Source organism: Oryzias latipes, chromosome 7 (assembly GCF_002234675.1).
Source record: "Oryzias latipes chromosome 7, ASM223467v1".
Taxonomy (NCBI): Eukaryota; Metazoa; Chordata; class Actinopteri; order Beloniformes; family Adrianichthyidae; genus Oryzias; species Oryzias latipes.
Window position 1 is genome coordinate 21668722 of NC_019865.2, and position 129382 is coordinate 21798103.

Here is a 129382-nt window from a genome sequence, read left to right on the forward strand (position 1 = left end):
GCCCCGCCCCTCTGCTCTGCTCCTGACTCCACCAGCTGTGACCAATTCATCCTCATCAACTCTGCCCTTCTTAAGGAAACCCAGCTCCACAACTCATCGCCAGATCGTTACCCCTTATGGTGACTAACCTGGTCCCAGTCTCGCTCATGTTTATGCATCCTATGCTGATCTTGCAACTAACCTTATTATTCCTGTCTCAGGATCCCTGCTCACCAGTGTCACCTGTGTGGAAGTCAGTTCGAGCCCCCCTGCTGTTCTGGAAACACCACTCTCCGCTAGCCGCGTTACTACCTCCAGCCACGCCTCAAGCTCCGCTCCTCTCTGGATCACATTCACGCTAGCACCATCTTCCTGGAAGGAAATAATAAAAACCCTTTCTTACCTCTCATCTACCTGCGTCCTCATTCTGGGTTCCAGCATCTGGGTCTGCCGCTCCTCCGAATCATGACACACTAACCGCAAACTCTTTCTGGTGGCCAACACTACAGGCAGAAGTAGCTCAATACGTAACCCGATGTGGATCCTGCCAAATGGCTAAGTCTTCCTGGCAGCTTCCGGCCGGCCTCCTGCATCCACTGCCCATACCGCGACAGCCCTGGACACAGATCGCAGTGGATTTTGACACAGATCTACCCCATTCTAAAGGTAACACCACCATCCTCTCTGTCATACATCATCAAGAATTCCTGGTTTGGGCTGTGTACACTCAAAACTCCCTTAAGAAGACAGTCAGGGGACTCTGTGCTGGGGGTTCAACCTTCGTACTTTCCCTGGTCGATCGAACCCATGGAGCTGCCAGCAGTGGACGATTGGTTCCGCAGCTGTGAGGAGACGTGGGAGGCCGCTCATGTTCAGCTAGGTCAAGATGTTCGCCGAACTCAAGAGCAGGCCAACTGACAGACTGGAAAGTCCCGTGGTGACTCTGGTTCAGAGTCAGTGGGTATGGCTCTCAAGTTGCCTCCTGAATATCACATCTCGCCCACCTTCCACGTCTCACTGCTAAAACCTGCTGGTGGACCCCAGGATGGGGGTCGCAGACAGAACCTGCTGAGGTCGACATGACCCCTTTAACGGTGGAGGGCGAGGCAGCCCATCCCATCAGGGAGATCCTGAATTCCCGGCGCTGGAGAGGTCGGCTTCAATATCTGGTGGATTGGGAGGGGTATGGCCCGGAGCAATGCTCCTGGGATTTTACAATGCTCGCAGTCATGTTCGTAATAAGGCTAGCTTAAGTAAAAATGGCGACACAACAGAAAAAGTAGACAAATAGTTTAATTATATAATATTAGTATTCATAACCCAAGTAAACTATAAGGCTAGCTCTGTTAATGTATCTGTGCGTGGGCGAATGGAATTGTGACTGTAAAGGGCTTTGGGCCTTCAAGTAAGATAATAAAACGCTACATAAATATATGCCTTTTAGATTTTTGATATTATAATTCGCTTTTTAATGAGACTGAAGCTAACTTGGCTCACTTCGGGGGCCGCCATTTTGGCGATTAGGGTGGGTGGGGCCACCGAGGGGAGGGTCCGTTGTTTTGTCAAGGCAGTACCCCGCATCAGGACAGCCTCCATTCCGCATTTCGTCCAATCGATTGTAGCCAGCGTGTGCACGTCACAGGGGATGCTGATGAGCACACGAGGCGGGACAGAACCGGAAGGAGAGGAACACACGGACTCGCAGGGCAACGGCCGCGGTAGGTTCCTCTTGAATTAGTTCCCATTTATACAAAAACAGCCTCTGGAGCTGCGTTGATGACCCAGCGAGGTAACGTCGTCAGCGAATTGACGCTGATTTTATTTTATTTTGGCAGTTTTTATTGTCTGTTGGTTGTTAATCCTCCTCTCTGCCGGATCACAACACAAAGACACCTCAGATCATGTAATTGCGGGCGAAGCTGGACGGACAGGCGCAAGCAGGGGCTGACCTCCTATAGAAAGCATGCAAAGCACTTGTTAACAGGATATAACACGTATGCACGTTTAGGCTTAATCCACCCGGCTAACGTTATGAAACTCACTGATAGTTTGTAAGTTAGGTACGCCGTGCTTAAAATCAGCAGAAATAGAGTAAACATTTATTCCGTATTTATTCTCAAATGATTACTGGTGAATTTAGTGGACTGTAGTCAGCGCTTTCCCTAGCTTTCGGCATAGTTTCGTTTTCAAGCGAGTGTAGAGACTCCTCAAATCTGCCAAATCCTATATTTATAACATTTACAGTGAAAGCTGTGCGATTAGCGCGCGAGACAAAGTTCGCGCGGAAAAGACAAGCATCGCGAGATTTTTACCCGGTTTCTCCAATCCCGCAGGAGAAAGGAGAACTGAGTGGTGGTTTTTGTCTGTAAGAAACATTTACCAATTCGGTTTCGGAAAATGGTAGTCCAGTCCCCCAGGACAATGTCACAGAATAGTGTTTTTGAACCACTGTCAACTTTCGTTGTTTTCGGAATAAATGTACTCTAAATAAATGCTTTTTCATTGCCTGCTGGATGAGAACTGAGTAACCCCTCCCTCCACGTTCTAAACAGGAAGTGATCGCTGGGTCCAATAAACCAAAATCTCATCGACATCTATAATTGAGAAATAAACAGCTATTACTAGTAATTATATTTGTCAGAATAACCATGATACAGTTTTTTTACACGTCCTTGGTAATCCTTTTTTTCCACAATATATTTTTAGTGCAAATTATTTATTATTATTAAGTTATAAACTGGCCAATCTGATGCCTCAGTATGTAGTCTCACGTTCAAATTTCAAAGCTGATTTTGTGTTGCCTTCTTTCTGGTGGTAGGACTGTGGACTTCCTACAAGCTCACTCCAGATTGGTTAGATTGTTTGCCAGTGAAATGTTGACTCAGACCGACTCAAACCAATCACTGATTACCGACATTGTGTGGTTCCATCATGACAGCATCAGTAAAGTGAAAAAAATGGCAACTAAATTGACTTCTTTTAGTTGGCTATGGAAGTAAGTCATTTACTGTTGGTGATGTCACACTCACGCTGTCCAGTTCTCACACACCGTCTGTGGTTGCTACCAGATCGGTGTCTTTCATGCACAAAATACACAGACTTCAACACAAAGTATTTTTTGACACTTAAAATACTTTCAGTGTTTTTCTTGAGACGCTAACAATAATAATGATCCCTTAAAGTGTTTATAATGACAAAAATGTGTATTTCAATGTTGAGAAAAATAGGCATCGGTGTGTTACAGTATTGAGGCGTGCAGATATTCAGTGTATTATATTTATCTATTCCGTTATTATGATTTACATTTTGAGAAAAAATGTCCAGTATTTTGCTGAATAAATTTCTCCCAAAAGTGTGACTAAAGTAGGATGTTTTTTTCTTCTTTATGGTGGTGTTTTATTTCATCTTCTGCCTGCTGCGACTAATGTTTTATGTGTAAAATAGTGTAATAATTTGTGTGGTAAAAAATAAATCAGCCAGTGAGTCAAAAATTACCTTTTGGTCCCTGGGCCACGTAAGTTTTAGGTAAAATTTGGTATACACCAAAATGCCTTAAGCGCATCTGTGTTTGGTTCAAATAAACAGTTTAAAGGCCAGTTCACTTCAGATTTTTATTGCCATTTTAATAAGCAGTCACAGGAAAACGGGTTTCAGAAAATCCCAGTTTTCAACAGTGAAAGAGTAGAAACTAAGTACTAAATCCCCCTTCTTTACTCAAATCAGCTGTAATAATGCCCCTGATGTCATAATTTTCACAGTTTTTCCCGGGGTTAGACCCAAAGTGCCCCCTTAAGTCAACGCATCACCCTTTTGGCTACCAGGCAGCACCCGGTAGTGGTAGCCTCCTACTCTGAAAACATTTGATGCCACTGAAAACTGTTGGGGAAATGCTTCTTTGAGCTAATGTCATTTTAACTGCTTACCTGTCACAATGTTGGTGACAAGAGGAAGTAATGCAAGATTTGCGCATGTCAGTACGTGGTTTGGTTTCTGGTAAAGATTAGGCAGCAACAAAGTTTGTTCAGTTGCCATTTTTTTGCAGTAAGGTCACCGCTGTGTTGGAGCCCAATGTCTTCAGTAATTAATTAGTAGTTAAACAATAAAAATAGTAGCAGAACAAGAATGGCTATTCTGACAAATGTAATGAAAATCTGTTTGTTTATTAATAGAAGTCTATGGGATTTTGGCTTCTTGGAGCTCTGCTCCGAGTTTTAATATTGTCGTGTCGTAAACTAAGAGCCAGTTTAGCTCGTGCTGGTTTGCGGCGCCTTCCGTTCGTGAAACCCGGGTTCGACTCCGGGCTGCTCCCTGTTCCCTTCTCTACCTCTGCCGGTTCCAAGCCCGGTTTGAGAAGGTTGTGTCAGGAAGGGCATCCGGCGTAAAACATTGCCAAATTTACCATGCGACTCGTTCGCTGTGGCGACCCCTGATGGGAGAAGCCGAAAGTGGAAGAAGAAGTGTCGTAAACTAAGTGATCTGGGTTGTGATTCATTAAACTTAATGTATATATTTTTCAGGGAGCTGAAGATGGCAGGTACAGAGGCTGTGTTAGTGAAATGGCTCAACAACCTCCTCAAGACAAACTTCCAAGAAGTTCAAGAGATGAGCTCTGGTGAGTTGTAGTTTTTTATGTGATTGATTCACCTTAAGATATCTTGAAACACATACCTGTTGTCATGACAACAGTCTAAGATGTAATCAGTAGGGATGTCCAGATCTAATCACATAATCATAAGTCTGGCTCATCAAGAAAAACAAGTTTTTTATTCTTTAAGCCAGTAAAGGCTAACTGAAATCTGAAATCTTATCTGTGAATAAAAGAATAGGGAAATCAATGACAAAACACAAAACAGCCAAGACTGACATACACAGGAGAAAATCTTATGTGAAAGAAAATATGAGTTCACCCGTACAGCTTCATTTAAACATAACTACACTAAACAAAAGACTACACAGAGTGGGTCTGAACACAAAAACTACAAAGTGCAACACAACCTACAGAACAGGTGGAGAAGAGCCCCACGCTGCAGTGGAGCCAGGTTGCAGCAAAGCTCCCCTCTCACAGGCTGGAGGTCCACACAGTGCTTTTAAAGGCTTGGGTCCAATGGGAGCCACACCTTCTTAGCACCACACCTGAAAGTAATCAGAAACAGACAAACACAGAAAGATCCAAAAAAACATTTCTAGTTGATAGTCGTCTTACTTGATTGGTCAAATTAACTAAAAGAAAAGTGGACTGTGTAAATGTTAAATTATAAAATAAGCTAAATAAAGAACAGGGGACAACTTGGATCTTTCTGTTTAGGAATTGTTCCTTTTTTTAACGTGTTACAAAAGTATCGGATTAGAGCTCGGTATTGGATCGGAGTGAAAAAAATCTGATTGGGATATCCCTAGTACTCAGATTCTTCTTTTGTTTTCGTAGTCTGACTTAAACTGGTAAATGATTGCATGCATGCTTGGATTTAGCATGGATTTAGCATGGAAACAAACCGGGAACACCTCAAAATATTGGCCAGAGAGCGGTCCCGGATCAGGGTGTTGGTTGTATTTAGACTGAAAATTTGTTCCAGATTATCGGGGGGAAATGAACTCCGGTTCTTTAAGCAACCAAATGTGTCCGGTCTGAACTCTGGTTGTCTGAAAGTATTATTAGCAGCTGTCTCTTTTAAATGAAAGCTTATTTCTGAAAACCTTAAGACCTAATGTACAAGGTTAAACCATCACTGACCATGAATTCAAACAAACATAGGATTTTATACAGTTTTATGGTTTTGTCTGAATAAAAGCAGAGAAGAGTGTTATTTAAAAAAAACTGTTTTTATAAATGATCTTCTAGGCGCATGCTACTGTCAGATCATGGACTGCACGATTCCCGGATCAATTGACTTGGCAAAGGTGAAGTTTGATGCTCAATGTGAGGACGACTACAAGCACAACTTCACTCTACTGCAGGAAGCTTTCAAAAAGCAGGGCATTACGGAGGTATGTACTTCCCGTCACACAGTATTGCTTATTATAAATCCGTTGACAGTGCAGCAGCTCAATTAGTTAATTAGTCACAAACCAATGTTTATTAGTGGGGATCTAACTAAGGAAAAGTAAATAAACAACTGATGAATAGAATGACTCAGGTGTTGTCATACGATGGCCTTACACCTTTGTCGTTAGTAATGTTCGAGTAAATGTCTTCTATGGACTGCAAATGCTGCATGCAGGTTGCACTCAAGGAACTTATCACCTGAACAGCTGTGGGTAGGGGGTTGGGAAGAATTGTACTTCACCCTTACTTGCCCATACGTCTTGTTTACGTGTCCTCTATGACCTGTCGTCCCTGAAAGCCCATAGAAAAAATTGTGCATCTACGACAAAGATTTCCGGTAGGCCACCTGCATGACCTGTAAAGGTTTGCCCATTTTTCACCCGCATTCACCTATAGGGGCAGTTGTGACTATGGCCTTAGCGGTGTGCTTTGTCTTGTTAGGAAGATGTTTTTTTTCCAAGATATCAATGCAGCTGCATTCATCTTTTCTTTAATTGCAACCACTTGTCCTGTCCCTGCTGCTGCAAAACACCCCCATACCATGATGCTGCCACCACCATGTTTCACTGGCACTGGGCTGGTGGTAAGCACTGTCTCGTTTTCTTTAAACATACCGCTTGAAATGATCATCAAAGTTCAATTTTGGTCTCATCGGACCAAATAATTTTATTTTTCATAGTCTGGGAGTTCCTAATGTGCAGTAGTTCACTTAGTGGAACTTTCTTCCGTCTCTTCTCCCACGATTGCTCAGTTTTGCTGGAAAGTCTAGGAAGCGTTATCGTTGTCCCAAACATCATCCCCTTTAAGGATTAACGAGGCCACTGTGCTCTTATAGGAAACTTGAGGGCTGCAGAAATTCTTTTATCTGCGCCGTGACGCAATTTCTCAGGCATTTCCGTCCTGAATCGCATTTGCTGTGACTTGGACTGTAAGCCGTAAGGTCTTGTATAGACAGGTGTGTGGCTTTCCTAAGCAAGTCCAATCAGTAGAGTCATCTCAAGGAGAAAAAATTGACTGTACGTGAGTACCACCTCTGACTTACAAGCCTGTATTTGCATTCCTGTGTTCCAAGATGATTCATTGTGTCATGTATGGCAGGTTTTCACATGTATAGTTGTTGTTTGTCATGTTTATGTTCGCATAAGCCACATTATCATCTGCTATTATGCACATAATAGTTGACACAAAGACCAGAACATAAACAATTACTGTCTATTCATTCTTCTCTTCTACTTTTCCAATGGTGTAAAAGTTCAAACTGGGCGATTCAGTCTGAAGATCTAACATCTAACTGCTGCGCCTGCACATGTGCAGATAAAGGCTGGCTGGTGCCGCATACCCGTCTGTTCTGTATCTCATCTTTTTGAAGATTTATGGAAAAGGTAGCGGCAATGTCTGGGCATCTTTCTTTACTGGAAAGAATTCAGTCATTCGTTTTTGTCTCGATTTGATAAAAAGATGTATTTTATGAAGAAAGTATAGTTTTGAGAAGGTGACCATAAACAATCTAACAGGAACTATTCTGTTTCTGCAACCAGAAAGCTCCTTTTTCAGATGGATTTACAACAATAGTTTTTCTCAGGGGATGTTTTGGTCTTAAAGATCCACTCCAATAATGTTTTTATCTCTGAGTTGTGGGCTGGGCTGTTAACATGTAGCATCATTCTAAACGGTGAAGTTCCGAAGTGAAACTTGAGTTTTTATTCATGTGTGGTGTTGAATGCTGGCTTGTCTTCACAGGGTATTCCAGTTGAGGAACTCATCCAAGGGGACATTAAGACAAACTCTGAGTTCCTCAAATGGTTCAAAATCTTCCACTTGACAAGCAAAAACCAAAAGGCTGTGAAAAACAACCGAGATATCAGCCCCAACCCGGCGTCTCCTCCTCCACGTACGTATGAGATGCCTTCATCGTGGAATGGAAGAAGGTTTGTTTTTGTCCACTAACGTTTAACTCTCTTTACCCCGTCAGGAAACTCCCGACAGGATTTGGGCACAGAAAAGAACAACCTAGTGGCCACAGGCAAAGGGTCACTTTACACCGAAAAGTGGAAGGAAACATTTGATTGGGCGGAGAGAAGCACTCTTGGCGACGATTACACTTTCTGCACCTCCTGTCAGTCAAACTTACACACAATCAACAAAGGCCTGGTTGAACTTCAGCGCCATTCAGAGACAAAGAAACACAAGAAAGGCACCAACCTTTACGAGGGCAACAACTCGCAAAACAAAACCACCAAGCTACCCTGTAGCGATGCTGCGCTCCGTTTCATCCGCAGCCGCTCTAACTTCGCTCCCATGAACGGCGAAAAGCCGTCCAAACATTTTTTATACCGTACGCTAGGGCGGCGCTACCCCAAAGACATTGCATCCGTTTGCCGGCACACCCCCTACTGCGTTTACGTCTATGAAGAGGTGTCTGTGGGAAAGGACCAACACGTCTCTGTGATGCTTGTGGGGTTTTATGACCTGCAGACGGCTGCTCACAGTGTCCGATTCCTGGATGCATTTGAGTCTGAGAGCGGCGATCAGACTGCATCGTATGTGTTCCAGACCTTGGAGAAGTTTGAGCTTCCCGCAGAAAATCTAGCTGCTGTTTACGTTAGCGGTGACAGCCAGTTGTCGGCACAGATCTGCTCAGAGCTCAGAAAGCTCAACCCAATTCTGATATCCATAGGACCCCTCTACAGCATCGCCGATGCGGCTTGCTGCGCCGGTGTGAAAAAGCTCTCCGGTCTGGTGCAGGAGTTGCTGTCAGCTCTGGAGGAGCAATACTTCTCCAGCTCGATCCAAAGCGATGAGCTGGAGGCTCTCTTGGACTCCGTGTACGATGAAAAAAGTTCTACGTCTTTTCTAGATATTGGCTGCCTCAAGTTCTGCCGGTTAATCTCGAAGATATTAGAAATGTGGACAGATCTCACGCGTCACTTCAGCTCTCGCAACGACGAGGAGGCCGAGCTCATCTGCTCGCAGCTGAAAGATCCCAAAGTCAAAGCAACTTTTCTGTTTCTGAGAAAAGCTTTAAAGCCGCTGCAGAAGTTCCAGACTCAAACACTAGAAGATTCCTGGACCAGCATGTTGCTCATCCTGAAAGAAGCCAGCTCCCTGCTCAGCACATACACGTCCTGCTTCCTTCAGCAGAGCGCTGCGGCACGCTACCTCGAGGAGCACGACGCTCGCATCCTCAGGAGCAAGAAGTCTCTCCTCTCCAGCCCCGATTTGGACCTGGGCGGCAACGAGGTGGAGGATGCTTTGAGAGCGTGCGATGAGCCGGCTGCACTGCCACACTTCTGCGAGCAGGCGCTGTCCTTCTATGCCGCACTCACCGGCTGCATCGCAGAGGAGCTGCCTCTGAGCGTTAAGGCTTTGAGGAGCATCGCTCAGCTGCTGAGCCCGCAGAGCTGGCTGAAAGTGACGAGCGCACAGGTGAAGGAGCTCGGCACCCAGCTGGGGGTCTGCAACTCGACCGATGAGATCAGACAGCTCACTGAGGAGTTCCTGGAGTGTAAACCCACCAGGGAGGTGGGGCCGCACGCAGGCACGACTGTGGATTCCCTGAAGCAGCACTGGAGCCGCCTGCTGGATGGCGCCAAACCTGCCTCCCTGTTTAGAAGGCTAGTTTTGACCCTACTGTCCCTGCCGTGCCCCCCCCTTGACCCAAAGCAAGTTTTATCTCGGGTATGTCATGAACAAACCTCCACGTTTGCTAACAGATTCAGAAAGCCGTTTTTTAATGTCCGTCTTTCCCGTCTAAGGTTCTAGAAACCACAGAAGCCTCTTCTGATGAAGAATCAACAGACAGTAGTTGTGACACCTCCTGCAGCAGAAAGGACATCAGCATTCACTCCCCACATGTGCAAAACCCCCAAAGTGAGTACATTTACTCCTGAAGTTAACCAGGAAGTTGACAGAAAAACCTTTGAGTGTGATGTTGTTGAAAGTGACAAACATCATTTCTTTCTTCAAAATTGTTGTTTTTATCTGTTATGTTTTATTGATTCTGATCTCGTTCTAAACAAAAGTATAAATAACAGTGATTGAATAAATATTTGATTAATTTCTATTCATGAAAAAGCTGTACTGGATCAACATTAGCTCAGTGAATCAGATCGAGTCTGATCGTTGAAAATATACTTATATAATATATGAAACATATCAGGAACAAAAAATTATGATATGAATCAAACATTTTTAAAATACCTAGTAGTTTTTGTAGATCTACAGCTTTTCTCTCTCTCTTTTTCAGAACTCGATCTTCTCAAAGCAGCACTGAGGCCCTGTGAAGTCCGCCTCATAAAGATAGACTGTAAGAAAAAAGTAGTTCTTTGCATTTATTTGATATGTTTGGGATTTTGTTTGTTGTCATTGTGATTCTGCAGATTGTCACCCTCAAGTTACAACTGAAATGTTTTTTGTTTAAGGTCTAAATATTGATGGATATCAGGAGAACTTCATCAGCGAGGTATCTAGTCTATAATGGATCTTACTTAAATGAATCCACTCATTGGAATGACAGACTGTGTTTTTTCCTGAAATGTTAACTTGTTGTAAACTCCACCGTTTGTATAACCAGGGGGGTATTCCAGAAAGCAGGTTATGCTAGTTACCACGGTAAGTTTCAAGCTAAGGAAGCAGATAACCTCAGCTTTCGGTTCCAAAAAAGGAGGTGTTTCAGGGTATGTCAAGTTGCCATAGCAACTCATGCTCTTAACATAACCTGGTCTGGAGCAGGTTTAGTTGAAGCTTAGTTTGTTGTCAGAGAGGTGAAGCAGCATGGCGTGTCCATTTGAAGATGATTTAGTGGATGAAGAAGCTCAAATAATACTTTGATCTAACTTAATTATTTGTTTCAGTTTAGATAAATCTTTTTTTTTGTTAAGTCAGCTTAAAAATAACACGTAGTTATCATACAGTTATTTTACTGTCATTCAAATTAATTCAATTAAGTAGGTGTAACTTCGGTGCTGCTGTTAGATCGGCACCGCAAGGGATTGTGGGATACCGTTCCCTTTGCCTGTCTGGACGGATTTGGGTTTAGGTGTGGCTTTTTGACCAAATGTGTTTAGTTGTTTAGCTGTTTTACACTGTTCTGCTGAGTTATTTGAACTATTATGTTTAATTCTTTCTGCACGATGAGTGAGAGGGAGGGAGAGGATGATGATTTTATTTAGCACCCCCACTGCTTTAAATGGTAAGGTTAATGTTGGAGAAATAGTAAATGATTCATGCTACAAATTTATATTGTTTCTTTCATTTTATTCTTATAAAAACGTGAATATCTGCAGGCTCAACTTTGACATATGAGAGTTCAAGAAGTACAATAAATTAATATGGAAAAACGTTTAATTGAATTGGAGTAATATGACATTTAGGCTGCATTTACACTGCAAGGTTCAAGTGACCCAATTCAGATTTTTTCCTCTCATGTGGCACAGATCGGATATGATTGGTGAATGTGTAAGCAGGACAAAAGCGCATGGATTCCGTTTTTCTCATATCGGATACAGGCCTCTCTCATATGTGGAAATAAATCGAAAAAACGAATCGGATACGTGCATTTGCGTGTGTCATGTAAGATATTCCCAAGTAAATGCAAGTCGTACGTCAGTGACGTCAATTCAGGACACCACCAACTGAGATCACATGACTCATTAAAGTGCTTTTGTGCGCTGATTTTGCCGTCAGTGTGTTGTTACCTTTCAGCCTCAGGCTTCAGACCGTTGTCGGAAACCGCTGTTATGTCCGGCCCGGACGCAAACGGTAACTAATGAAGCGGGACACCGTGGCTATAGAACAGGCTAGAAGCTGTTTATTTCTTTGGGGGGCGTGTATGATGGGGACCGTGTGTGTGCGTGCGTGTGTAAGGAGAGAGAGGGGGTGTGTGAGCGCGGAGCAGGGGAGTGTCGAAGAACCGTAAATTAAAAATAAGGTGTCTCCCCCAAAAGTTTTGGAGTCTTTCTTAACCCACTCTGGAGGCTGAGGGTTCAGAACGGGAAAGTGAACCCCGAAGAAGAATCCACCTTCGGCCCTGGAGAAAATCTCCCGTGCGTTTCTGACTACGGTCGGAAAAGAGAAGTCATTGCGCAGGAAAGGTTCAACACTTGGATCAAACTGTTAGTACAGCACGTCTGCAAACACTTCCTCATTCAAAATTCAGAAAGAGCCGAGCAGCCCTCCTTTTTTTCCTCTCCCGCGCATCCCCTCAGGAGCGCCCAAGGCAACGCCTCCTTCCGTCGCTGCGTCGCCTCCATGACAACTGCAGTCACAAAAGTCTGAAGAAGGTCCGCGGAAGGCGGAAATAGTGCTACGTAGTCCTCAGAACGTCTACGTTTGATAGTTTCAGCATTGTTTAGTGTAAATGCAAAAATCGGATACGGGTCACTTTTAAAAGATGATGTAAAGCGGGTCGTCAAAAAAATCGGATATAGTCCGAAAATCGGATATGGGCATCAAGACCTGCAGTGTAAATGCGGCCTTAGTTAGATAAATACGTAAATTTGAGTTGTAAAACAGATATTGAATAGGAAAGACGTAAGAAATTAGGTTGAATACTTTTAACTCAATAACCTGTTATCAATTGAAGTAATTTATTTAAGTTGGATAAGTTAAATATATATGCGTCACAATGAAAATAGAAATGAGATAGAAACTCGTCCCTTTACTTTGTCCGTTCTTTTTCTCCAAGCAGAAACTCTTTCTTTTGCGGATGCAGCCGTATTACTTTTTTGATGGGCGTATAATCTTCATACGGCGTCATTAAAATCTCCTAGTCCGTTTTACTAAAGTACAGCGCTCTCTTTTTTTCTCCGCGCATTTCCATGGTGACTACGGAAATCGGCGATCCATTGAGAATGTCCGGTATCCAGGGTTACCAAGTCGAGCGTAATTACGCCAACTCATATCCGGTCTTTTCGAACCGACATACCCAGAGTAGGCAAGTTCAGGCGGACTTCAGCCAGGGTTCAGGGTTAAAGTCAGGGTTTTGCTTTCTGGAATACCCTCCTGCTGTACTAACACTTTGTTGTTGTTTTTGTGTTTGTTCACATTTTAAACTGTGTTTTGTGTTCCTAACAACTTTTGATATCCAGAGAAACCATCGGGGGAGTTTGGGCTGCGAGAGCAGCTTACGGAGGAAGCCTCCGGCCCGCACCGTGTTTCAGGCGGGTGTGAGTACCTGGTGCAAACCCGTAGGTTTTGACGACAAAGCGGCTCCTGAGCTTCGGGATGAAGCGGTAAGATGTCTGTGTATTAGATGACCTTTCAGATTGTGATGAGATGAATGGAGAAGACTTTAGGAAGATTTAGAATTAGCGCCCAGCTACCCTGTGGAAGAAACTCATTTCAGTCTCTTGTATTCCAAATGTTCTGCTCTCAGTTATGACCACAGGTGACTGACCAGCAGATAGAGAGCTTTTCCTTTGGGCTCAGCTCCTTCTTCATTACAGGAGATCTAAACAGCAGCCGCTGCACCTCCTCACTTGTCAATCTCACACTCCATCCCTTCCAAGATATATAAAACTCCTCTACTATAGAGCAGGAGCTTCCTGCTTACCCGAAAACCACATTTTTTCGGTTGAGTACCATGGCCCCCGATTATTCCATCCTCCCTCCTCAGACTCGACTAAATCATCCCAGTGCATAGTGAAAATCCTGCTTAGATGAAGCCAACAGAACATCATCTGCAAAAAGCAGAGATTAAATCCTGCAATCCCCAAACCGACTCCCTCCAGCCTTTAGCTGCACCTTAAAATTCTGTTTAGAAAAACGACAATCAGCTTCAGAATAAAGAGCATTCCTGCAAGATCGAGCTTCTCCGATTGTCGCTTTGACCAGCACTAAATAACAAAGAACACAGAAGCTTTAAACGACTGCATGAACGAGAGCGATGGAAAGTATTCACAGTTTGCAAAATCTTAATCTAAAATAAAAAAATGTAATTGAAGGCTTCTGAAGTTACTTAGAAATGAAAGGGATAAGATCCAACCCCCCGTTTTTTTAAGTTATATTCATTTTTGACGTTTTTCCTTGGTGATCAGACTGGTCCACCATTTATTGTAACCAGGTAAAACTGTTAAGAAGAATTATCCTTAGATTTTCTTTAGAGTTTTATTCTTTGTACATTTTTGGTTTGTTTGTCTGTTGAGTCCATTAAGGGTAAACTGTAAAAACAAAGATCTGTTGGCTTTTGCTCTTCATCAATACATTTTTTAATCATCTAAAATGATTTTTTTAGGGGGAAGAAAGGCCCCACTCTGGTAAACACACACCAACAAAAGTACAACGCAAACATAACTATCAGGTAATCCCTTACTAATGTATGGCTAAAACAATCCAAACAAACACTGATTTGTGCCCAACCTGTGTGTTTTGATCTCAGTGGGATTCTTTCTCATCGTTTCCCTACAGGATGGGAAGGGTTTTCCAGTTGGGGATCTGGTTTGGGGCAGAGTGAAAAGCCTGTCGTTGTGGCCCGGGATGGTGATACCATGGAAGAGCAAGTCCTCCCCTGTAGGCATGCGCAGAGTGGAGTGGTTTGGAGATGGGATGATCTCAGAGGTAAAACAAGTTTCTGCACGCCGGTTTTAAGGTGTTTTTGCCCCAAATCCGGAGAAATGATCTGATGAAAACCTGATCCTAACCTTTATCTTGTTTCTGTTGCAGACCAACACAGAGGGTCTTCTTCCTTTTAGTACCTTTTCCAAGTCCTTTTGCAAAAACTCCTATGCCAGTTTGCCCATGTACAAGAAAGCCATCTATGAGATCCTGGAGGTAATGGAGATTACACACTCTAGCTATGCATTTTAGATCCTTACTTACAGAGACATACCATACCATAACGTTTTTAACGTTAAAAGCAATGATTGTGAATCAACTGATTCAGATGTGGAGAAAACTATTTACGTGAGTAAACACTTTATGTTGGCAAACACTTTGCGTAAGAAAAAACGATACAAACTTAAAGTGCAGCATATCAGCTTTTCGTTTGTAATAATGTTACGCAAGTGAACACCAAGGTTATAATAGTTTCGGATTTTTTATTAGTTTTAGTTTTTATTTAGTGTTGAATTTTTGTTTTTAAATTTATTTAGTTTTAATTAGTTTTTAGAGGCTGATTTACTAGTTTTTATTAGTTTTTATTTTTTGAAATTGCTTCGTTTTAGTTTAGTTTTTATTAGTTTTAGTGTTAGTTTTAGTTTTTTTTTTGTAAATTAGGATATTTGTCAGGTGCATGATTCAAAATCACCAGAATAAGTATTGTATGATAAAAACGCAATCAAAGATACATTTTGAAACACTTATTATTCAGAAGACACAAGGACAACCATCCTTAATTTAAAATACAACAGCCGATAACAGCATTACGTTATCTGCTCTGGCTTCTTTTTCGGGGGAGGGCGGGAGACAGGCTAGCTTGTCTAGGTCCTGTTGATTTGCGTTGTTGTGTGCGCTTTTTAAATGTACTTTTCGTAGGGTTTTTCCCTTTGAGGAGCGTTCCACAAATTTTGTCTCCTGCTTCGACTACAAGGCACTTACTTTAGTTTTCGACGCTGTTATATTCAATATACTCCCGCTTTCTCCCAACTTTTAATGCAGCCATCACGCTCATGTAAATGTCTATGACAACGCTAGCCGGCAGTGTCCGACATACATCATGTGACGTCACAGACTAATTGATGCCGTAAGGTTCAGATTAAAGCCCTGCGCGGGACTATTTTCTTCATCCCGCGCCCGCTGAATTTCTGACCAATCCCGCCCGCTCCCGCAACGTCTGCGTTACACTCCCGCCCACACCCGCAATATGTATGTCCACTCCCGCCCGCACCCGCAATATGTATGTCCACTCCCGCCCGCACCCGCAAAACTCATAGAATTTAGTCCCGCACAGTAATATGCATTGATTTTGTATTGTCTCCCGTCCCGCAGGAAAAAAACACGTATTTGTATTGATATTATTAAAGAGATTCATGTCCCTCCTCCAGCCTCATCTTTTCATGCATTCCTCTTGTGTAATTTGCAACTTAATTATTAAATATATTTTCAAAAATCCCGTTCGGTTAAAAGTGTGCGTGTGTGCGCGCGTAGACAGACGGCCTGAAGCGCGCTCTTAGTAAGAGGCGGGGCGGGCGCACCCCCCAACAACAGGTTAGATGACAGAGGCCATTGGGCGTCTCTACCTGGTGCCTTCACGGAGCTTCAGTACATAAGAATCCAACAGCCGCTCAGCCTAACGTAGTCCGCTAATATGTATTCATGAGATATTCATGGCAGCACTGATCCCGCGGGGTTTTTTTCTGCCGCCCGCTCCCGCCCGCAGCACAATTCAAACCGCCCAATCCCGCGAGATTTGGGTTTGGTCCCGTGGGACCCAATCCCAATGCAGCCCTCTAGTTCAGATACACAGTAAAACTAGCAGGGTGAAGTAAATAGACTTTATTTCAACCCAAACGACTTATGTATTAACAAAGACGAAAACGAAGTATTTTTTGGGGTTAATATTATTTAGTTTCAGTTAGTTTTATACACACAACAAACAGTTTTAGTTAGTTTTCGTTTTTTTAAAAACTCTCGTTTTTATTTTTATTTCAGTTAACGAAAATGTTTTTTCAGTTCTAGTTTTAGTTTTTTCGTTCGTTTTCGTTAACTATAATAACCTTGGTGAACACTGCATTAGAAAAATCTTTTAAGTGTGTAAACACTTTACGTTAGACAACACTGTACTAATGTAAAGTGTCGGCTTTACATTAATAAACACTTTACGTTAGCAAACACTTTAAAAACCTGCAACACGGTTTTCTCTCTGCGTTTAGTTGGCAGCCGAGCGATCCAGGAAATCCTTCGCTGATGCTGAGGGCGACAAGGAGAAGGAACTCAAGCTGATGCTGGAGTGGGCCTTTGAAGGTTTTTTGCCCACAGGTCCAGAGGGATTTGCACCTCCAAGTATGTTCTCATCTGCTGAAATGTTTCCGTATTAGTTGAGTTTCATGTTCAAGCCAACGGGTCTAAAAACACTGAACTTAAGTTGTGACTTTATAAAACTAGTCTTCCTATAAAACAATAATTATTTTTTCGAATTTCTTTCCTTGATTAACATTTTTTTTTATAACCTAAAGAAGCTTTTCCACAAATGTTTCTCATGCTTTTCTTTCTTTATTTTTTTAGGTTTCTCTGTACAAAAGGAACCGTCAGAAATCTCTGAGGACTACCCGCCGAAAAAAAGGAAATACCTCTCTAAGAATAGGACCAGCACCTCTGCCGTCACTTGCAACAGAGGTTTGACTTATTGAGGCTTATTTTAATGAACATTTTAATGAGTCACCACTGTGATTCATGGGATTTATTTGCCTGTTTGTCCACAGAGTCTTTGATAGAGATGATCAAAGAGCCCGGGAAAACAATTGAAGGTCTGTTTTAAAGTCTAAGGTCACATGTTTCGTGTTTTTTGTGGTAAAATCTCTAAAGAATTGATGTTTGTTTGTTCTTTCCAGACTTTTGTTTGTCTTGTTCTTCAACGGAGGTCGACGTGCAGCACCCACTTTTTGAGGGTGGCCTGTGTCTGCGATGCAAGGTGAGGCGATGGCTTTACTTCCTCACATTTAAACGATTTGGAGTTTTATCTCTGATTTGTTTTAAAGTGAGCTGCTACACCCCCACACACACCTCCCTGCACCACCATACGCTGTCAGATCAGTTAACCAGCTGCTTCACTTTCTCACAATGTTTTACAGATTTTTTGTTGATTTATTTTCCTTTATGGTAATATATTTAGCAGTTTTCTATGCCTTTTCCTGTTTATCAGTACCTCACCTTGGTCTCTCTGTATTGAAGTGCCTTTATAAATAAAGATGAATTGAATAATGAACAGTTATTTTTTGCCTGCAGGAGAACTTCTCAGAGACTCTGTACCGCTACGACGAAGACGGTTACCAGTCGTACTGCACCGTCTGCTGCGCCGGCCTGGAGGTGGTTCTGTGTGACAACGTCAACTGCTGCAGGTAAACCACACTGGTTCCCATGGAAACAGGGCGGAGGGTCGGCGCCTCAGAACTCATTCCTTTCCCTTTCTGTTCACAAAGCAACTATTTGGTTCAAGAAAATGTTTGTTTGATTTCAAATTTTAAATTAAATCGTTTTCATTCAGTCAAGCCAAACACTTTTTCACATATTTTAAAGATATAAATCAAACATGTATAAAATAAAACGATAAGGTTTACGTCAAAAACAACCTGAAAACAGATTTTGTCTTTTAAAGGACAATCTTTTGATAGATTGACCGGTAATGTTTATCTCCTAAGTTTAGATTAATTTAAAAACAATAAAAACATTTTTTTTTAAATGCAGGTTTACACAAAAAGATTTTCATGTTTTTTTTATCATACTTAATTTGGTCATCCAGCAGATTAGTTTCCTCGGTTCTTTCTTTAGTTTGTGTTAACTTTTAATCAACTCTTTGCTTTTGGTATAACAAACTCAGTAAGTTATTCAGAAGCTTTACCATTTCCAGAAAATGTTTTGTGATCGAGGTCAATATAGTGATAGATTGTTGCTGTCTTCCAAAAAAAAAATCCATATTTTTCCAGTAGAAAAAAACGATAAAAACTAAAAAGCTTCCCGCTGTTTTGTGTCACATGGTTGATCTTTTCAACACCTGACTGGATGTTTGGGGCGACCTCCAGGTGCTTCTGTAAGGACTGCCTGAACATCCTGATTGAAGATGGTACGTTCGAGAAGCTGAGAGACACGGAGACGTGGAACTGCTTCATGTGTACGCCCTCACAGTGTAAAGGGAACCTTCAACTCAGACCGGACTGGAGCGTCAGAGTGCAAGACTTCTTCGCCAACAGCAGCGCCTTGGAGTTTGTGAGTCTCACAGTTGCATGAATCCTCATCGCGATCAGATCTTTTTCATTCTATAATACTGGACTTCCTTTTCTATGATGGTTTAATCTTTTAGAGTTTAAACGAGGGAAATGTGTAGCATGTATGACTTACATGAAATTTACAATGTAATTTTAATTAATTCGGGCTAGGACGGTTCGACTCATGGAGGAACGTGAAGGTTTACAAACCACAGACAAGACTTAAGTTGCTAATGTGAATGTATTTACAAAATACAGTGAATACAAAACCACAATACACACAACAAAGGAATATTTTTTGAGTCCAGAGGATGTCTTCTGTTTTTTTTTCTTTATAGTTCTTAAGGCGTTCGATGGGCCTTATAGAAGAGTTTTTATAGTTCTCTTTTGAGAAGAAAAAAAGAAAAGAAAGAAGCACTCCAGCTGATTTGTTGGATGAGAAGGGGGTTAGAAAGATCTTACCGCACTGGCAGTGAAGAGGGCAGAATCGGGGCCCCTTTTTAGCTCACCATCTGCAGAGGGTTTATCCTCTTTTTTTCTGGGAATGGTAAAACTCCCTGATCAACGATTCTGTCCAGTGCTCTGGTTGAGCGTCCATTAAATTGGTCTGTCAAGACATCCAGTCTTGCGACCTGGCCTGTCAAAACAGTGTCGATAAATACATCTAAATTTTTCTTTGATCCAAAGAAAGCATATTCCCGCAATCTCCTTAATTAACGGAATAAACAAATGCATATGCAATTCCTGTTCAGGAGGAAACTACAAAAAAAAACAATATCCTAAATGAAACCAATCATTAGCAGCCTTAATCATGGCTGCACTCACCAGTTCACTTTCTGCTCAACTGTGCTGATTCAAATCCCAGCTTCAGGTAATGAATGCCGATCTGCAGCAGCGGCACACAGCCCAGCTCCCTCGTCCATGCATACCTGTTGGCGCTTTGACAGGCCTCCAAAAAACGAAAGCCACGTCACCCCAGGACTTATAGTCTTGCGGTATTCACACAGTGTGAGGGAACCGGCAAATTTAAAGTGACAGTGCAGAGTTTCAGTAGGAGCGACAGCGCAGAAAGTCATTTAAAGTGATAGCGTGGAATTTCATCTGGGTTACTAATGTGTGAAAATGTTCATTTGTCTCAGAAACATGTATAAAGTGTGTGGTGAGGAGTCTTACAGCCTTAAAACATCTATAATTGTAAAAAACAAAATTCAAGTACGATTTCTTCACAGATTTATCTGTCGCAGGTTATTTTTAGAATAAAACTCTGTAATTGCCATGAAGATGTGAGTAAAGATAGACAAATGTGACAGGTGATTAAAATTACATTTAAATGATAACAAATCACACAAACATAAAGCGTTAAAAACAAAAGGTGTGTGGAGTTGAAATAAAAAAAATAAAAAAAGATGGACGCAGTAGGGGACTTGAGGACGGAGGACCCGACAAATGCGGGGAATAGAAGGATGATGGCGCTTTCTGAAGAACCCATTGACTGTACATGAGAACTGGACTGAGCGGTTGGGACGTCACCCATAGAAAATGTCTAATTCAGCTCCAATTATAGAAAGTCAACTTAGTCGCCATTTTTTCACAATACGGACCTGCCATGTTGAAACTAGACCTCGTCAGTAAGCAGTGATTAGTCTGAATCAACGTTTCTATGGCAACCACTCCCCAAAAAGAAGCAAGCTTGTTGGAAGTCCCCACCCCTGCCCCTAACATGATCAATGAAACAGACATGCAACAAAAGACGCGTCTATGTGAGCATCAAGCTCTGCTGCAGGACAGCTTCACCGTGGAATAAGTTTGAAGATTTCTTTTTTTTTTCTTTTTCCCAGGAGCCCCACAGAGTTTACCCCTCCATCCCTGTCGCTGAGCGCAGACCCCTCAAGGTGCTCTCACTTTTTGATGGTATAGCAACAGGTATGTTCATCGATCGATCGAGTCACGGAAAAAGAGTGAAGCTGTGTCTTCACACGCCATTGGAGTTGTTCATCTTTATCTAACAGTTCCTCTCTGTCAGGGTATCTGGTGCTGAAACACTTGGGCTTCAAGATCGAGAGGTACATCGCCTCTGAGATTTGTGACGACTCCATCGCGGTGGGAATGATCAAGCACGAAGGGAAGATCGAATACGTCAACGACGTTCGCACCATTACGAGGAAACATGTGAGCAGAAGCTGCAGGGAAAGACTCTGACGGCAGATCGGAGCTTTATAGCATCATCCCATCCCTCTCTGAAACGCTGTTTGTGTTTCAGCTGGCAGAATGGGGTCCTTTTGACCTCCTGATTGGAGGCAGTCCGTGTAACGACCTGGCCACGGTCAACCCCAACCGGAAAGGACTCTACGGTAAACTGCTTCTGTTTCTGAAAGTGTTTAGAAAGCCAGGTGGCTGCACGGATCAGTGACCCCCTCTCCTTGACCTCCTGCAGAGGGCACCGGAAGACTCTTCTTTGAGTTTTATCGCATTCTGAACTTGCTGAGGCCAAGAGAGGAGGACAACCGTCCGTTCTTCTGGCTCTTCGAAAACGTGGTCCACATGAATTCCCGGGACAAAACGGACATCTGCAGGTTTCTTGAGGTGAGAATCTTTTTGTTTCTCCCGCCGGTCTAAAGGACACTTTGATGATTTTGTTTTTATTCTTTTTTTTAGTGTAATCCGGTTCTTATTGACGCCATTGACGTCAGCCCTGCTCACAGAGCACGCTACTTCTGGGGGAACCTGCCTGGCATGAGCAGGTGAGTTCCTCAACATCTTGCTGATGCTCTGACGGCAGAACCCCAGGTCAACTCCCTCCGCCTTCCATGTTTTCTTGCAGACGTGTTGCCACATCTCTGGACGACAAGGTCAACCTGCAGGACTGTTTGGAAATCGGACGTGTGGCCAAAGTGAGAACATTTCTTTTCTATGAGTTCATCCCGTTCACAGAGACGGCTGCAATTCTCTCTTTTTTTAAACGACCCCCTGTCCCTGCAGTTCGACAAAGTCCGCACCATCACGACCAAGACCAACTGCATGCGGCAAGGGAAGACGGGCCAGCTCCCCGTCATCATGAACGGCAAGGATGACTCCCTGTGGTGCACGGAAATGGAGCTGTACGTTCACGTTTCATGTTCACATAACATCTTCTGAAAATGTGGTTCCTGATAATAAATGTCTCTGATCAAGGGATGTATTTTTGAAAAAACAAGACGACTGATCAGAATGATCAACGTTAGGCTTTTAAGCTAATTTGGTCATTACATTTTTTTTTAATTTTGGGTCGCAGCAATTAAGAGTAGCCACAAAAAAAAAATTGGAAAAAAAAAGATGTAAAAAGAAAAACTGTAGCAAAGGAAGGATGGATGGATGGATGGATGGATGGATGGATGGATGGATGCATGGATGGATGGATGGATGGATGGATGGATGGATGGATGCATGGATGGATGGATGGATGGATGGATGGATGGATGGATGGATGGATGAAGTCCAAGACGATAAGAGAAGTAGATGTTTCTCTCTCATCCTCAGAGTCTCAGTCTAATGCATCTCCAGGGTAAATTATGTCATTTTAGGTAATACATTGTTAAACAGTGTAACGAAAAATTCTCATATTTACAAATACTAAAATTAAAACAGGAAGAAATGTTTATGTCACCTTTAAATCTGTCAATTTATTATGTCAATTTAAAATTCTTTAAACCCTAAACATAGAGACCAGATCTGATGTAGTTTCATCTACTTATGGGTTTCTGACATTTTGTAACCCATAAAGTAGAAAATCCTTCTGTTAAAGGATCTTTTGAACTCACAATTACAGTATTTGATGCTACTTCTCCTCGTTCTTCTTCTTCTCCAGGATCTTTGGATTCCCCAAACACTACACAGATGTGAACAACATGAGCCGGATGCAAAGGCAGAGGGTGTTGGGGCGCTCCTGGAGCGTCCCCGTCATCCGCCACCTCCTGGCTCCGCTGAAGGATTACTATGCTTGTGAGGAGCGCGTGTGATGGTCGGGTCAGGGACGGTTGAACTCCAGCAGCAGCGGCAATCCGTACGCCTTATCCTTTGGAGCTTTTCTTACAAAAGGATCTTTTAAGCCTCTGATTCCTCTAGTTTGTAGAGCACGGACATCAATGATTCTTTTTTCCAGAGCAAAAAACGTGGTAAAACAAACCAATCTGTAATTCCAAACAGAAACTACAGGGTTAACCTGGGATTTGACAGTTCTGTGATCCTTAGTCACCAGCATTTGATTAATGGGAAGGGTTCAACTTTGAAAACCTGCTGAAAAACGGAACGTGGCCTCAGGTTTTTGCTGAATTTGGACCAGATCCAGCCTCAGCAGGGTTGAGGGGAGGAAGGAACACCCCCCAACCCCCATCTTCTTTTTGTTGTTTTTCTTTTTTTTTAAATGAAGTGTCAGCCCTCAGACATGAGAGCCGCACTTCCTGATCCAGGGCAGAGATCTGGAGACAGTTGAGAAGTTTAACGGAATTGTGGGTAAATCTGAAGGGTTAAAAACTCCCACAATTCCCTTGGTGACACAGGCCAGACTATACCTCAGCATGGACGGATTCCTCCACTTCTGCAGTCGTCACACTTTTAATATTTATGAAAAAGAGTTTGGATGTTTTTGTAATGTGATTTGATCATTTTTTTTCTGTTGCTATTTCTGAACCTCTCAGAGCTTTTGGTGCCTGATCCGGTCCTGATCCTGACTGGGTCAGTTTCTGGGATGAATTTCAATGTTTTTAACTCTTTTAATTGATTCTACTGGTCATTTATGAAACCGTTTTAATCTTTTTCATAACTCAAACTGATGCAGCCCTCACTGTGTTAACATTGGTGCTCACATTTGATCCATTTTTAGGACCGTTTTTTACAAAACAAACAAAAATGTTGAATATTTGCAATGACACTGTGTTGAAATTAGGATTTTTTTTTTTACAGTTCTAATGTTTCAGCAGCTTTAACACAACACAGGATCAATACTGTAGTGTTAAAGGTAGACATACTTTGACAAAAATCTATAGATAGAAGCATAAAATACTCAAAAGTGAAACAGCAACAATGTTTTGTAGTTTTTGCATAAATAATAGCATGATTAGGTTTGAAAGGCTACTGTAAACGGTTTAAGAGGTTTTTTTGCTTTGTTTGAGACAAAGCAGAAAGGATCGAGAGGATTTTGCATTTTTACAAAGCTGAACACTACGACTTAATCCAGCAGGGGTCACAGTTTAAGTGAAAACATATTAACTATGTACCAATCAATGTACCTGCATTTGATTATTTGCAATAATCCAAAATAGTTTTTGTTTCAAAATAAACTTTGTGATGCAGAAATATCTGAACTGATGTTGGTGGGACAGAACAGTTTCACGTCTGAGCTGTTCTCTGTTTTAAATTTTGATTTTTATTTTATTGAACTTTTCTACGGTCTGAGCTGTTCTCCCTCCTCCTAGTTTTTAATCCACAAAAAGTCGTATTTTAATTGGGACTAATAAATATACTCTTATTTTTAACAATTAAAAAATATATATATTTTAGAATAAAAGTTAAATTCCAAATGACAGATTTTCAGTTTACAATCTTTCCAGTTTATTTCATTAAATAAATCATCAGAAATCAGGAAATCATTGTTCAGATTGTTCTTTCATGTGGGATGATCGTCAGCAAGAGTTTGCATTCATGAGGCCGCTGTTACCGTCTTTTACACGTTTGTTAGATAGAAACTTTTGTGACCTTCAGGATTTTTCGAAATGTCAGAAAAGTTCTGGAAATTTTTTCCTTTTTTTGCTAGAATTCAGGTGCCTCCTTTTAGAAGAAAATGACAGCAGGGCTGCTTTATTGGCTGTCCTGCATTTGAGAACATGTATGTTCCAAGCATGTGGAGTGTCTGTGCATTGTTCCACTGTGGTGCTGTGCTATGGTGCTAAATCTGCCTTCGTCTGTTGTCTTTTTTGCTTGCATGCCTCATTTGGAAATGTTTTGTAGCATTTTGTATCGGCTCATATGTGTTTGTTTTTACCAGAAGTGCTGTAAGTAAAGTGTGGATGCTGATTTTTTTATGGGGAGCACAAACATGAAAACAACATAAATAAACGTGGTATTCACCATAAAAAAGTCTTGAGTCTTTATATTTATTTATTTTTGCTGAAAGGTAGTGAATTATTCCGGTTTAACAGCATTAGATCCGATTCCTGTCGGACGTGGCTTAGCGTTTTTTACCGGCCTGCTGATCTGTGAGATCAACTTTTTACACAAAAAAATCCACAAGAATTATTTTTTAATAAGAAAATCTACATTGTTGGTGAGGAAAGTAATTTAAGGCGGTGAGGTTTCCCAGGGCTTCTGCCGCCGCTCCATTTGAGAAGGGGTGGGGCTCTGATTGCTGGCGTGAACGTCCAGTTTTGTGACTCCAGGAACTTCCTTTCCCTCCTGAACCAACTGCATCACCTCTGCGAAGGACAGCTGTCTGCTCTGTGAGTTGGTGCACGTTCCTCTGCTCTGGTCTTCACTCTGGAGGCTAATCTGGTCTTTGTGCTCAGGGGTGAAGGTCGATGGAGGATGAGGAGCGGAACTCCACTGTTTATAGCTGCTCCGTTCTATCGGCTCAACAAACCTAATGATGGAAAGGCAAAGAAAATACGTTATTTTTCTTCCCTAAAGAACTTCCTTTTTTAAAAAGATTAGACACATTATTCTTTTTTTTTCTTTTTTAGTGCTAATCTAAAAATACATATATATATATTAATGTTAAACCGTTTTTCCTAATTAAAGATACAGAAGAAAAACAGACTAAAACTGGATTTTATTTTGATGCTTTCAGTGATGTGATCTGTAATCCTGAGGCCTTTTTAGTTTATTTCTTTATTTCCAACATGCAGATGACAAAAGTAAAAATAAATGAAAATTTCTTTACAGAAGAGCGTAAAAACAAAGCAGTGTATGCATGTTGCAAAGCCAGTGGTTAGAAACTTACCATAAATCCATTTTATTTCTCCTAAAGTAGTTTATGTTAGGAAAGTTCTAATTAGTTTATTTAGGCTCATATGTTTTTTCATCAACGTCAATAAATATTTTTTTTTGTTGTTGTTGTTAATATTACAATAGTATCGTATCGGGCCTGTTGCACAAAAGTAGGATAAGGGATTAAGCCAGGATATCTTGGTGATCCTGGCTCAATTGATCCCCAATCCGGTTGCACTAAAGCTGGATAGGGGGCAGGAGGATATGTTATGGTATAAGTTACCATGGAGATTTATTCTGTGGAGCTAGCCTGCTCCAGACCAGGCTAAATTCCAGGATCTATTTAATCTCATCCCTAATGTCAGTCAGCAGTCGCCACAAATGGAAACCAATAGTTATTTCACTGCTCACTATACATTGTTATCACATATTACTAGACCCGCTGTCATTATTTAAACGTTCGTGATCATTAATTTCAATCATTTTGGATAAATAATGAGTTTTAGATGATGTTGCTATCATTAGATAATTTACAGTTTCCCATAGACTATAAGGCTATATGTAAAATGATAGAATATTAGGGCCACAGAGGGAAAAAAGACAAGTCATAGTATTTTAACCAGTTGTTTTAAAGGAGGACAGTTGTTAAAATGACAGATGTGGGGCATTTCGTGAAATTGTACCTCAGTATGGTTTCATAAACGAAGACATGCTGATGTGCCAGAATATGAAGTATCACATTGTCATAACTATCAAAACTGTAAAAAGAATATGTTGCTTTTCTGCAGAAAGAACCAGTCTCATAAATTTATGACTTTATCCTTTTTCCTTAGTGGGGCCATAGTACTCTGTCATATAAAATAATACACATTCCATTAAAATATGAAAACACAATGTGTAACATTATGTTCCTTTATTGAATAAGGATAAAACAAAGCAGGTAAACTACACTCAAAAAATGTTCACTTTGAATGAACATAAAAAAATTATGGAAATGATTTCCACATGATTAGACAGCGTTACTTGAACAAAAATGAATCATATTGGTCCTACTTAATGTACTTAGGTTCAAACTAATAAATTTAAGTTGATTCAATCTAAATACTGCAGTTGGACCCAACTTTAAAATAATATTGTTGCTCACTCTCAAAAGATAAAAGTTGATCCAACTTAATTGAATCACTCCAATTGGTCACACCTCATTAAATTAAGTTTATTCAAATTAAATTTGTATGACTTCCTAACACAATTTATGTTGATATAACTTAATTTTTTGCTTTAATTTTATTTATACATCTGACAATGATAAGGTTTTCCAAAATTTCAACCAACGGGTCTTTTAATTTTCACATCAAAGACATGAAATGCGCAGTAATGTCCCACATGACAAGACAGGAGTTCAAATAATGCAAATTCTGTTTTTAGTTTCATGAACGGTTTACCGCACAAGGGGTTTGGTCATCATCCTCTCCCACACTAACTCGTGGTGCAGAAAAGAAATAAACATATCAGTTTAAATCACTAGTTAAAACAGAGTAAAACAGCTAGACAATAAAACCCATGGACAAAAACTCACACTTAGACCCCAATCTGCCCAGATAGACAAAGAAAATGGAATCCCACAATTCCTTGCGTTACTAATGTATCCAATTTAACGGTATCATGTTGGATCAACATGATTGAAATTAGTAACTTTTAAATGGATTATTTTTATGTACGATCGACATGATTCATTCACGTAAGATTAACAAACATAATATTTTCTGGTTGAAATGACAAGTTACATTTTCATAAAATTAATTGGCTGGTAATTTAATTTAAAAAAATCTTGAGTGTGCTTTATCACTGTGGCGGTGTTGCCTTTCTTCTTATTTATATCTTTTACCTCCTCGTATGCCTCCATGAGGATTTGTGCTTCCGACGGGGAAAGGTACGCGGCTCTAGTTGCCATGGTAAATCAGTTTATCTGTGATCTGTGGCGGGGTCTGTTTGAGTGAGCCGTGAGCGCGTACCTATCCAGGATTGGTTACACCTGGCTTGATGAATCCGTGTCTGCTTATCCTGTCTGCTCATCTTTGTGCAACCAATTAAGCCTGGACGAACATGTTTTGGATTCATTGAGCTCAGCTTAGTCATTTATCCCGGATGTCTTAATTCTACTTTTGTGCAACAGGCCCTCGGTCTTTTTGGCAAAAAACAAAATAAAAAATATTTACAAAGTGCCATGGATTTTATTTATGATTTAAAACGTGTAAACAAGGAAAAAAGTCGCGCTTTTTCAAAACTAACCAAAAAAAGAAAGCAGACTCTTGAGAAGTGATGTCTATCAGATTTATCTGAATCGTCTCTCACATACTAGAATAGAATAGAATAGAATAGAATAATAGAAATTTTACTGTCAACAAAAGGAGCGAAGCATAAGTCATTCTGAGTAAAATTCAAATTGTTTGTGGTGGTGCTAAAACTCTGTCGTACATGTGACAAACCCGCACAGGGTGGATTATAATACCTGTTATAAAAGAAGAGTTTCAGGTCGAGCAGCTGGTTTTCTTCTCCGCTTTTGTCGGTTGTTTTCTTCAGAGTCTTCAGTCCGTCCATAAAACGCGGATCAGACTCAAAGTTGTAAGATTCAAATCGTGAGAAAACTAACTCCATGTTTACTAAACAAATGTTTTTTGTTGTTTGTTTACTTTTTCACAGATCCAATCTTCAGCCTAGCACGGGTACTTCCGGTTATTTCTCTGTTTGGTACAACGAGTGCAACACGAGACGCTCCACCACCAAAGGAAACTGCAGGGTGGAAACTACAGCGCCTCATCAGGACAGGCCCGGTACTGCATGACGGTAAACCTGAAACTGCTTTTACGTTCTCTGGATCTTATCGGGCTAGATTAAATGAAATTCGTACTATCTATAAGTAGCTGGTTAGATATCTCAAAACAATGTGCTATTAAACACTTTTTGTGCAGCATTCTAACACATTGAGCAAATGGAATAGAACAAATTGGACATTCCTTCCTCTGTAAATCTTTATGAAGCCAATAAGACTCAAACAACACACGCTTATTTACCATGATCAACTATTAGTTTAACCTGATTTCATTGCTGAATCATTTCAATGCTTAATTGTATTGAGCCATTTGAATAAAATTTGTTTTTGAACATATTTAATCTACATTTCACAACAATTTTTTCTAAACAATAATGATGATGAAACTAAGTCAATACATTATGCCAGTTATAAAATGAGAGTAGCAGCATCCGATTTTTTAAATTTGTGATTTTGTTGTACTCCATTTTAGATTTGTTGTGACATTTTTTATGCAGCTATATATTGCAGTATAATCTGAGTCATAACAGATTTATTTGATTTGGTGTTAAAACTATGCATGTTAAAAACAGTTACTACCCATAGACTGTCAGGGTCCTGAACGAAGCATACCAAACATCAAATGCTATTCTATTCTATTCTATTCTATTCTGTTCTGTTCTGTTCTGTTCTGTTCTGTTCTGTTCTGTTCTGTTCTATTCTATTCTATTCTATTCTATTCTATTCTATTCTATTCTATTCTATTCTATTCCTACATTTAAATGTGATATGGTTTTATTAAAAAATACAGTTATAGGTTTTTGTTCCTCCCACATTTGTATGTAAAGCTCTCAGTTTTGGTTGGAGCAACCCCCTTCAGTTGCTATATCAAAGACATATATATAGTCAAAAAAATAAATACAATAAACCTGTGTTATAATTTAGATTATATATGGCTGCATAAACAACAGAATATGTTTGGAAAAATTTGAGTTTGTGTTATTCTGAGCTGCAAACAGGGAGGTCGCCTGCGATGATGAGTGTTTTGTCTGTAACAGTAGAGGTAGAGCACGTGTTGTGAGCCGATATGCGACCCCGTGTGATTGTGGGCTTCAGTCTGATCTGTCCTTGACCCCAGTGGACCAGCTGCTGAGTCAGCTGATCTGCTCTCAGAAAACATGAAGCCCTTAATAAAAAAATCCATTTAGACTTCTTTATTTCTTGTGGCGTTGGGGAATAAGCTTATGTTCCTGACAAAGAAGGAAATCTCATCCTATTACCAACTAATCCATTACTGCTTCTTTTTTGAGCACGTGATGCAGGAGCCCTCCAGGTCCTGTCTGGGAGGAAAGCACAAACGTGAACAGGTTTCCTTCTTCAGGGAACAGGTAGAAACTGCAACTGTATACATGTGGAGCACCAACCTTTATTGAGTAAAGCATAGTTTTTATTCTCTAAAAAACACAATGAGGAGATACAAAATGGTTTTCAAAATACTGAAAAGATGACACTTGTGTGTAAAATGTTTGATGATCGCATCAGTCAGACCTCCATTAATCATCAGTCTGTGGAAAAGTTTCAATGTTCTCAGCTGGAGGTTACTGTCCAGCTACAACGTTGATGTTTCTCCTCTCGTTTCAGCCAATGTTGGAGTCAGCAGCTGCTCTCGCGGGTGCTGAGTATTTGTGTTTGTAGAGCTTTCCTGGGGCAGATGTTGGTCTCTGACTGCAGCGGGACGGACGGGCGAAGCAGAAGGTCAGCGTGCTGCTGGAGCTGCATTCGTAGCTTCCCTCCTGGTCAGGAGGAGATCGGCGTGAGTGCAGGGGAACAATCTCACTGCAAAAACTGAATCTTAAGAAAGTAAAAAGGCCCTCGTTTTCGAGAAAAACATGTCCTATTTTCTTTCTTGTAAGAAAAATAATCTTATTAAGAAAACTTTTCAATAGCAATAATAGTTTAAAAAAGTGACCATTTTTTTTAGCCGGCTGGCAGACTTTTAAAGAAAATCTACCAATGGGATAACAATTTTTGACTTATTTCTAAGATAAGATAAAGACAAAGATACTTTATCGATTCCCAAGGGATAAATAAATTCAACAAAAAGGCCTCTTTTTCAATGCTCTAAAGTAAAATGTGTCTTTGACAGATTAACATCAAATTTTATTTGAGGCATCTGTTATTACAGAAAAAACGATACAAGTTATAATGAATAAAGTATATTTTTTGATACTTTGAACATAAATCATTTTGAAACAACAAAAAAATTCCTTTTTGGATGGTAATTCCAATGTTTTGCAGAAATTGAAGGTGATTGGGATGCAGAGTGCATTCATATTGCTAATGTCTCAATAAAACGTTAAATCTGAATCATCTTGAGGCTAAAAAATTTTTTTTAAACCCAAATGGAGGCCTTCTTAACAAACAAGTTATTGTTTGAGAGGACAAAATACTTTTTTCTTTTATTTTACCTTTATTTTGCCAGGACGTTTCTTGAAACTTTGGGAGGATTCAACACACATAAAAACGTAAAATCCTAAAAATAGAACAAATTTAAATGTTTAAAAATCTATCCATTCTGCAGAATCTGTATTTTTCTTTAATTTTTTCTTTTTTTTTGTTGTGTTCTGTTTGGATCACTGCAGCCTGTTTTTGCTTCAGATGAAGCAATGATTGACCTCTCTGCCATGACATGAAGGATTCCGTACAGAAAGGTGGATTTTTTTCTGCTGCTCACCTCTGTAGTGACGGTGCTGCTGCTCTGTCTGGTTCTGTGGCTCGGCCCGCTGCCCTTGTCCTCTCCCTGAGCCCTGCTGGTCTCTTCTCTCTGCTTCATGAACCTCTGGTTTACTATCCTGGTCACGCTGTCGTTCCTGTGCAACGCTGCAGCATGAGGTTTCGGCGGAACGCGCTCCAGGTTTTTGGCGCCGCCCTTGCCCTTCTGCCCTGACTCTGATGCCGTTTTGTCCGCCCGGCCGCTCACTCTGCGCAGGAACTCTGTTACCAGGCCACACCGGTTGGCGCCTGCAGACCTGCTGGGTGGCTTGGTGCTGCTGTTCTGCCCTGGGCCGGATCTCAGGCCAGAGTGGTTTTGGCGCGACAAACTCCACAGAGTTTGATCTTTGGGGGTGGAGGAGGTTAGGCTGGTGGAGAGGGGCAGGGAGGAATGTCTACGGTAAAGTTTAGGAGAGGAGGTTCTGGACCTCTCCACCCGGCCTGCTATCCCATCCAGAGAGGCGGAGATGTTCTGAGGGCGGGCTGAGAGCAGCGAGGATCCTGGGACTCTGGAGGGGCTGCTCCTCACCACAGACCCCGGAGTCCCATCTGTTTGTTGACCGACACTGACCATCTGTGGCTCCGTTTGGGTCTGGGTACCAGAGCAGGCCACATCCACGCAGCGGCCCACCGCCCTTCCTCTTCTCTGGGAGCCGCCTCGCACCGCCTGCCTCCAGCCGGCCGTCATCTCCTTCATGTCGTCGCTCAGGTTTGCAGAGGAGCCCAGACAGATCTGAGTCATGGAGGTGGGCGGCGTGAACCAAGGAGAGGAGGTGTCCCCCGATCCTCTTCCTGCACTCTGGCTCTTCAGCTGAGCCAGCTGGACTCTCCGGGCAGAGGGGGGGCTGTAGTAAATGCGGACGCCGGACTTCTCCGGAGCTGTGTTGCTTCTCCTCGCAGACGCCTGCTGAAGGTTAAGATCAGGGAAGCTGAGCGGCATGATGAGATGGTCCCAGGTCTTCACGGGGTCTTCTCTATCCACCTGAGCAGCCTCCTGGTTCAAATAGCACCAGTTCTTCCTCCTGGAGCCGTGTGGAGGAAACAGCCGTTTTGGTTGTTCACCTTTTGAGCTGCGGTTTCTGCAAAAAACACAAAAGAAACACCAGCTAAGAGTTTTACTGAAGTTCACTTGAATTTAAGAGTGTGTGGAAAACCACTGACCTGTGAAGTTCTGTGAGTCCCCCATCATGAAAAACATTAGAGATGGAGCGCTAAGGGACAGAAGAGACATAATCTGTCACATTTGAGCATTTCACTAAAGTTGGATTAAATAGTTGGACATTTAACCAGATGAGCATCTAAATTTAGCCTAAATTTAGTTTTTGGTGTAATTCAGGATAATCACTAATTATGAATTAAAATGTAAAAAAAAATAATAATCCAACAGTGTTGCCTCCTAAAACTGCTGGACAGCCTGCATAGGACATTATCGTTACTGTAGGCTAAATGTGATTATAGTTTGTGTGGTGAGAAGGAAGTAAAGTCTCTGAAACAGAATTCCGATCATTTATTAAATAATTTTCGTGTAGTTTCTTGTGCAGGTAGGAACAGTCGCCTAGGAGAAATGGGTTTGGAAATGTTTATTCTGTGCAATGTAGGGCAAATTGGGGAATTCGTGCAAAGGGTTTTGAGCACGCCTGGCCTGTTTGGCTGCTCCCTCCACGGGAGATTAGCCTAAATTTGCTGGCACGAGTCGTCTCGTGACCACTGCTCAGCTCTCAGGAGTTGTGGCCAAGGAAGGAGATCATCGGCGGGGCTTCCCACTAGGTCTGTGCACAGCCTCCGACACAGTGGAGGGTGGGGGGTGGGAGTGCTGCTGAAGGCAAAAGCTCACCTCAGCTTTCTGCCCTGGAGTCACTGCAGCCTTGCTGCTGTCTTGAAGCTCAGCACTGAGGTCTTGCAGCAGCCCGAGAAGCACTGGCAGCGCTTTGTCTCTACCCTGAGGGGGAAAAAGTTTTCAAAACATGCAAACTTTTCCAAACCAGTTTGTGGATTTTCTCAAATGTACCTCCTTTCCCTCCAGACCGAGCCCTTTAAAGTTCCACCACTGATGGAGGATCCAGAGGATCTGCAGCGACTGTCGCATCGTTGGATCCCCGCAGCTTTCCATGTCTGTTTCTTCCTCCTGCTTTGCGTTTTGCTCTCCCTCTGCAGTACACAGCTCCATGCTCTCATGTTTCATCTGTGACTCTTTGATGCTTTCTGCATCGGAGAAAACAGCGGAATTGCCGGCACCTCCATCCTTGTGAGCAGAGCTTTTGCATTCCTCTTGTTCTCCCAGAAGCCTCTTCATCCTTCTGGTAAAAGCCACCAGCATGGTCTGCAGCAGCTCCAAAGCTTCATTCAAAGGGCCATGAAACTTGCCGTTCGAGCTCAGGTCCAGCGGAGAAGTGGGAGCACAGGAGGGAGGCGAGCTGTGGCCATTTCTTAGAGGAGTCTTCAGGAGCTGAATGACTGAAGTCAAAATGCAGGAGTGATCTCTGAGAGCGACCAAAGTCTCATAATCCTTTACTGTCATCCTTTTCAGCTTTTCCTTAATGTTCTTGTTCTTTTCACTTTCCTGACTGTTAGCTGAGTCGCCACCTACATGACCGTCCCGGGTCACATGACTGACGGCGGGCGCCTGACCCCCTTTTCCTTCTTCTGACTCACACGTACTACCCTCTACATCCTTCTGCTGCACATTCACTGACCGGTTTTCCACTAAAGCATCTTCCTCCTCCCCTCCTCCTCCATCTACTTTCTCTCTGAGGTTACTCATTTCAGCTCGCAGCCCTCGGTTCTCCACCTCTAGCTCAACGATGCGCCGGCTCAAAAGCATGGCCTCCTCCTCCACAAGCTTTAGGTGAACTTTGACCTCTGCCTCCCGGGCTAAGGCGCAGTTTTGTCTGCCTTCAGGCGACTGGGCCGCTTCGGCGCCGCTGAACCCCGTTTGGTATTTGGCCAGCTCCTCCCGCATGGCCTCGCTCTCAGACACCAGCTTGGTGAGCTTCTTGCACATGAGAGCCAACTCCTCTTTGGCAAAATGGAGCTGGCACTTCAGATCAGCGCTGTCCTCCTTTCGGCAAACAGACAGGAGTGATGATGGGTCAGAAGTGAGAAGAGTTTGTCACAGGTGCAGCCATTTTTAGAGATGATGAGATCTGTCAAACCTCCATCTGCTGAGAAAGCCTCCTTTCTGCTTTCGTGCCTGGTGATTTCACACTCCTCTTCTTCAAAGAGATCTGCAGAAAAAAACATAAAGCAGTCTTTGGTTTAAAACTTGCTTTTTTGAAAAAGTTTGCAAGTTTTAGCCTTTTACTGAACTGAATTTGAGACATTTAAATACTTTAAACAGATTTTAAATCATCAAAACACAAGGAAAATTGTCAAACTTTAACCTTTTTAACATTTTTTTAAAGCAAAAAACTGTTCCACTTTTCACCACACTGCTCAAGCAAGACAAACTGAAAATATTAATTTGCAGTCGTATTACAAAAACGTAGGCTAAAAAAAACTTTTTTTCAAAAGGACTATCATTTTTCTGTATTTTTAAAAAGATGTCGGTCACCTTGACATCAAAATTTAGGTAATTGTTGCTCATTTGTATTTTGTTTCTAGTTGCTCCTTCCCTATTCCCCTTAAATTAATGTTTTTAAAATTATGCATAAAGTTATAAATATTATTACCCTTTAAAGAACAATGTTAGATTGGGATATGTCAGTCAGACCGCAAGGGGGAAGTGCAGCCGAACACTTCATCCTATCCTTCACCTGGTGAGGATCATAGAGTAGGGATGGGTAACCAAAGCTTCATGAAGCATTGAAGCTGTTCATCCAATTGGTTCTTTCTAGTTCAATGCTTTATTTTCTTTAGCAGGATATCTGCTCTCCAAACTGTCTCCCAACTCTCCCTGACTGTAGCTGTCAAAACTCATGTCACAATCAGAACCACTTCATGAATCAGTCGTGTGGTACAGCTGGGCAGCAAAGCTTCAGATGTCATCATTTTCGCTACCTTTCTTAAACACTTTAGCTGTTGAACTTATTTTCCTAGTTTAACAATGTTTCTAAACTTTTGAACCCTCTCTGATGCTTCGGCATATGAATCATTTTGCATCGGATGCAGTTTTCTACCATCCATCAATTTGTGCCGCAAAAGCTTCTGAAAGGCTGAAAGGCTGCAAAATATTTTTAATTAGTCAACATGCTTGTTTCTTCTCTGAAAATTTAAAGACGGAAAACATGCATGCGTCTTGTTTCTTTATCCATCAAGTAACAATTTTCTTTTCTTTCACTTCTTTCCAGCTTCATCAGTTTAGCAGCCGGAGCACGAGAGCATGTAAGCCTCTTTCCTGAAGCCGGTTTCCCTCTTAAACACAAGCCAGGCTGTCTGTGTTAAAAATAGAAACCTTTATAGTCTGTCTGAAAAGGTGAAAGCACAAGGACTGCAGAGACTTCAGTGTTAGAGGGCGTCAAGGCTCAGTAGAAAGACTATACTCTGCCCTGACATGTGATATATATGAGGTGGAAAATATTCTCTTAATTCTTTTGTCTTTTCACTGCTCTTCAAGAGGATTTCCTTGCTGTTCTGCAAGTTTGCAGCTCTGTTATCACCTGACATCACAACACATAATTTCCACTTTAAACAGCAGCACGAGCATCTAAAAAGCTCCTTCTCCAACACATTCGTCTACTATGTGCTTCTGGATTAGGTAATCTAAGTGGATTTCCCTGTTGGGATCAAAGGAACTGGCAGCTGTCTCACTGGGGTGGGCCAGCATGAGATCAAACCGAAGCACCGAAGCCCGGATAAAACTAAACACGTGTCAGCTGAAGGCGCCGGGCCTCTCCTAGGTGAATGAAGGAGCTGCAGGAATAAAAGGCAGTTTGAGAGATAAGTCTTTGTGTCAGGGCGTTGATGAAAGCACACTCGTGGTGGTTGTAGGTTACTGTATCGACTCCTTTCTTTTCTAAAGCCATAATACTTGCTGATCCAGATTTAGCCGAGCTTAATGCAAACAGAAAAAGAGAGCGGGAGTCTATTTTAGTAATCTCTTGCACCCTCTCTGCCTTTTTTTCTGTCCGCTCAGCTCAGCTCAGCTGTGCTAAGAGTTCAGGCCTCAGCATACCAGGCTGCTTCACCCGCCTCCGGCACCAGGCAGCTGCCAGCCGAGCCCCTCCTCTGATATCAGCCATCGGCTGCAGGGTCGTGTGTCTCCTGACATTGAGGTGACGCAGGGAGGAGAGGGACAGCTGGCAGGATGGGTGCAGCTGTGGGTAATGAGAGAGGATGCTTGATCAGAGCGGTGGAGGTTTGAGAAGGCTGGGTTAGATTTTTGTTTCTATATTGGATCAAGTTGAATATCCAAACAGATTGTGTTGATTTATACTGTTTAGTCTATGCATACATTTCTTTGTTTTCATCTAATGGATTTTGCTTTTTTTCTAAAAACATATCCAGTAGGAACTAAACTCCAACTAAAATCCTAAATGTTATTATTTCTTGTCTTATCCATCAATTCTTCTCATTTCCTGTGAAAGATACATTATGGTGCCATAAAGTGAACAACTTAAGTAGAAACTAGAAAGCTTTACAGTTTTCTTTCTTGGATCAAATGTGATCTAAAGCACAAAGGCGTACAAAAGAGCACAAAAGATGAAACAAACGTTAAAAAATATTTTACTAGCTCACAAATCCATTAAGAAAATGTCTTGAATTTCAAATACTCAATCCTGCATTAATGCAGTTGAAACCAAGAGGTTAAAAGACATCCCAAAAGAGGCTGAGAGGCTTTCGTATGAAGCTACGCTCATGCTGTCCTAAGAAATTAGTGCTCAAGCGTCCACCTATATGTAAAGTCTACAGTATGTAACCGCATGTACAATACAGACCAAAAGTTTGGACACACCTTCCCATTCAAATGAATGGGACGGTGTGTCCAAACTTTTGGTCTGTACTGTACATGCACGTCTTTGGCTTCTGCGTCCAAAACTCTTGGGTTAATGCGTAGCAACACAAGTTTCTACGACTATTTTCAGGGTCTACGTACGGAGCGTGCGGCCGTTGAACACGCATTTGAAGTTAAAACAGGTCAGACTGACCAATCAGGGACTCAGACTTGGTAGTGAGAATTGGATGATGTCCCTTTTAATTCACTGAAATGTCAACCGTTTAAATTCATCATGGAGGAGAAATTAATGTGCCCTGATGGAATTATATGACATCAAGTCTTTCACATATCAGAATAGAGCTGTGAAAGAAAAAGCCTGGAACAGGATTTGCCAGATTTGCACTGCTACGGCATTTCACAACAAGCTTCTCCCAACTGTAGATGGTGGACATGCGCTAGTATCCGGTAGTGACAGTCCAGTGTGAACACAATGGGCTAAACACACGTTCAAGAATGTGCGTTTAGCGCCTTAAAGAAGGAATTTCTTTCTAATTTGTTTTAAAGAAGTTTTGCTGTTTTTGTAAAATGACAAACGCTGCATCAACAAAAATAAAAATGTATCAGTAAAGCACAGTGAGGGAAGTATCATAGTTTGTGAAATTTAGGTTTAATGAGGAGTTGGATGGTTTCCCATGATTGATACAATGTCAAATGCTGCACCATGTTGGTAAATTCATAGAGAAGCCTTAAAATATCTGCTAAAATTAAAAATGGGTCATGTTCCACTAAAAAGTACACAAATAAATACACTTTTTTATCCAATCAAAGTGAAACCCGAACTCACTTAACCGTGGAAAAAAATTGCAACAAAACAGTAACTATCATTCAAAATCACCTCTCTGGCTTTCTCCACCTCAGATTGGAGGACCTGATTAGCCACCTCCAGCTCCTGCGTCCTCTCCCTCAGTGCCTCATTCTCCCACTCCAGCTGAGCATTTTTCTTCTGCACCACCTCCAGCTCGTTGTACAATCGGAAGGACACACTCTTTGCAACCTGCAAACGCAACAAAAACACAGCTAGAGCTCCAGTGGGGAGAGACGTGATTCCACTGATGAACTTTATTTGTGGAAAATTCTTCCCAGCAGTTTTGGTTTGACTGGCGCTGGCTGACTTTATGAGCAAATTCTTGTGACAGGAATTCACCGCATGTGTGGATGGAGGGCAGAAACAGGGAGGCTGCTGGGAATCCTACACCACGAGCACATGAATGCTGGGTCGAGCCAGGATGAGTCAAGGCAGGCTGCACTAACAGAGCCAGAATTTTTGGGTTTCTGATGCTGATTGGTCTGTTTCTGCTGTTTTGTTCCAGCAATGAACAACTCACACCACATGCTCCACTACACACTGACAAAAAAACGTCTGTGTGTGTCCTGACTAACAGCAGGGAGTCTTTTAAAGCACGGCGACTACCATTAATCACTCTGGTCTCTTGTGTGTAGCCAGACAGGCAATAATGAGAGTAACACTGAGGCATTTGTGCTATTCTCCATAAGAGAACGTTTGACTGGTTTCTGGTAACGAATGAGTTTCAGATTACAGACTTTTATGTCGTGCTCCAGGCTCCTGACCAGCTCCCCGTCCACCAGCCCAGTCTGAGCCACCCGGATGCTGCGGCGCTCGGCTTTGCGGAGGCGGTACTGGAGGATGCGACAGGTCTTGTTGGCCTGCTCCAGCTGCAGCTTCAGTTCCTGCAGCTGGTACACCTCCTCCTCCTGGAACATGTCTCGCATCTCCAACATCTCACAACGAAGCTCCTCCACCTCATCCTGAGAGAGAGAAAAACAAGATAATGTAATTCTGAAATTTTCCAACCAAACGTCACTGACTTTTCTTTAGACTTGATGGGGTGATTGGGCCAACTTTGGGACACAGAATCCTTTTTTCTCAGACTTGTTTCTTGGAAGTTGAAATTAACTCAAGTAGGGATCTGAGCAGATAATAAAGAGAGTAATCACATTTGCATTCCACTCAGATCTACTTAGATCAGGGGTCTGCAACCTCCGACTCCTTGCAGTTATTTTACAGCTCCATTGTGAAAAAGAAGAAGCTTAAAAAAGTAACTGTTAAGTAATCAGTTAAGTTTAAAAAAGTAAAGAAATTTAAAAAATATATATTTTGTCTTTATGTTTGTTTTAGTTTTGCCCTAAAAAACAGTAGTTTATTTATATTGATCATAGTAACAGTAACGTAAATACAAATTAGTGTTTTGTTTTTCTAGGGTGAACTTCGTTGCTCCTATAGGATCGTGGTCAGTGAAAAATTAACCAGAATGACTCTGTAAGTGTTAAAGACTGCAGAGCCCTGATTCCCATGTTTCATTTAATGTCTGTCAGAGTTACATACCAGTTAAAGCTCCTCCATGAAGCTCAGATTCCATGTTCTTCAACTGCAATAAAATACCCATTTTCTGGCTATTCTTGTTAGAACTCATCATAGAAATCTCTGATTTTCATCTGGTTGAAATTTAAGATTATTCTTGTTTTTTTTCTGAATGCTTCGCATTTCCTACATCTGCATGTTTGATTTCATCTCATTTGGTGTGATTTCTTTCACATGTTACACGAAATATCTTCCTGAGTTTTGTAAATGTCAATACAGATTGTTGTATAGAAGAAGTGTCTGGTGTTAATAAGCAAAGATCTGAACATTTTGTTGAGAATATGTCTGTTCAAATTCTTGGTCAGTCTCTGATTTTTCTATAACTTTCATACATTTTTAGAGGAAAAAAGTTACTTACTTTCAAATACTCATTCTCCGACCTCAAGTCTTCCACCTCCCTCATGAGGTGGTCGGTGGTTTCCCCCATCATGAGATCCATGATCGCCCCCGCGGAGGTGACCAAGCGGAGGTCTCCTCCAGCTGCATCCCGCCGGAGCGCGCAGACTCCTCCCGGCGCGCGTGGTTTGTCGTGGCGTGTTCTCGGAGTCTCATAAGCCCCGCCGTCGATCCAGCTTAAGTCGTTATCGCTGGTCGGTGAGGCGCGCTTGTTATCCTCCGAAGTGCAGTCAGAGATCTCCGAGCTGCTGTCCGAGGAGGAAACTTTCCCAGACGCGCAGCCGGAGTCCTTGCTCAAGTCCTCGGAGGCGTTGCTGGCGTCAGACAGCTTTCTCTGCGCGCAGGCTCCGACATTTGGAGAAACTACTTTCCCCTCGATTCCCGCTGCTCCCGTGACCACTGAAGCCTCCCGCTGATTTGTCTTCACAGAAGAGCATCTTTCTGCATCTTTGGATGACGGCTCGTTCCTCTTCTTTCTCTGAACCGAGATCTGCTTGTGCGTCTTGGATTGCGTCTGGCTGCCGAGCGCAGACTTTGCGCTCCTGTCACCGTCCTTGGTCATGGTCTCTTTGACCCGCTCTGCACTAGGATTGTGTTTTTTTAACTCCACATCAGAGTGATTTATTCATCTGCTGCGCTCAGTGTACGCGATCCGCCCAGCAGCTCTGATCCCAAACACTGAAGGTCTCTAGCTCTCAGATAAGCGCAGCACTGACTGACTTCCGGTTGCAATAACTTGCCTTCATTAAAATACAGTCCAGGTTTGGTCTTTTTTTTAGTAAGTTATAGGATGTTGCGTTTTCCACAAATTGTGTTAAAATTGGACTTACTAAGGACTTGTACACCAAACACAAGCGGTTAGTTTGTCCAGCCTTTAAGGAGCAAACACACTTATTCGTACTCCATCCATTTTTCAGTTTTCAACTCTTTCTTGACATGTTTTAAGAAGTAATTTATTAATAAAATAAACGTGTGATAAATCACGTATTTTATGTAAAATAATTGATAAAACCGCAAAAAAAAACTATTTTTCATGTAATGACTCTATATCACTTTTCTTTAAATTTTTGGTATAAAGTTTTCCTCAAACAGGTTTCCTGAGTGAAGCTGCCACCTGGTGGAATAGTCTTTAAAGCGACACTGAATCAGACTCTTTATTTCTTCTATCTTTTTTTCTGTTAACACAAATGTATTTATTGTCAATGTTCAAATAAAAAATAAGTAGTGAAAATCAATCCCAGGAGGGTATACCAAAGGTAACAGAATTCCTTAAAATATATATATATATATATAACACAATTTAAAAAGTCATTAAAAAACGTTAAACTATATCACAACAAACTCAGAGGCATCACAATTCTTGACAGCTCTAAGTTCTGAAGAAAATCTCATAGATCTGATTTAATTTCAACGAACATATGGCGTTTTTAGATAAAATTTTTGCATGTGTAGATATGAAACAAAGCTATTATAAATAGATTCATTATATGAAATTGTTTTCGTTTTTTCCAGAATGGTAGAGAGTCTAACCTCTTTCAAAGGACTGAGTTTTAGAGTCCAGGCGATGTGTGGAGGTGAGCCTGACTATATCTAGCCGGTACCTCTCACTCAAGCTCAGGCTCCTTCCCTCCGTAGGGTGGCTGGGTGACCCCTTAGAGATGGGGGGAGAAGCTTCGTCACTCCGAAGAGCTCAGAGTAGAACTGCTTCTCCTCCTCAACAAGTGGAGCCAGTTGAGGTCGCTTGGGCATCTCGTCCGGATGCCTCCTGGACGTCTCCCTGGGGAAGTAATCCGGGCATGTGGGTGAATGCCCCAGGGAAGACCTAGGACACGCGGGGGAGACTACATCTCTTGGCTGGCCCGGGGAACGACTCGGGATCCCCCCAGAGGAGGGGGAGGAGGTGGCTGGGGCGAGGGAAGTCTGAGCATCTTTGCTTAGACTCCTGCCCCCCGCGACCCGGTCCTGGATAAGCGGAGGATTTTTGCTTTTTGTGTGAGAGCTGTTGACATTGTAGAACGTTACACAGCACAAGGGAAACCACTGGGATGTTTACCAAGCACCATCCAGCTGTGAAGCAGGTAATCAGTGAGTCATGTTGTAGATTGGTCCTAAAAACATCTCAGCTTGTGATTCACCAAAGGTCCAGATTTTTTCTTGGACTTTAAAAGTTTAGAAATTCTACCTCATTGGATTTTTGGGTCAGAAATGTTCATCTCTACACACAAATGTTATGGCAATTTTCAACAGTTGATCATTTCCTGAGATCTGAACTAAATATTGAAAGCAGCATTTAAAACAGCAGAGGCACCAAAGCAGATGTGACTCAGCCCTCCTGTTGCAATGGAAACATTATTGCGTTGTAAATAACAGAAAGTAGCTCAACATGTTATAAAGATTCTAGTTTTCCCCTCAATTTTATTTTAATCAAAACACTGTTCACTCATCCAATGTATGTGTCCAAAAAGGACAAGAGTGACAGATAGATAGATATTTTAGGAAGAAAAAATGGGGACTAGTTCCTGAAATATAAGGGTAGTTGTTTTTCTACCTCTGACTCTCGTTCCTCCTTTTCATTAAAGGGCGGGGGGGGGGGGGCACTATGGGCTTTAACCTCCAAATATGAAGTAGTTAAGCAAGGGCAACGATTAAAAAGCAATTCAAAAATATTTACACAATTTTGTGAAAACTTGCTATTTTGCAAAGAAAGTTTGTTTCAAATGTGGATTCTTTTGCAATATTTATTACTTTTTAGCAGTCTTTTTCCCTGTGGTTTTATTGTTGCAGTGTTTTTCAGATTATAGAAATGGTTTATTGTGTATTTGTTTTCCAGTTTGAATGCAAAATTATGAAGTTTCACAATTTAAACTGTGTTTTACACAAGTATGTTTTATCCATGTGTAGAGAATGGGAGATAATCATTGGAAATGTGTATTACATATTTAACAAATGCATTATAAATACCGAAAGCGTATTAGTTTTATTAATGAATTCATACTGATGTGCAATAGGAATTACTTTGTTCTGTTTTTCTAGTTCCCAACTGGCCGGTGATGTGATTGGCTGCTACAGTTGTCAATCACGATGCCCTTGACGCCCACTTCCGGCAGGCGTCAGAAGGCATAGTGTTTTAGCTTGTGTCCAGGTGAATTTGACCCTTTTTTTCCAAAGGTATAATAAGCAACTCCCTTTGTGTTTGTTTGTGTGAGAGTCCGCCTCGCTCTGTCGGTGACCGTGATGATGTCATTTCCTAATTTTTATTCCAGGCGACGTTTTATCCCACAGCAGCTGCGATGCTAACGGCTATCAAGCTAGCCACAGAGCTAGCCGCTGCTGGCGGCGCTCAGCTGTTGTAGTTTTGCTCCTCGGAAACACGACGCGCTACTGACTGTAACGGGCTGTCCGTGTTGCAGGGCTGCCGTCCGGCTGTCTGGGATGCTCGGAGAGAGCGGCTGCGCGGCAGGGACCGGGCCGGCGTTGGAAACATGACCGCTGAGTAACGTCTAGCTCTGCTTTACCCACTATAACTCAGCATGAACAGCGAAGAGGAATTTTTCGACGCTGAAACAGGTGAGGCCGCGCTTCCAGCCGGAATGTGTCATTTTTTTACACGTTTGTCAGTCACCCACCCGTCCTCCTGTCCTCCCGATCAGGGCTGGAGTCAGACGATTCCTGTGAAGTCAGCTTCAAAGATGCGCTGCTGTTTGACAGGAAGCAGGTGACGGGAAGCAGACAGGAGAATGGCATGTGGGAGCGCAGGTGAGAAATCACAGGCGTGGGGAAGAACACTGCAAGAGAGCCCTCAAAAAGGGGTGTGTAGGCTGAATTAGGTAATCAAGTACCACTGAATTTAAAGACCTTTGCAGAAATATAACTTTTATGTGGTTTAAACTAAAAGCCAGTCATAAGCAGTGTTTATATAATCATTTGAACGATTTAATTCATACAATAATTTGTGGTTGTTGATTCAGTCGTTAGTTTGAACGATCGGATTCGCTCTGATTCACTGACCGAAAGTCGATCCAAGACATCTTTAGTCAAAAGTTCATCCAGTGAGACTCTACCACACTGTGTGGTCACAACACTAGCAAATATTGATGCCAAAATGTAGAAGGTTCTTTTGTTAAACATATTTAAACAAATGGAATTCAGAGCTTTTGTTCAGACATAGCACACTTCCTGAGGAAGCAAAAAAACAGTTTTTAAGGTCCTAATCTGTCAGTTACTATGTTGCGGTTGTGAACAATAATTAGTCTTAAAAAATTGTCAGATAAATGCATCTAAACATTAAAGAAAAACACAATTAGAAATAATAGACCACAGCAAGAATCAAGTTTCTCATGCACGAGGGAGAGGAGCAAATGTGTTGGAAAAGGTCCACCACGTTTCTCTTCTCAAAGGTCTGCCCCTCCCTGTGCTGCTTTTATTAAGAACACAAGTGGGAGGTAACAATTCAAGACAAAGACAAAAAGTTCATTAGGGGGTGTCGTCAAATGACCCTTTTGGTTGGATTCTAACTTCAAACAGTATCACTTATCAGCTGAGGACAGTGTGTCGTAAAACCCCCCTGTTCCTGGCTGGGCATGATAAGCAGATGACCAAACACACAGAACTGTTTTCAGAAGAGGTAAAAAGGTCAATCTGAGTTAACATTTAAAGAAATACATTTAAACAATGATAATAATAAAACAAATTCCTTCACATACTCCCTCCTGTTTATCATTGATAAATGTTAAAATCTCACATCCAATATCACATCTCTTTTCAGTTTTCTGTGACATCTTCATTTTCATAACACTATCAATTTACACTCAGATGAGAAGTTTTTTTTTTTTTTTTCAAGTAATTTCAATTTCAAAATCATTACAGTCATCTTGTTCTCCCTTTAATAACAAGTTGTATTCTTAAATCATAGGAACACTTTGTAGTCCACCATTCACTGCTCTGGAAATCATAGATTGAATACAAAGAAAAAATGCACATAGTGAACACACAACATATGATCAGTACCATAAGAATAGGTGTCACTATTTTTAACAAAAGTTGCCACCAGGAACCAAAAGCAAACCAGGAGAAGAAATCCCAAGATTGGGGTTTCCTGTCATCCTGCATTGCCTGTTGAACCTATTCAAGTTGATGTAATGCTTCAGTGATGCTGTGACCTTCATTGGTGTTGTCAGGAATAAATGTACAACAGGTATCATTTAACATCTTACAAACACCTCCCTCCTGAGCAACCAATAAGTCCAAAACCAATCTGTTCTGTAGAACCATAAGTCTCATGCTTGACATTTCTTCACTATAGCCTTTAAATGCTTTAATTGTAGCGTTCAAAAATAATCCTAATCAATAATCAATGGTCTCAATTCTGAGGGCATTTTTAGCATTTCCAACCTAGGGAAACAATGCCATAGTTACCTTTTCCCCAGTATTCCAGTGTTCATGGTCTTCAGGTACATGTGATCCCCAAATGGAATCATGTGGCTTGACATCAATAAGGTTACGTCTGTAGCGCAGGTGAGGCTCATGGACTGCAGAAACTATGAAAGTGTGACCTGTGACCTTTACAGAAGCACAAATCCCACTCCAGTCTCTAGGCAGACTGAGGTAGAGGGCCTGCCCACATAACCAAAACATTTGATCAACCACATAAGTACCATTGTTACCTGGCATTAAATCTGGATTAGATCCAACACAACATCCTCTGGGGCAGGGAACAGCATAACCATGGGAAACTCTGTCATTGATTATCTGGACTGTGAAGGGAACAAGAAGTTCATGACACATCTTTATCGGCAAAGTTCCTAAAAACTCTGTGCCATTGTTAGTTACACAATGTGGAAACACAGTTCCTGGTTCCACACTAGCATATGGAGCTAATGATTTTGTCAATTTCAGTTTTTTAAACTGATACAAACTCTTACAACTCGGTCTTACAAGAGTTCCATTTGAAGTGGTGACGGCTCCAGTACTAATATACCCTCTGGTACTATATTCAATAACACAGTCGCTTTTCCACTCAGAAAATTGCTTTGCCTGCAAATTAGGATGTAGGGATGAAGCTTCAATTACAGAACAAACATAGCAATCCGATCTATTCTTTTCCTTAGCCAGTAACATAACATACCTATACCAAGAATTTGTCATATACAGGTGAGTTATGTTCATTTTTGGACTATTCAAAACATCATGTTCATCAATACTCAGCCATCGTCGAGAAATGTTTCTTTCCTCACTGGTGGTTCTTCTTGCGGGTGGATAATGATTCCAAAAGAATCGAATCCATGTGGTTGCTCCTGTCAGGAATAGCAGGAACAGTAAACAAAATAAACTGTCTCTTAGCCCAGTTGGACACGCCATGGTGGATATGTACCTATCTTCGGGAGGGAGAGGTTACTAGCACATCACCTCCTCAAGTCCTCTAACAGTGTAGGATCCGTGTAGTGCAAAAGAGTTCTGGTGTGCTTTCTTCCCTAAGACTAGGTGGATGTCTCGGCTTCGCTGACGTTGAGACAAGCAGCTTCTATACAGCTGCCTCCCTTTGTAGTCAGACTTCCCCACCTAGCAGTTGGAATTAGCCTCACCCAGATGCTTTTTCTTGCAGTGTGATAGATGGATCCAAGACGTCCTTTCAGCAATCTTTACAGCTGTTGGTGTAGTCAGCAGGACTTGGAATGGCCCTTCCCCCCGTGGGCTGGACCAACATTTCCTTTTTATGGCCTCCACAAACACCCAGTCACCAACCTGCACTGGTGAAGTGTCCTGTGGAGATAAAAAGGAATCTGGCACTTGATTTGTCCTTTGCACATCTTTAGTGGTAAACATTTTTCTCAAATAATCCACTAAATTTGCATCATCATCTGGAGAATGTTGCTGTGTAGGATCAAGGTCTGGTAACCTATAAGAACGTCCATACAACATTTCAAAAGGCGTTAAAGGTTGACCTGCTGTGCGTGTGATACGCATGCTTAGTTAAACTAAGTCTATGCAGTCAGGCCGCTGTCTGTTTGTCTCTTACATGCATTTCTTTAACTTTGATTTGATAGTGCTATTAGTTTTCTTAACTAATCCTGCACTCTGTGGGTGATAACTACAATGTCTCTTTAAATCAATACAAAGATGTTGAGCCATTTTGTCTATCACTTGATTTACAAAATGTGTACCATTATCACTTCTTATCACTTGTGGTATGCCAAAAGTTGGGATTATTCTTTTACAAATAGCTTTAGCTACTGTAATAGCATCTTGTGTTGCACATGGAAAAATTTCAACCCATTTGGAAAATGCATCAATAATCACTAAACAATATTTCAATCCCTTGCTTTTATTCAATTCAATAAAATCCATAAGGATTGTATGGAAAGGAAAAGTTCGTTCAGGAAATTTTCCTCTCTTAGGTGTAACATTGCCTTGGGGATTATGACGCATACATGTAACACATTGTTTACAAAAATTTTTTGAATAGAGAATAAATCCATAAATTGTTTAATATTTCTCTAATAAATTCATCCTCCCCCCTGTTGAATCATGGCAAAGCCCATGACTCAAAATTGCTGCCCATTTGTACATGGATTTTGGTAAAATAGGTTTTCTTTCTGTGCTGACATAAAGACCTTGTTCTAACTTTGCTCCCTTTTTGAAACACAAATCTTTTTCTTATTGTAGTGCGCTGTGTTGCATTTCTTTTAAAACATCAGCGGGTGCATCTGCAGTCACATTCTCATTTGTGCATATTTCTACATCTTTTGTTGCAGCTTGCTTTTCTGTTGCATCTGCAAAGGCATTTCCTTTAGAAATATGATCTGTTCTTCGTGTGTGTCCCTCGCATTTACATATTGCCACTTTAGATGGTAACATTACAGCAGTCAATAATTCCTTCAGTAAGTCTACATGCGTTATTGGTTTTCCTGTTGATGTTTTAAACCTTCTGATCTTCCACTGTTGACAAAATAAATGCACTGTAGCAAATGCATATTGGCTATCAGTGTAGATTGTAACTGGTTTATCTTTAAACAGTTTGCATGCTTCAGTTAAGGCTGTCAACTCTGCTGATTGTGCTGAGGAATTTCCACACAGGGGTCCTGCCTTCAGAACCTTATCTTGAGTTACAACAGCAAAACCCACTTTGTTCCTGCCTGTCTCATCTTTCTTCGCTGACCCATCAACAAAAACTATTTCTCTTTCAGTGAGATCTAAAAATTCATCACTAATTGGTTGAATTTCTAGTTCAGATTCATCTTTTATCTTGTTATTTCTTTTACCATCTAATCAATCTGATTTCTTCCTTTCAGGACAATCTCTCTCTCCCAATGATCTCTCTGTCCACAAATCCAACATCCATCATCAACTTGCTCTGACCCTCTGTTGCCACTTCCTCTAAACCTTCTTCAAAAATTTTCTTTAAAATTTCCTTTTCCACGACCACGATTTCTTCCTCTCTTCACATTCCTTCCAAAAAACACATCACTACTTTCCTCCTGCCAAAAGGTATCTACACTTTGATTTCTAAATTTCTTCTTATTCACCATCACTTTTTCTGCATGAACAGCAAAATTCATAAACTGTTGTAGTGCTCCTGTAGGTAGATCAATGTAATGCTTCCTTATCCAGTCTGCAATCTCTGGTCTCATAGCTTGCAGTAAGGCTTGTTTCAGCTGCTGTCTATAGGCACCATCATCATTATCATCATCTCTGAGTCCACTGTTAGCTTTAAAAACTTCTTCAAATCTGACTCTAAAATCAGACACTAACTCTCCATCTTTTTGTTTAGTTTGACCAATCTTTCCATAATCAGGTCTCATTGGAAAGGCTTCTCTAATTCTTTGTCCTAAAAGTGTAAGACTTTGAATTAACTCTTGACTGTTATGTGGAAGAGGTCTGGGTGGATCGTCATCATTCATAGGATTCCAATTTCCCTTTACTTTTGCCCAGTCTGCTTTCATAGCAGTCATCCATGCTTGTTGACATTCAATGCCATTCAGATGATAAGCTCTCTGAACTTCCATCATTTGCTCATGAAAATCATGTGGATTTTCCCTGTGAGAGATAACTCCCTCTACTGCCTTCTTAACATCCTCCACTGTCCAGGTCCTAAACACAAGAAGTGTAGGTCTCTGGCCATCTTCTCCAGCTCTAGGATTGGGCACTTCAATCATTGGAAATGTCTCAGCAATTTCAGATGACCCTCCAGCTTCTTCCAAACCAACCCCCATAGTTTTACTCCATTCAAGTTTTTTCCCTTTTCCTCCTAACATTATTTTTTCTTTTTCTGGTTTATTTAAATCAGTCACTGGTGGGTTAAAACCCGTCAACAGAGGAGCATTTGTCCCCTGGTAGGGAGGAGGTGAGAAATCAGCTGGTTTCTGCTCTCCCCCCCTTTCATCCTGCCCCTGCTCGGTCTGCAGCCTGCTGCAGCCAGCTGTTGCAGGGGTCTGAGTCGCACATCTGATTTATCCTACTTTTTTTTAGCAATCAGACATGCTTATCTAGTTTTACTTTTCTGAATGCCACCCTTTATTTTTCGTTGCTTCATTTAACCACAGTTTTGCACAAATTAATTCTTCACTATTTTTTTTTGTTTCTTTTGTATTTTTTATTCTGTTTTTAATTTGTAACCTTTGAACTAATCCAGTACATTCCCCTTAAAATCCTAGTTTTTATCCCATTTTATCAAGAATGTAGTTGAATCTGGATGAACCTCTTTCCATATATATTTTTTCATTTGAATTCCCCCATTTTTTTTCTTTTTTCTTTTATTTATGTTAGTCACAGAGCGTGATCAGAACCAACAGAGAATTTCTCTCAGGACCGAATTTCACTCCCCGTGCAACAAGCTTCTAGGTCAGACCTATTGTCTGATCCGGTCACACGTTTAGGGTCCTCCCAGGAGCAAAACACGTTTTAGACTCTGGGTTCCTTTCACCTAAAGCCAAATGAGATGAAATCTTGTTCTACTCCAACAAGCAGCCTTGTGTTAACACCGCAAGGTTTCCAGCTGCCCACTGTTTCGAACAAGTTCACTCCTTTCACACATGCACACACATTCACACCAAAAAAAAACTTTTTTTATTTTATTTTTGTTGTTATTCTAGGCCTTTTAGGGACTTGAACCCTCTTACGCGTTTTAGGCTGCAGGACTCGAACCTACACCTTTATTTAGAATTCTGGACTTTTCCGGGACTCCAAACCCACACGTGTTTTAGGCAACAGGACTTGAACCTGTCCCTCAGAATTCTGGGCCACTTCGGGGACTCGAACCCCTGAAAAAGCGCTGTACTTGCCTTGTCGTTGTGGTCTGACTGGTTAACGAATAACGTCAATCCGGACCCAGGGATCAGACCAGTCGATTGGCCGGCGTAGAATTCACTACGACGGACTTTCCTCCGGAGACCTAGTCTCACGGGCTGTGCACAGACTTCAATCGGCATGATCCTCCCCCAAGGACGCAGATATGTTGTCATCCGGCTCGAATGGACCAAAGAATGTCAGATAAATGCATCTAAACATTAAAGAAAAACACAATTAGAAATAATAGACCACAGCAAGAATCAAGTTTCTCATGCACGAGGGAGAGGAGCAAATGTGTTGGAAAAGGTCCACCACGTTTCTCTTCTCAAAGGTCTGCCCCTCCCTGTGCTGCTTTTATTAAGAACACAAGTGGGAGGTAACAATTCAAGACAAAGACAAAAAGTTCATTAGGGGGTGTCGTCAAATGACCCTTTTGGTTGGATTCTAACTTCAAACAGTATCACTTATCAGCTGAGGACAGTGTGTCGTAAAACCCCCCTGTTCCTGGCTGGGCATGAGAAGCAGATGACCAAACACACAGAACTGTTTTCAGAAGAGGTAAAAAGGTCAATCTGAGTTAACATTTAAAGAAATACATTTAAACAATGATAATAATAAAACAAATTCCTTCACAAAAATCCATTGTACGTGTTTCTCAAAGTGTTATTAAAAACAGTCTTTTGTCTTTCACTTGTGTTTCCAGCTTCATCTGTTCCCAGAATTATCATAACTTCATTTGATCCATATCTGTTTCAGGAAAACTTTGCCAGCTCAAATGATTTCCCGGAGCAACTTCAGTATTTGGAGCATCCTGAAGAAGTGCATCGGCATGGTGAGCGCTACTAGGATTTCTGACAAACCCATGCTGCTATGGGGCACCCTTTTCTCTGCAGTCTGCTACAACAGTGTTTTTCAACCAGTGTGCCGCAGCACACTAGTGTGCCGTGGGAGATGGTCAAGTGTGCCGTGAGAAATTGCCCTCATTAACTGATCTAAAAGCAATTACCATCTCCAGGAAATCAGCTCTTTGTTCATCCAAACAGGCCCTGAAAAAACACTGAGAAGTTAAGAATATGAAATATCATAAAATTATTTTTTCTTTGTGTTTATATGATTCTATTAAAGACATTTTGATAAGAATAACGGGATACCGCGATTTAGCTGCAGCTATAACTGTGTAAGGAAAAGTCCCGCCCCTTTAACTGTCTCCACCAATCATTCTTGAAGGCTTAATCACATGTCATCAGTCTGACCAATCAGAAGTGGTTAAAGTATTCACTTCCTTGTTTCGATTTAGCGCAAAAAAGTCTCTCTATTCTAACAAAAATACCAGCTAAAGCTCGTCTTTAGCGGTGTAGCTTTCCACAGAATCTGGTATAAGACTGGAACAAGTGAACAAAACAATGAAGCTCAAAGACGCGAGTCTTTCTGCGGTCGGCGGATTACGGGCACTACATCTCCCATGATGCAGTAAAGTGACTGTCTTAGCACACAATGAGTCTCTCCTCTCAACGTCTTAAAACAACGAACACACATCAAACAGTTTTTGAATCTTTTGACTTAATTTTTAATACATCTTTTAGAAAAAACAGCTGCAGCTTCCAGCGTTTTCTGCAACAATTATCACAAAAATGCATGTGAAACTGCAGAGCGGCTGTAGATCAAAACAGACTGAGCTTTTTCTTTTTTTTAATTTATCTATTTTTTTGGATGCTGGTGTGCCGCGGGATTTTTGTCAACGTTAAAGTGTGCCGTGGCTCAAAAAAGGTTGAAAAACACTGTGCTACAAAACCTTTCTTATTAGTCTGAAATAGAAAAACGGATGGATGTGATTTAAATAAACTCCTAAATTACGCAGAAATAACCTGAAAATAATGGAACTGAATGACTGCCTATAGAAGGAAAGAATTTCACTGTTAATGTCAATTGTCTTTTAAAGTCCCACTCTGATCTTCTTTTGATTATTTTCAAATTGTTCCCAGTGGTCTTTTAATTGTGATTATGTCGTTTTTAGGCCAAATCAGAAACCTCTGTGGTCTTCTAAGACATCATTTCTGCAGAGCGGAAGTAGTTCATTAGAAATTCACCTCTGAGTTGTGGGCTGGACTGTTGGTGCGGAGTAAACCTGCCTTCATTTCCCGTCATCCCTTTGTCTACACTCTTTCCCGCTAACTTACAGCCCCTCACACCCTCAGTCTAAGATTAGTACAACAAAGTGTGACTATGCGACAAAAATGATGAGCAATATTAGAGTTTTCCAGACGTACAGTTTTGAACCAGATTCTAGCTGAGATGAGGAAAACAAGAGTCTCCAACTGGATGCATCAGAATAGAGCAGGGCAGGGAGCTTGACCAGCGTATTTTCTACCTCATAAATAAACTCTTTTTCAAACTACGTTGTTTTCATTTGGCCCTGATTCGCAACGATTTGAATAAAGAAATATTCAGAAAAACAATTTTAAGCTTAATTTACTTAATATAAGTCCTTTATCACGAGAAAAACGCCACAAAAATATGTTAAAAAAACACCCAAATCATTTAACGCTTAGTTATGCTGCAGCTAGGGGTGTGACGATAACCTCATCAACGCATCACGGTACGTTTTTTTTTTTTTTTTAAGTTCTGCATGTGGTGCGTGAGTGGAACATTAATAAACACATTAAACACATTCATTTTTGCTGATAATTTACCTTTTCTGCTATTCCTGTGTTCAGACTTCAGGGGCTTCTGGGGGAAACCTTTTATTACTGTTCTCCTTCACTCCCTGCACCGGGCCTCTCACTCCCTCTTGCCGGCCCAGCACCCTCTTCGCTGCATGCGCTCCTTCTATTTACACACACGCGCGCGGTTTCAGAAACACATGCTCATTCTACAACAGAAGTGTCCGTCTCGCGAGGAAATTTGACAAATTTAATGCGTTCTAATTATTCATTTCCATTGTATTCATTTCCATTAGAAGCTGCGTGAGTTCTTAAGTGTGCGACACCCCGGAGGATTTTGTGTTGGGGGGGTTATTACTGTTCTCCTTTACTCTGTAACACCAAAAATGAACGCGCACTGTTAGATTTCGATGAATATCACTACATGTTGTGTTTGGGAACTATTTTGTGCAGCGCAAAGTTACATGTCCGTATAAATAAAGGCGGAGCCTCCTGCCCCTTGTTCTTCATGGGTGTCAGGCTTCATGGCTACAGGAAAGGTGACAAAGTGTCTGCAGTCTGTTTATTACTGGGCAATATATAATATTCTGAGAAGATGTCTGTACCAGAGAGCACAGGTGAAACTCGCGTGCAGCTCTAGAGCGGTCCGCTGCAGAAGAATCAACACACACCCCCAACACACGTGTGCGCTCCTTCCTTCTACACACGCAGCCCACTGACACACACACACATAGTCATTCTACAACACATATATAGTTAGTTCATTAGTTAGATTGGTAGTAGTTAGTTGTTACTGTTATTTGTTAATAAAGAATACTGCGTTGTAATTGTATTCATTTGCGACGCGGCCGCCGGGGGATTTGTGTTTGGCAGGGGGGGTGCGGTTAACCGCGACACCACGCCCCCTGCTGAGAAATCTCTGCGGAGAAAAAATCCCACACCGTCACATCTCTAGCTGCAACTATAGATTATGGGGGTTACCATCTGTACAAGGGCGGTTATTAATAAACCCTTAAAAAACCCATGAAAATTTCTCTTTCCTCAGGTTTGCATTTGACCTTCTCAGCTCTACATCAAAATCATCTGCAAGTTTCTAGAAGTAGTTTTCATGAAAGGTTCGTGTAGATTTCATATTTTTGTTTTCTTTGTTGCAGGAGCTGTCCAAAATAGCCATGCCAGTTGAGTTTAATGAGCCGCTGAGCTTTCTCCAGAGAATCTCAGAATACATGGAACACACTCACCTCATCCACAAAGCCTGCAGCTTATCGGATTCTGTGGACCGGATGCAGGTAGAACACAGATGGAGGCTGGAAGTCGTGTCTTTTGTTTTCTTTGCTAAAAGCTCACATGGTGGATTTTTACCCCCTCTTTTTATATGACTCCCAGTGAATGAGAGTTAATTAAAAGTTAGAAAATTGGCCTCACGAGAATCACGGTCCTGTTCTCACGTTTTTTGTAGGAACACTTTATTTTCCTGAAGAGTTTTCCATCAACTCTTCTGTCCTTCACAGGTTGTTGCTGCTTTTGCTGTTTCAGCCGTAGCATCTCAATGGGAAAGGACAGGAAAGCCGTTTAATCCCTTGCTGGGGGAGACGTACGAGCTCATAAGGTACAGGTGGAGCTTAGATTCCCCTCAGCAAGAGGGAACATGTTTATAAAAATGCTGTTCTTTTTCCCCCAGAGAGGATGAGGGGTACAGGTGGATCTCAGAGCAGGTCAGCCACCACCCCCCAGTCAGTGCCTTCCATGCCCAATCTCTGAAGCAGGAGTTTGAGTTTCACGGCTCCATCTACCCAAAGCTGAAGTTCTGGGGCAAAAGCGTGGAGGCTGAGCCCAAAGGCACCATGGTGCTGGACTTACTAAAGTTAGTACTATTGCCGGGGACTTATTTGTCTTTTTAAAATCTTTTAGCAGATTTGTTTGATGTCAAACAAAATATCTGAATTTCCTACTGACTAAAAACGTGAGGCTTAAAGTATTTGCTTCATCCATTTGTGGTGGTTAAGGCAGCCGCTGACTCACATGTTGCAACGTTTGCATCATCTCTAGAGTAAAGCTCCTTTGTTATCTGTGGCAGAAAATGAGGCTAACTGAGAGAAATAGAGCAGAAACTGATCCCTTGCATCACATCCTCTCAGATGGTTTCATATTACATTTAAAATGTTGATACAATTTACTAAATGTTTTCTTTAAAGTCCCATCCCAATCATCTTTTGACCTGTTGTGAAAGTTTTCTCAGTGGTTTTTTAATTATGATTGTCATTTTTAGCCAAAATTTTAAAAAACTTGTCGTTTTCCAGGACATAGTTTGTGTAACGTGGCAGTAGTTCATCAAACATTTGCCTCAGAATTGTGGGCGGGACTGTTGGTGTGGAAGTAAGCCTCTGCTGCTATCCCATCATGCCTTTGTTTACACTCCCTCCCACTACCATACAGCCCTTCACAACCCCAAACTATGATTAGCGGTGCAACAAAAATGGTGAGCGATATCAGAGCTATCCAGCCGTACAGTTTTGATCCAGATTCCAGCTCAGACGAGGAAAACAAAGACGTTCATGGATCTATTTGTCTGTAAGTGGATGCATCAGAATGGAGCAGAGCAGGGAGACTTTGACCTTCTCATTTCACACGCTGCCTCACAACTTTGAGCTCTTTCAAACTGCGATTTTTTTGTTTTTTGTTTGTTTGTTTGTTCCTGATTCATTTTATTTGAATAAAGACATACTCAGAATTGCAGCTTTAATCTAAAATTATTTTATTGTGACTATCTATCATGGCAAAAATGCTTCACAAATATGAATTCTACTGGAGTGGGTCTTTAAATGCAGAGTCAGAAGTAAGTAAGTAAGTAAATCTTAATTTATATAGCACTTTTCTCAGAGAGTGACTCACAAAGTCCTTCACAATATAAAATCAGTAGCGAGACCCAATAAACACACACAGGCATAGAAGTCAACAAACAGGCAGAAGTGAACACAAGAAGCTGAGTTTTGATGTAATTTTGTTGTTTTAAATTGGTTTGCTAGTCTTAATCTAGAGTTTTTTGTTATGTAAACTATTTTGTTTAATTGACAAGCTCCAAAAGATCCCCCTACCTTCCTGTACACTCACTGGCCACCTTCCTAGTGTTAGGTTGGGCCTCCTTTTGCCTTCAGAACTGCCTTAATCCTTCGTAACGTAGATTCCTCATTCTGATGGTCGGTTAGAACTGCAGCAAATCGCCTTATGTCTTTTGCTGTCTTCAGTTGCTTCCATGTGACATTTTTGTTCAAAGGTCAGTGCAAATGCGTGTTTCGGCTTGTGCGTTCAAAACTCCAACTTTCAGTCGTCGCCACACAATCTTCCCGACTGTTTTCAGGCTTTACGTACCAAAGGTGCCGGCCATTGAATGCACGTTGAAAGTTAAACAAGGTCAAAATTGAACTTATCAGGGACTCAGGGATTTGGAAATGACGTTTGGACGACATCCCTTTAAATTTACAAAAGTATCAATTGTATGAAAATTGATCATGGAGGAGAAATTAATCATTTGTGCTCGGTTGGAATCGTACGAAACCAAGTCTTTCATATATCGGAATAGAGCTGTGAAAGAAAAAGCTTGGATGTCCCGCTTGGACATTTTGTACTAAACCTCTTCCAAATGCAGGTGGTGGACATGCGCTAGAAAAAGATCAAGAAGTCTCTCCCTGCTTGTCCAGTGTGAACACCATAGGCTGAGCTTGTGTTCAAGAACCTCTACTTGGCGCGCTCTTGAACGCACAACAAATGTCCAGTGTGTCTTTAGCTTTACAGATAAAGACACACTGGACATTGGAGTTTCTACTGAAGTGCTTTGCTTTTCGTAGACTTTTTACAGTTTTCCTCATATCGTGCAGCCATATCCCTAACAAATAAAAATATGCATTGATCCCTAAAAGGTGGATTTCACCACAAACCCATAAAATAATCCTTCTTTTTTATGCTTCAAATAATCTCAGTTTGTGGTTTTTGTTCCAGGCATAAAGAAGTGTACACGTGGACAAACCCAATGTGCTGCGTTCATAACATCATCTTGGGTAAACTGTGGATCGAACAGTATGGATCAGTGGAGATAATCAACCACAGGTAGGCTTGCTGGCACTGCACCAAAGCGCTTGAGCTTTCTGGACCGGCCAGCGTTGATCACTGAAAGCTGCCTGGTGTCCGTTCTTCTAGCACAGGCGATAAATGTGTGCTGAACTTCAAACCATGTGGGATGTTTGGAAAGGACCTGCACAAAGTGGAGGGATACATTCAAGACAAAAGGTGAGAGAGCACAGGTTATTTTGAGGAACCGAACACGTTAACCTAAAGTTAGCGAAAGTTTATTCAGACAAGTAACCCAAACTTCACACCACTGTTTTCACTGTTTCACGGAAGCAGAATTCCAATACACCGGTTTTTGGGTATTTTCTTTTATTAAAGGATCCAGAATGTTTCTAGTCTGCACAGTTAAATCACAAAGGTTTTTAGAACGATGCTGCTATCAGAGTAGCTTTTTCAAAGTGTGAAGAACTCTGCAAAGTCCGGCTTCATATGGAAAGAAGTTCGGTCTTTCTATCTCACACAACAGGTGACCTTTTTTTCATAGATCAAATCCCATTCAGTACAAGTCCACAACACACATAAACACACTCAGTCTGGTTCCCAAAACAGCTTTCATCACTCCTGCAGTCAGATTTTCAAATACAGTGGTCCCTTGCTATACTGCGGATCAGCTTTCGCAGTCTCTCTGTTTCTCCTGATTTTTTTTCAGTGCGATCTTGCATCCTTTTTTTCTACAGTGCACATTGCTCTGCATCCTGATTGGCTGTTGATCTTGTCAATCAATCTCCTCCGTGCTGTGTTTCCTGTGCAGAATGAGTCCAGTTTGCCACATTTACTTAAGTCTTCGGTCACTAACAGATCTTTGTTGTCATTTTATAATACTGGACTTATTTTTCCATGAAGGTTTGACCTATGAGAGATTAAGGGTGCATTCAGACTCGACCCGGTTCACGTAATTTGTTCCGGATCCAGTCCTGAACCTTACATTTAGTCTGTATTCAGACTGGCATCAAGCGTAGCATCCTGTTCCGCACCAATAGTTGAAGCAAATACTTTGAAGGACAACAACCTCACCTGTGCATGCCAGAGAAATCTGTGTTTTAGAGAAAAAAATGTGTTTTTCCTGGAGTTCCTTTTCCTGCTTGTGGGACGTTTGTTTTCTTTGCCATGGCAGGAAAAAAGCTCCATGGAAAAACTCAAATGTAACTCAGATACTTGAGTGGATCTGAACAAACGAAATTCTCAGTGATGTATGCTAATGAGCGCTCGTCTCCTCTGTGTTTGAACCAGTAAGAAGAAGCGGAGGGTGATATATGGGAAGTGGACAGAGTGCATTTACAGTGTTGACCCTAAGAGTTATGACGCCTACAAGAGGGCAGCAGGTGACCCAAAGAGGTTGAAACAGGTGAGAAACGCTGCTGCAGCCGCGCCTTAGCCCTCTGCTGACATGAAATGCAACTTGGTTTCGTCACACGTTTGTCTGTTTTCCTGTGACTGAAATCTTTTCTCAAACAGTATCTTTTCTTTCACAATAACATGCAGTGGCTTTTGTAGCAGGTAAGGTGTTGCAGTGTATTTGGTCTTTGTAGTGTGCTGCTGCTGTTGTCGAGTTCCGTTCATAGTGTAGTGTATGATGAGATCATTGCCAGCACCAACCCAAAATGCCTTGCAATGACATGCGTTGTTGTTTGAGAAGCGTGTTGAATCTGTAGTTCTGTGAAACCCACTGTCTGCATTGAGCTGTCTGTGTGTGTTTGTGAGTTTGTGACTGTGCTTGTGTGTAGGAGAACAGCTGTGAAGGTGAAGAAGCAGACGAGATGCCAGATGTTCAAGAGACTGTAACTGTGATACCAGGAAGTGCCTTATTGTGGAGGATCACGCCACGGCCGGCTCACTCGGCGCAGGTTAGTGTCCATGCTTGTTGGACCCTTCAGAACCTAAGTTAATGTCCTGTGTACTCTAGTTTCTACTCAGGTAGGTCATGGGAATCAGACGTATTCAGCCATTAAGCAGTTTTTACCAGCCTCAAAATCCTGAAGGAGAATCCAGGAAACCACATCAATTGATCTTTAAAGAATTTATTTGTATAATGAAGCAAAAAAATAAGCGTTTAGCTCCTACAAACAAGAATTCAGTCCCTCATAAACCTGTTACTTTTTCTTTAAGAAGCTCTTTTGTCCTTCATTTAGTGTCTGTATTATTGTCACCTGTTTGAACTGGTTATCTGTATAAAAGACACCTGTCCACGCCCTTAAACAGTCAGACTGTAACCTCTCCACCATGACCAAGACCCAAGAGGGACAGCATTGTAGACCTTAACAAGACTGGGATGAACCATTCTACTATAAGCAAGTAACTAGGAGAGAAGAGATCAACTGTTGTTTGTTCTCCAAAGGTCCCCCTGCTTAAACCAGCACATGTCCAGACAGTCTAAAGTTCTTCAGAAACCATCTGGATGATCCTGAGGAGGACTGGGAAATGTTCATGTGGTCAGATGAGACCGAAATGGAACTCTTTGGTATAAATGCCCCTCACTGTGTTTGGAGGGAGAAGAATACATAGTGTTGCATCTCAGGAACACCAAACCAACTGTGAAGCATGGGAGTGGAAACATCATGGTTTGGGGCTGTTTCTGCAAAGGGGACAGGACAACTGTTTGTCTCAAGAAAATGAATGGAGAGATTTTTGGGTAAAAAGCTCCTTCCATCCGTGAGAGTATCGAGGATCTTCCAGCCTGAGAAGGATCTCAAACACGTTGCCTGGACAACGAAGGAGCAGCAATGTAAAAAGTATTTCAAGTTTCTAAAGGGTTCTAGCCCGTCTCTAGACCTCAATCCAATAGAGAATAGCAGAATTCTCTAAAGCATCACAGCTTTAGAGAAGATCTGAATGGAAGAATGGACCAAAATGCCAGCTACAGTGTTTTCAAATGGTCATGACCAACAGGAAACCTTTCACCTTTGTCATTGACAACCATTAACATTGTGTGGAAATGTTTTCATCAGTCATTCATTTTCTAAACCTGTTTTTATCACTTTTGGGGTCACTGGGGTGCTGGAGCCTATCCCGGCAAATTGTGGGCAAAGGCAGGGGACAATCTGGACAGGTTGCTACTCTGTCGCAGGGCCACAAATCACACACTGACATTCACATCTAGGGACAATTTTGAGTAAGCAATTAACCTATGAAGCCTGTTTTTGGACTGTGGGAGGAAGCCGGAGTCCCCGGAAAAAACCCACGCATGCACTGGAAGAAGATGCAAATTCCACACAGAAAGGTCCCCCATTGATGTTTTGTTTCAGGTCCCCCAGCCGGGACTGGAACCGGGGGCCTTTTTGCTGTGAGGCAAGAACGCTAACCACTGCGCCACTGTGCAGACACCTTTTGTTTAAAAGGATTTTTAAAAAATTACGTTTTTTGCACTCTGTTCTGCTCTTGATGTGTTTCTGACAAACCTAAAGAATAACAAACTGCATCCACTGATGTTGTGGTCCTCAGATAGATGTTTGACGGGTGACATGTGACTCTTCTGTACATAAATCTTGATTTGATCGTTTTTGTTTTTTGTTGTTTTTTTCAAAAATAAAAATTTCGACTCATTCTCTGTTGATTTCTGTTCTTTGTTTTTAACCTTTAATTCCTGTTTTGTTTTTTTCTAGATCTTCTGACAAATGCTTTAATTCACCCGCATGCTCCTCTTTTACAAAGTTCTGTTTCAAATTTTTGAAGGTTGATTAAAAACAGACATCAGGTTTAGTCCCTTATTGTCTTAAGTTAGATAAGTTTGAAATAAAAATTATGCAGATTGGTACAACTTTTATTCTTTGTCTAAAGAAATACTTGTTTTCAGAGTAATTTAAAGTTTATTTTTCCATCCAGAGGACAAATCAGTCACTTTATTTATCTGAATCGATGACTTGCTCGATACAAGCCTCAGAGCCTGTAAACAAACACAAAGACGAGTTCAGAGTTTCTCTGTGTATCCATTTCCCAGATCTACAACTTCACCAGCTTTGCTGTGACGCTGAATGAGCTGGAGCCGGGGATGGAGAAGCTTCTGGCCCCAACAGACTGTCGGCTGAGGCCAGACATCAGAGCCATGGAGAACGGAGACATGGGTAGCAGCTACAAGCCACAGACACAAGGGAAGGTCTCTGCTTCACATGCCCTTATCTAAATACGTCTTCGGGTCTCTTTCAGAACTGGCCAGTGCAGAAAAAGAACGTTTAGAGGAGAAACAGAGGGCAGCACGGAGGGAACGGTCCGAAGAAGAAGAGACGTGGTCGACAAGGTTTGACAGCAAGGCTTTCTGAACTTCTGTGAGGTGTTTGGCTCTCAATGAGTTCACAGCTACAGAAAACAGAGCCATGCTGCTTGTACTGTTCAACACAATATAAGAAAAAAATCACAATTTGTCCACAGGGTTTATTTTTGCTCATTTCTTTTACACTTTTAAAGTCCCACTCTGATGAAAATTGTGTTTCTAACATTTTTTAGTGGCATTTTTCTGATGGTGGACATATATTTAAGAATTAGGCTTAAAACTGCATTTCTGAGTATTTCTTTATTTGAATTGTTGGGATTTAGGAGCAGACACAAAGATTAATTTGAAAAAGAAGGTAGAAAATATGCTAGGTGGGGAAGAAGCTCCCTACCCTGCTCCATTCCAGTACATCCACTTGCAGACAAATTGCACAGCTTGGATTGCTCAGATATTGCTCGCCATTTTTGTTGCACTAGTAATGTTAGTTTGGGGGTGTGAAGGGCTGTTAGCTAGCGAAAGGGAGTGTAAACAAAGGGTTGATTGAAAATAAGCAGAGGCCTACTCCATACCAACAGTCCTGACCACAACTCAGAGATGAATTCCCAATGAACTCCTGCCGCTCTGCAGAAACCACATCCTAAACGACACAATCCAGAACCTTAGATGAGATGAGATTAACCTGAGATGGTTAAAAGACTACTGGGAACACTTTTACAAGTAGATTAAAAGATGATTGGATTGGGACTTAAAAATGTTTTTAGCAGTTTCTATAACGGCCACATGGGGGCGACAGTAAATTAACTCACCTTTTAAGTTGAAAGGATGTCTTCCATACAAAAACATTTAGATGTTTGTATTTTAGCCTTTAAATGATGCACACATGTTGGTCCAGCTGAATCATCAGAAGTTTTGGGTTAGCTGCCCTTTTCATGCACTATAAATGTACTTTAGAGCAGTGGTTGTTGGTTAAATTTCCAGTAGTGTGTAAGAAAAATATCCTTTTTTGTCTACATAGCTTATAAAAGAAAGTTGAAAATCTCCTGTTTGTCTTTCTCCTCAGGTGGTTCCAGCTGGGAGTAAACCCCCACACAGGAGCAGAGGACTGGTTCTACACAGGGGGATACTTTGACAGGAATTACTCCGACTGTCCCAACATTTATTGACGCGTCGCTTGCGTCGGATAGCATTCACTTCGGTTTTTTTTTTTTAATAGCATCTTAGATTTGCCATGGTATGACGGTTGCTGCGTCTTTGCGATAATCCCCATGGATTTCTGCTCGTCGGATTATCGACCAAACTCGCTCGGAAAAACGTTCGTATGAGAGAATTTAAAAAAAACAAAGCACAAAATGTAAACGTATTTCATTGTTAGTCTGAAGACAAATATCAATCAGCTTCTGAGAGCAGACGGCAGTGTGCTGTCTGGAGTTGAGCTGCTGCAGGACACAAAGAAATTGTTTCACTGGAGATCAAGTTCTCAGCTGTTGCGTAGGCGTTCCACACACTTCATACTGCATTCAGATATCAAGGGTTACTTAAAAATCCATAAGCCACCTTTGTCTAACCAACCCAGAAATGAGATGTTTATTTTATTTAACCGGCACTAAAATGTGTAGTTTTTTTTTCTGTGAATAGAGACCTAACGGTAGAAGCTAAAGCTGCTTGTAATTAAGTTTACTGCAACTGTAAACCCCTAATGTAGGTACATAAAGTTGTTGTCTGCTGTAATATAAATATATATAGTAGTCAGTGCATGCTTGCCCACTGAGATGCTTATTTACACAATTTAAAGCCATAAAATAATTCTGCACTACATGAAGGTATATCCCACATTTAAAAGAAATTTGATTATCAAAGATTTAAGTCTGCTGATAACAAATTCCTCCCACTTTCAGGGACATCTGAGCCTAAAAATCTTGTGTTGCCATGGATGCGGTCAAAAAGCTTTAATCTACAAGGTTAAACAATGTTAATTCAGAGAATTTGTGCCAATGAATTTATGCCAAATGACCTGCTGGCATGTTTTTTCGTGTACTTTTGAAGGCTGTGACTGGAATCTTTAAGTGAAGAAGCTGCAGTGAGGGATTCTCAGGCCTCCAAGAGCATAAGACACGTTTGAGTGTTCACGTAAAAAGAGGGACGTTTGTCATGCAACTGCGTCTCCTGAAGGCCTTCACAGCCTGTCTCCTCAAACTCTGGATTTGTAAGTTTCCTCTTGGGAAGAAAAAGCTGTGTTTAGATGCAGCAGGTGGAAAAACTATGCAAACCTCTCCATCTGCAGCCTCCTAAAATGTGAAAAATAAACTGTTTCATTGGTGTTCAGCTTCAAACCAGTTCAGGCACTCCAGAGGCAGCAGTGACATGAATGCAGTAGCTGTTGGCTGCCCCCCCCCCCCCCCCCCCCATTGTTTTTAAGCACTAAGGTTGCAAACAACTGCACATTTGAACGCGAGAGGTCCCATGTACAAGTATGTGAAATCTGCCCCGTTGCTTCTCCTTTACCTCTGAACTTAAAGCACTTTGTGAAGCCTGAGGTTCAGTCTCATTAATCTTATTTTCCCTTTTACTGCTTTTTGTTAAACATTCTTAAAAAATGTTTACATTATTGATGACATAACTCACCATGAACTCATGCTCACTCCTATGCATTTAAACCATGTGGAATGAATAAATTATGGACTAAAAAACATGTTGCTGTCACTGATCTGTGGAGTCCTAAGACACAAGAGTGTGGTTTTGGTTATTGTGAAGCTTTACAGAACAAGAAATGGATTCACCTTTATAACATGTTGGGATTGCCCTTAATCTATTAGTAATTTGTTTTAAAACTGTATTTAATTGTAACATTATCTGACAAATTTTGGGGAAAAAATTAACAAACTTGGTAATGGCTTAAAACCACTAGTTCATATAATTTTTTCATATGAATTTTTTTTCATATAAGTGTTCAAAAGCAGCACACAGGGCCTGCTGACGAAAATAAGCGAAGGTTTGTCTCACATTGGACAAAATATCTGAATAAAACTTGACATTTTAGGAGAAATTTTATAAACCAGTGAGACTAAGTTGAATTTCTTTAGAATGTGTACTTATTTGAAGAAAAGGGACATCCTACCTCCAGTCAATTGATATGGTGGTAGTATTATGGTTGGCAACTGAATGTTGCCTTAGGTTCTGGACACATTTAGATAATTTAGGAAACAAAGTGATTCTGTTCTGACAAAAAAAAAACTTGTCTCAGAAAAAAAGGACATCTAGTATTGGTTTGAAAGGTCAAGTGCAAAAAAAAAAATAAAAACCAGAAAATTAATAGAAGCAAAGTTCAAATTGCACATACATCTGTCTGAATTAGACTCTTTTAGACTCTACACACACTTCTCTTTAGTGATTCATCAGAAATTGAGACATTTAAGTTTTGTTTTGCATAAAACAATTTGTGAACTGTAATGAAACTTGAACTTGCAGAAGAAATTGAAAAAATCTTAATAAAATAATAAATGTAACCTAACTTTTTAATAGGATTGTATTTGTTTTTGCCATTAATGGAGGAAACCTTTGAGTCCTGGCTATTTCTTCTGAATTTATTGTTAGTTTCATACATCAAGACTTTTCTATCACACGTGATCTAACAAAAATACTGCTGCATTTATCACAATGAACCTGGACTAGTTTCATTTTAACTTTAGCCTAATTGTTTCTAAGAAAATTGTTAACTTAAATAAAGATTCTGCAACCGGTGGATACAGCCAAGACAGATCCAAATTCTTTAAAATAGTTGTCTTTGAAAGTTAAAAAAGTATGATTTTCTATTTTCTTTTTCATACAAGGCAATCAGTGGCTTGGCCCCCTGTTTTCCCCAAATCCCTAAATTTCAGATCAGCTTAATAAAGTTGTATTTCCAGATAAAATCATTAATGATAGTATGAATTGACAACCTTAAAAAGCTATTTTAATTTTGTTTAAAAATGTTCAAAATGCAGCAGCAAGATCCAGTTGGCTTGTCTGTGCAATGCAAGCCAACTAGAATCTGGAATCACTGTTTGGGAGTTTTTACTTACCGAGAAGGAGGGTTAAAGGACAGCGATGCCCAGTTTAGCCCAACTACCCCTGGCTAAACTGGGCATCGCTGTCCTTTAACCCTCCTTCTCGGTAAGTAAAAACTCCCAAACAGTGATTCCAGATTCTAGTTGGCTTAGCCATTAACTTTTGTATTTTATGGCTTATTACATGTCCTTCTACAATTGGCAATATGAAGCCCATTGAGAGGACTGTGTTGTAATATTGGGCAATATATATAAAATTGAAATGAACTCAGCTGTGTCATGTTCATTGAGATATAATATTACTGACTATACTATTCTATAATTTCTTAACAGCTTAACCAAAGTTTAAGGCCAATAACAAAAGTTTGTGAAAGTTTTCATCAACAGTTTGCTTTGACTGTTTATTTTGGATTTTTATTTATTACATCAATGTTAAGAATTAAATTTTAATACAAAGATGAAATAGTAAGAAAAATGTATTATTAAAACTAAAAAAAAAGAAATTCTACACCCAATCCGTTTGAAAAAGGACAGCAAAAAAAACAGAACGACAGCTTTCTAAATCAATTAACAATTACAAAAATATAAAGACTTTAGCAGCAACAAACTATTACGAAGAACGTTCTTTAATTATACAAATATGAATGTATTTTTTAAGGTGTCATTCTACTTTGCGATTCACCACCATTCACACCATTTTTCGTACATTTTTGAAACCATCGACTAGACATCTCTACTGAACATGCGCAGTTTGCCTTCGTCGTTTGACATAGAAACTGACCAATCAGAACAAATCTTCGTCACAGACCAACCAATCACATCAGTCGTTGTCGATTTCTACGGTTCTGCAAGCCGAGCCTTAATTCACGGGTAAAGGTAAGTGTAAACATGATGTTTGTGACCTGTTACATCCGTAAACACAAACAACAGCTGCAGGTTGTTTTGTAGTTTAGAAATGTGAAGTCTGCGCTGCGTCGCAGTCACGCGGAGCAGGAAACAGCCCGCTGCTGTGAAGGATGCAGAGTCATCTGCGGTGCGTTTGCGGCCGGAGTCCCGATTCGGGGTTTTTTTTTGTTGACATGTCCGAACCGGGACAAGTCATGTCTCCGTTTATTTATGTACATTCTGAATGCCTCCTTAGACTAATAATGGTCATGTCGGAAGCAGAGACATTTTTTAAAGTAGTAATTGGACACAGTCAGATAAATAAGGTCTATTTAAACCACAGTGCATTCAAATGCATCATCTGGATGAATAAACAACTCAAACAGATTCAAGATTTCTTCTAATTTCGCGTGCAGCAAATGTACCAGTTCGATGAATATTTATTAGTCCAAAAATAAGTCTTATTTAAGTAGTATATATTTATAAAGTATTTGACAGAATTAGTCATCATTGAATCTTCTTGGCTGAATCCTGGGAATTGTAACAATGAGGTTTTGTGTATGATCTAAGTAAAGTAGTAGAGTACAAATGAAAGAAAAAGCAGAATTTATTGTATACAATGTTGACTTCCTTGAACAACAGAAAGTTGTTGGTGTTGAAAGATTAATACTAAAGTTGGTTTATATTTATGAGTTATTTCTGACAGTATCAAACGCTGACTGTTGGAACCCTCACATACCATGACACTTCCTCCTCCCTAGTCTCTGCACATCATCATGGCATCTGGAGCTCTGTTCCCCAGCATGGTGTCCGGCTCGCGTGGCTCCTCCAGCAAGTACCTGGTGGAGTTTCGGGCAGGTAAGATGACGATGAAGGGCAGCACGGTAACTCCCGACAAGCGGAAAGGACAGGTCTACATCCAGCAGACCGATGACTCTCTCATCCACTTCTGTTGGAAGGATCGGACGACTGGGAACGTGGACGACGTGAGTGAGCAGCCCGGTCAAGGTCTGGTTTAGTGACCTGAATCTAGCTTTTTTATCAAACCCTGTTACTCTTTCCAGGACCTGATTATCTTCCCCGATGACTGCGAGTTCAAACGGGTGAATCAGTGCACAACGGGCCGAGTGTATGTGCTGAAGTTTAAAGCTGGATCCAAAAGACTCTTTTTCTGGATGCAGGTGTGCACCAATTCTGCACAAATGATATCATATATTTCTATTTTGCTTCACAGGCACTGAGTTAAAGTCTACTATGTTATGCTTTTATCATGAAATCAGTCTATAAGTGTCACAAACTCCACACAGGTTGCAACAACCATTTTTCTCATAGAGCTGCCTGTACGCCTGTGTCTGCTGTGCAGGAAACCCCAACTTTCTAAAAAAGGGCAACTTTAATTGCAAAGCAACCGATTTCTTCATGCCATCAACAGGAAAACCTTTGGAGAATTTTGTAAATATTTAATATTTTTAATCTTTTAATAAGTTGGATAAACATATGGTACTATTAGACTCCTAATAATAGGTATTTGTTTGTTTGCGATGTTGCTGTAGTGTTCTTGAAGGCTATCATCCAGGTGTGTAACCGTCATTGTAACGTTTGAAATGTTTGATTCACAGATTCTCCTGAGCCCCTTTCCGTGGTAGGGGTGTGTTTTTTCTTCAACTCACTCTTGATTTGCCAAATAAGAAATGTTGATTCAGACCGACTTGGACCAATCACTGCTTACTGAACTCGTCTGGCTCCAAATAGGGGTGTCCATATGACGAAAAAATGCCAACTGAATAGGCTTACTTTCATCGGAGCTGGAAGTAAGCCGTTTTCTAGGGGTGATATCACACTCACTCAGTCCAGGTCCCATATAGAGTCAATGGTAACAATGAATCGACTGAATCAATCAAAAAAGATCTGTCCTCCCTCTTGTAATGATGAAACCAATAAATTCATGAGTAAAATATATGACATGATTTGTGTTGTGTTTTTTTTAGGAACCAAGAAGTGACAAGGATGATGAATTCTGCCGCAAAGTCAACGAGTATCTGAACAACCCCCCCATGCCAGGCACTCTCGGCAGCGGTGGCGGTGGAGGTCATGACCTTTCTGCCCTCGGAGGTAACGGGCTTTCATTTCTAACCTTGTCATTAGACTTATTTGATCTAAATCTTCTTCCGGTATCTCACACTCCCTGTGCTTACTTGTAAAGGTGAAGGCGGTCTGCAAAGCCTACTGGGGAACATGAGCCACAACCAGCTCATGCAGCTTATTGGACCGACTGGACTAGGAGGGATCGGTTTGTAGAGTCACTAGTAATTCTACATTCTTACAAACGGCATCTTTGAAGGTCACATAATGGGTGTTTCCTTCTATGTCAGGTGGTCTCGGAGCTCTGGCTGGTCCGGGCTTGACCAATCTTTTGGGCAGCGGCAGCACCGTTCCTGCTGCCAGCAGCTCTGCTACAAGGTACCTTTAGCACATTTCTGTAATGAAAGACACTGAATGCACCAATCCATCATCAAGGAAGCAGGGTTTATTTGTTTAACTTACTATTGTTTAAGATGTTTCAGCTTTATTTTAAATCTGTGAGTCAGGACTTCATTTTCTGAGATCAAAAAGAAGAACAAATTCTGTGAGAAATAAACCCTTAATCCCAATTTCTTCTCCTCTCAGTCCCTCCACTGTCGTTACGCCCACCACTACCACCTCTGCTGCCAGCCGGCTCAGCTCCACCCAGGTCCCCACCACTCCCATCACTCCCTCTGCCACCTCTGCAGCCTCACCCACCACCCCGTCCACGCCTGCCGTGACCTCTCTGACAGCGGCGGCGGCGGCGGCGAACCCCACGCAGCCCATCCAGCTGCGGGACCTGCAGAGCATTCTGGCCACCATGAACGTACCTGCCAGCAGTCAGGGAGGTGAGGTACCGCTTAGCCTCACAGCTGAGCAAAAGTGGCTAAAGCATCCCAAAACGGTCCTCAAGTGAGAGTAGCTTTACTTCAGTAATCTGAATAATTACAAAAAAGTGAAGTCTCACTCCCATCATCTTCTGATCTAATTTAAAGGCGTTCCCATCATCATTTTCTAGAACAGTTCATTAGGAATTCACCTCTGGGTTGTGGGTGGAACTGTTGGTGTGGAGCAAGCCCAGCCCCACTTCCCCTCCCCGATGCTGAGAGCTCATAGCAGGGGGCTTGTGGCCCACCCAGGGTATTTTTGCTACATCACAAATACAATCTTTTCAGATACATTTTAAGCGTAATTTTCTTTGTAGATGTCCTTCATCATTTTCATCACAGTGGGTCTTTAAAAATAAAAAATGAGCATGCCCAGAGAGAAAAAACAAGAAAGAAACTTAAGTTTTGTTTATATGTTAGATTAATTTAATGAATAAATAAAAATGAATTAAACAGAAAAAAGCAGATTGTGCAAAATAAGATCCTTTTTGACACATTCACAGACAAACACAATCCCATCCCTGTAGTGAAATACACAGAAAATGAAAAAAGCTTTTGACACTTTGTTCAGTTCTGCAGTTTTCAGCATCTAAAGCTTTGAGCCGACTTCCCAGAGCAACCCGGCTGCTGATGTGGTTTCTTCTAAAAGTATTAGAGGCCCTAATGATCAGAGAAAGCCTGTTATCTATAGACATCTGAAGGTAAAATGTGTTGAATTCATGCTTAAAGAGCAGAGTCATCTAGAGGCTGTAAGCAGGTATTTTCTGGTGCTTCTCTGCAAGACGTCATTAAAACGTTTTTAAACTTTTTTTCTTTTGTTTTGTGTAAAAAGATCTGCAATGAAATCATAAGTAACAATTTACATTTACAACCATAGAAAAAGCAAAGGAAAAACATTGATTTTCAATCTAAGCAGTGAGTGTTTGTTGTCCCCTGCAGTGGACCTCGCCAGCGTCCTTACGCCTGAGATCATGGCTCCCATCCTGACCAACTCAGAGGTGCAGGAGCGCCTCATTCCTTACCTCCCGTCTGGAGAGTCTTTGCTTCAGAGCTCAGAGGAGCTCCACAACACGCTCAGCTCCCCTCAGTTCCAGCAGGTGGCTCCTTTTTTAGATCCATGCTTTATCCCAGCTCTGTGGTCCAGTCATGCGCCATTATTTTTCCGTCTGGGTGCTTTCTGGGTATTGAAACGTTGTTGTTTACTGCGGCAGGCTCTGAGCATGTTCAGCAGCGCTCTGGCATCAGGACAGTTGGGTCCACTGATGAACCAGTTTGGACTTCCAGCAGAGGCTGTGGATGCAGCCAACAAAGGAGGTGGGTGATGTTTTTTTCCCTCCAGTCTGACATTTATCACCAAAAATGCTCAGATTTTCTCCATTTTAATAGAAAATCCACACTGCAAAAACAGAATCTTACAAATGTAAATAGACTTTTAGTTCAAGAAAAATTGTCTTATTTTCTATCTTACAAGAAAAATAATCATATCAAGAAATAGCAAAACATGTCAGGTGACTAGAATTCCTTTCTTAACCCATAAGAACCTATGGTGACATAAGTGTAACAGAAAAAAATCAGAAATTAATTCTGTGGTCCACTTGGTCTGTGGTTAAAACACAATTTTATTTTTAAGAAAAAATGGGTCTGGGTTAGATCTTTTTTTTTAAACAACTGTCAAAAGACAGTTGTTTTCTTATTGCCTATTTAAGAGAATCTATTGATTTTTCAGGATTCGGACTGATTTCTAAGGGGCAATGTTGGGTAAAAACAAAGTTTATAGTTGTAACTTTTTAATCTTGTAAAATGTTGGCGGAAAGAAATCTGCGAAGAGAATTCTTATTTTAAGAAAATAAATTCTAGAGTCTCGAAGAAACGTTTTCTTAAACTAAGAGTACCGGTATTTAAAAAAACTCGGGCTGCGTGGGTCCCGTCGCTGGGGATGCTCCTGGTCCGGGGGTCTCCCCCTCTCTCCTGGTCGGGCTGATGAGGATCTGGTTCCCCCTATGATCACATGGTTCACTTTGGCAGCGTGCATGTAGCTCCACCCCCACGTGCACGTCCACACTGGCACACTGCTCCCTGTCTGCTTTATCCCTACTCCTAACCCACAGTGTATTGATGGACAGATATCTTCCGCTTATCTTAGTGTCAGAATTTCACGTCTGGATGTAATATTTGCCTTTCTGCAGATCTAGCATAAATGTTTCACAACTTAAAATATAACGTATTCAAATTTATCACCTCGGCACTTGTAACCACTCACTTTTTCCCCCTTCCTCTTTATTTCTTTTTCCTTTACCCCCCCCCCCCCACACACACACTCTTTCCCCCTCTCCCTCCCCCCCTTTAATAAAAGGAATATGTGTATCTACTTAAAACACAAAATGTAACAAATAAATAAAAAACAGTGAGAAAAAAACCACAAAGGCGTTTATACAAATTTACGCCCTGGTTTTCCGAAAATTCATAACCCCTGTTTTTGTAATAGTAAAACCTGTCCATCACAAAAGGCCTTCAACGCTCTTCTGTTTGCTCAGTTGTTAGACAGAATAAGTTAGAAATAAAAAAAGGATTTAAAAAAGCTTTATTGAAACGACAATTTTCTTGCAAGACAGAAAATATGACTTTTGTGTAGCCCTTGTGCTATCCTAGGCACTATAACGTTGGGAGTTGGGTCATCTAGACCCACTAGACAGTGCTCTGAACCTTTTTTCTTCAATGATTTGTGATCTTCACTGGTGTCCATGGATTACATGAAATCTTTCCACCTTTATCCACCTTTGTCATGGTAGGGAGAACACATCAATGCAAGGGTGGGGTCATCTAGGATATCACAAGGGTTAAATGTTCAGTGTTTGCAGAGTGCATGAAGTGTTTCCTATCAAAATGTCTTTGTTAAATGCTACAAATATTTTACAGTTTTGATTTGCTCATCAGGAAACTGCTTCTGTTTCTGCCTGCAGACGTGGAAGCCTTTGCTAAAGCCATGGAGACAGACTCCAAGTCAGAGCAAGGCAGCGACTCGAAAGACAAGAGGGAGGATGATGAAGACATGAGTTTGGACTGAGAGTCCTTCTTTTAGTTATTTAATACGTATTTATTTTCCTGCTGCTGTTTGTGTTGAATCCCAAATACAGGAGTAACCCTTGTGCTATCCTAGGCACTTTACCATTGGGAGTTGGGTCATCTAGACCCACTAGACAGTGCTTTGAACCTTTTTTCTTCAATGTTTTGTGATCCTCACTGGTGTCCATGGATTACATGAAATCTTTCCACCTTTATTCACCTTTGTCATGGTAGGAATAACACGTCAATGTAAGGGTGGGGTCATCTAAGATAGCACAAGGGTTAACTTGAGATAAAAATCAATGATTTATTAGTGGTTTAGACTGTGTGCTGCCTGCATGTTCATCCAATAAACAAGAAAATGTTCTAAACTCAGATGGTTGTCCTGCTGGATTTACAAACTATATTATGTTACTAAAATTAAAATAAATGAACAGTTTTCATCAACGTGTTACACATCAGTTACTGATTTTTATTAACAAATTTCATTTTACTGAACCAACAGTTGACAATCCAAAGAAGGTTGTGATCATGTTCTGCCAGACAAAACCAAATGATTTCAGAAAACCGCTTAAAAAAACAGAAAAGTCAACAGTGACTTAAACTGTTCACTATTTCACTGCCAACGTGGGTTCAGGCACTTTTTCCACCAAGGAGATTCTGCTGTCCGGTACTGACTGGAGTCACTTTACATGAATTCATTCAAGATCAAAACAAATACAACGTTACATGAATTCATTCAAGATCAAAACAAATACAATCAGTTATCGTCTTCCAACTAAAACAAAAAACTTTCATTTCTTTGGGTTAAATTTAAGAAACTACTGTAAATAATTAACACAAAAGTAAAATTCCTGAGAACTGATTCATACTGAGGAATTAACATTAGTGTAATACAGAAAAGATTTCCCCCAAACATGAGAAACACATTGATTGGATTGTGGCAGGACAAAGAGCCGTCACATCACTCACTACTTTGGCTGAAAAACTCTTCAAAAATACCAAAGGAGCAGACTTTAAAGGCCACTTCCTTCACTGAACAGGTTTTTCTGGAGCTCATGGATGCTTTTAAACAAGAAATGATAAAATAAAATAAATATGTCAATAAATAAATAAGACCATGAAATTGGAAAATAAATATTTTAACATAAAAGCAATAAAAACAAGGATTTTTAAAATAAAGATTCCATATAATAGCACCTAAAATACTATTACAATAAAATTCCCAAATAATGTTTAATTTGAACATTGTAAATTGGTCTGTTTTTATTTTAATTTTATTTCTGTTCATTAATAAAATGAATAATTTGAGATCTCCACAGTTTCTACCCACAATCCACAGTGTCATGTTTCAGACTGATGAATGCTAAGAATGTCACAGTGTGCTGAAAAAGCCTTTACAAAAATCGACGGCATGGTTCCTCATCAGTTCAAATAAATACGATCACAGGCTGTGTAGGAACAGCAGAAAGTGCAGGTTTTTCCACAAATGCACAAAGAACAGTACATTTATTTTAAACAACAGCGGACTAAAAAAGAAAACCACAGATATGCATGTCGACTTTTCAGAATAAAAGCACAATCAAGGTGCTGAATGAACATCTCTAACATAGAGTTCATGACTGCATCGACATCACGTACAAAAACGCACACACACACTCCGTGGAGTCGACAGCATTTGACAAACAGAGTAAACTAGATTTTTTTTTCCTCATTTACAGTGAAAATAAACTGAATGCCAAGAGAGTCTCTGTGAAGAATGGCAGCCTCTACCCCTGCTGCACCAGCCTGCGGTAGTGCGGCATGACCTTGCTCTCCGGGAGGTACAGCCCCATCTCCAAGGCGACCAGAACGGAGAACTCCAGAGGAATGAGTTCCCGTCTGTTGATGCGGAAACGCTCCTCCAGCTTCTGCTCGCAGACGAAGAGAGGACGAGATGTACAGATAAAGAAACGGAGATCGATTTGAGTGAGTCTTCATTAAAACTCCATTCAAGTGGCAAACAAAATACAACAGAACTGCTTTGGTGTTCAACTACACACCAGGCCTTAGACGCACATTCAAGAAGGCGTTAATCGCAGGTTTTTGAACACGCATCTAGCTCACGGTGTTCACAATGGACAAGCAGAGAGGGGCTTCCTCCTCTTTTTATTTTCTACTGTTTTCTAGCGTATGTTCTCCATCTACAGCTGGAAGAGGCTTGTGTGAAATGTCAGTGATACAAATCTTCTCCAGCCTTTTTCTTTCACAGCTCTATTCCAATATTGAAAGACCTGGTGTCATAATCCAAACGGTTGTGAATTAAAAGAGATGCCTTTCATACTTCACTACCAAATCAGAGTCCTTGACTGGCTGTGTGTTTTTGTACGTTTGAGCCTGAAAACGGACATGGAAACCTGCGTGGTGACACGTTATCGAGAGAGTTTTGAACACAGAAGCGTAAGGTGAAGAGGGCGGAATGAATCTTTATTTGCAGTTACTGCTACCATGGTAACCAAACATGTACTTGAAAGTAGATGTTTGACTATTTACTTTATTGTAAATTATGTTAAAGTGGCTCAAATAAAATCTTAAAGTTAAAAAGGACAGATGATGGTTCATCTCAGATGTTCTACAATCGTTGACTCGTGCTTCCTTCCTGCAGTCATGGGGTCTGATGACTGCTAACAACAAGCGGCAACTTCCTTTAACATCTGGAGCCTGAATGAGAAAAGCTGTTCCTGGACCGATGAGTCTGGCAGCGACTGAGACTTTACTCACATCAATCAGCTGCTGCACTTCAGGTTTCCGCAGATCGCTGCTGATCTTTGCAGCCAGCAGCACGCATGCTGCTGCCACCAGTTTCCTGTTCTGCTTGTTGAGGCGACCCTGCAGCACCAGCTTCTCGAAGTAAACAAAAGCCATCGCTATGGTAACCGGCTGCAGACCGCACTCCTCGCTCACGGCCCTCATCTCCCTTTTCAGGCTACAGAAGACAGAAGAGGTTTATCATTGTGCTGCTGCCCTGAAGCAGTCTCAAAGGCTTTTTGTTTTTTTAAAAAAAAGAAGATGTTTTTTACCTTCTTATCTTGCTCAGCGTCAGCTTTATGTGAGGAAACTTCTCCCTGAAAGTTTCGTTCATGTCTTTCTTCAGGTCAGACGGTTTCACATACTCGATAACCGTTGTCTGGAAAGAGGGATAAACAACAATCAATACAGAAAGCCGCTGGCGTCAGGATTTATGGTTCTGCATGACGAGTGTCCAATCTCACACACTGCTGGGTCAGAGTTCAGAGCCCTGTGACGCAATCCACCCAGAAGGACCTAAATCATGTGATGGAGGCACAAGGGGAGCTTTTCATCCTCCAACGTGACGGAGGAATTTTCACGTTCTATGAAACATAGCCCGTCCTGCTTTCCTACACAAAGGAGGCATGTGGGGCAGGCGACATGCTTTTCTGCTTTATGCTGGGGGGATAGGGGGGGGGGCATCTGCAATGTTGATGTGCCTCTCAACAGAAAAAGTGTCTGACCACACAGAAATCTAGAAATTATAAAGCCTACATATGACGCCTGAAGATTTCATCACACCTCAAGGTCGATCAAGATTCCTGCAGGTTTTTTTCTCAAATCCTTTATAAAAATAAACAGAAAGTGATCATTTGTTTGTACAGACCCACTTAGTCTGTAGAAAATTGTGTTTTTAACATGTTCTTGTGATTCAGCCGACATTTATTAGGAAAATTAAGCTCAAAATTGTTTTTCTGAGTATTTCCTTTATTCAAATGGTGGTGAATCAGAAGCAGATGCAAAAATGCTGTTTGTGACTCAGAAAATATACTGGGCAAGCCACAAGCTTCCTGCTCCGCTCCATTCTGATGCACTTGAAGCTCATTTTCTTCACATATGTCCTCCATCATCAGAAAAATGCAAGAACACGTTAAAAACCAAAAACTCATTAGAGTGGATCTTTAATGAAGGTGTCAGTTAATACCTGGATTTAAATGAAATTAGAAGAAGTTCTCTTTACTGCAGAAAATCTGCAGCATCCACACATCATTAAGATACCCGAGTAAAAAAGTTAAAAGCCTCACCACGTATGATGCGAAGATAAGGACCCTCTTGTGCCTCCCGCAGGGCCAATGGGGGTCGCTGAGCAGGTTGGGGTCATACTCTGCGGCATCCTCAATGTCTGGAACGTGACAGAAGGGGGCGCAGTTTTAAAATAACGCCACAGCAGCTGTGCTTTAACTTTATACAGCTTTGCGCGGAAGCCTTACACAGGTCCTGGGCCACACTGCTGTTGGCACGAATGGGGTTGAAATTCTTTTGACCGTTGCCGCGGAGACGGGGCTGCGGAGTCGTGTTGTCGGCTGCATTGACGCTCTTCTGCCTCACCAAAGCATTGGTGGGATAAAGAAACTGGGCGTAGGACACGGTCTGAGAAGGAATCAAGGGGGTGGTCAGACTGACTGCAGGTACAAAAAAAAAAAAATAACCCAGAAGATGGGATTTGCAGTTACCTTTCCTATGGCGCCCAACTCCACCCCTTCCAGCGAAGGAAGCAGATCAGCTGCTCCCACAGAGGACAGCCTCTGTCTCTGAGTGTCCACCTTTGGTTCACTGTCAACACAGGGAGCATGTTTCTGTAACTTCCAGCTCCTGATGCAGGAGCTGCTTCATGATTGACATGGATCACACAGACGGGCGACGTGAAAAATGTGAGGAAGGGTGGTGGTGATGGAGGTGGTGTGACTGGGTCCTGCCTCCTCGGTACCTGAGATGAGCATTGTCTCCGTATGGAAGCACTGAGAAAGCGGCATAAAGCGACCGCTTGGCACAAATCAGCATGATCCTGCAGGACACAGCAAGTACAGGCAGACAGAACAGATGGAGCGTCAGTCACTGCGACTCCACACAAACAAAGGTCTCTCACTCACACAAAGCTACAACCAAACTGCCCACCACCAAAAGCAGACTGGTAACAACCATCTAAAGCTTGAAGCAGGATGTCAGAGACCACCACCACAGCCAAACACAGGCATCTCAGGATGTCAAGGATTTTTCTTTTATTTAAGCCTAAAACTAAAGTTCAAATTAGGCAATGATTTTAGGCAATGAAGCATGGTTCTCCATGCTGTCACTGCGAATAATAACAGAAATGGTTCCCGTTTCCCCTTTTGCTCTATTTGACTCATGAGGAGATCATGAACAATGCACGTTTTTAAGTCCCACTCCCATCACCTTTTATTTAAAATCATTCCCAGTGTTCTTTTAATCATGACTAGTCAAAATAAAACAACCTGCGTAAGTTTCTAGCACATAGTCTCTGCAGAGCAGCAGTAGTTCTTTAGGATTTCACCTCTGAGTTGTGGGCGGGAGTGTTAGCGTGGAGAATCTACCGGATCAGAACCGGATTACAAAAACTATGTAAAACTATTAAATGAATGAACTCTGTAGGTGCGGGATTATATAGGTTTATTTCTTCCCACTCCATGTCAAGCAATAAATCAAGATCTACTTGACTTTAGTTAACGATCACTATCTTTAATTAAGCAAATGTGATTTAAGTGTGCCTGTTTTTTAAATCTATGCTTTTCATCATGAGTTTGATAAATGTGTGTAAATTCTATTGACTACAATGCTTAATATCAATCAATCAATCAATCCATATTTTGTTTTCTTTGCTCCATAAGTAACAACAATTTGAATAAAGAGATCCTTTTAAGATTACTTTTCTTTATCTCTGTCTTCCATCATGAGAAAAACGCCACAAGAACATGTTAAAAACACCTTTTTCAAGTTTTAAGTGGGTCTTTAAATCAAATGTCTTTATGAAACAACATGCTTTTATTTTTTAGATAATTCCTCATCTTCACTCAAACGTCAATGACGTTATTAGAAAGTTTGAGAAAAAACAAAACCAATAAACACATTCAAACCTTGAATATTTTCCTTAAAATACCCATTTGTCAGGTAATTACAATCTTAAATAGAACAGACCTACTTTTTTTTTCTTTTTACTTTTTTAAAAGCATCTTGAGTTTTTTTGGGGGTACAATTTAATCCAAACACTCCACCAAGCCAACATAAATGTGGACGATCCAGCTTCTAACAGTCTTCTAGAGAGCACCACAACCAGAACATCTACACAAACACTGAGGCTTCAGCTGTTCACAGTAACACACACACAGCTAGCGCAACAGTGTCTGCCACAGACTCTTAGTGCTGAACACCACAGCCAGACCTTCAGGAAAAGGCCATGCGGCGGTTATCAGATCTGTCACAGGCACAGCAACGCAGCAGCTTACATCTGCCGGGATTAATTACCTTTACGTTACATAATCTAGAAAGTGTTCGCTCAGTTCAGGAATAAACAGGCAGAGGGGGGGGGGGGGGGTGCAAACCTGCAGGACAGTTTAGAAATGCTGCATCAGTGCACACACACCATCTTATGAGGGGAAATGAATGATGCTTTGTGGAGGTGGAGGACAAATATTTACACAAAAAAAATGAAAACATCAAAGTGATGAGACAGACTTTAGACCACAGTAAAATCCCACCAGCCGTGTGACGTGTGTCAAAAGCTGACTAAAGATGACAGCAGTGAGCTATTTCAGCGTCTCGTCTGGCTGAGGCGTAACCTCGTCGCCGCCGCTGCAAAAGGGTGTTCCATTTCAACACTCCATCTCTTTTGGCCTTCGCTAAGCTTTCCAGAGAGGGTGATTAAATTCACTGTAGCAGCTACCAGCCTGCAGCTGTGTTTTCCTTCTATTGCTCTAGTGCTTCTACCACAGTTAAGCAGCTTATTTCAACACTGGTAGGAGGATGGTGTGAAGGTTCTACCTCAGAGCCCAAAATGAAAAAGGGCCTCGGCTCTGACCACACTACCGAAATGCACAGAGGGTGGATGTTTGTGGACATTTGGGGACTCACCTGCATCCCCTGGTGTCGTACTGCCTCATGCTCTTGATGAAGTGGACTTTCTTTGGCACTTTGGGTCCGGGAGAGCCTGAGATGTTCCTCAGCCTGTGTGGAAAAGCTCCATTAGTCATTTTACACCCAAACACAAACTTACACTTTTATTTGTGTTAAAGTGCCACTCAATTAATCTTTTTATCTATCTTCAAAGCATTCCCTGTGGGCTTTTAGATATGATTATGCGGCTTCTAGTAAAAGAAAAGAAAAAAAACATGTCATTTTCTAGGACATAGTTTCCACAAAGCGGCAGTAGTTCATTAGAAATTCACCTCCGAGTTGTGGGCGAGACCGTTGGTGCAGAGTATCCTGCCCCTACTTCCCATTATCCGTCTGTTTACATTGTCCTGCTAGCTTACAGCCCCTCACACCCCCAACCTAACATTGCTGGTGCAACAAAAATGGCTAGCAATGTTGGAGCTATCCAGCCGTAATTCCAGCTCATACAAGGAAAACCAAGACGTACATGGATCTATTTGTCTAGAAGTGAATGCATCAGAATGGAGCATGGGAAAGGAAGGGCTTGTGGCCCGCCCAGTGTATTTTCTACATCACAAATACCATGTTTTTCAAACAGCCTTATTTGTCTGATTCACAACGATTTAGATAAGGAAAAACTCAGAAAATCCGTTTAAACTTAATTTTCTTCATATTAACGTAATTTTCTTAATATATGTCCTAATTTTCTTCGGAGTGGGTCTTTAAACTAGGTACGTCCATCTACATCTTAGGTTTGAGGTTTTAGGTTCGACAGTGATTAACCCCCCTCCCCCTTTTTTTAAATATTGGTTTGGTCCAACAAACCAACACCCTGGTCACCTGAAATGAGTCACAACCTAAGAGACCTTTCGTGTCCGACCACCAATTACTGTAAACAACGCCGGAAATTCCTGCACTGCGAGTTTAAATTCAGAAAATGTTCGAATGTGTGTAAATAAAAGTGTTTGGGGAGGTTGTTTGTTGTTTCAGGATCCCTCTGTTCCGGAGTCCTTTCACGCGGAAGTGTTTGTTTTAAGGCCCCGGAGACACCGTTCAGCAAACGCTCACCTCTGCCGTGATTCCACACTGTTGTTGGCGGGGACGGGGCTCACGGCGGCAGGCCCGGACTTGGCTCTGGTGCAGGGCTGGTGGACGACGACGGGGGACAGCGGGGTGTCCGGGGTCAGCGTCTCGAGCGCGCCGCCTCCTTCCAAGAACACCTCGTTTGGTCCCACGGAGCTGGCGCTTGACGGTCCAGGTGACGTGACTAAAGAGGGTCGAATGGGGCTGAGCACCCCCGGGAAGCTGGACGACGAGCCACAGCTGACCGCAGGGGGGTCCGTCACCTGGGTGACAGGTCCTTGACAGTCTGTCGGTAGAGGGATGGCCGCCGCGCCGCCTTCACGGTCCTCGAGTCTCGACTCTTCGGCGACTTTGTCTGTCTGTTCGGCATGATTTTCTGTGGTGGGCTGGGACTGCGGCCGGCCATCTAACGAAATGTTACTCAGGAACAATAAAGCTGCCTGTCGCCGCTTGGAGTCTTTCACTTTCCTCCGTTGCTCCCGGTGGGTCTTCGTCGGTTTGCTGCTGTTCCCGTTGGACTGCAGACCGCATACGGCGGTCGCCATTCTAGACTGAAATGGAGCTCGTGAACACAACGGAACAGGCTGCCGGTGGGGGATGGACACGCCCCCTCCACCGCGATTGGCTAAGAGCCTAACTATCCAAGCCAAACCTTGAAAAGGGCGTGAGTGATTGGCTACTGTGAAAAGTTCTTCCTGCTCTCTCATGATAAGTTGTTAGGTTACACAGGAATAAGTTACAATAAATACATATTTTATTCAATTCTATTTTTCACTTATTTGCGAAAGTTACTAATTTACACCATATAAAGTTTAAAGGATATTTTCCTTTCACCTTATTAAAAATAGTTTCCTTTCAAAATAAAGCATCTAAATTCAAGACACTTTAGTAAATGGTAGTCTATGTGAGTGTATACTGTACTACAATATACTACAAACATACTTAGTCAATACCTAAAGTGAGGCAGTCAACTTGAAGTTTACTTTTTATGTACTGTATATATTGTAAACTTAAAATGGTAAAATGTAGTCTGAAGAAGTATTCATAATGCATCAGACAGTTAGTCTACTTCCTACACTACATATACATGGTCTATGATTTGCTGTACTTATACTCAAGTAAACTAAATAAAACAAACTTCAAGTGTACTACTTTTTTCTTAGGGACGCCTCTAGTTTCAGTTCCTACAAATGGCGTATATGCTTTCGTTTTTTTAAACTCACACACTTCTGCCACCATTTTATGACTAACAGTTTATGGCCACATGCTTTATAAGAAAAAAACAGAGGTTACATCAAGGTATTAATCTTAGCAAACTTTAAGTTTATGATATTAAGTATAATTGAGTATGCCAAGTGTACTATGGACCATGTATGTGTAGGATCGGAAGTATACAAACTGAAAACTGCTTCAGACTACATTGAAACCCTTTAAGTTTACAATAGTAACAATGTATACTGTAGATTGTAAATAAAAATAGACTCCAAGACTGCTTCACTTTTAGTATAGACCACGTAAGTATAGTTGTAGTACGCTTAATTAGACTACTTTTTGCCAAAGGTATCCAAGTGTAAAACAGACCTAAAACAAAATGTTATTAGACTAGTAGAAGTAAATTCTTCATGATGTTGACCTCCTGAGAAAAAAAAATTAGGACACTTCATTGAGGGAAAATAGCTTAAAGGACAAATGAGGGGGGAAAGGACTAAAGTACATGTGTGGATTTAATTATGTTCCAGACAACAGATTTCAGGGAAACACATTTCTCTTTTATTTCAGCAACAACATAATGACTTGGTGTTCACCTTCATGTTGATCTTTTGTCCTTCCTTGAACAGTCTGGCTTGACCAGCTTAAGGCTTTTTGATTCCAGCTTTGTGTCTGAGATGCAGCCATGTTTGACGATACGCTCATTTATGGTACCAGACGGACGCAAACTGTTAGCACCATAAACAAAACCCCTTCTGGCGTTTTTTTTTACAAGTTCAACTGTAACAGGAAATGGCAAATGTGCTTTGTTGGCCACATATCTGGACAAAAACAAGTGTTTTCCACAAAAATACCAAATCGGTGAAACTAACCGAGTCGAATGCAAATAGCAGGACTGTCATTTGTGCCAGTAAGTGAGCGGACATCCACAAAAATAACACCTAATCCAGAATGTTCCTCTTGTGACTACTCAATGGAAAAAACAACTTTAACTCTGAAAGGTAAGATTTTCCATAACAGCTCAGATGAGGTTCGAAATCCTTCTTTAAAAACTGATTAAAGCAAAAAATCATTTAAAATAAATTCTGCCCCTTTTTAAAACGTTCGCTCCATTTTAAAAATTAAATAGCAAATTTGAAAATCTTTATTAAAAAATGACATGTAAAATTAAAAATTTTAAAAAAGTACCTCAACCCTGTACTATTAATAATAATCTAGGCAAAAGTCTCGGAATGTGCAGAATTTTCCTCATTTGACAGATGACAGAGAAGGAATGCATCAGACAGTGATCTGTGACTCTCTCCTTAGTTTCTACTCCCTAACATGTAATCCCACTGCTTTTGTTGCATAAGGTGGTCAAATTCTAATGGTATGAAGTCCAATGTACTCCATAAATGTGATGGAAAAAACAAAGAACTGCATAAACAGAAGAGGGTGTTTTTTTGTTTTTCTTAAAATAGTACAAAACCATACCCCTAAAAAAAACAGACTGAATGTAAACACACCAAATTCTAGTGATTTTCTATTTTAAAAAAAGATATGGCAAGAGTATTGTATATACCAGAAACAGCATGAAATTTCTCTAATAACCTCAGTCAAACATAAAGGTTTGTACATTCAACTCAAAAGTTGCCTTAAACTGCCCCTTCAGGTCGAAGCGCCTTCAAAGCCCCCCCTTCAAAATAAAGCTGGGTAAAGATTTCTGAGCAGAACTTGTTTGTAATCTCGTGGACGGTTTGAAATTACGGCGTGGTGACATCTTTGACTGCCACACCTATTCCGTGATGTTCTAGCTGCCATAAATAATAAACAATGAAGGGTTATCTGGACAGGACCCCCCAACACACACACACAAACACCTGCTTATGATTGATAACTTCACCACCTCTATCTTCCTGTTTGTGATCTTCTGAGATTACAAGACGACTAGTGTACATCCAACTGCCATTTGTGCCACATCATGACCTGAGAATTGATACAGAAACCAAAATATGCACCACAACTTCACATATTTTCTTTCACCATCAGTTGAGTAAAGAGACCACATCCCTTTTTTTCCCGCTCCTTTGCGTGCAGTATCGGACAGGATAGACCAGATGTGGTGCTGCTCTGTGCAACCACTCCTCCAGCCATTTTTCTTTTTGGCAGGTGGTCCGTGTGTCACCAAGTCACGCAGCTTTCAGTCGGTTACACTGTGGTTTCATACTCCATCACTTCTTTAGGTGTGACTAGACATCGGTACTGAATCCTTGGTGTGACTGGAGCAGCTTTCTCAAGCACCAGAATGGTTTTACGCAGACGCCGGTCGATGAAATGAGCATCCCAGGCAGGGTATCTCTTCCTGGGTAAGTCTATTCGGATGACAGGCCCCTCTGTCCTGGGTTTGAGGTTAGGTACTGGGGGCTTAGCCCCCCTAAGAGGTCTTACCTTAAACACATCTCCATCCTGCTCCCTGTCTGACCCTTTAGTCCTCTGCAGGGTTCTAGGGGGGCTGCTCACCAAATCTGGGGGAAGGCTGGACGCCGGGGAGGCCAGCAGCTCCACAGGCACTTCCTTCTCCACCGTATAGCTCCACCCTGAGACGGCGCCTTCAGGGTGCAGCAGACAGTAATACACAAACATAAAGAAGGTGCCCAGAGCGTAGCTGCTGGCCACCATGCACACCATCATCACGGCATAGAAATCCGAGTTGCCGTGGCGATCTGTGCCGCCACGGTACATGTACCAGATGGTGGTGAGGGCCACGTTTTCGACGAACACCGTCACACTGTAGATCAGCAATCTGCAGTGAGTGCGCCCCTCCCTGACACTGAACCAGCAGAAAACGTAGATGATGCCCACCATCATGTTGTAGATGATCTCCTCCCATTTTGACATGCAGAAGTCTGTCTCGCCTTGTATTATCCAAAACGTCATGATGCACCAGTGGGCCACGATGAAGATGCCGAAGTAAAGCTGAAACACGGATGCGAACAGGGCGAAGGCCAGCGTGCGAGCCGCGATGGTGAACAGGTGCCACAGAATCTGAACTATCACGGCTTTGTAGGTCATGGGAACCTTATCGTCTCGAGAGTCCCTCAGAACCTTTTGATAAGATGAGATCATCCACGCGAGGGACATGAGTGAAGCAGAAGCAGAAAGCCCTAAAGAGACAGCAAAGAGGAGGAAGATTAGATGGAAGGAGATGACAGTTGAGTAATTATTCTACCATTCAGCAAAAAGTTTTATGAGGGCCAAACGGAGGTGAACTTGGTGACAAAAAGACACAGAGGCTGATCCAATTTATGAAGGCTGTGGGGATTTTGGTGTGTGTGTGAGGGGGACTTACCCTGGAGGGGTAGCACCTGACTGGTGTGGATCATTATGCTGAGCTGCAACACCAGCTGAGGAGCGCTTTTCAGGAAGGACTCGAGCAGGCGCAGCATGCTGATATCTGCAGTCTCGAACATCATGCGCCAGTAGTAGTGCCTGCGCTCCGGGTCTCCATGCCAACGGCTCTGCACCCCCAAATACAGGGCGTGGACATACCTGTTCATAAAAGGCAGACTCATTTAAGTTTTAACCCCCCAAAAGTATACAATATTAGGACGTTCCACTCTGATGAAATTGGTGTTTTTAACATGTTCTTGTTGTAAATTAAACTTAAACTGCTTTTCTAGGTACTTCTTTATTTCAATTGTTGTGAAGCAGAAGCAGACAAAAAAAAACTTTTTGAAAAAGCTTGTAAGTGTGACATAGAAAGCTACAGTCTGTAGGCCACAAGCTCTCCGCTCAACTCTATTCCCATCCATCTACTTGTAGATGTCTAGACCCACGTGCGTCTTCATTTTCCTCGTCAGAGCTGGCATCCGGCTCAAAAGCTGGAAAGCTCTAATACTGTTTGCCATTTTTGTGTAGTGGTATGATCGGGGTTAGAGGGTGCTGGAAGCTAGCGAGAAAATACATGCTATAAACAAACAAATAATAGGTAGTGGGGGCAGACTTGGTTTGCACCAACAGCCCCACCTGTATCTTAGAGGTGAATTTGTGATGAACTACTGCCGGTCTGCAGAAACTATGTCCTCGAAAACGACAAGTTTTTTTGAATATTGCCTAAAAACAGCATAATTATAATTGAAAGACCACGGCCAACGCTTTAAAAATTGATTTGAAAGATTATCACACTTTAAACATTCTGATGTGAAAGTGTATCCTAGTATATCTAATTATGTGGGTTTTTACAACAAAAACAAAGATTTTAATATCTTACCATCAGTTTTAAGTACATCTTTCATGTTTACAGTGTGTAAAAGGATAGTTTTTTTTCTCTACAGGTTGTAATTGGAAAAACAGAGAGTACTGGAGCAACAAATGCCTGTAAATGCCTCTGCAGAAGGAGAGTCAAATAAAGCTCAAGTCAAGGGGCCTACAGAACCACAACAGAAACTGTGTAACCCTTTTTGTTCTGGTTTCCACTGCAGAAAAAGTGCCTCGGGGTGCACACATGCAGAGGGTAAAAAAAGAAAAAAAGAAGCTCTGTATTGAGGGGGCAGAATCTCTCAGGAGGTTATAGAGTACACTGTAACCCAACCCCACATCATGGGAGCTCACTATCAGCTCAGGTAGCCACCTTCAGCTGATCCCTGCTCACCTGATGAAGCGCATATCAGTGACAGATCGCTCCCGAGTTAACAGCTGAAGGTATGGAACACTGCTAATCCTCTTAACGTGCAGACACGGCCAGTTCAAAGAGTGGCATGTACAACAGCTTTAACTGCACTGCTAATCAGTTTGTGTTTAGCAGGCTTTCTGTGTTCAAGAGGAAATGATGGATCAATGTTATCCTCAGAGACCACACACGACAGATGTTGTGTTTTTGAAAGCAGAAGCTCAGTATCCATCAATGCTCTTCCAGTCTGAGGCATGACTGCCCTACATACTGTCTATGGATAACCTCATCAGGGTGTTTATTGTGTCTTTTCTGTGTCCAATCTAAAACATGTTTACATGGAAGAGCAATAAACATTTGAAGAGACACTGAAACCCCTTTTAACGTGTACAAATCTTAAACGATTCATATCTAATCTCTTTCAGCCAGACCATTCATTTTCTGAATGATGGCTGATTGTTTGTCTCCAGATGAATGACCTATAAGCTTGTGTGGGGCTACAGGAAATGGGTGGAGTCAGAGTCTCCCATGCACTCCAGGCTGTGAAATCATATAAAAAGACAATTGAGATCTTCCAGAAATCTTGGGTTTCATTGGTTTAGGGAGTGGTTGTCGTCACTCAGAAAAGCAGCAAAAGGCTGAACTGTGGTCCCCAACAGAAGGAGTTTCAGACTCACCTCCAGACCTGAGCCAGCTGAAAGATGTGAATGATGGCCTGAAAGACCCACATGAAGGCTCTGCAGCAGCTGCGGGCTCCTCCCCCGGTGGCCGGCCCTGGCAGCACGGCTGCCGCCACCGCTCGGCCAGCGCCCCGCTCACCGCTGTCCTTGGTGCTGAAGTTGCTCTCCTCCGCTCCCGACGCAGCCACGACCGCAGCCGCCGCCGTGCCGCTGACGCTCTCCGAGAAATCGAAGGCGAACCATCGGAAGCTCAGGACTTGCACCACCACGGACGGGACGATCACAAAGACCAGAGTCAGCGCAAAGCACCAGTACTCCCTCCGAAGGTAGTAGTCGGCGGCCAGCCACAGGTCTGAGGCCCCGTCCCAGAAGAACACCAGCAGGGCGCCCAGCGTCCAGCAGCAGTCTCGCAGGGTGTAGCGCTGCTCGACCACGCGGTCCTGCGGAGGCCGCGGATCCGACCTGGGAGAGCTTTGAGGCGGGTTTTCGTTTCGTAGAGAGACGGGAGCACCATCAGATTTCGCGGCCATGTTTGTTGTAGGGAGGAGGGTCGGGGGAGGGAGGCGCTGCGCGTGGCAGGGAGGGTACAGGAGGGAGGGAAATCGGGGGGGGGGGGGGGGGGGGTCACCAGCTCTCACCGATGAACGTTTTAAATTACATTTATAACCCCCCACCCCACCAAACGCAGCTCTGTTCTCGTGGAATCTAAACCTATAGTTGGGTTTCCACGGTGATGGTTAATTCTCTTCCTGAGCGACTTAAACGCACTTTAGGAGAGCCCTCTGCTCGCTGAAGGGAACATCATCCTAACTTAGAAGTTTCAAACCAATGAACGTAGAACATTTTGGAGTATTTAGTCTGCAGCATCTCCGCATTAGATGGATTTATTAATACGTCTATAACCATCATCGTCATGAGTCGATCTGGAACTGCTGAAATATCTAAAATAGCAAGAGGGTTGAATGGGACATTGCAGTCTGGGAGGGTTTGAGATATTGTTTAAAGTTAATTGTTTAAAGTTGATGTACATAAACTTAAAATTGCATTACGGATTTTATGTGTATATGTCTATATGTTTATATGTATATATATATATATATATATATATATATATATATATATATATATATATATATATATATATATATATATATATATATATATATATATATATATATATATATATATATATATATATATATATATATATATAAAAACGCCCCTCTCACCCTCTGTGGGTGGTTTCTCCTCCAAGCTCGGGTCCTATACCAGAGGCCTGGGAGCTTGAGGGTCCTGCGCAGTCTCTTAGCTGTTCCTAGCACTGCGCTCTTCTGGACTGAGAGGTCTGAGGTCTTTCCAGGTATCTGTTGTAGCCACTCCTCCAGCTTGGGTGTTACTGCCCCGAGTGCTCCAATTACCACAGGCACCACTGTCACCTTCACTTTCCAGGCTTTCTCCAGTTCTTCTCTGAGTCCCTGGTATTTCTCCAGTTTCTCATGTTCCTTCTTCTTGATGTTCCCATCGCTTGGCACTGCCACATCCACCACAACGGCTTTCCTCTGTTCTTTATCCACCACAACAATGTCTGGTTGGTTCGCCATTACCATCCTATCAGTCTGGATCTGGAAGTCCCACAGGATCTTTGCCCTCTCATTCTCTACCACCTTCGGAGGTGTTTCCCATTTTGATCTTGGGGTTTCCAGTTCATATTCTGCACACATGTTCCTGTATATTATTCCAGCCACTTGATTGTGGCGCTCCATGTATGCTTTCCCTGCCAGCATCTTACACCCTGCAGTTATGTGCTGGATTGTTTCAGGCGCCTCTTTGCACAGCCTACACCTTGGGTCTTGTCTGGTGTGGTAGATCTGAGCCTATATATATATATATATATATATATATATATATATATATATATATATATATATATATATATATATATATATATATATATATATATAAGGTGGCTACTTTAAAGAACTTAGAATACGACATATTTTCAGTTTTTTCACACTTTTTTGTTATGTATATAATTCCACATGTGTTAATTCATAGTTTTGATACCTTCAGTGTGGATCTACAATTTTCATAGTCATAAAATTAAAGAAAACCCTTTGAATGTCAAAGTCAAAGTCAGCTTTATTGTCAAATATGCTGCATCCATAAGACATACAGCACAGATGAAATTGCTTTTCTCTCACCCCACAGTGCAAGCAGCATATAAAATAATAAATAAACGACTTAAAAAATAGATAAAAAGACAGTAATAGTAAGAGGAATAACAGTAGTCTAAACAGTGCTAAGAACAGTGGCATGGTTAAAGTGGCAGTTTAAAGTGACATCAGTGCTGAGAACGGTAAGTGGATGAGTCAGTGGTGGCAGTCTTTGGTTATGATGTGTTCTGAAATGGTGTGAAGTTTTCAATGTGAGCTTGTAGGATGGAGTGGAGGGGCCAGAGGGGGGAGGGCAGGGACAGAGTTGAGTGTCCTTATTGCCTGATGGAGGAAACTGTCTTTTAGTCTGCTGGTTCTGGCTTGCAGACTTTGCAGTCTCCTCCCTGATGGCAGCAGGTTGAAGTGTCTCTGGGATGGGTGTGAGGGGTCCCTTGCAATCCTGATGGCTTTGCGGGTGAGGCGGGAGCGGTAAACGTCCGAGAGGCCAGTAAGAGGGACACCAACGATCTTCTCAGCTGTTTTCACAATGTGCTGCAGAGTCTTCCGGCAGGACACAGTGCAGGCTCCGTACCACACGGTGATGCAGCTGGTCAGGATGCTCTCGATGGCGCCCCTGTAGAAGGTCTGCATGATGGGCGGAGGAGCTCTGGCCCTCTTCAGAATGTGAAGGCGTCCAAAACTTTGGTCTGTACTGTATATACAGTGGTGGACAAAATTGTTGGTGCCCCTCAGTTAAAGAAAGAAAGTCCACAATGCTCACTTAAATTACTTGAAATGTTCAAAATTAATACTAAATTAAAATTTATTGAACATTAAATAATCAAAATCAGCCATTACTTTTGAGTTCTTGATTAACAGAATTATTTAACCCTTAGTGCTATCTTAGATGACCCCATCCTTACATTGACGTGTTATTCCTACCATGACAAAGGTGGACAAAGGTGGAAAGATTTCATGTAATCCATGGTCACCAGTGAAGATCACAAATCATTGAAGAAAATAGGTTCAGCACGGTGTCTAGTGGGTCTAGATGACCCAACTCCCAATGTTAAAGTGCCTAGGATACCACAAGGGTTATAAAAACAAACTAATGAAATAGGGCTGGACAAAAATGACGGTACCTCCATAAAAGACTGAGAAATAATAGCCAACCGACAGTAGCCAACCTCCCTGGACGTGGCCGGAAGAGGAAAATTGATGACAATTTGAGGAGACGGATAGTTGGAACTGTATCCAAAGAGCCCAGAACAACCTCCAAAGACATTAAAGGTGAACTCCTAGATCAAGGTACATCAGTGTCAGATCGCACCATGCGTCATTGTTTGAGCCAGAAAGGATTTCATGGGAGACGACCAAGGAGGACACCACTGTTGAAAGGAAATCATAGAAAAGCCAGACTGGAATTTGCAAAAATGCATGTTGACAAGCCACGAAGCTTCTGGGAAAATATCCTTTGGACAGATGAGACAAAACTGGAGCTTTTGGTAAGGCACATCAGCTCTATGTTCGTAGACTCAAAAATGAAGCATACAATGAAAAGAACTTCGTCCCTACTGTGAAACATGGCGGAAGCTCAGTTCTGTTTTGGGGCTGCTCTGCTGCATCTGGCACAGGGTGTCTTGAAGTTGTGCAAGGTAAAATGAAATCTCAAGGTTATCAAGGCATTCTGGATAAAAATGTGCTGCCTAGTGTCAGAAAGCTTGGTCTCAGTTGCAGGTCATGGGTCTTCCAACAGGACAACGATCCAAAACACACAGCCAAAAACCCCCAAGAATGGCTGAGAGAAAAGCGTTGGACTATTCTGAAGTGGCCTTCTATGAGCCCTGATCTGAATCCCATTGAACATCTGTGGAAGGAGCTGAAACATGCCCTTTGGAGAAGACACCCATCAAACCTGAGACAACTGGAGCAGTTTGCTGATGAGGAGTGGGCCAAAATACCTGTGGACAGGTGCAGAAGGCTCATTGGCAAATAGGTCTTCCTTTCCTGGGGCGGTCCGCATGTGAGCCGGTTTCTTTGTAGCGCTTGATGGTTTTTGTGACTGCACTTGAGGACACTTTCAAAGTTTTCCCAATTTTTCGGACTGACTGACCTTCATTTCTTAAAGTAATGATGGCCACTGGTTTTTCTGTACTTAGCTGCTTTTTTTCTTCTTTCTTCACTTCTTAAACCTGACAGGGCACACCTGTAAAGTGAAGACCATTTCAGGTGACTACCTCTTTAAGTTCATCAAGAGAATGTCAAGAGTGTACAAAGCAGTAATCAAAGCAAAAGGTGGCTACTTTGAAGAACCTAGAATATGACATTTTCAGTTGTTTCACACTTTATGTATATAATTCCACGTGTTCATAGTTTTTATGCCGTTATTTTCATGAAAATAAAGAAAACTCTTTGAATGAGGTGTCCAAACTTTTGAGAGAGAAAGAGAAAGAGGATGCATCAGAATGGAGCGAAGCAGGGACTCACCCATTTCACTTGCTGCATCACAACAGAGCTTTTTTAAACAGCAGGCTATTGTCTGCTCCTGAGCAATCAGAGCTTAAATAAAATACTCAGTTTTAATCTTAAATTGTTTTGTCTTCCATCGTAATAAAAATGTCAGTCATAATTAAAAGACCACTGGAAACGCTTAAAAATAGTTTCAAATATGACCAGAGTGGGACTCTAAATGTGCACACTGATGCTTTATGGGTAAACGAGTTTGCTATTTTAGGGTTGTTTATATTTAAAGAACAAGTTCTTTTGTTCTTCATTAGAAATGATCATTGTTTCACATTCCAACTCATCAACTTTGCTTTCTTCTTTTGTTCCCATCTTCTGCTCAAACTCCAGGATCTTGTTTCAGTTTATGCTGGTTTCAATTAAAGCTGTGGAGTGAGATTTTTTATTTTATTTGGCATTACTTTCTGAGACGTCAACTGACAAGCACTTAAAAGACCCCATCAATAATGTCACAACAGACAAAGGAGATAATGAAAACGTACTAAAATTTAATCATTCATAAAAGCTGGAAAAATTTGTGACACAGCAACAACAAGCAATATTAGAGGTTGTTAAGTACAATTCCATCCTCAAGACAAATCAGAACACCCGTTGCCCCCATCGGTCTATAAAATACAAATTTCCTTAACTTTATTATGCAAAAGTGGAAGAACAATATATTATGGGGAAATATGGAAGGCTTGCAGCTGTCATTATAAAACAAAGTCACTTAGGAAAGATGTTATCTATGCACATCCTTGTAAGGAGGAACCAGTAAAGTATAGTTAATGACTCGTCTTCGGTGACACAGTTAGTGCAGAAATGTACAAGAAGACCAAGCTTTTACACAGGATCCTTTTCAGAAACATATTGTCAAAGACTGATATTACTTTGAATAAAACATTTTAGTTCCCATACGTGGATTGAAATCCACAGTCTATGTTTTCACATGAGACGTTTTCCAGAAGAAAGACACCTTGGATAAGAACAAACAAAAGATAAGAACAGAAATGAAAAACTGTTGTCACCAAGCCGACTGTACAAATTTCTTTGTCATTAAAAAGCAGAGAGGTTCTTAAAGAGTATGTGCCGTGTCTTGCGAGTGGTAAAGTTTCCGTCGGCCTGTTTCAAATTGCTCTGGCGAGGACTTGGAATGCTGGCACCATCCACTGGGAAACAGTAAATCATCACTTGTTTCTGCAGGTTTCACAAGAATGCAGCAGTTTGTTAGGAATGAACACAACAATGACTACAGCACAGTTTGGGTGGAGTTTAAAACATTTTAAAATGAAAACCACTGATACATTTACATGTCATTTCAGCTCAATTGTCATCAAGTAATAGGAAGATGACAGTATTTTTGTATTTTGTGAGCCGAATTACAGATTATCTAAAAGTAAATTTCTAATTTATCCCTCAAATGATTGTTTTCAATAATAAATATACTCTAAATCATCAAGAGGATGTTTATTTTACATGTATAAAATTGGAATAAACTTTTCTTCAGGAATTTGTTGATTAGAATTTGGTTTTTAATGACAGTTGTGCTTAAAATGTACCCAAATGGACTCATTAAGGTTTTAAAATAAAAAAACAAAATTCAAGCTTTGCATCATTTTAGATAGATGAGAATTTATGTTACTACATTAAGAAAATAAAAGCATTTTTGGTATTAATGACCTGTGGATTGTATGAGAGATCGTGTTCCCCCAACATTTAGAATCTTTTAAGAAATAAAAGCCAACAGGATATTTATTGACAAATTGTGTGTTTTCTTTCTTATAACAGTTTAAGGCTGCGTTCACAGTGCAGGCTGAAACGACCCAATTCTGATTTTTTTGCCGCTATGCGACCTGCATCTGATCTTTTCATGACAGTCTGAACGACACAGATCCGATCTTTTCAAATGTGACCCAGGCTACTTGGGTATGTGGTCCTGAATCCGATACGCATCAGATCTTTTGAAATGCGACCTCCGTCTGAACGGCCAGGCAACATGAATCCGACCGCACGTCATCGATATGCTACAAACGTCATAATTCTGCGTTGAAGTAGGCGGGAACAAGAACATAAACATCAACCATGGCGGACGATGCTGCTGAGACCAGTCAGGATGGAAGGAAGCAAGGTCACCGATTGGATTAATATTTGGGGTGACAGCTCTATTCAGGCCAAACTCAAGGGCTCATATCGCAACCGGGCGGTTTTTGAAAAAATTTCCAGCGAAATGGCCGAGCGTGGTGTTGAACCTTCCCCGCGATGACTTTTTTTCCTTCTTCTCCCTTTCTGACCGTGGTCAGAAGCGTGGGGGACAGAAGGCGGATCCTCCTTCAGGGTTCACTTCCCCGTTCGGACCCTCAGATTCTCCAGAGCGGGTTAAGAAAGAGTCAATAGCATTTATTCTGGGGGAAACCTTTAATTCTCGTTCTCCTTCCTCCTTTAACATACAACATGAATGCGCGCCGCCACTGCCCCCCTCATTCTCTACCTCGCTGCACGCGCTCTGTCCTGTCTCTTACACACACACACACACACACACACATGCGTGCAGCCCCAAGCACATACACATCCCCTTTCCACAACAGTGGATACAGACGATCCCGGCTCCAATGCCTTCTTAAAATGAGAAGATTGTAATTGTGCTGGCTCCTTTGTGAAAATAAATGTAACAATGCAAAAAGAGCTCCGCTGTTGATAACACTGTTGTTGAAATTCCATTGTTAACGTTAGCTACTTCCACAAACAATGAGTGATGTCGTTCACCATTGAGTACTTTTCTGCGCATGCGGGTCACTTCTGGGTCATTTCACACAGGAGATCATAAAAAATTTGCATTTAATTGGAAATGTTAACGGCCTTGCAAAAAAATTGGACTTTTACAAAAAATCGGAATTGAGCATTAAACCCTGCAGTGTGAACGTAGCCTTATTGTTCTGTTTATAAATCATATCCTCCTGACTACAGGAATTGCAAATTTGTTCTCTGTAGTGGTCATTTCTAAACCTAAATTTCTCCCCACCACTGCACACTATGGAATTAACTCCTTATAGGATCTACAGAGGACATTTTGGGCTTTTCAGTAAAACAAACGTGAAGGAGTGGAGCTCTGGGAATTGTAGTTTTTGGTGAAAAAAAAAGGGCCAAACTTTTTCTCTGGTAGGCAGGACGATAAGGGCTGTATTTGTATAACCAAAGCAAGGACAGCAACCTTGGTTTTTTTCATTTTCATTTATACTAAAGGCTTTTTAAAGTGGTTTCAGTGACCACTAACATGAGAAACTGTAGTTGCACACATCAACTGCAGGTGGCGTCAGATTTTTCATACCAACAAAAAAGACAAATCTTCAGGCAATGATGTTCATTTTCGTTAACCTCTACATTTCCTCGTCCTCATTAAACCACATCAAAACTGGCGTAGACTTTTTTTTGGTGTTTTTTTAAACTTTACAATCAAAACAGTCAAACAGCTTCAGGATTAGATTTTTAACATGAAATCCAGAAAATGATTATTTCCAGCACAGACTTCAACCTTCACTGACCACCTGCAGCTCAGAGAGCAGCTGCAGCTCAGCAAATGTCTACAATACATTTAACACCCACTCCGTCACTCACCTGGCCTGGAGCAACTGTGGGTGGCAGTCTTAGAGCAGCGTGCAGCCAGACTTCTTTTTTGTCTTCTTTTCAGGCGGCGATTTTCTGTTGATCTGTCGCACCAGATCATAAAAAATCTGCAACAGAGGGATGTGAACATTTCACATCAGCTGCACGTTCCCCAAGAGAAGAGCTCCACATATGGAAAGCTTTGTGCTAATGCTTTAAAAAGCTCCAGCTGCAGCTAAAAGGCATTAGGCGAGTGGGTCTATAGAGGAACCAGGATGCTGAGCTGCACCATCCGGGGGAGGCTCAGGAGTCAGATTAGGTGGTTTGGAGGAAATCCAGTGCTTGATTTTTTATTATAATTTTCAGTAAACCAAATCAGAATTTTGACATCAGATGAGGACTGGGCTCATTTATTGTAACATTTATTGTTTACAGGAAACAGCATAAATAACAGCAAATCGCTGTCACATGGCAAAAGTACTGAAATCTGAATGAAATCAGATGTGAGAATTGGTTTTCCAACAGAGCTGCTCCATGAACACATGACACTCACCTCATTAACGTTGATCTTTGATTTAGCTGAAGTCTCTAAAAAGGCACAGTTGTTCCACTGACGGGCCAGATTCTGCCCCTGCTCCTTTCCAACTACGCGCTCATCTTCCAGATCACACTTGTTCCCCACCAGGATCATGGGAACCTGATCAAGAGGAGGAAATGTTCAATTAAAAGCAGGATTTTTTTTAGCCACATAATAGCTTTCAAAAATTGGTTTGGCAGAATTCAAAGTAAATATGGTGCTTCAAAAAATAAGCTTAAGTCAATTGGTTTGACATTTGCAGCCAGGATTTACAAAATGACTGAACAGTTGAGGTCTGATGTCACACAAAAGAGGAAATGCTCATTGCTATGAAATGAACATATTGATTCTTGGTATGTACAGTGGGGCAAAAAAAAGTATTTAGTCAGCCACCAATTGTGGAAGTTCTATTTTAAAAGATGAGAAAGGCATTTAAATTTCATCATAGGTTAGGGCTGGGCGATATGGCCCAAAAATCTCCGATTTTATTTGTTTTAATTTGATTTCAAACCCCCCCCCCACTTAAAGAAAGCAATAAGTACAAACGGCAGACAACTTAAAGCAAATTTTGCTTTTATTTAATCAAACGCAAGACAAATGTAACCCCTATTTCTGGGATGAATAATAAATAAATGAATGCACTCTTGGAATCAAAGTCCCAGCTGTGTTTTAAGCCACACTTTGTAGTTTTGACTAAAAGGAGACAAACATTCACCTTGAGAGTAGCACCGCTTTCTAAAGGATTAACAATACAGCTCATATCTGGGGTCTAAGGTTTTAATCAAATGAATAAACCCCGTCTTCTCCACCGTATATATGGGTACCATGTCTTTGGCTATATGCAAAGCGACCGCTTCGGTGATTGTTCTTCAGTACCGAGCCCCGGTATTGAAAGAGTCCCGGTTCAACATTCTTCAAGACCGCAGTATCCAAAAGATCTGACCTTAACGGTTCTGCTATCAGTACTGGAGAAGTTGCTTTTTTTTGTGTCCCAAAAAATATAAACTAGAGCTGTGATGGTGTGGGATTTTTGATCACAGCGCTGATGAAGCAGCAGGAGCCGCGGAGTGAAGGAAAACAGTAAAAGGTTCCCCCCCAGGTGTTGGAATAGGTTTGTGGTGCTGCTGCCTTTGACTGCAATGAGCTTTAGGCAAATGTTGCAGCGTGGGGTCTCTTCCTCCACGTCTGTGGCAGCAAACCCATACCAGTTCCAATCAACAAATGATTTTATTCCTTTCTTGGGAACAAACTTCCCACTCTCACCGGTAGCCATGTTGTCGCTAGCTTTTTCGTGTGTGCTATGATGTTGTTGTTTGTCGCTTGCCATACCGCTGTGTGAAACTAACGCTACCGAAGCTCTGGGGAGCCAAAAATGCGCCATAACACAAAAACTCGATTTAGTTATTTTTTAAATTGCCTGTAACAAAAAATTCGAATTAATTCATTCAATTGATTTTTCGCTCAGGCCTATCATTGGTATATACCTCAACTATGAGACAAAAGAAGAAAATCAAACAGAAAATGACATGGTGGAAAATTACTAAGTATTTCATCAATAACAAAAGTTCAACTCTATACTTTGTTGTATACCCTTTTTTGGAAATGACAGCAGTCAAACATTTTCTCTAAGTCTTCACGAGTTTTTCACAAACTGTTGCCAGTATTTTGGCCCATTCCTCCATGCAGATCTCCTCTAGAGCAGTGATGTTTTGGGGCTGTTGCTGGGCAACATGGATTTTAAACTCCCTCCAAAGATTTTCTATGGGGTTAAGATCTGGAGACTGGCTAGGCCACTCCTGGTCCTTGAAATGCTTCTTACAAAGCCACTCCTTCGGTACCTGGGCAGTGTGTTTGTGATTGTTGTAATGCCGAAAGACCCAGCCACATTTCCTCTCCAATCCCCTTGCTGATGGAAGGAGGTTTTCACTCAAAATCTGACGATGTATGGTCCCATTCATTCTTTCCTTCACATGGATCAGTCGTCCTGGTCCCTTTGCTGAAAACCACTCCCAAACCAATTGCTGGCTGACTAAAGACTTTTTCGCCCCACTGTATTCTCTGGATATCTGACCATCTGCTTTGATCCGAAGCTGCATTCTGCTGCTGTAAATATCATTCAAAAAACAACAGACCCCTTCAGTCCATGCATCCTACAGAGTGTTTTATCAATGACAATGATTATGAAAAAGCTTCACCAGCTAATAACACACTAATCTCCAATTAAAGTTTTACAACAACATCCATAACTTGCATCTAAGGCTGGGTGATATGCAATGTTTTTATGTCACAATATAATTTATTATAGAAGGGGATAACAATATATATTACGATATAATCCAAATAACTATATAGTATATATGTCAAATTTGTACACTCTGCTCACAAGATAAATGTGTCATCATCAGCAGGTTGTTTGGATTTAAATATTTATTACTCATCATCCTTTAAACATAACAAATTCACTGAAAAACGAAGCATTAATTCTACAGATTAATTAAAATGTTTTCTAGTTGTACAGAACAAACATAAAATTGTCAAACCTTTTTGTCAACATGTGAAGAATAGTTAGAAACTGCCTTTAACTTTTATTACACTAATGGTTTAAACTTAATTCACTGAGCATGTATTGTCATCTCAAAATTATATTACATTTGAAGAAAGCACAGCCAAACTATTGTTCTAACAGTTTCTTCCCATACTCCCTCTTTTCTGTGCATGTTTTCTGCTGAGCAGGCCTCAGACTTATCTTCACTTTAGCCTTGGAGCTTCCCTCCAGCAGTAACCTGTGGGCGTTATTTTCACACGAGGCCCATCGGACGATCTTCTGAATATGCAAATGCAGGGTTTTTATACCAAAGCCCATCCCTGAGCTCGTTGGTTCGGACTTTGAATGTACCATGTTCATATGTCTGTCCCCTTCGTGTTTGGGCGAAGTAAAACCTCCACAAAAGCTAAGTTTTGTCTCTGAGTCATTATTCATTATTTCTGTGTGCAAGAAACTGATGGGGTAACGAACCTAAAAATATTCCTATTTTACAGTCCTTTCTAGAAAATCCAGTTTCTTCACATTTGGTCCTTCTGAGCCGGCCGGCGCGCGCCCTGGACATCGCTGGAACCCCTGGGGGGGGTTGCCTGAAAACCGCTAGCGGTCTGAGATCACAGCCTCAGCATTGACCAATCCGCCTTCAGGATCGGCGGCCCTCGCCCTTGGGTCCGGTGGTGCCCCCGGTGACGTCGGACCCTCATCAAATAGCGACGTTCATTGCTTGAAGTGAGTACGCCACACAGAAAGTCTGTCCTCTCTTTACTTGTTAGGGTTTTATGTTGACTGTGTCTGTGTCTTGTGTGTGGGTGCCTCATCTCTTGGGGAAGAACAGAGAGAGCCGTGTGCAGTCACAGTGCTGCGCGTGCACGCTGACCACAGGAGCGCCTGCAGTCAGCCTGCTGCGGGTGCATGTGTCCTCCTTCACGGGAGATGACAGGGAGAAGTGTGTAGCGTAAGAGAAAAACCCGTCGGAAGCTGTGTGTCCCCGACGTAGGGATAGATTCGGTTGAAACCCGTCGGAAGCTGTGTGTCCCCGACGTAGGGATAGATTAGGTTGAAACCCGTCGGAAGCTGTGTGTCCCCGACGTAGGGATAGATTAGGTTGAAACCCGTCGGAAGCTGTGTGTCCCCGACGTAGAGATAGATTCGGTTGAAACCCGTCGGAAGCTGTGTGTCCCCGACGTAGGGATAGATTCGGTTGAAACCCGTCGGAAGCTGTGTGTCCCCGACGTAGGGATAGATTAGGTTGAAACCCGTCGGAAGCTGTGTGTCCCCGACGTAGAGATAGATTCGGTTGAAACCCGTCGGAAGCTGTGTGTCCCCGACGTAGGGATAGATTCGGTTGAAACCCGTCGGAAGCTGTGTGTCCCCGACGTAGAGATAGATTCGGTTGAAACCCGTCGGAAGCTGTGTGTCCCCGACGTAGGGATAGATTCGGTTGAAACCCGTCGGAAGCTGTGTGTCCCCGACGTAGGGATAGATTAGGTTGAAACCCGTCGGAAGCTGTGTGTCCCGACGTAGGGACAGAATCGGTTGAAACGTGCTGTCGGCTGTGTGGACGGCTTAGGGACAGATTCGGTTAAGGCGCGTCGTGCACGGCATTTGGGAACAAACGGAGCTCCGGGGAATTCATGTGTGTGTAACGTTTTTTATGTCTTGTCTGTGTCTGCTTTCTGCGACGGCTTCTGTGGTGTATGCTCGCTTTGATTAATGCCTCATGATGGCTTTGATTCATATCTTATTCTAAATAAATGCATAATGAATATGGTGACTCAGTTGACAAATAATTAGGCTTCTTTTCTGATTCTCCAAGCTTTTTCTGCTGATTAGATTCAGCGCTGGAGGATCCATAAAAAGGGTTACTTGGGTGGGAGCTCTGGTTTGTGATTGAAATTGAGAAGCTGGTTCTCAGGACAGCCACATCCGCAAGGGATTTAGCTCTTGTAGAAGCCTGGTGTGGTCTATGAATTCCTGAGAACGTTGTGGCTGATCGTCATTCATAACCCTAGAAAACATGGGTGGGACTCATTCACAAAATCTCACTAAAAAGAAAAAAAGCACATTGATCAGGTCCAGAAAACTTTTCATAAAGTTTGGAAGTATGTGGGAAGTCAGGATCAGACATAAATCAAGTATTTGGATAAATGGTTTAAAGATTATGGATTTGATAGAAAGTTAAGCAGCCTCAGAGTGCAGGACAGAGCAGAAGGAGGGGGGGACAGCTTCACAGATCAGAGTGCGCGTGCCCGAGCCTGCAGACAGGCTGATGAGGACTCGCAGAAAGGAGGGGTGATTTCTCCATTGTAAGCAGATATAAAAGCTTTCTCTGCTCTCCGAATAATGATAGGACGTGTTTTAGTATGTTTTTTGGGGGTATTTTAGTGTTTAGGACATGGACTAGGGTAGATGTTCAGAAAAAGCAATAGAAAGTATCATTTCTTACAAAGCAGATGTGGATCATTTTGTGGAGGACAGACCTCCCTCTTGTATAAACATGATCAGACTCGGACGGCTGGTGCAGCCTTCCTTTTTTTTTTTTTTTTAGTTCACTCTCCCCTGCTCATAAAAAGTTTGATTGCAGCCTTCTGACCCCACTAATCAGGTCCCTGCATTTCTGCTTGTAAATCAGGATTGACCCCTTAAAAGCATTCCTGAGGGTCTCTGGTTCACTAACTCGCCTTACGTTTTTTTTAATGGACATGTCTGCTAATCGTTCTAAGTTTCAACTCTCAGGGGAATAAGTGCGGTAAGACTAAACTCCAGCTGGCCCAAGCACAAGTTAAAATTTTCGGGACATTTAGTTTCTGTTTCTAGCAAAATTATTTCTCTCCCCGGACCTCACCACCTTATCTGATCAGCCCCCACCTTTACTCACTCGCTGTAAGCTGCAGCTGCTTGCGCGGCTGATAGTTGAAACAATGTCACCTGTGATTCTCTTGTGCGAATTCTCCAGAATCACATGCAGTATGCTCCACTCCCTTCCGTCCAAGCATTACCATTAGTCAAACTGTTATCGGCCTGTTCATGCTACTGTTGAAATGAGACGCAGTTCTTGTCTGTTTCACTTTCAATGTGTTTTTTTCACAATTTTTATTTTTTTGATTTTTATTTATTTTATTTTATTTATTTTATTTTTTTCCTGATTTTTTTTTTTTTTTTCTACTCTCATGCCTGGCTCTACTGACACCATTGATGATTTACATGAGTATTTGAAGAAAGCTGTGAGAACAAAGGAACGCATTGAGTCTGCCTCCAGCTCTCTCCTCCCCACAGACTCTGCATCCTGACCAGAAGACCCCTGTCGGTGACCTGCTTTACTCGAAGGCCATTCAACGGACTGATTGGTCACACCCGAGGTGGACGGGCCCCTACAAGGTTCTCCTCACCATGCCACCTACAGTACACTTTGCTGAACGACCCTCCTGGATTCCCGTAAGCCACTGTAAATTGCTGAGAGCCTATGAGACTGACATTTTGAGACACATCCCTGGTTGAAGTCCAACTACGAAGCCGCCCCAGTGTGACACCACTCATGGCGAGGGGAGCTCCCTGGTGTGTTTCCTCTAGCGCTGCTCTCTTCCAGCTACAGTGAGCTTCGAACCAGCTAACATGGGTCCAGCTGTTCCTCGTGGTTTCATCTTGTACTTTTATTCCCTCTTCTTCTGGAGATCTCATTCACATCATCAGCGAGGTCAAGGCCCTTAAATCACAAATTTCTTCTCAGATGACTGACGCCTACTGGTCTGGGTCCCCACTTTATTGGTTTACTTCTGGTGGAGTGTACTGATAAAACTAGTCACTCCGGTCCTCTGTGTGTTGTTTTTCTTTTTTTCTTTTCGTCACCTGTTGGATTCCATGTGTCAAATGAATTATCGCTGTCAGGCCAACTCTATCAGCATTATGCCAACACTTAACCTAATTCGCATCCGCTCGTGGTTGAAACTGGTCTTTACAGATTTATTTTATTGTTTTTCTTTTGTTCGATTTCAATTTGTTTATTTTCTTTATTTCTTATTATGTTTCTTGTTCTATGTAACTTTAATTAATAATTTTGTGCCGAGGTCTGGACTGGTGATGCATGTGTATCCCTAGTGATGGCTGCTGAGGGGCACAGAGCCGTTGATGAGTTTTGCCCTCCCTGACTGCTCACTGAATGTTTCACACAGACGGTATAAGTTTAGCCCTGGAGGTTTTCGCATCAACACTCATGTATCACCTACCACCTCTGATATGCTCATTTATTCACGTTGATTTTATGTTTTCTTTTGTATTTACATGTACCTCTACATTTTTGTTTTCGATGCAGAGCCGATATGCTGCCTATACTGAAAATCTTCGTGAAATGGTGTATGGTTGATGATGACAGGAGTTCTGCTGACTATCCATGTATAATTTTAATATGACAAACAGGGGGGTATGTGAAGAATAGTTAGAAACTGCCTTTAACTTTTATTACACTAATGGTTTAAACTTAATTCACTGAGCATGTATTGTCATCTCAAAATTATATTACATTTGAAGAAAGCACAGCCAAACTATTGTTCTAACAGTTTCTTCCCATACTCCCTCTTTTCTGTGCATGTTTTCTGCTGAGCAGGCCTCAGACTTATCTTCACTTTAGCCTTGGAGCTTCCCTCCAGCAGTAACCTGTGGGCGTTATTTTCACACGAGGCCCATCGGACGATCTTCTGAATATGCAAATGCAGGGTTTTTATACCAAAGCCCATCCCTGAGCTCGTTGGTTCGGACTTTGAATGTACCATGTTCATATGTCTGTCCCCTTCGTGTTTGGGCGAAGTAAAACCTCCACAAAAGCTAAGTTTTGTCTCTGAGTCATTATTCATTATTTCTGTGTGCAAGAAACTGATGGGGTAACGAACCTAAAAATATTCCTATTTTACAGTCCTTTCTAGAAAATCCAGTTTCTTCACACAACATCCTGTGAATAAGCTAGGAACTACAAGCAAATTCTCAGAATTTCTTCTCATAGTTTAGACTGTAGCTGCAGCGCAGGTCTTACCTTTGTCGTTTTAGGTAGTAGATTAACAAATAAGTAAATAAACAAACCATCTACTGGCTAAACATATTCTGTAACAACGAAATTATAACACCGTTTTACACAGAAATACCTTCGTTTTTTTTTTAAATAACTTTTTGTACTTTTTTCAGATTTTTTTTTTTGACGAATGAAAATGCATAAAGTAATTTATAAATGGTATGAACACGTCTTTACTGCCATCTAACTGTAAACTCAAATTCAAATATACTGGGAAAACAAGAACAGATTTAGAGAGTTCCTCATTCTACTTCCAGGTGATCAGACTTTATATAAAATCATCACATAAAAACAGCCTGAAAAGGACAAAAGAAATTCACCAACAGAAGAGAAAACTAACATGACTAAGTTTACGCAAACGTTTTTACTCGCCGTCTGGCGGCTAACCCTCTAACTTTTACTTGCCAATGGAGAGAAAATGCTCGCAACTGGCGAGTGTTAATTTCAGACGCTTCAAAATAAAAGTCCATGGCAATAGACTCATTCTTCTATTGAAAAAAGGTTTCATTGCGATACATATTATTGTTCAATCGGACAGCCCTACTTGCAGCAAATCTCCAGGAAAAACTCTTCTGTCATATGTGCTAATTTGCACAAGATCTAAGCTGTGAGGTCATGTTTGTAGAACAGTTGAACAGCATTCCTGCAGATGACTCAGCATTTTCACCGATGGGGGGAAATGTTGTGTAAAAGCACATCTTTTTAAGTTGGCTTTTCTGTTGGCCGTTATGAAACCGAAGCTCAAAAAATAACACATTTTATACCTCAGGAAGCACCGACTGTGTACATGTTTTCCTCCTGTTTATTTAAATGAATTGAGCTTCACACAGTTTGTCCAATTAAAAACACAGCTTATAAAATCTGACAAGTCAAGTGATCTGCTGCAAATAAATGACAAAGCCAGCAAACTTAACACCAAGCACACCCTTCCTCTAAATGGAGCTGTATGAACGCAGACTGAGTGTGGAAGATTACATCAAACAGCAGCTCAGATCTTCTACCCCCACACACGCTTCTCGTACACACCATTGCTGTGTGATGTTCTAGCAGAATTACTCAATAATAAAAACATGTTGCTGCAGAAGGCGAGTCGCATTAAACAAATGATCACATTTTTATGTTTTTAAAATAAACTTTTTGAGCTTTTAAGTGTATTGTAATGCTCATTTTTCAATATAAACAACCCCAAAGTGGTATTTTGACCCGTTCCTCTAAAAACCTGCAATCTGAGCACCGGCAACTCCCAACCCATGAAAATTGAGACGTAGATAAGTGAGAACAGCCCCTTCCAGGAAGCTAAAACGCTGTTATTTCATGTGCACAATATGCACATCCATCTTTGCAAAAGTGTGGATGTTACTTGTTTTTGTGGGGCAAAAGTCAGACACGCAGCCGAGGCCGGTTCTGGGATGACGTCATGAAATGGGCGACATCCACAAGGAGCGAAAGTCTGTGCCTCTGAGATCAAGTCGCCTTTCTGCCGGGTAGGAAAATTGTACACTTAAAAAAACCCAACTCATTTCATAAATAATTTGTTCTTTCGTGTGCCAGGAGTAAAAACCGATCATACATATGGATGTAGTTTACTCCAAAAGGCTTAAGAAAAGCATGATATAGGCCCACTTATCTTCATTTGTGTGTCAAATAGATTCCACTATCAACATCCAGAATTCAGCAGACTTAATTCAAAATATTTACAAGCTCCAAGTTCATGTAGAAAACTATCGCACATATTTACTATAAAGTTAGAAGAAAATTGCAATCATGCAATAAATGGGATCTAAAAACAGCTAAAAGCTGAGATATATTGATGCTTACATGTAGTTATTTCAGAAAATGGTGGACTAATTCTTTCAGTTCCTTTAAGTTCAAGACCACATCTGCAAATGTCCGTCTGTACCTTCTTTCTCCCTTAGCTGCTCAAACTCAAAGCAGTTTTTCCTTGAAAGTGGGCAAAACTCAAAAAAAAAAGAAAAAAAAGGCAGAATCTATGTACATAGCTAGAAATATTTCAAGAATATCTCAGTTAACATTAGTTCCACTAACCCATTTGACCTTATCAACACAGTCTATTTCTGTGTGTCTCTGCTGCACTGCGCTAAGTTACATAAAGGCTAGCTTCAACTCCGGAGTGAATGACTCAGATGTTTGAATAAGACATTTGCAAAAGAGGAAGTCGTGTTACACAAGGTAGAAATAAGCAGATTTATCTGCATTTTAAGACGTTAAATTGGAATAAATAAAAGCAGCACAGAGAGAACTCCAGCTAGAATCACGTTCCTGAATGGTAGGTTGGTTCCTCCAATCCAGTCCACATACCTCTCGTTAGTCACGTAGAGAGACGAAGCTCGAATCTTCTCTAACACCATTGTGGCGGACTTTGCCTATGATGCATCATGTCAGATAAATATCTGAGACATATTAAACAGGTCATAAAGAGTTATGCGGGTGTGAACACGACTGAAGTGTTACTGACTAAATCACATACTGTGGCTTTGTTGGCAAATCCTGAAGTTGTCACCTGTGTTCATTTCTGAATAAATTGGCAAAAAAGCAAAGATTGGTGGGATTTTTCAAGTGTATCATAAAGAAGCCTTAGACAACATTTACTTTAGGACGCTTTCATCGGAAAAGTTTGACTCTGTTGGGTTGTTTGGGTGTTGAAAGACAAGAAAAACTATCATAGCTTAATTATTTTGCTTTGCTTTGACACAATGTACTCTGGAGCAGTGTTTTTCAACCAGTGTGCCGCGGCACACTAGTGTGCCGTGGGAGATGGTCAAGTGTGCCGTGGGAAATTGCCCTCATTAACTGATCTAAAAACATTTCCCATCTCCAGGATGTCAGCTTTGTTCATCCAAACAGGCCCTGATAAAACACTGAGAAGTTAGGAATATGAAAGATCATAAAATTATCTTTTCTTTGTGTTTATATGATTCTATTAAAGGCATTTTGATAAAAATGACGGTACCGCGATTAAGCTGCAACTAAAGGCCCGTACACACCGGGACGAATATTCGCCAGGCGTTATTCGCCAGCGTTTTTCGCCACGTTTTTTGTGTTCACACCCAGGCGATTTTCGCTGACGATGAGTGGAGTGAACATGCAATTTCATTCCCTGACATTAGATGGCGCTTAATGTAAAACAGAAATACTCCTGTACACAAGGTGGCGCTGCGCAACTTTACGCTTCTTAAAGTCGCTTTTCACTCAGAAGAAGAGAGCAAGTATTTACACGCTTGTCAGAATCAAACAAAGAAAACATGAATATTTCAAGCATCAGTAGCTCCAACTGGTGCTTGGTTCGGGGATATTTTAGAATGTCCGTCATTATTGCTTCGCGGCTGTGTAGACGCTACTTGGCGTCTATCTTCTTCGCTGGTATGTGTGCTCAGCAAGGCAGTTTTGTGTTTGAGCGCCCCCAAGTTGTGTTTTACTGTAACTTCAGAAGCTCCAGACACGTGAGCAAAAGCGCCATTCTCATTGGTCGAGTAGATTTCGACGCGACGCGTCGAAAAAAAAAAACGAACCCGAGGCGTTTTTTTTTTTTTGACGCTTTAACGCGTGGCGTTTTTTCGCGTCGGTGTGCACACTCTCGTTGGTGCCCTTTGTTTAGTCACGAGGCGTTAAACGTCGGCGAAAATCGCCGGCGAAATTCGTCCCGGTGTGAACAGGCCTTAAAGCTGTTTTTGGAAAAGTCCCGCCCCTTTAACTGTTTCCACCAATCATTCTTGAAGGCTTAATCACATGCCATCAGTCTGACCAATCAGAAGTGGTTAAAGTCTTAACTTCCTTGTTCCAATTTAGCTCAAAAAGTCGCTCAGTTCTGACAAAAATACCAGCTAAAGCTCGTCTTTAGCGGTGTAGCTTTCCACAGAATCCGGTATCAGACCGTGGAAAAGGTGAACAAAACAATGAAGCTCAGAGACGCGAGTCTTTCTGTCCTTTTGCGGCAGTTTTCACACTACATCTCCTATGATGCATTGGATTATAGGGACAGCGCCTCAGCGCACAATGAGTCGTCCTTGTTAAACGTCTTGAAACCACAACGAACACGCATCAAACAGTTTTTAAATTTTCTAACTTTACTCTCATTTCATCTTTTAGAAAAAACAGCTGCAACTTCCTGCTTTTTCTGCCACAATTATCACAGAAACGCACGCAAGATTGCGCGCGCGCGGCGGTTGGGGGGGGGGCTGTAGATCAATACGGACTATGGGTTTTTTGTCAAGGTTAAAGTGTGCCGTGGCTCAAAAAAGGTTGAAAAACACTGCTCTGGAGAACAGATCAAAGCCATATAAAATATCACCGTTACTACAGCTGCTGCTTTGGAGGCTGTTGTGCCTGAAAAAGCCACTGAGCAGAGAGGAGAAAAAAGAAAAACTTTGTGCTGTCACTTCTCCATTAAAACAGTTTTATAGACAAAACATTTCACAACTGATTTACTCTCATTCAAACTTGCACCATGAGCCTTTTTTGACTTAAAATGTGAAGGCTGACCTCACCAACTGCTTAACTGCTGGTCAGCTGATGATAGTTACCAGTCAAAAATAGGTGCTGCATTGTTGTTTAGGAGCCAGGCTTGAGGTTTAACCGATCTCTAAACAAATGGGCACTCTCCTTTTAAACTTGTAGCTGTATTACAGATGCGCAAAGACACATTCTCATGCAAGAAGCTACATGACAGCAGTTTCATCAAGCAGCTGCAGTTCATGAGGGGAGACAAACAATGAGGCGGTCCCATTTTAGATCTGAAAAAGCTCCTAGAATTTAATAGTCAACGCATCACCAAACCTTGTTTTTAGAAAAAATTAGATTCTTTGTTTTTGTCTTTTAATCACATGCAAGTTCAAGCCAGAGCATGAAAATAGCAGGTTGGGAGGGTCTGGTGCTCAGATTGCAGGTTTTTATTAGAATACTTAGAAATGCGTGAACGGATCAAAATATGGCTTTAGGGTTGTTTATGGTAAGGAATGAATATTCTAATACACTTAAAGTTGAATGTGAATGATATGGGTCCTTTATCAGTTTTGAAAACTCACTCTTTAACCATTCAGCTAAAACTAACCAGGAATTTTGGAGCTACCACGATTTATAAACACCAGATGAGATGCGGTAACTATTAGAAACAGTGTTCCCCCTCGCTTTATCGTGGTTCATCTTTTGTGGCCTCACCGTTTTGTGGATTTTTTTTGAGCTACACAGCATGTTTTTTTTAAACACCAAGTTTTTTTCCGTGTCGTGATTGGCTGTTGACCTTGTCAATCAATCTCCTCCATGCCGTGTCTCCTGTACAGAAAGCGTTCAGTCTGTGGCATTTACATAAATTTTCAATCCTGATCAGATCTTTGTTTTTGTTCTACAATAACAGAACTATTTTCTATGAAGATTTTGACTTTAAAAGTTTAAACAAAGGAGAAAAGTGTGAAAATGTTCATGTCTGACAAAAGTGTGTGATAATGATTTTCAGACCCTTAACCCTTGTGCTATCCTATAGGGTCCAGATGACCCCGCCCTTACTTTGACGTGTTCAAAGGTGGAGAAAGGTGGATAGAGGATTTCATGTAATCCATGGACACCAGTGAAGATCACAAACCATTGAAGAAAAAAGTTTCAGCGTTCATTCATAAAGTCTAGAGGTCTGCACTCACATCCTCTGTGTCCTTTACTCGCAGGATCTGCTCCCGGAGGTCCTGTAGGTCGTTAAATGTCGACTGTGCTGTAATGGAGTAGACCAAAGCAAAGCCTTGTCCGTTTTTCATGTACAGGTCCCTCATGGCCGTGAACTGTTCCTGCAGAAGCACAGAGAGTCCAGATCATCAGTGACCTGCAATTTGCTGCAAGGACCAGCCCAAACAAAAACCGTTTGCTGCAGCTTACTGTTCCAGCTGTGTCCAGGATTTCAAGCATGCACTGCTGCCCATCGATCTCCACTTGCTGTTCAAGAGAAGAAAAGATAAAGCACAGCACGACTATTAACAGGTTGGAGTGTCTTTGAAAACGTTCCTCATGTCACTAATGCTGCTTGTGGTTGTACCTTTCTGTAAGAATCTTCTATTGTGGGGTCATACTTCTCCACAAAGATGCCTTGCACAAATTGGACTGTCTGAAAGAGACAAAAAGAAATAATATTTAACTTGTGGCCCAGGATACATCAGGTGGTGACCAGAACCTGAAAACTTCTGATTGGTCATAAACAATCTAAGGAACTGATATTGTTACTAATACCGTTTAAGTATTCAGAAAAACCTTTTCACATATCCTTTTTTAACTTAATCTTGAAACCATTCTCAAGCATCAGTTTAAGTTTTCATGTTCTTTTTAAATCAATTCTTAACTAGCACGGTAAAATAAGATCTATGGTAAATACAGTCAGGTGAAGAAAAAAAGTGTTGGACCAGAAATGTAGTTTAAATACCTTTTTTCTGAAGGAGAATTTTACATTTTTAAAGTAATTCCCAGTAAAATATTACAAGTTATTACTTCCTCTTAAAGATTATAACGAGAAATGCACTAGATTAAGATTTTATGCTCATCAGAATAACTCAATACAAGTCTGCAGTCACAATGATGAGTTCAGTAACCCTAAACTACAAAAGTATCAGTGACTCAGATTTTCTCTGACAGGTCGCTTTTCTTACACCCACAGATACTTCACATGTAACACACACATTTTTGTCTTGTAGTCCTAAATAATCATAGAAAATACCAAGTCACTGTCTTTCAAATTATGTCACGTACATATTTTCCCTTTAAGGTTTGCACGAGTTGCACAAAAAGGTTACATTTCTACAGTTTGAATAGTTAAAAGACTTGTCACTTTAATATTACCCAGTGCCTTTAAAGCTACCACAAGAGAAAACTGATAAGACAGAGAAAAATCCTTCACCTTTTCCATGAATCAGCAATAACATTGAAGCCATGACAAGGAAAATGATGGAGTTTCAGTCAGGAAGTGATACATTTTATTATGAATTTTGGATTAAAGGCTCCAGAAATATAAATTATCAGCCGATCCTTGGGTTCAGAAAAAGTAATGCTTCTTTTTACTCAATTTGCAATTTGTCCTGTTTGATGCTACACAAACACAAAATGCTATAAATATTTTGAAAATACGTCTGCGTTCCACGAAAGCCTAAAATGCTTGATGGTATGAACTCACCAGTGCAGATTTTCCCACGCCTCCTGATCCCAGCACAACCAGCTTGTATTCACGCATGGTGGGCAACTTCACCGGACCGCACAAGAGTCTGAGAAAGAATGGAGGAAGGATGAGGAACTGAGAACAGAGTTTTCTACTACAGAAAACAACGTCTTTCATCATTCAAATGTGCCATCTTTGTTCAGAATGAGGGCACAGAAAGAAAATGGAAAAATATTTTCAGAACTTCACTCTGTCAAATTAGGTTTCCCACCTAATCCTAAAGATATTTATCCAAAATAATAGACTGAGTTACTTAATGGAGATATAAACAAATAATGATCAATCAATCATTGGGGAAAAAAAAGAGTGAATAGCAATTTTAAAAAAAGTCTTTCAAAATCTCAAGACCATTAAGTGAATAAAGTAAGAAAACAAGCCGGTTTTAACACTTGGCCTCTAAACTGTGGAATAAAAGCTGAAGCTAGTGCGTCAGTGTTCCAGAGCTCCAAATAACTTCACCTCATTACAATACAGGGGAAAAAGGCCACCAAGAGTGACCTATCATCAGCTTCATCAGCTCAACACACTTTCAGATCGCACACACGGCCTGGAATTAATTAGCAGGAGAATGTTCAAGTGTGACACGCTTCACACAAAAATAGGCATTTTCTCAAATCAATCAGCTGGATCCCAATTTAGGAAAACCTTTAGTCCACACAGCAGGAAGAACCAAAGATACATTTTGAATTATGACTTATGAATTACAGCAGTAATCTAGTAATTTGAGAATCCAGATGACAAAACCGATTTATGTTGATAAGTCCCTCTACATCTGGGGATTAGGGGTCAACAGATTCTCAGGTACAATATGACAACCGCTCCAGAGAGACTGAGGGTCGATGGGGAGCCAAAAAAAGTGCTCAAACTACGGTAGTCCTAAAGAAAATCAAGAGACATGGAAGGATTGTGAATCTCAAATACTCTGTTTTTTTCCGAAAATCAAAAAAAGAAAACTCAAAAATAGTAATTATATCATGATAATGACATTAAGTTATAAAATTAAATGATTTATTTATCTTTCACATCTATTTTGACTTAAAAAATGAATTGATTTAAAAAAAACAAAAAACAACCCTAATTCCATGAAGAAGAAAAAACAATAAATCAATCACAAATATGGAAAAAAAGGTTTTTGTTCATCAAATTTAATTAAAACATCATGATACATATAAAAAGTATTTCTTTATTTACCATGTCAGAGAACATCTACAGTAAAGCATCAAAGTACATTTTTGAATCTGAACCTGATGCAGGTCTGCTGTGATCTTTGTCGAACATTGAGACAGGCGCTACATACAGCTCTCTGTCACAGTCGGCCGACATTAGCAATTCTAACTCTGATGTATGAAGGACAAACAGAAACCCGCAGTGAGAAACAGACACACACAAAGAGCCATTGTGATGACCATCCTTTACTCAAGTACATACAAACACAGAAAGGAGATCAGAGAAAGCATGCATGCCCACTGCGCCAATGTCATTACTGGGGTGAGGGGGCGTACCTCGAGGTGACGCCAGCATGCGCCTGATGTGCTTGTTAGCTTAGAAGTGAATGCATGAAGAGGGGAGGAAAAAAAATCACTCCGTTTAAGATGTAAATTTGTGTGGGTGTCACAGCCTTTGCCTCAAAGCCTTTCACATCAGATAAGCAGCATAAGCCTTCCTCTGACAAGATTTGAGGCTGGACTCAAACAGCTGAAGTAACAAGCACTTCATTTATTCGTCCCACTTAGGGCTATGAAAATTAAAACGCTTCCTCGTTTTTGTTAGCAGCTAATGAATACTTCAAAAATGAAGGAATAGATGAAAGACATCACTTAATTTTTTTTTTAAATATAGTAATAAATAAATAAAATGACCTACTGTTCACAGATATGTCGATAAGTCCCTCTACATCTGGGGATAAGGGGTCAGCAGGTCCTCGGGTACAATTATGTCAACCGCTCCAGAGGGAATGAGGATCAATGGGGAACCAGAAAACACCAAAAAAAAAGTGCTCAAACTAGTCCTAAAGAAAATCAAGAGAAGATTTATGTCAGGAGTACATATAAATGATTACAGATTGCATCCATCCTATTATAGTGTAAAAAGTCAATCACATCTGTGACTGTCACTTTAGTGCAAAAAGACCTTAAATCTCCTTCCACAAAGGAACTTAAAACTAAAAGGACTGTAAAGGTGTTTTACAGATCAATACAAAAAGCAAGACAGTCCAACAGAAGGTCAACATCTCTTGATGACAACTACGGCGTCATGAAAAACAAAAGTTAGATAACAGCATTAAAATGCAAATAATCTAGTTTTAACCCAACTTCTAACCTGTAGAAACACAAAACACATAAATGCATACATTTGGCTAGGGTTGAATGGCAGTGAAGCTAAGTAGGTGACTCAACCCCTTCAGTTCAATATACAGCAGGTATCATGTGTCATCCCCGGACGCTGTAACTGCGTTTTACCTCGACTCAAATGAACAGGAAGGCGCCTGGTTCGAAACTTGACAAAAACTTTCTTCAACACGACTTTTTCTTAACGAATCGTGGTTTATGACAAGGCCGTGGCGCACTGTTATCTTTTATAACCGAAAGCCGCTAATAAAATTTGTTTTGTTTTCGAGACAACTTTTTAGCGGAGTTGGTTTCGAAAGGAAGGGTGTGGCTATTAGTTCCCCATTGTAACAAACGCTCTAACATCGTGTAAAAGTTACCCCAATCGACTGACGACTTTACGTAAACGCAAACACGAACTGGTCACACATTTTACCAGACAAATTTTAAACATTACCTACAAAAAGTCTTACAACTTACGTATTAGCATTAAGTTAGCATATAAGCTAACTAACGTAGCTGGAGATCAGGGTTAAACTCCGAACTACAGAAACGATAAAACTAAAGATATTGTGGCCAATAGACAAACAAGTTAACAAACAGATTAACACTAATTCACCGCTTGAATTTATTTTACAACTTTGTTAATGTTCCATAGCGGCTCACTAACTACTTCGCTCAGACACCGAGTGCTAAGTTAGCTTAGGGCTGAACTCTCAGGGTGTCACTACTTTACCGAAAGTTTTACTTAAAACCCCTTTAGAGTTACCAGAATACATACACAGAAATGAGAGGTATAAATAAACGTTCGCTTATCTAAATCACTATAAATGTTTGCACGAACAACTCGTCAGAATCCGCGGTTAGCAACCGTTAGCTTTTTAGTCTTTTAAATTAGCCTCTCAGCTAAGCTATTTACCAACAAGCACCAGTCTTTACCAGCAGCTTTACAAGTTGTCCGGGTTAAAATACAATAGCTGCTTACTGTATCCTTACTGAACTACTGCGTCATAATTGAATTAATTACTTCGAAATAACTGATTTCAACAGTGAGTAGAAGCCTGATGAGACTCACCGTGTTCCGCTACGTGTGCGCTAAACGTTCCGAGCCTGTGGATGTACGGAAGGTTCAGCGGGAGCCGCTGATTGGACCAGACTCGGCCAATTATGGCAGCGCTCTGTAGAGCGGTCACTTCAGCCGCGCGGCTCCTTCTGCTCTTATCATCACATAGGAGCAAACACATGACATGAAGTCTGTTAAAGCGCATGTGCTTACATCTATGCAGCAGGGCTCTAGACTGCCGCTAATTTAGTCGCGACTAAATTTTTCAACGGTGCGCCTAAAAAAAATCCATATTCGCACGCACCGGTGCGCCCACACATTCTGTATTGTAGTGGCCGTGGGGAAAAAGCATCATCTCCGCGAGTCTGAAAGTCTCGTTCCTGTATGTGTGTGTCTGTGCAGGTGTAACACACTTCGAATAAGAATGGTTGTTTTTGTTGATGAGAATGTACATCTGAGCCGTTCAGTTTGGGTTCGTGCTGGCGTCACCTGGAGCGGATCGTGAAAAAAGTCTGTAAAAATTCTTAAACATCGGAGCTTTAGCTCCTGCATTTACAGTATTTCCAGTACCGTAACTTTCCCACCTTTAACGCATTGAAAGTAATTCCAGTGGACTCTTGAGCGGAGAAAAGCAGCTTTCCGCTGATGTGCGCAGCACCGTGCTGTAGTGAAGTGTTTACGTCATCAACGTACATCAGCGGATACCGCAGCGGAGAAAAAAGCATTGCAGAAAAGTGGAGCCGTGGCTCCATACGTTAGTAATGTGCTGCGTATATCGGCGCAAAACCAGAAAGAAATGCCGCTTTTCTCTGCGTCAGAATCAGCGGATTCAAGAGGATCGCGAGAACGGTAAAATATTTACCTTGTATGTCAAAAAATAAATAAGTTAAAAAAAATGTTATTTTCGCTGCAACAGTTTTGATGTTAAAGGATTAACTACGCTGGCCCTAAAGTTCAAATCACATCAATAAATCACTCAACGCAAAAACATGACAATTTAAAAAGCAAAATAAATAATAAGACATTAAGTTTTAGAAATCAAAACAAAATTTGAAAATGACAAAATGAAATGTTTTAGAAAACAAAAGTAATCTTCAGAAAACAAAATGTTAGAAATGATGATTTGATGAATGATGATTATGGGACATAGCTGATTGGATGATGACGTATGTCCATCATATTAACAGTTATTAGACATGTAGCACCTCAAAACAAAAATATGAATGTTACTGCTGACCCAAAAAAAGCTGCTGCTGTCAAAGAATATTTTAATTCAGGACAAACATATGAAAAGATTCTGGATCTGCTCTGCACTAATCACAAAACTTTACGTTTTTTTAACTGAAATTTCAGCTCAGTGATGCAATTATTTTTTATTCATTTTCAAAGCGTTACCAGTTGTCTTTTAACCATGATTTTTCAGTTTTTAGCCAAATATTTTTTCTAAACTGTCGTTTTCTTGGACATAGTTTCTGTAGAGCGGCAGTTCATTACCTCTGAGTTGTGGGTGGGAATGTTTGGACTGGAGTAACCCTCTACTGACATTTCATGGAATCTCTGGTTACACTCTGTCCCACGAGCTTACAGCCCCTCACAATTACAACCATGGCCGGCCCTCCCTATACGCGAATTACGCAGCCGCGTAGGGCCCCCGTCACTATCAGGGCCCCGAAGTGGCGAAAAAATAAACAAAAAAGACCCAAACCTGGCAACCAATTTCATAGAATTTACGTACCAGCGTGCGCTCTGAATGTTGTGCAAGAGAAAGTTGCCTGCACTTTTGTGATCCCCCCTTCAACACACCTGAACCAATCTGGCAACCCAAATAAGGACGTTACGCCCCTCTTAGCAGCGATTGGTCAACATCATTGCATCTGAGCCTGGCACACTGTGTATTTACGAGCTCATTTTATTTCAATAAAGTTGGGGAAAAGAAAAAAACGAGCACATTTTGTCACACTGATCAAAGCGACAACAAGACAACTTCATGCCATTAGTGACTTTATCCATCATTAGGAGCTGAAAAAAGATGAAGAATTCAACATCAGTCACAAGGTAAGTTTGGAGGATGTTGGGGCCGTATTTTTTACATTATCCAGTATTTTTGTGCAGCTGCGCGATTTACGTAAAATACTAATCGATCCGAGGTGAAGATTGCACATTAAGATTAACGACCCCGTTTTTGTCGTAATTTCCAATGGAAAACTCGAAAATAATTCTGATACCCAAGTTTCCAAGATGAGGTCGGACATGACCTTCTAAAACAGCTGAGAGCAGAGAAAAGTAAATAATGATGATTATGGTGGCTGAAAAATGTTTAACTCACGTTATCGTATTGGTTATTGTTTTGCTACAAATATTTAGTGCGTTCTGCATTTTCAGCTTTATGTCATTAAAAAAACTGCTGTTTATTATAGCAGGTCAGGTATTCCGACTTTTTCAACATTGAACGTGTCTTAAAATCTTGCATTGGCATGAAATATGGAGAATCAAAACTGCCAAATACATAGGAAATGAATGTTCTCATAAAATGATAAACAAAATAAATGTACTAATTTTAAAATCATGAACATACAAAATAATTGATAAAGACGTGTATAAATGCTTAAATTTCCATTTATACTCAAATTATTGTTCACATTTATTATTTATAAATGGGTAAATTTTTTTCTTATTTGTATTTTGCAGTTTTGATTCTACATAATGATGATGTTTTGCACAGTTCCGTCTCAGCCGACAGTTTCTTCTGCTCTCAAAAAGTATTGGAGGTGGTGCAGCGTCCACATCCCAAGATGTTCCTGACTTCACTGAAGATGTCATCTCAGGTAATTTTAATAACATGTAAAGTAATTTAAAAAACAGTGTCTGCATAACCCCTTATGTTCATAAACAGCAGCTGAAGAGAATGGAGTCCCAAGTTGTTCATAATAAAAATGAATAAATATCCCAATCAAACAATAAATCTCATAAATATATAAAAAGATCATGAATTTGTGAAAAACCTGCACACAGATTTTAATCGAGCCACTAAACTATTAGTAGTTTTCTGCTTTAGGTATTTTATTAGCTTTATCATTGATTATTGTATAATTATAATTCTTGTTTTTTAGCTGCAGAAGAAACTCCTGTCACCACATCTACTGTTGAAAGGGAAAACATTTGACTGCTTTACTTTTCACTGTTTGCTTTTATTGAAGTTATGTATCTTATGTTCCAGAGGCTCCAAGAGAGGCGTGTATGGAAGAGGAGCCTACTGGATCCAAAATTCCACCTACCGGTACCTCAAACCCAGTTGGTCAAGCTGAATGACCAACCACACTCTTAGATCCAGTAAGAATGGATTTGGTGCAAAGAGGTCCTTTTCAGACTGAAAAAGACTCTGACTTTCTAAAATCCCCCTCAGTGAGCTGTTGTTTTCTTTATGTATGATTGTTTTATCGTTATCTGATTTGGTATTAAGTTGCTGTTTTTAATAAGTTGGAGTTTTGTGAATGTCATTTGTTGAGTGCCTAATGTTACATTAAAAAAATGTATATCTATATACATTTGTCATTCATATTTATTTCTTTGCATTTAAAATTTGTTTGGCACCACTAAATGTGCATCCAACATGCAGACAATTTACTGTATTCAATTCTTCGGCAGCAACAATAATTCACAAATGTATTAATAGAGAGATCTCATTTATATTACAACAACAGTTGCTTTTTTTGGTGCTGCTGATCAGTTGGAGGGCCCACAAATTAAATTTCGCTTAGGGCCCCCAGAAGACCAGGGCCGGCCCTGATTACAACCTAACATGACTGGTGCGACAAAAATGGCAAACAATATCAGAGCTTTTCAGCCGTACAGTTTAGATCCAGATTCCAACTCAGGCGAGGAAAACAAAGACATTCATGGATCTATTTGTCTGCAGGTGAATGCATCAGAATGGAGCAGAGCAGGGAGACTTTGGTTCACCCGTTTCTCTTGCTGTTTCAGAAATGTGAGGTTTTTTTAAACGCCATGTTTTTATTAGCTCTTATTTAGATAAAGAGATACTCAGAAATGAAGTTTAATTCTTAAATTATTTTATATATCATGAGAAAAATGCCACAAGAACATGTTCAAATTATCAAAAGTATGAATTTTATTAGAGTGGGTCTTTAAACACCAACTTTTTCATGTAGTTAGTCATTAGTGTAGAATTGTGTGTCAAATAAAGGACTTTTTGTTCATTAGTTTGTAAGTTAATCATTTTTAAGTCTCAATGCCAATATTGGCGGTGAATAAAAAGGAAAGTGACATTGTAAAAGTGTTGAATTAAAGGCAATGTGGTCTAGCACCTACCACCTTGCCTCTGGTGGTAGGGCGGGCGCCTGAGTTTGGCAGCGGAGCCGCCACCAGTGTGTGAATGTGTGTGTGACAGGGTGAATGGGTCTGTGACTGTAAAGCGCTTTGTCCTTGTAGGAAGAAAGGCGCTATACAAGTATACGCCATTTACCATTTTACCATTTACCATTTAGAAGGTAGGTTCACCAAACTTTTGTACTGGTGCATCTATAGGATAAAGCTAAACCCATGCAAGAGAGACCCAAGTCCAGGAATTTTGCACTTAATGCATTTTAAATGTCAAGCATATTCAATACATTACAACGGACTTGGGACTTTTTTGCACATAATCAGATAGCTTTTCCCTTGAAGACCATAGAACATATAATATCTCTATTTTGAAAAATTGTAGACTTGGGCCCCTTTTGAACTAACCGATTCAATTATTAACATAAACAATGAATCAACAAATTCAAGAACCACTTCAATCATCTCTTGATCTATTTTGAAAATCAAAAAACCTGTGTCGTTTTCTAGGACATTGTTTCTCCAGAGCGGGACTGTTGGTGTGGGTTAGGTCCACCCCAACTTCCCGTCCCCGTTACTGAGAGCTCTCTGTGTACATACCCTCACACCCCCAACCTAAAATTACCAGCGGTAAAATATCGAAGCTATCCAGTCGTACAGTTTTGAACCAGATGTCAGCCCAGACAAGGGTTAGACGCACGTGGATAGTTGTCTACAAGTGGATGCGTAAGAATGGGGTGGCCCTGGTCCTGATTCAAAATGATAAAAAATAAGCACTCAGAAATGTAATTTTAAAGCTTAATTTTCTTCATATATGTCATTCAACACGAACATGTTAAATTCTTTCTTTGTTAAATTGTTTTCTTTGCCATGAGTGTGAGCATGAAACAGGGTGAAGATTTCTAACAGTAAATCTCACCCTCATAATTATAACTTCAAGACCAAACCCATCAGCACCTCCACCAAACATGCTGTTTGCTAAAGCAACAGTGATGCATGGAGGGTTAACACAACACTTGACGCTTGAAATTAATCACAGCCGGAAAAAGTAGAAAAACAATTACGCACAAAGTCTGAGATGAAAGAAAGTAAAGGTTTAAATATTGAATATTATTAGTCTTCACCCCACTCATTTGATAGGTTTTGGCAGCTTGGATTGGAATAATGTACATCACAGATTTATTGTAGACATCAGTTAATGCCCTGTTGTTGCCAAATGGACTGGAAACGAGAGGATGTTACTTTTTTTTAGTACAATTATTCTAATTTTATTTAACAGTTTGAAAATACCAAAATCTGAATATTAAATGAATTAAAATAAAAAAGAGTTAATATCAAACTTTTTTAAACTGTTCCTATGCAGTAATTATTCGGGTGACTATTTTTTACTTTTATCAGAGTAATAGAAAATCCATGCAGCCCCTAGAGGGACATTGAAGAAAAAAATGAAAAGTTAAAAAAAAAACACTAACTGGTGCGCTCCTGCCAGTTTTGTTTTTTTGTTTTTTACTTTAATTTTTTTTGTCTTTTACTTTAATTTTTTCCCTTCTTCAATGTCCCTTTAGGGGCTCTGTAAAAGCCCAAGTAAATTACTTCTTTTTCTCAATTTTTGATAAATAAAGTCAAACTCTTTTTTTTTAAATAAAAACATAGAATGGTCCAATTAAAAATAAATGTTCAGGTTCCTATATCCCGTCATCCAAAAAGCTTTGCCAATATAAAACAGAATTTACTTCATGAACCACCAAAGAACACAAGGGAAGTCTAGGAAGGTATTTAGGTTTAGTGACAGCATTTTTCTTTGTGGCATTACACCAACTAAATTCATATTAAATGTCGCCATAGTTGCAAAGTAAAATCTGTCTAATTATTGCCAAAGACCCTCACTGTTTATACATTTTGCTTTAAACCAAGATATGAACAGTATTAATAACAGCAACCTGCACATATTGTTGGTTTTTTTTTTTTTTTTTTTTTTTTTTTTTTAACTTGTCCTGTCCAACAGCTAGGCAGACAGATGAGAGCTGAGGGCCTCTTGGGTTGGACATATTTTACTTTAACAAGAGGGGTTATTAATCTTCAGACAAACCAAAGGTATGTCTGAATAAACCCCTTTTGTAATTGAGGCCAAACTTTATTAATTTCAAACATGTCTGAAAATCTTTGGTGTTGGACCGGACGGAAAAGGAAAGAGGGGAAGAAGAGAGAGGGACGTTAGAGAGAGGGGGGGTAGGGGGTGATAATAGGAGGGGAAGGGGGATAAGACCATGAAGCAGCATAAAGCAGCAAGTTTACTGGTTGTTAATCATTATGGTAAGGTTCAAATGAAAAAACAAACAAACAAAAAAAAAAGGGCGGAGCCTGTCCACACACACACTCAAATGTTATAAACACACCTGTTAGTTGCAAAAATGTCCACCTGTCGACATGTACACAAAACAGATAGTGTTCACACGCATACTTATGCCTTAAAACCAACTAGTGTGAAATATTTCAGTCATTCAGTCTGTTGAGCTAACACCTGTGCTCAGGTGAGTGTTTATGTTCTTCTAAAATGGATGGTGGAACGTGAAAAGAAGGAGGGAGAGTGCCCAGCCATCCCCACCCCAAGACCCCCACCGCACCAGCAGCGGCAGCCGGAATCCCCCCAACGCCACACGGGAACCGGCAGGGAACAACCGCCGCCCGGGCGACCAAGCCCGCCACCCAGGCCAGGGCCAGCAGGGCCGCCGCAAGGCCCCCAGAGCCAGAGAGCAGGGAGGCACGGAGGGAAAGAGGGCGCCGCCCCAGCCCAACCAGGAGAGCAGCCCCCCCGCCGCGCCGGGAGAACCCAACGCAGGGCCCCACCGGAGAAGGACGCCCACAGCCCCAGACGAGCACCCCACCACCACCCAGGAGTTCCGGGCATCCCCCCGCCCCAACCCCAGGTACGAGCCAGGACCCCCCAAGGGAGACCCACTCTGCACTCCAGGCAGCCACCCGCCCGGCCCACGGTTGGTCCAGGGAGGAGCGAGGCAGGGGCCCGCCGCCCCCGCCCAGAAGGGGGGAACCCCGGGGAAAAAAGAGGGCCCACAAGGGGTGTTGTAAATATGGCCCGACCAGGCTCGGCCACAGTTGGAAATTTGGCGGGGCCCAGCACTCAGGAGCAAGGACCAGAACCCACCCCCCAGGGACACGAACACCCCCGGCTCAGATGTAATGTGAACCCCCCCACCGCGCGGAGAGAGCACCGCCGGGCCCAGGAGGCCAGCACCCCGGGGACACAGCCGCCGTTGCAAAGGGGCCCGTACCCCCCACCAGGGAAGAGGCAGGGGACAGAAGGTCCTAGGTCCCACCTTCCTTGCAAAATGTGTGTGCGTGTATGTGTGTTTGAGAGAGTGTGTGTGTGCATGTGTGTGTGTTTATGTTGGGATGTATATATTGAGGGGGGAGGGGTGTGTGTACTAAGGGGGGTGCGGTTAAAATTGGCGGGTAGGGCACTAAGGGGACGTCTCCTGATTACTCACAGTGACGTCCCCTCACCCTCCCCACCAAGGGGCCCTAAATGTCTAAGGTGCGGTTAAAATTGGCGGGTAGGGTGCTAGGAGGACATCCGCTGCTTGCTGGCAGTGATGTCCAAGCACCCCCCCTACCAAGGGCCCTACATGTCTAAGGTGCAAATAAAACCGAAAGAGGGGGGGCCCACTCCATACGGCAACCACAGGAGGGGGGTCACTGCCTAGTAAACCCCCCCCCCAAGGCTCATCGCAGGCTAAGCCCCCCACCCCCTCACCCTATTATGAGGTTATATGAGGAAGGGGGTAAGTTGGGGACAGATGATAGACTGTCCCCCGGTGGTCAAACAGCTGTCCCCCGCCCCCCCCCCAGCAAGGGGGCCCGGCCCACCCAGCCCCGGGGCCCCACCCCCGGAGGCGCAGACACCCCAGGCCCAGCACCACCACCCCCACACAGAGAGAGGGGAGCCAGAAAGCGCCGGCCCCCCCCGGAGCAAGCCCAGGCCCCCACCCCCAAACGCCGGCCCTAGAAGAGCTCTGGTCAGGCCTCGACGGGACCGAGGCAGCCAACCGGCCAGGGAAACCGCCGATGGCCTCAGCGGAGACCCCGACCCGTCAACCCCCCCTGCCCCGTACCAATAGTGCCCCCCCCCCCCTCCCCCAGAATGCCCCCCCACAGGACAGGGCCGACAAGACCCCCACCCCACCCCACCCCCAGACCCCGCAGCCGAAGCGGATGACACCCAGAGCGACCGGGGGCCCCAAGAGGGTTGTCCCGTCCCGCCCCAGAGCCAGGGAAGGGCCGATCCCAGCCCCAGGCGTAGACGGGAAGCCCATCCAGCGCCGCTGGCCCCCCCCCCCCCCCCCCCGAGCAGCGCCCCCCGCCAACCCCCCCAGCACAGGCAAAGGGACCACCCCCCCAAGCCAAGCCAGACCACCACCCCACCCCCCACCACGCACCCCCACACCCAAGCCCAGAGGACCACGCAGCGCCCCAGGCCGCCCCACCCAGGCGCCGGACCCGACCCCCCGACCAACGGAGCCCCCACCACCCCCGGCCAGGCACCGGAGGCCCCGACCCCCACCCCGGCCCACGGCAGAAGGGCAAGGAGCAGCGACGACCATGCCCCCCCCACCCCCTAAGTCACGGAGTTAGCTATGGGAGACCAGAGAGACCGAATTCTTTCAAAGTTACTTGAACTTTGGGCTGACATTTTTTCCAAGCTGATATGATCAAGCAGCAGATTTCTGTGTTGACTTATATTTATATTTTTTTTGCTTTTCCAGTTTATTAAAATAGTTTTTTTAGCAATGCAAAGAGTTATGAAAATGATAGATGCTAATCCTCCTTCTACATCGATGGCACTCATGTCACCAAGCACACAAAGTGACGGTGAAGCTGTGATTGAAACCTTAAGCCAGACTGATAGATCGGCACATACCTGCTGCCAGAGAGCCTGGACAGGCGTGCAGAACCATAGTGCATGCATGTAATTGTCGGGTAGATTACTGTCACAGTGCTGACAAATGTCTGAGTTACTGAGACCCATCTTGAACATCCTCCGTCCAGTGTAGTAAATTCTGTGAAGAGTTTTGAAATGGATTAGCTGCAGATTTGGATTTTTTGTCATTTTAAAGGTGTTTAGACAAAGTTCTGACCAAAAACTTTCATCTGTGCTGATGCTCAAATCCGCATCCCATTTTGTTGTCGGAAGTGAAATATTGTTATCTAAATTACATAAAAGTTTGTATATTTTGGAGAGAGTTTTATTCATTGAGAAATTGATCAGAGTGGTAACTACATCTGGTAGCTTTAAATCGTTGTCTCTGTATTTAAACTTTTTAGTAATAATTGATTTAAGTTGCTGATATTCCAAGAAGTTATATATTCCGTGTTTGTCTTGAAGTTCCTGGGGAGTTATGAATCTTCTATTAATAATTATGTGCTCTAGTTGTTTTATGCCCCCTGCTTGCCAAGCTGGGAAGTGGATAATTTTTTTGTTTATGAGGATGTCTGGGTTGTTCCAGATGGGTGTCATTTTGCACGGTTGAATTGATGATTTTGATATTTTGAGAAATTCCCACCAGGCTGTTAAAGTGGCATTTATATTAATACTTTTGAAACAATCCTGTCTTTTAACTATTTGACTAATAAATGGAAGATCTGACAGGTTGATCTTTCCACATAACGCCTGTTCCAAGTCTAACCATGAGTTGGTTTCTGGATTATTTTTTAACCATTTTAAGATGTATTGTAATCTATTTGCAAGAAAGTAATTGTGGAAGTTAGGTAATTCTAATCCTCCACAGCTTTTTGCAGATTTTAAAGTTTTTAGACTAATTCTTGCAGGTTTATTGTTCCATAGAAAGCTTGATATGGATGAGTCTAATGTTTTGAACCATTTTAATGGCGGTTGTGTGGGAATCATTGAGAAGAGATAATTAACTTTGGGTAAGATTTTCATTTTAACCGTGGCTACCTTGCCCATAAGGGACAAAGGCAGGTTGGTCCAGCGTGTTAGATCGTCCTGTATGTTTTTCAGTAATGGGGTGTAGTTTAGCAGCACCAGTTCTGATATTTTGGGGGAAAAATAAATACCTAGATATTTTATATTGCCTGATTTAACTGGTATTGTGAGTCCTTGCTCCGCATTACTGTTCAGTGGTAATAAAACAGATTTATTCCAATTAATGGAATAGTCTGATATAGAAGAGAATTCATTAATGATTGTTGCCGTTTCATTTACAGAATGTATATTACTTAAAAACAGTAATATGTCATCTGCATAGAGACTAATTTTATGATGGCTGTGTTTGGTTTTAATTCCTTTAATACTCTCATTCTGTCTTATTGCTGCAGCTAGAGGCTCGATAAATATTGCAAAAAGAGAGGGGGAGAGTGGGCAACCCTGTCTAGTTCCTCTTCCAAGAAAAAACCTGTTGGAAGTCTGTTTATTAGTTCTAACTGATGCATTGGGGTTGTGATATAATATTTTGATCCAATTGATGAATGATTCTCCAAACCCAAACTTATGGAGGGCAGCAATGAGGAACTTCCAGTTTACTCTATCAAAGGCTTTTTCAGCGTCCAGTGATAGTATAGTCATTTCCTGGTTTTTGATGGTGGCAAAGTCTATTATGTTAACGAGTCTGCGGACATTGTCATCCGAGTGTCTGCCTTTGATGAATCCAGTTTGATCAAAGTCAATTATGTGAGGAGTGACTTTTTCTATTCTCTGTGCTAGTGCTTTGCAGATAATTTTTACATCTGCATTAATTAAAGAAATGGGGCGATAGCTTGAAGGACTCGTGGGGTCTTTGTCTGGTTTTAGAAGAAGGATAATGTTGGCAGAGTTCATGTTAGGTGGTAGAGATTGGCTTTCATTGATAAATTTTACCGTTTTATAAAACGTTGGTGCCAGTTGTTCCCAGAATTCCTTATAAAACTCTGCAGGAAAGCCGTCAGGCCCTGGTGCTTTACCATTAGGCATAAGTGACAGAGCTTCATGAAGCTCAGACAACGAGAGCGGAGAGTCTAAATTTGTGATTTGATCTTCGTTTAACTTGGGCAGGTTTATATTGTTGAGAAATGAGTTGATGCTTTGTTCTGATGGATTGATCTGTGGAGTGTATAAGTTTTGATAAAAGTCTTTAAACGCATTATTAATTTTTACCGGGTCATGGGTGACATTCCCTGTTTGGTCCATAATCGAAGTGATTGTTGATTTTTCTTTATTAATTTTAAGCTGATTAGCTAGAAATTTGCCAGATTTATTTGAGTTTTCATATCTTTCCAGTCGAAGCCTTTGTATCTGGAATTGTGTTTGTTTATTGATGATGTCATTTAACTGCAGCTTTAAATTTTTCAGGTCCCCCAGTATGTGTTCCTGTGCAGAAGCAGCATAAGCAGTCTCCAGAGTTTTTATTTTATTTCCTAATTCTAATAAATCTGCTTTCTCCTTGCGTTTTTTATGCGTTGAATAAGAGATGATTTTCCCTCTCATGACTGCTTTTGCTGCTTCCCAAAGAATACTTGGTGATATTTCAGAAGTATCGTTGAATTCTAAGAAGGTTGCCCACTCTTTTTTAAAGAATTCAATAAATTCCTGGTCTTTTAACAGAGACGTATTAAACCTCCAGGTTGAACCCGAGGGTCTGGGTACTTCCCTTGAGATAGTAACAGAAACTGGTGCATGGTCACTGATAATAATTGGATGAATGTTGGAACTTTTAATTTCTTTCAAAAGGGAGTTACTGACTAATAAATAATCTAAACGAGATTGTGAATGGTGAACTGGAGAAAAAAAGGTGAACCCCTTAGTGCTTGGATGACATGAGCGCCAAGCGTCGCAGAGACCCAGATCATTCATGTACTGCTTTAGAATACTTGCAGACTGCCATGTACGCTGGTTTGCTGCTGTGCTGAGTCTGTCAAGTTCAGGGTCCAAAACAAGGTTGACGTCTCCTCCTATAATGATTGTGGAGTCAGAGTGAACTGAGAGTGAGGTGAAAAATCTGTGAAAGAAGGAAGAGTCGTCAACATTCGGGCCATAGATACTGGCGATGCAAAAGTCTTTATTCTGAATGGATATATTAATGATTACAAATCTGCCTTCTGGGTCAGTAACTGTATCCTTATGAGTAAATGTAACATTTTTATTAATCAAAACTGCAACCCCTCTTTGTTTGGAGTTGAAACTGGCAGAATACATAGCTGGATACTGGGAACAGCACAGGAGTTGACCAGCTGATAAAGATAAATGGGTCTCCTGCAGCAGAGCTATATCTGCTTTAAGATCATTCAGGTGATTTAACACTTTCAATCTCTTTGGCCCAGAACCAAGTCCACGCACATTCCAGCTAACGATGTTAAGACTGTTCATAGCTGTTCTAACCGGGAGAGTGCAAGGCTAAATAGTGCGTGTGCCCGTCCGTGTGCGCGTGCCCGCTGTGCGTTCCTGCTACACTGACAAGCGCTATGCGTTGTGGGTGAACGTGTCTTGGCTGTGAGCTGCATGTTGCGTGCAGTAGCGGTTCTAGGCACGGGCCGTCCGGGCGGTGGCCTGGGGCGGAAAACTGAAGGGGGGCGGCACCGGCGGCTCAGCCCTTGTAAAATATTATATGCACCACTATTGGTTTACTTATGTCACAGTTTGTGAGTTTGTAACAGCCTGAACCTGGCCGCGCCGCCGCCCTCGCCCCGCAGCTGCGCTCTCCTGTCTTTGAGAAGTAGACACAAATGTGTGTGAAGAAGGAGAAGGGAGGGGGCGCGGGGTGAGCATGAAGCGCCGCCGCGTTTGCGCATGTGCAAAACCTGGCTGGCTCATCTTTCAGGGGAGGCGACGGTCGCGGGCTTGATGAAAAAAATAAAAGTAAAAACTGCGACTGCGCCGTCATGTAGCGAATCAGCGCCCCTGGCTGTAGCTGCACGCGCTCCTGCTGGAAATGTGTGAAGGAAGGGGGGGGGGGGGGGGGGGCTGCGGGGAATCAGTTTTGGGACGCTTCCAAATTAAGTGGCTAGGTGGGGACAAGGGCGGGGGTTTGAATCTACTTTATAAAACCTTTTTATAAGTCAGTCATAAGGTGACATTCTATAACCTACATTTTAATAAAGGTAGAAAAATATATTCTGCTTTTTGGGTTAATTTTGTGTGAAATGCCCAAATAAAAAAAATGGCAACACAAAACAATGCTGTCACTAAGGTGACAGTTGGTTCAGTCGACGGACTTGATGCCTTCTTCGTGACGTGAGGACATTTATGCCAAACAAACGCCAAAAACATCTAAAATATGGAGAAGAAAAGGTCAAAGCCATCTGGTGCCCAATTTAGAAAGAAAAGAAAAGAAGAAGAGGAGAAAAGAGATAAAGAAAACGGGAAGTCCTCACAGCTTGATGCATGTTCTTTCTAAATTCTAATGCTACCTGCCCTTCAACCTACAACAACGTTGCCGATGAAAACTTTATTTTGGTCGATGACCAACACTGAAGTAGGCCCAAATGTTGCAAATAGCGTCATTTTTTTTTTTTAGATTTTATTCTTAAAAATTTGCTCTGCCTTAACTTGTAACATTAGTTATGATTCATGTGTCTGTCTGCTCTGCTGTAACACAAAGGTTTTGTTGTTGTATACTAGTTCATAATGTTAAAAAAGCTGTGATGGTTACACAGCATGCTGCTGCTGCCATAACATGCTAATGGGGCAAATAATTTGAGATTGGTCATTAATTTAATAATCATTTGTGGCAGCCTAAACGTTTTCACAATGTTTTTTTGACATGTAACTGGGGATTTAGGGGTTAAGTTTGAGCCTGCATATGAAGTTTATTTTTTATTTGTTTTACAAATGTGGGGTTATATGTTTAGCCAATAGAATTTCCATAAATCTGTAGGTAGTTTTAAAAATGAATATTTACCATTTACTGCAACTCTATGGGGACAAAACATAATTCAACAGGTCATAACTAAAAATGTGCCAATCAAAGGATTGAAGACGGAAAACATGAGTTAATTTTTCTTCTCTGAAGTAGAGATCGATATAGAACATGACAATTTAAATTTCCAATTCATAAATGTTTTTAAAATATTTATTTTATATTATTTATTTAATATTGAGTTTGATTCAATATTTTCTTAGCTAACTGTATTTTTGCCATGCTTATGGTCTTTTATTTTTTGTGTTCTGATAACTATTATAATGCTGTTCAGAATTCTCACATCTTTTGTATCCACTTCTTAATTTCAATGACAATAAAACATGTCAGTTGACAAAGACAAACAAAGTTCTGTTGCGACTATTGGGGGGGGGGGGGGGGGAGGGGCGCCTGGGGAGGGTCTCGCCCGGGGAGTAATTCAGGGTAGAACCGCCACTGGTTGCGTGCGTCCTGTGTGAGCCTAAGTGAGGTTTTTGCAGTTTATCAACGTGTGTGTGCGGGATCGCGTGTGCATGCTCTTATGCGCGCTAGTATGCGCGCGCGCCCGTTCCGTGCATAAATAAATACTCACCGTGGTTGCGTTGACTTTACCTGATTCACATATGAGGACATGGGAAGGGGGGGGGGGACAAGAGAAAAGAGAGAGGGAAAGAGAAAGAACAAAAAACAAAAACAACGAAACAACAACAGAAACATGAATGTGAGAGAAAGAAAAAACACTTTTCCTGAGAGGTGTGGATTATTGATGATCCGATTATTTCCTAGTTAAATAAGTTTGCGGGTTTCTTCTGGGCAGCGCAGATGTCAGTGCGCCTCTGAAAGCCTTCAGCACAGCCAGGGTGTTACCTCTGGGTCCCGGAACAGCTTGCCATTCACAAAAAGTTTATCAACAGCAACCACCGCGCGTGCTCCAGCAGACAGGTGCTTCCTCCTCAGCGGGAAGAGGATTTTCCGCCGGCGGAGGATCTCGCCTGGAAACTGATCATTCACGCTGTAATGTGTGTCCTTCAGCTCTCGTCCTCTGCTTTTTACCTGCATCTTTTGTTTATAATGTTCAAATTTAGCAACAATAGGACGGGGACGCTGATTGTCCGGCCTTTTTCCTCCGAGCCGGTGAACCCTGTGGAAGGAGATCTTCTGGACTTCTTCCTTGGGGAGTTTCAGGTGGACCTCTATAAAGGACTTAACAATGTTC

General features: G+C 41.5%; 8 protein-coding genes and 1 long non-coding RNA gene across 16 annotated transcripts; 4 read left to right on the forward strand and 5 right to left on the reverse strand.

The window, feature by feature from the left end:
* Positions 1–1581: 1581 nt before the first annotated feature.
* Positions 1582–24990, forward strand: LOC101175080 (DNA (cytosine-5)-methyltransferase 3B). Of its 2 annotated transcripts, none has more exons than XM_011477503.3 (26): positions 1582–1697; positions 4497–4591; positions 5819–5964; positions 7763–7913; positions 7995–9700; positions 9778–9892; positions 10269–10328; positions 10444–10484; positions 13111–13254; positions 14256–14321; positions 14429–14578; positions 14684–14791; positions 16831–16960; positions 17183–17293; positions 17380–17424; positions 17509–17588; positions 17903–18015; positions 18697–18880; positions 20718–20802; positions 20903–21048; positions 21140–21230; positions 21314–21462; positions 21535–21620; positions 21701–21770; positions 21859–21977; positions 22724–24990. In XM_011477503.3, exons 2-26 carry the CDS (start codon positions 4507–4509, stop codon positions 22872–22874), a joined length of 4332 nt encoding a protein of 1443 aa, XP_011475805.1. In that variant the 5' UTR covers positions 1582–1697; positions 4497–4506; the 3' UTR covers positions 22875–24990. The 2 variants fall into 2 exon arrangements, with proteins under 2 accessions (XP_011475805.1, XP_011475804.1); XM_011477502.3 differs by having other exon boundaries at positions 1597–1768.
* A 3-nt stretch (positions 24991–24993) lies between these two features.
* c7h6orf226 (chromosome 7 C6orf226 homolog) lies at positions 24994–28668 on the reverse strand. Its single transcript, XM_004070861.4, has 2 exons — positions 28346–28668; positions 24994–25489 (listed from the first exon to the last, which is right to left on the reverse strand). The coding sequence occupies exons 1-2, from the start codon at positions 28489–28491 to the stop codon at positions 25192–25194; spliced, it is 444 nt and encodes a 147-aa protein (XP_004070909.1). The 5' UTR covers positions 28492–28668; the 3' UTR covers positions 24994–25191.
* A 1383-nt stretch (positions 28669–30051) lies between these two features.
* LOC101175320 (protein SOGA1) lies at positions 30052–43833 on the reverse strand. 3 transcript variants are annotated; one of them, XM_011477508.2, is made up of 9 exons: positions 43752–43833; positions 38892–39116; positions 38185–38343; positions 34570–34641; positions 33426–34475; positions 33252–33356; positions 32579–32628; positions 31380–32496; positions 30052–30438 (listed from the first exon to the last, which is right to left on the reverse strand). In XM_011477508.2, the coding sequence occupies exons 2-9, from the start codon at positions 39087–39089 to the stop codon at positions 30283–30285; spliced, it is 2907 nt and encodes a 968-aa protein (XP_011475810.1). In that variant the 5' UTR covers positions 39090–39116; positions 43752–43833; the 3' UTR covers positions 30052–30282. The 3 variants fall into 3 exon arrangements, with proteins under 3 accessions (XP_011475810.1, XP_011475809.1, XP_020560506.1); XM_011477507.3 differs by lacking the exon at positions 43752–43833 and adding an exon at positions 40088–41122; XM_020704847.2 differs by lacking the exons at positions 30052–30438; positions 43752–43833 and adding exons at positions 30470–31178; positions 40088–41123.
* Positions 43183–64087, forward strand: LOC101170760 (oxysterol-binding protein-related protein 2). 3 transcript variants are annotated; one of them, XM_023956813.1, is made up of 14 exons: positions 43183–43293; positions 43536–43692; positions 43776–43881; positions 51166–51241; positions 54224–54358; positions 54581–54678; positions 54751–54933; positions 57066–57173; positions 57264–57353; positions 58425–58539; positions 58919–59038; positions 61129–61252; positions 61335–61425; positions 62459–64087. In XM_023956813.1, exons 2-14 carry the CDS (start codon positions 43656–43658, stop codon positions 62559–62561), a joined length of 1386 nt encoding a protein of 461 aa, XP_023812581.1. In that variant the 5' UTR covers positions 43183–43293; positions 43536–43655; the 3' UTR covers positions 62562–64087. The 3 variants fall into 3 exon arrangements, with proteins under 3 accessions (XP_023812581.1, XP_023812582.1, XP_023812583.1); XM_023956814.1 differs by having other exon boundaries at positions 43246–43267; XM_023956815.1 differs by lacking the exons at positions 43183–43293; positions 43536–43692 and adding an exon at positions 48414–48609 and having other exon boundaries at positions 43773–43881.
* A 2163-nt stretch (positions 64088–66250) lies between these two features.
* Positions 66251–72715, forward strand: LOC101171004 (proteasomal ubiquitin receptor ADRM1). 2 transcript variants are annotated; one of them, XM_011477509.2, is made up of 10 exons: positions 66251–66317; positions 67088–67312; positions 67391–67507; positions 68315–68438; positions 68530–68616; positions 68699–68786; positions 68994–69238; positions 70217–70374; positions 70489–70591; positions 72238–72715. In XM_011477509.2, exons 2-10 carry the CDS (start codon positions 67103–67105, stop codon positions 72339–72341), a joined length of 1236 nt encoding a protein of 411 aa, XP_011475811.2. In that variant the 5' UTR covers positions 66251–66317; positions 67088–67102; the 3' UTR covers positions 72342–72715. The 2 variants fall into 2 exon arrangements, with proteins under 2 accessions (XP_011475811.2, XP_020560510.2); XM_020704851.2 differs by lacking the exon at positions 66251–66317 and adding an exon at positions 66333–66474.
* A 76-nt stretch (positions 72716–72791) lies between these two features.
* LOC101175566 (CDK5 and ABL1 enzyme substrate 2) lies at positions 72792–81033 on the reverse strand. Of its 2 annotated transcripts, XM_004070964.4 has the most exons (9): positions 80345–81033; positions 79256–79348; positions 77097–77174; positions 76843–76942; positions 76600–76759; positions 76414–76511; positions 75400–75506; positions 75101–75305; positions 72792–74250 (listed from the first exon to the last, which is right to left on the reverse strand). In XM_004070964.4, exons 1-9 carry the CDS (start codon positions 80902–80904, stop codon positions 74110–74112), a joined length of 1542 nt encoding a protein of 513 aa, XP_004071012.4. In that variant the 5' UTR covers positions 80905–81033; the 3' UTR covers positions 72792–74109. The 2 variants fall into 2 exon arrangements, with proteins under 2 accessions (XP_004071012.4, XP_020560509.2); XM_020704850.2 differs by lacking the exon at positions 77097–77174 and having other exon boundaries at positions 80345–81029.
* Positions 81034–82106: 1073 nt separating this feature from the next.
* On the reverse strand, positions 82107–87463 carry LOC101154866 (XK-related protein 7). The gene is made up of 3 exons (XM_023956817.1): positions 86894–87463; positions 84897–85096; positions 82107–84711 (listed from the first exon to the last, which is right to left on the reverse strand). Exons 1-3 carry the CDS (start codon positions 87424–87426, stop codon positions 83756–83758), a joined length of 1689 nt encoding a protein of 562 aa, XP_023812585.1. The 5' UTR covers positions 87427–87463; the 3' UTR covers positions 82107–83755.
* Positions 87464–92040: 4577 nt separating this feature from the next.
* Positions 92041–114161, reverse strand: LOC101171247 (ras-related protein O-Krev). Its single transcript, XM_004070864.2, has 9 exons — positions 113936–114161; positions 112397–112541; positions 110492–110579; positions 109367–109435; positions 109210–109266; positions 108981–109121; positions 95705–95848; positions 95164–95279; positions 92041–92748 (listed from the first exon to the last, which is right to left on the reverse strand). The coding sequence occupies exons 3-8, from the start codon at positions 110546–110548 to the stop codon at positions 95193–95195; spliced, it is 555 nt and encodes a 184-aa protein (XP_004070912.1). The 5' UTR covers positions 110549–110579; positions 112397–112541; positions 113936–114161; the 3' UTR covers positions 92041–92748; positions 95164–95192.
* A 1202-nt stretch (positions 114162–115363) lies between these two features.
* On the forward strand, positions 115364–117447 carry LOC105354432. Its single transcript, XR_002873538.1, has 3 exons — positions 115364–115978; positions 116684–116748; positions 117141–117447. It is a non-coding gene; the product is annotated as an uncharacterized LOC105354432 (long non-coding RNA).
* Positions 117448–129382: the final 11935 nt, after the last annotated feature.

Coding starts and splice junctions, on each gene's coding strand:
- c7h6orf226 (XM_004070861.4), bottom strand. CDS start 28,491: ATGGAGTTAGTTTTCTCACGATTTGAATCTTACAACTTTGAGTCTGAT. Junction 25,490..28,345: donor AAACTCTTCTTTTATAACAG/GTATTATAATCC, acceptor TTCCATCATTAG/GTTTGTTGAGCCGATAGAAC.
- LOC101175320 (XM_011477507.3), bottom strand. CDS start 40,687: ATGACCAAGGACGGTGACAGGAGCGCAAAGTCTGCGCTCGGCAGCCAG. Junction 38,344..38,891: donor GCCTGGAGCACGACATAAAA/GTCTGTAATCTG, acceptor TTGCGTTTGCAG/GTTGCAAAGAGTGTGTCCTT. Junction 34,642..38,184: donor AGGTGGAGAAAGCCAGAGAG/GTGATTTTGAAT, acceptor TTTTTTCTGCAG/ATCTCTTTGAAGAAGAGGAG.
- LOC101171004 (XM_011477509.2), top strand. CDS start 67,103: ATGGCATCTGGAGCTCTGTTCCCCAGCATGGTGTCCGGCTCGCGTGGC. Junction 67,508..68,314: donor GACTCTTTTTCTGGATGCAG/GTGTGCACCAAT, acceptor TGTTTTTTTTAG/GAACCAAGAAGTGACAAGGA. Junction 70,592..72,237: donor GGATGCAGCCAACAAAGGAG/GTGGGTGATGTT, acceptor TTCTGCCTGCAG/ACGTGGAAGCCTTTGCTAAA.
- LOC101170760 (XM_023956813.1), top strand. CDS start 43,656: ATGAACAGCGAAGAGGAATTTTTCGACGCTGAAACAG. Junction 58,540..58,918: donor ACCCAAAGAGGTTGAAACAG/GTGAGAAACGCT, acceptor GCTTGTGTGTAG/GAGAACAGCTGTGAAGGTGA. Junction 61,253..61,334: donor CATGGAGAACGGAGACATGG/GTAGCAGCTACA, acceptor GGTCTCTTTCAG/AACTGGCCAGTGCAGAAAAA.
- LOC101175566 (XM_004070964.4), bottom strand. CDS start 80,904: ATGGCGACCGCCGTATGCGGTCTGCAGTCCAACGGGAACAGCAGCAAA. Junction 76,943..77,096: donor GGAGACAATGCTCATCTCAG/GTACCGAGGAGG, acceptor CTGTGTTGACAG/TGAACCAAAGGTGGACACTC. Junction 75,306..75,399: donor ACGCTGAGCAAGATAAGAAG/GTAAAAAACATC, acceptor TGTCTTCTGTAG/CCTGAAAAGGGAGATGAGGG.
- LOC101154866 (XM_023956817.1), bottom strand. CDS start 87,426: ATGGCCGCGAAATCTGATGGTGCTCCCGTCTCTCTACGAAACGAAAAC. Junction 85,097..86,893: donor CAGCTGGCTCAGGTCTGGAG/GTGAGTCTGAAA, acceptor TTTTATGAACAG/GTATGTCCACGCCCTGTATT. Junction 84,712..84,896: donor TCAGGTGCTACCCCTCCAGG/GTAAGTCCCCCT, acceptor CTGTCTCTTTAG/GGCTTTCTGCTTCTGCTTCA.
- LOC101171247 (XM_004070864.2), bottom strand. CDS start 110,548: ATGCGTGAATACAAGCTGGTTGTGCTGGGATCAGGAGGCGTGGGAAAA. Junction 109,122..109,209: donor TCCTGGACACAGCTGGAACA/GTAAGCTGCAGC, acceptor GTGCTTCTGCAG/GAACAGTTCACGGCCATGAG. Junction 95,280..95,704: donor CAAAGATCAACGTTAATGAG/GTGAGTGTCATG, acceptor CCTCTGTTGCAG/ATTTTTTATGATCTGGTGCG.
- LOC101175080 (XM_011477503.3), top strand. CDS start 4,507: ATGGCAGGTACAGAGGCTGTGTTAGTGAAATGGCTCAACAACCTCCTC. Junction 21,463..21,534: donor ACATCTGCAGGTTTCTTGAG/GTGAGAATCTTT, acceptor TCTTTTTTTTAG/TGTAATCCGGTTCTTATTGA. Junction 21,978..22,723: donor TGGTGCACGGAAATGGAGCT/GTACGTTCACGT, acceptor CTTCTTCTCCAG/GATCTTTGGATTCCCCAAAC.